At 40.0% G+C, this 144179-nt stretch overlaps 1 protein-coding gene and 1 long non-coding RNA gene across 3 annotated transcripts; both read left to right on the forward strand.

Moving 5' to 3' along the window:
• Positions 1-44027: 44027 nt before the first annotated feature.
• On the forward strand, positions 44028-92045 carry LOC142600752 (uncharacterized). The gene is made up of 3 exons (XR_012834316.1): positions 44028-44092; positions 91466-91535; positions 91994-92045. It is a non-coding gene; the product is annotated as an uncharacterized LOC142600752 (long non-coding RNA).
• MC4R (melanocortin 4 receptor) lies at positions 67330-68918 on the forward strand. 2 transcript variants are annotated; one of them, XM_075747121.1, is made up of 2 exons: positions 67330-67347; positions 68046-68918. In XM_075747121.1, exon 2 carries the CDS (start codon positions 68154-68156, stop codon positions 68916-68918), a length of 765 nt encoding a protein of 254 aa, XP_075603236.1. In that variant the 5' UTR covers positions 67330-67347; positions 68046-68153. The 2 variants fall into 2 exon arrangements, with proteins under 2 accessions (XP_075603236.1, XP_010305517.1); XM_010307215.2 differs by lacking the exon at positions 67330-67347 and having other exon boundaries at positions 67923-68918.
• Positions 92046-144179: the final 52134 nt, after the last annotated feature.

Consider the following 144179-nt stretch of genomic DNA (forward strand, 5'->3'; position numbering starts at 1 on the left):
CGATCTCAGATTATCCAAGAAGGCAATATATGGCGAACTGAAGTGAGGGGATGGGAGGAGACTGATTCTTTAAGCAAATGGACTTCAAGTGGTTTGTAGTAGTGGTTTGTATGGCCACATGTAGAAAAGCCGTTGACTGTACAGCCCCTATTAACATTATATAGTTACTATTGTTCATAAAAAAAACCACTATCATGTTTACAGCTAATGTGTAGTTATTCTACAGCCTTTTTTCAGTGATGCTGAATTATGAAAATCTAGAGAAAGATCATATGCTGACAAAAACATGGGTCCCATCTACTGAAACTTTGGGAAATCAATGTCCCATGTCCTTTATTACCGTTATTTCATCTTTACCGGATTGCATATAACAGATTTTTTAAAGATACAGATGCTTCTGTCAACCACCCTGGAATCTTTCATTATCTTCTTCCCTAATCTTCTATCCTTTTTCAGTTAAATTTTAAAAAGAGAGGAATAAGCTACCATATCAATTTAAAAGGATTGTAAATACCTATTTCTAACAGTTTAAAACTGAAGTTAGCTCAGTAACAACCTCTATTTATTCCTATATGCTAGGTAAGAAGTAAAATTTTCTTTTATGCAATTCTTTTACCATCTAAAGCTAAACTGACCCTACATTGTACTACAAGTCTTACCTGTCAGTCTAATTTCTTTCATTATTTTTACTCATCAAAATGTATCTTTAATAAAATTCTGTATCATACTGAAGGCTACCACGTCAGTTTAGACTTTTTACAAAGCATCTTCACTAGCTAACGTAATGGTGAAGGATGACTTCAGGCTGAATATATCAACATTTTACTATAAACAAGGACTCTCAAAGGGCTCTACAATTCCACTTTCACAACCATAGGAGCAGAGCATCTTACTCCCCTAAGTCCCTTTAAGCATTTGCAGAGAGCAAAGGACATGAACAGCATCATGAATGGCAATAACTTAATTCACAGCTGATTCTAGTCACTGCCAATGGGAAGGTGGACATGATAAAGCATTAGCAATTTTCATCTGTTTGTATACTTAGTGTCTCATTCAGAATCTCTGTTTGGGGAGGGAAAATGTGCTGGAACATTTGGCTTGCTACACATGCAACTGTCTGATTCACACTCAGATTGCCAGCAAACAGAAGCGGTCATTTGAAGTGTATGTCTCATCTGTTTGCAAATGTGACCCTTAGCTATGACTTTACTTGCAGGTTAGTGCCACACTGATATTAATGGCAAACGTTCGTGCAGCCCAAAACTGAGTTTTCAGGCAAAGACAAAATAGCAGCTGTTCACATTTGGAAGGTTGTCTTTGCAACCAAAAGAGAGAAGCGGTTTTTTCTCTCTCATAGTTACGTGTTAAGAAGTGACAATATTTATATAACATCAGGCACTTATAAGTTAAGAGTAACAGAAAAAAAGATTGTCCATTCAAATCCAATTCATCCTCATTTATAGTTCTTAAAACAATCTGGTGACCTCCTAGTTTCAGCAGGACCACAGGCTCGTTGTGCGCTTGTTTAGGATATGAAAAAGGGAGTTGCAGTGAAAAAAAAAATGTCAGTTGCAGTTCCTCTTTGATGCTTATTTGGGAATTCATCTACAGGAAGGCAGGAAGGAAAAAGCTTTTTTGGTTAAAGAGGCTGCTAAATGCCCCTCTGGAGATTCTCATTCTGCAGCAGAATTCCTATAAGGTCTTGGGAAATTTCCTCAAGAATAGGGATTTCATGAACATTCATTAATAGCATGTTCCCTGTATTGTACATGCCTAAACTGATCTAACTACATTAATGCTAACCTGAGATTCTCCAGAATTAGGAGAATTCTGAGTTTTTGAGCAAACCAAAACCACATTTTACATAATACAAGTATTCATACTAGTACTGGGAGTATAGTTCCTTAGCTGGAAAGCAGTTGTAATTGATCATAGACTCCACCTACTAGGCCTATTAAATACATAAAATGTGCAGATAGACTAACAAGTTAGATTTTTGACTGAGAGTTATAAAACATCTACAATGTTTTTAATAAGTAGTATTCTACCCAGTTGTTTCTGGATGTTCTACATCAAGACTGATGGATGCTCCAGAAGGAACTGTTTTCAATAGTAAAATTATAAAGCTCACTTATTCTCAAAGCTATTCAACAAAGAACTGGTGAATGTCCTCCCATTAAAAAGGAATGACCCTGATGTGAGCAGCAAGGTATTGACTGAAATTTTCCACAAATGCTGATATCAGAATGTACTTTAACATCTGATTGTACACAGCATTGAGGATACCAAGAGTTTCTTTTTTTCAAGATAGTATCCACCTACTGTAACTCAACTTCTGCCCCTTCTCTGGAATATTTATTAAATTTCTGTGGTGCAGGAGCTATAAAGTATGATTTAGTCTAATTTCCCTTAGAGTATTTACCTTGAAGTTTATATTAATTTGAAATCTGTATTTTTCTTAATACTAGTCTCTGTTGTACAGCAGTCTTTTGTAAAAGTACTACTTGAAACAGAAAATAGTTGGAAATAGATCAGAAAGTAAAAGTAACACAAAGACTGCCAAATATTATTTCTATTAAGTGCTACTAGGATCTCAACTAAGATTCGGTGCAGAACATTAGCAACCGGAAAGCTTAACTTCCGAGATTAACTCCACCATTGCAGTAGCTGGGTGTGTGTTACCATGGAAGCATACTTGAGAGGAAAAACTCAGCTGCAGAGAGGGAATTATTGCTCTCAGTATAGCTGGAAATAACTTTTACAATGCTCACCTTCTTCTTATATAAAATTCTTTGCAAGACTGTAAATCCAGACCGATAACTGTTTCACGATTAGCCCCAGTAGCAGGATAAAATGGCAATAATCCACCAGCTGTCCATAGAATTGAGCTAATTTTGTAAAATGGCAAAGGCTCACATTTAGGCCAAATAGGAAAAAAAACACTTTAGCAGAAAAGTGTAATGCCAAATCACATACATAGAAAAAATAACATGAAATGCCAGTATAAATGGCAAAGTATTCAAAGTATTCAGGGCAGGGGCGGGTGGACAACATATGCACAAAAGAGGAGGAAAAGGTGTTTTTGTCATTTGATTCTGTCTCTTCATGATCTCAATTGGTTTTGATCTCGGAAGTGTATATTTCAATAGTGTCTTAATGTTCTGGGGACCTAATACTTGAGTTAAAATCAGTTTAAGCTGAAAATGACCAGAATATTATATAGCTATAGGCGCAGACGTACACTTGGCATATTCTCTTCAAAAACACAGAGTTAGTGCTTTGAGATAACTCCACTGCCAGTCTAAGGGAACTTTGAAAATAGTTCAGACACACCCAAAATACTATGTAAAAATGTTGCTGAAAAAGGCACTTTTGATTGGTGTTGGTGTACCACATTTCTCATGTGTCCTTTAGAAAATTTACTCATATTTGCTTATCTTTGGAAGCCGTTGAGTATCTCTCCTTTAGCATTGCTGTCTTAGATGGTGGACCAGACCACTGCTAATCTCTCAACGTATAATCCTTTTTCTGAGCACCTAGTCATGGGGCTTGAAAATGACCCTTACTTACTGGAAACAATTTACTCTTTTACAGTGTTCTCTAATGTAGTTCTGTTGTTAGGAGCGTGCAAAGACAGCTCGTTTGTGATTTATTATGTATATTAAACTACAGAATGTGTTGAACGTGTTTTAATTCTATTTACTGTTTCAATGTTGATCTAGCTTCTCGTATTCTCCTCTTTTGTCCCCAGTTTCTGGCTGGTGACTGAATTCCCTCTGACTTTGGAGAGATAAAGATTAAGACTCTATGTCAGGGCTGAAATCCAACTAAAAGCTGAAGAATTTAGCGGAAAGGACTAAAATGTAATACTTGATTTCCATCAAATAATCCAGAGTATATGTTGTATCGGCCTGTGCTAATGGCGACAGAACTACATTCTTCAGTAAATCCAGCCACACATTCGTTAATTATTTTTTTTCTCTTGTTTATAACTTATACTACAATGTATTTGCTTGCCTGATCTCAAAACAGAGCTTAAATCACTACAAAGAACAATTAATCGCCCTAATATTTTCATCAACAAGAACTGAGCTAGGTAGCCTGTTGGCAAAGACAAATGAGTCACAAGCCAAAACTTAAAAGGACTGGAACAAGGAATTAAAAAAAAAATAAAAGAAAAAAAGATAAATTTCTCTCCTTTTCTGTAGCAAACATGAGAGTAAATAGCTGACAAAGTGTTGAGATGTTTGGTAACTGCACAAATATTTTTCTACCTTAATTCTCTCTGTTCTGCTGTTTTATTCCGTTGACTTTCAGTCTGCCACTAAAGCTGAGTCGGGGGTCCTTGTGGTTCACAGCTTGCTTTGGTCCCTAGGAATTGAAAATGAACTTTCTATTCTAGCTGACTGATGCCTGAGGCTGGCACGGCTTAATCAAATCATAGGTCATAAATAGATATACTGGATGTCATCTAGAGCAACCTCCTGCTCAAAGCCAGAACTACTGCTGACTGTGGGCCAGCTGTGGCTATGTCTAGCCAGGTCTTCAAAACCTCCAGCAAAGGAGATGCCACAGTCTCTCTGCATAACCTGTTCTTGGGCTGCACTGGTCTATTAGCAAAAAAGTTTTTGCAAATCTGAACTTCTGAAGGAACAATTTGTGACGGCTGCTTCCTGTTTTATCATTTGCACTACCAGGACACATTTGGCCCCATAATCTTGATCCTACTCTTTAAGTACCTGTCCTTTAGTCTCCTCTCAATTTAACCAGTCTAGCTCCCTCCACCTGTCCCTACAAAACACCTGCCCACAGCCTCTGTCCATCACAGCTGTTCTCTGCAGGACCTTCCCCCATTTCTCCACATCTTTCTTTCCCATTTCTCCATTTCTCCACATCCCTTTCCAACTGGGAGGTGCAGGACTGGACACAGTATCCCAGAGCAGACTCATCACTGCTGAGCAGAGCATGCATAATAGCTTTCCTAAGTCTGCTGGCCATCTTTCACCTAATGCAGCCCAGTGTTTGGTTTGCTTAATTTGCAATGAGAGCTTAATTGAATAAATAGTAGATTGAGTAGATTCGGAAGAAATTGGGTATGGATAACAAAAAAAGAACTCTAAGCAGCTGAGTGAGCAGTAACTGGGATGTCAGTGTGGGGACAAGAGATGGGTTTGGCAGGAGTTTCAGCTAGGTAGGGGAAGAGTGGCATCTGTGTTCACAAGGTTACAGGGACAGGGAAGGTATGAAAGAGCAGTGAAGAGATTGAGGAATTCACTAAGATAGGTTATTAGTTCTCATCCAAAACTTGCACAAGGGTGCTATTTGAATTTGAAGAATTCTGTTCATATCATGAAAGTGCAAACAAAAGAAACTAGATTAGCCAAAGCATTCTTACATTGAGAAATCAGTTCAGGAGGTTCAGCTTTTGTACCTCAAGACAAATCACTGGAGTAAATGCCTTGAATGTTATGCCATTCTGTAAGGCCACGGACTGCATGATAACCTGGTTTTAGGTCGGTCTCCATTTTGACACCTTCTATTTCTGCATTGTCTTGTGAGGTGTTTCTGGAAATGATAGTGAAATCAAATTGTAATTGGATAATGTACATCTGTAGGAAGAGGGGTACACCAAAGGCAGACAGCTAAGGTGCTGGTGCAGGAGTGTGTGATGTCACAGTTGTGGTCCTGATGAAATCTCTCCAGGCCATGTGTTTGTCATATCAGGGAGTTTTGATATTTGTGATGAAACGTTTAATGTATAAGATCACACATCTGAGTCAGAAATCTCTGGATTTTTTTCACTTAATACTGAGAGGGTCAATTCTCACTGGTAATGTCAGATGAGAAATGAGTTCTGATAAGGAAACTCTTTGTTTCTTGCAAGCTGAGGACTGCAAAGCAAGAATGAGGCATGATGTGTTGCTTTATGTATGTGGTGGGTTGACCCAGGCTGGAGGCCAGGTGCCTACCAAAGCTGCTCTATCACTCCCCTCCTCAACTGGACAGGGGAGAGAAAATATAATGAAAGGCTCCTGGGTCGAGATAAGGGCGGGGAGAGATCACTCACCAGTTACTGTCACGGGCAAAACAGACTCAACTTTGGGAAATTAATCTAATTTGTTACCAATCAAATCACAGTTGAGTAAAAAAAAATAAAAACAAATCTTAAAAACACCTTACCCCACTCCTCCCTTCTTGCCAGGCTTAACTTCATTCCCAAATTCTCTACCTCCTCCCCTCAGCGGCACAGGGGCATGGGGAATGGGGGTTACAGTCAGTTGATCACACGTTGTCTCTGCCGCTTCTTCATCCTCAGGGGGAGGACTCCTCACACTCTGCCCCTGCTCCAGCACAGGGTCCCTCTCACAGGAGACAGTCCTTCACAAACTGCTCCAATGTGAGTCCTTCCCATGGGCTGCAGTTCTTCACAAACTGCTCCAGTGTGGGCCTCTCCCATGGGGTGCAGACCTTCAGGAGCAGACTGCTCCAGCGTGGGTCCCCCACGGGCTCACAAGTCCTGCCAGCAAACCTGCTCTGCTGTGGGCTCCTCTCTCCATGAGGCCACAGGTCCTGCTAGGAACCTGCTCTAGCGTGGGCTTCCCATGGGCCACAGCCTTCTTCAGGTGCCTCCACCTGCTCCGGCATGGGGTCCTCCACAGGCTGCAGGTGGAATCTCTACACCCCCTCATCCTTCCTCCATGGGCTGCAGAGGGACAGCCTGCTTCACCATGGTCTTCTCCAGGGGCTGCAGGGGGATCTCTGCTCCGGCGCCTGGAGCACCTCCTGCCCCTCCTTCTGCACTGACCTGGGTGTCTGCAGAGTTGTTCCTCTCACATCTTCTCACTCCTCTCTCTGGCTGCAATTGCAGTTGCACAGTAACTTTTCCCCTTCTTAACTCCGTTATCCCAGAGGTGCTGCCACTGTTGCTGATGGGCTCGGCCTTGGCCAGCAGTGGGTCCCTCTTGGAGCCAGCTGGCATTGGCTCTGTCGAACATGGGGGGAGCTTCTGGCAGCTTCTCACAGAAGCCACCCCTGTAGCCCCCCCACTACCAAAATCTTGCCATGCAACCCAAATATAATGTAAAATTAACAAAATATATAAAAAGATCTGCTCCCACTCTCTTTGTCTGCTTTTGCATTTCTACCTAACCAAAGATGAAATGAGCAATGTACAGACTAATAGCAGTGTAGAAAAGGGGAAGGGAACAAATTTGAACCCTTGAGATTTTGATGTGGGATGATTGCTTATCTATAGTTCCTGGTTAGTATTATGCCTAAGGTTTGTGTCGGGTAGAAATCCACCCAGGTCAGTGTGAGACACCGGTATTGGTAGGATGCATGTGTTCTGTTTAATTGTACTGAAGGGTCAAGGGTTCTTCTAACAGGCAAGTGTAGAAGATATTCTCTGGATTATACTTCCCCATGCACCTTTACTCTCTTGACAGATCCATATTTACAGAACCAGTTATCCCGTGGGAGAAAAACCTTTGAATAAGCAGTCCTCAACACCATGAGTAGCCTGGTCCCACTGACTGCTGGAACCAGCGAAGGAGTTGCTCACACAAAAGCGTTTCCATTTTTCCTTTGTTGTTGCTTTTGTTATTGTAGTAGTCTCTTCACCCACCTGAGGCCTCCTGAATATTAATCAGGTGCTTTTTGCTTGATAAATCAGTGTGTTGAGCAGTTTGAATTGGGTACACAGAGCATGATTAATCTCCATTCACATCTAGACAAGAGCTGCAGCTAATAGTGACAGTGGCATTGAGCTTATTAATTCATGTTTACAAAATGTGAACCAAATAGCTAGGTTTTTCTACCAAATCTCATACTTCGGAGCTGACGAGTTATCCTATACTGACAAACACTGGAGTGACTCAGGTAGAGATGCTTTTATTTTGCTTCCTCTTTTTGAGATATTTTTTTCTTTTGGTACTGTTTAAATCTTAATCATCATAAGCAAGGCCTCTGTAAGCAAAAAACCATCCGAATAAACAAAAGCCAGTTGAAACTTCATATATAGAGACTAGGAAAAAATTACAAATAAATACTTTGAAAAAGGTTACTCAGGAGAACTCAAGACAAATTAGACAAGGCAACAGCTTGCACAAGTAGACAAGGCAACCCCTGCCTGCATATGGAAGGGCTGTTGCTTCCAAGGAGAATTATGAGGTACTATATTTGAGTGAGGTGGGATTAGAGGCTGAGAGCTCCTGCTCCTCAATGGGGCCAGTGCAGAGCACCAAGAGTTATAAGGTTGAATTCAAGAAAATTTGGTGACAGCAGCCTTCCTGGTGGAACAGAAGACTGGGTGATTTTCAATCTTTTTCTCACCAGCAAGACTATATAGCATTGTAGCTACTTAAGTTAGTGTGTCTTTGGGCTGTTATAGGAAGTATAACAGTGTTTATCCAAATCAGATCTTATGAAGTTCAATAGTTCTTTTTCAATAGAAGAACACATAAATGGGTAGTACCATATCATTACTTAAAATGAAGCAAGAGCAAGGATAAAAATAAATATATAGAAGAACAGGAACAGCAAGTGGGTTTCATCTAAATGGCCCAGACTGAGTGTATGTTGTAATGAGTTGTAATTCGCAGAGACTTTCTGCAGGTGAAACAGCACTCAGTCCTTTAGTCTCATTTTCTCTTCTTTTCCAGAGAGTAACATGGACGGTAGTGTTCCAGAATAGGGTCTCATCTGTACTTTCACAAGGATTACAGTCTGTGTGCAGAGGCATGGAAGTAGACATCTGAGTATTGCTGACAAACCACACGCCGTATCTAATACTGTAAATGTTGTATAGAGTCCAAATTGATTTTAGTACTTCCAGTTTTCAGGAGTTTGTGTTAACTGAATTAATTTGAAAGGGAAACTCCTTTTTACCTTGATACAGCTTGCTGAGGAGGTACTGGGGATGAAGTTTGGGTGAAGCAGCAAAGCCTATTAAAAATCATTAAAATGAACAGACTTAATGAGGAACATATTGCTTCTGTGAGCTGATGAGAATTCACTGTGTGGAAAGAAGTCTGCGATAAAGCAGTAGATAACATATTCTTAAATGGGAGGTGTGGTGGGTTGACCCTGGCTGAGGGCCAGGTGCCCACCAGAGCCGCTCTATCACTCCCCTCTTTCATTAGACAGGGGAGAAAAAGTACAATGAAAAAAAACTTACGGGTCGAGATAAGGACAGGGAGAGATCATTCTCTAATTATCATCACGAGCAAACCAGACCGAACTTAGAGAGGGAATTCATCTTATTTATTACTAAGCAAAACAGAGCAGAGGAATGAGAAATAAAACCAAAATCTTAAAACACCTCCCCCCACCCCTCCCATCTTCCCGGGCTCAACTTCACTCCCAGCTTCAACCTCCGCCCCCCCCCAGCGGCACAGGGGGACGGGGAGTGGGGGTTACGGTCAGTTCCTCACGCGGTGTTTCTGCCGCTTCTTCATCCTCAGGGGGAGGACTCATTGTTCCCCTGCTCCAACGTGGGGTCCCTCTCACGGGAGACAGTCCTTCACGGCCTTCTCCAACGTGAGTCTCCTCCACGGGGTGCAGACCTTCAGGAGCAAACTGCTCCAGCGTGGGTCCCCCACGGGGTCACAAGTCCTGTCAGCAAACCTGCTCTGGCGTGGGCTCCTCTCTCCACGGATCCACAGGTCCTGCCAGGAGCTTGCTCCAGCGCGGGCTTCCCACGGGGCCACAGCCTCCTTCAGGTGTCTCCACCTGCTCCGGCGTGGGGTCCTCCACGGGCTGCAGGTGGAATCTCTACACCCCCTCATCCTTCCTCCATGGGCTGCAGGGGGACAGCCTGCCTCACCATGGTCTTCACCACGGGCTGCAGGGGAATCTTGCTCCGGCGCCTGGAGCACCTCCTCCCCCTCCTTCTTCACTGACCTTGGTGTCTGCAGATGTTCTTACATCTTCTCCCTCCTCTCTCTGGCTGCAAAAGCTCTCTCTAACTGTTTTTGTCTTTCTTAAATATGTTATCACAGAGGCGCTGATTGGCTTGGCCTTGGCCAGCGTTGGGTCCGTCTTGGAGCCGGCTGGCATTGGCTCTATCAGACACAGGGGAAGCTTCTAGCAGCTTCTCACAGAAGCCACCCCTGTAGCCCCCCCGCTACCAAAACCTTGCCACGCAAAACCAACACAGGAGGTCAGGAGTCTGCCTAGTGGAACAGGCAATCAGCAAAATTGGCTATTAATCTTTGAAACTCTTCTCACTCGGAGAACAATTTTCCATACGTGAAAATGCTCCTCTACATACCCTGTCAAGGTAGAAGTTAAACCCTTCACCCCTCACAATTATAGGGAATATATTATAGGAGAGGAGAGAGGAGGGTATGGTCCTGCTGGCTTGTGGGCACCCACTGTCCCACCTGGCCTGTGCCCAGTGGCTCACACTGACCACTGACACCTACCTGCTGGCAGCGTTGTTTGCGTGAGCCTGTCCTAACCCATCTAAGCAAAAACCAACGGGAGGTCTCTGGTGATTTGATTCTTCCTGACTGGGCTAGTTTAGGGGACCTGTGAGCTCAGCTTGTGGAGAGCAATGGTTCCTCACAGGGGGAAACTGGTGAGTGTGGCACACTAGAGTCAAAGTTGTCTTGACTGGCACATCCTTGCCAAGAAGAGGTTGTATCTACGTCCTTATTCCCAAATTGGCAAAAAGTGTCTTCTCAATTGCTGCCTAACCCAGAGAACCCAAAGCCAGCTGGATGGGGGTGTTCCCCAGGTACCAAAGTCCTTTTAAGCATGTCCAGAGCTGCCCCACTGAGAGTCACTTGATGCTCTCAAGACCTGTACAGGTCCTAGGCGTTCCTCCATATCTCCCATCAGGGCCCTTGTCTGGACATTATTTTTACTGCGCCTAAGATACCGACTAGAATACACAGCTCATAGAATGCAGCTGTGGCCAGTTCCTGTTAAAACCACAGGCACTGATACCTTTGTTAAGCACAAAACAGACACTAGAGCATCAGGTCATGGGGTTGAACCTTGCCTGTATCCCAGGGAAGAATTTCCATTCCTGACCCCCCAAAAAATTATATAAAAAAAGTGCATAACTGTGGCTTGTTGTTTTACTTACCTTTAAGTATTAAGACAACGTTATTTTTTTGGTGCCACATCAAATAAGACTTGCAGATCTGAAAATAGGCTGTATTTCCTGGTGTTATGAAAGAGTTTCAGAGGCTCTCAAACAGGAATGGACAGCATGCTTATTCTCACTGATGGAAACAGGATATGAAGTAGAAGAATCAGGTCTATATCCCCAAAGGAGTGTGTGTAAAGCGACCTTCTCTACAAACACCCTGCAGCAGAGTTTGCAATGTATCATTCACTGGTGCACAGCAAAAATAATTACTTTCATTTAAGCATCTTTTCACAATAGAGATATAACAGTACTCCAGTGTATGTTCTGAAAGAAACATGCTGAAAAATTTTATTCTTCCAGGTGAGACGCATGTGCTACTTTATTTTGAATATTTAATCAAAATAGTCTCCTCCCCCCCTTATTCTATTTTACTTTCTTTCAAATAATTTGAATTCTTTCTCATTCTACCGCTGACTTTCCAGCCAAGTTTCATAATAACATTCAAGCCAGAATGAAATATTTTTCTAGCTAAGTAGTAGGAATTGAAAACAAATCTGCTTTGTTGCACCAGTACTGCACTGTCATAGATGTAACTACTGTGTATCTTCAGTAGGATGAGAAGTCTAAAGGGAGTAAAGCAATTTCCATTACTAATAATTTTCACCTGTGCAGGACTGCATGCAGCTTTGCAACTTATCCCATCAGTAACACATAAGCTATCAATAGTGGTACCTCAGTGGACATCATAAAACATAACAAAGCTATACTGAACAGAAGTCAGTCAGGTTTGTAGAAACTCTTCTGCATTATTAACTCCTATTGTCTTTCATTCTTTGGCATACAATTTATGTAACTAAAGTAGAAATGAATTATTTTTTGTTAATATTCATCATGGGCTGTTTTCAGCTGCTGCATACAAAAGAACACTTACAAACATATTAGCCTTCTTCAGCTTTTTCTAAAGTGTCCTTAACTCTTCAGGTAGTAAACAAGATTATTTTCTTTACACTCCAGTGGATGACATATTGCTTTGTGATGGCTGGCCAAAGTACAAGGGGATAAATAATCTAACAGAGCTCCCCTTCAGCTCATTGGTGTAAATGTTGAGTGCATTGCCATAGCAACAACCCAAAATGAAGAATTCGCTAGTTCCTCCCAATGACATCTCTTAAATTACTTGGTGTTTTGGAGGGAAAGGAGATGGATTTGGTTGTTCTTGTTCAGCAGCAGGCTCAAAATAATTAGCACCCTTGATATGATCCAAGATGGGCTTGGGCATGTTAGTGCTACCAGACTTCAAACTCAGACACCTGTAAATGCGATTGAGAGCGTTGTGACTGCTGAGCTACCACTTAATCCCAGAGAAACCTAAGGCCTGTTAGAGCCTGTATTTTGTAAATGCCTAAATAAATGAAGATTTGCAACCCTGCAGAAAAAGCTGTAGCTTCCCCATGGCACTGCTCAGGGTAGTGGGGGGAGCTCTGGGTCACCAGAATTATTTATGCAGCAGCAATGATGCAAATCCACTTTTTTCCCCCTGCCTAGCACAAATGCCTTTATGCAGAAGTCTTGTGTTGTGGTGTGTTGGGTTTGTATGGCAAGGTTTTGGCAGAGGGGGGTGGGGGTGTCTACAGGGGTGGCTTCTGTGAGAAGCTGCCAGAAGCTTCCCCTGTGTCTGATAGAGCCAATGCCAGCTGGCTCCAAGACGGACCCAACGCTGGCCAAGGCCAAGCCAATCAGCACCTCTGTGATAACGTATTTAAGAAGGAAAAAAAACAGAGAGAGCTTTTGCAGCCAGAGAGAGGAGTGAGAAGACGTAAGAAACTCTGCAGACACCCAGGTCAGTGCAGAAGGAGGGGCAGGAGGTGCTGCAGGCACAGGAGCAGAGATCCCCCTGCAGCCTGTGGTGAAGACCATGGTGAGGCAGGCTGTCCCCCTGCAGCCCATGGAGGGAGGATGAGGGGGTGTAGAGATTCCACCTGCAGCCCGTGGAGGACCCCACACCGGAGCAGGTGGAGACACCCAATGGAGGCTGTGGCCCCATGGGAAGCCCGCGCTGGAGCAAGCTCCTGGCAGGACCTGTGGACCCATGGAGAGAGGAGCCCACAGCAGAGCAGGTTTGCTGGCAGGACTTGTGAGCCCGTGGGGGACCCACGCTGGAGCAGTCTGCTCCTGAAGGTCTGCACCCCATGGGAGAGGCCCACACTGGAGCAGTTTGTGAAGAACTGCAGCCCATGGGAAGGACTCACATTGGAGCAGTTTGTGAAGGACTGTCTCCCATGACAGGGATCCCACGCTGGAGCAGGAGCAGAGTGTGAGGAGTCCTCCCCCTGAGGATGAAGAAGCGGCAGAGACAACGTGTGATCAACTGACTGTAACCCCCATTCCCCGTCCCCCTGTGCTGCTGAGGGGGGCGGAGGTTGAAGCTGGGAGTGAAGTTGAGCCTGGGAAGATGGGAGGGGTGGGGGGAGGTGTTTTAAGATTCGAATTTATTTCTCATTCCTCTACTCTGTTTTGCTTAGTAATAAATTAGATGAAATTCCTCTCTAAGTTCAGTCTCTTTTGCTTGTGACAATAATTAGTGAGTGATCTCTCCCTGTCCTTATCTCGACCCATAAGCTTTTTGTTGTGCCTTTTCTCCCCTGTCTAGTGAAGGAGGGCAGTGACAGAGTGGCTCTGGTGGGCACCTGGCCCCCAGCCAGGGTCAACCCACCACATGTGGGGAGTTGACCACTGTTGTCTAGGGAGCTTATCTGCCTGGGTCACTGGAAACACTAAATATTTGACGTGGTTTGACTGTACTCCTGAACACAATTTTCTCCATCTAGCATACTCCCTTAGTGTGATGTTTGGAGATCTCCATCAAAATGAGAAGAAACTGAAAAACACAAGTGTCTGCTGATCAATCAATCATGTCTTTTTTTTCCCCCTTCTATTTAAAATGCCCATCAGCAGTTTATTTGTGAGAAGGCACCTAATGTGGAAAGGGGAAAGAGGGGGGGTCAGAATTGTTAATCTGGAAAGAAATGAGACCTCTCCAGCTCAGAATTAATATTAAAAGTCAGTACTTCTGATTGACTTGTATCATACCTCTGCTCTTGTATCAGGAACTCAGATGCCAGGCTCTTGATCAAATCCTGACTTTGCAGATGCCTTTGCTAGTTGAAGATGTTACCCTCTTTCATCATCCATGACTTCAAGGGGAAATCTAAATCAACAGAGGTAACAGCTAGACCAGAAATTTTGTGTTTCCACTCTCATTAAAGAAAAGAGGTTTTTAAAACACCATGCAAAAGCTTTTTTAACAGCACCTGATTAATTGGGTTCAAACCTGGACATCAGGTTTTGAAAGAAATATATTCTTTCAGTTTTAATTTTGTATAATCACTGACTCCAAAAGCATGGCAGCAGCAGGAAAGCAGAAAAAAAAAATCCATGTTTGACTAAGCCTTGGAGAGCAGCAGACTTAAGTACAAGACTGCAAAGAGTTAAATAAACTGTTGCAAGCATATGTAGCGTCTGCAGTTGATTTGTAAGGAGGTGGTAGCAGCAGGGAACAAGGTTTTCGATTTGAAAATATGAGGCCCTGTACTTCAGAGGACACCAGGGCCAGACTCTATTTCCTGTTCTGTTAGTTGCCCAATGCTTAGATCAAATGATCTACATGTTAGATACAAGCTTTCTGCACTTTTGCTTGCACTCCTCTGAAATAATAGCAGTTCTTGCACTGGAGGAGACATTGGTGCTTTAACCTGTGTCAGGATTCTTCCACCAGAGAGAGATATGAAAAGTTATCAGCATGTTCAGTGATGCTGTGATAATGAGGTTGCAGCACATCAGCTAAAGGAAGAGACCAGAAAGTACTTCATTTGTTGTATTTTTTAAATTTTTTTTTAATTATTTTTTTGCAAATGGGAAAAATAAGTGGTTTATTTGAGCAGTTCAAATGCTCTAAACCATACCATTTCTGGGGTAAAACTGAATGAAGGGACCTCATCTTCAACTGCCAGTTGGTGGAATATCCTTCACATCTACTCCACAGCCCAGGCATTAGGACGGCTCCTAGTGAATTCAGGAAAAACCTCAGTCTCTAAAGCCTGGTGTTACTTGCCTACTCTCCTCAGCTGGTGCAATGCATGACAAAAGTTAGAAGCTTCTGGAAAATCTTGCTGTATGAGCAGCAAATCCAATGACCTTTAATGTGTGATAAATATGCCCAAATAAACCTCTTAAAAATAACCATGTAAACAAAGCCGAAGCAGATACTCAGAAAACAATCTTGTTTTCTATGCAGAATGCTGTTCCTCTCTTCCACACCATAAATATTCTAGAATTGTCATCTTTCCCACTCTCAGCATCTTCACCACATTTAATAACAGATACTTTATGCCTTCACTGAAGCTCCAGTCAATGTCAGTTTAAAGCAAAAATGGTAACACTTCTTCAGGATTAATTGAATGAGTGGCTTATCTACTTCAAAGTGCTGACATTAACAAGGGTTGTGAATACATGAGTGGGAAGAAGGATGCTTCCCATTGTCCTCACCAGGCAACTCACCGTACTCAAGAGAGCTGCCTTGCTTGCGCAGCCTTTAATCCGTAATAGAAGCAGTTCTGAAATGAACATGTCGGCCCAACAGCCCAGCTTCTGGAATGACTGACTGATAAAGGTATCTTTGCTACTTTCTCTGATGTCCTTGACTCATGTTATCCACTTAGCATTTATTTAACTTCGCCTTGCTCCACTGGAACACTGCAGTGTCATTCTAGATTCAGAAGAACTATTATGACAGGCTGTTTGAGGAGATGAAAAGCTGGATTTCAGTTTTCTATTTGTTTCAATATCTCTCTACAACATAAACGCTGTACGTTTTTCTCTTACCCCAGGCAATCATCTTGCATGGGGAGGGGGGCTGGGCAGGGAGAAGTTGTGTTTTCACTTGACAGCGTCCATAGAGTAAGTTTTATTACATTACCACATAGGTCGAGATAATACATATACTGTCAGTGTGACTGTTTAATCTGCAGTAAGGCGTGAGGAAAAAGCCTTGATCTGCTAGTGTTCATATAGAGATCTTCTCTTGCATTTGTAAGGGCTTTAGAACAAGGACACACTGATTTTCAGCAGTGTAACTACATTATGGGTAGGCATCTTCAAGCTAGCTCTAATCTTGCTAACATGACTTACCAGCAAATCTTTTGATACCTGGTACACAAATCTGCCAGCACGCCTTGCTGGCTGGCTTGTGCAGAACTCTGTGCCACCATCATTTAATACAGGAATTGGCTGCATAAAGTAACCACTTTAGAGTAACTTGCTGGTGGGTATGTCCATTTTTGCTCTCAACAGCACCTTTAATTGAGGTGAAGGTACTGTCTGAGTGGGGACGGGCACAGGGCATGCAGTAAGGTGTCCTGATATCTTCATCAGAGCTTTTTCTAACAACTGAATTCCACACAATCGTTTCACTTACTGCGTTACAGCTTTTGCAGGCTCGTGACTGCTGAAGGAGTCTCACTGGATTATAGAAGACCAGAGGAAACGGGATGTCCTAGCTTCACGCTGTGTTCAAACTGCGGTTACCCAGCTGAACCACTGTCACGCTCATTTCTCCTTTGAGAAAGAAGACTGATTTTGTTTCAGATTTGTTAGCTTTTTAAAGACTAACATGAATGCATAAATTAGGAGTTGGCTTCACTGTATTGGTTCGCTTCAGGTCTGAGATGGACTACCAGGGCTACAAACCCCACAAATTTATAAGGCTATTGATAGCTTTTGTATCTTTGCTGCATGGCTAATATCAGTGATCCCCTTGTTTCCAGTGGTTGGGGATTGCATTGCAACAAATGTTGGTCCCTCTTGTCTTTGCCAGACACTTTCTCTCCGTGACATTCTGTTTGTCAATGAAAACAAAGTGGTTTTTTTCAAAGTCAGCAAGCACTACAGGAAAGACTCTTATTGGGCAGTTATTTTTCATTTTGAAGAATCTTTCCTTTACATAGCAACTGAAATCTTGATTCATTGTATCTGAATTGACAGTGTTTGTCACAAATACTAGAACTCGTCTGTCCTCTTGTACCATGTTTCAATTACTGCAACACCATCTGCTTTAGTGTAAAAAAAAAAAAAAAAGCCTAAAAAAAAAGCACTGTCTTGCTTCATGAATACCTAATGTAACAGTTTTGCAAAGATATTTTTGGGGGGCAGTTACTCAGCATGCTTCCTTTGACATGTCTGAAAATGTTGCTTCAGAACAATAGGCTATAATTTGACTCTGAAATTCCATCCTCTGACTGTAACTGCTTGAGTTATCTCATGCAATAGTTGAAGGCTCTTAAAGATACTGACAAGCTTTCCAAGTTGTCGACTTCTCTTCATCTTTTGCTAGCGTAGGAGAGTCCTGTTGCACACAGAGGGGCTTTTTGGTATCAGCAATTCCATTATTCCCAGAACAATAGGCTAAATATTGTTATTCAATGTACTTTTTGAGGCTGCCTATCTATTTTGGGAAAACCTTGTTTTGGTACAATCTCTTATTGTTATCTCTCCCCATTCTATCTGCAACTTTCAAGTATTTGCAAACATTTATGATAACATTTAGTCAGTCAGGATCTGACTAATTTTTTAGCTGTGAGATGCTGCTGTGGCCCAAACCTGCACTGGCAGTAAAGGAAACCTGGGTGAAAAAGGTGGCTTTGGAAGATGTGTTGAAGAACTTCTCCCAAACATCCTCTATTCATATGGGTCAGGATCATTCCCCTAAGCAGCCAGCTATCTCACAGGAAGGGCATCACATTGCTCTCCTGTAGTTAGGAAAGCTAAAGCCTTCAGCAGGTTACGTACAAACATACCAACGTATCAGATCATCACTCTCTACACAGCTTTAGAGGGCCAGCCATGACCTGCCCTCATATTTTTCATCTCTGTTCTCATAAACAAACTGCTTTTATCAGCTTTTGTTGTTCTTTCCATATTCCTTCTAGTCTGCAAGTAACTCCCTGAGTGCAAGCAGCCAAGAATGAAATCCGGAGGCCTACTCAGTCTTGGCAGAGCCCTGTAGAAAGGCACCTCTTTGGTTTAAGGGTACTGGGCTTTATTTTTGTACCTCTTGGTCTATTACATCACTGCATCACATTATAAATGTAACCCTGATTAGTTTTTAACATTACTTTTATCACCTGCCTTGACCTACAAACATGCTTTCCAGGAATACAGTTAACTGGCACTAAAGTTTTACACCATTGTCTAAGTGCTTCTGACTGCCCTAATCTATGCCCACTAGCATTTTGGCTGTCACAGGTAGAAGCACAGCTTCTCCAAGCTTAGAAAAGTTCTACTTCTCTAGCATCCTAATTATTAGCTCTCCGGGTCATCAATAAAAATGTCAAAGAAGGCTATCTATCACAGCAGACTACTCCTGCCCTTCACACTAAGTCAGCTGCCCTCAGTTTCTTAATCTTTTTAGCTAGATTTCTGTCCATGCATAGCATTTTTTACTATAGAAAAATAGCATTTTTGTCCAAATTTACTTGAATTTACTTTCAAGTTACTCTTTTAAACCTAAGTATTTGAATTTTTTAGATGTTTGATATTGTTTTTGTGGTTCCTTTAACTTACTAATTTCAATATCAAGGAGCCAGTGGATTGTTTTGTGACCGCTTTCCTTAAAATGAATGGGTTGTATCAAATTCCATCTCAGCATGTTTTACTCACACATCGGGGGTTAAAGACTGGAGTTTGACTGTAAAATAACTTTTCTTTGTATATATTCTACCTACATTTTGTAGCATGTCCCTCAGTGTACCATGTTCAAAGTAAATAGCAGGACCTAGAATTGTATGAGGGCTTATGAAGAAGCGATATATAATACTGAATCTACCGTACTTATGGTTAGTTCTTGGCAATTTTCCTTCCAGCATGATGCTCTACAACTGTTGGGTGCTTTATCAATATTAACAAAATATTATGTTTGATTCAGCTGCAGAAGAAAAGAGTGATATTCCACAGACACTGAAGGACAGGATGTTAGTTAAAAGGGAAAATTAATTTATTGGGACCTTGGCCTAGGGTAACACTCTCATGGGGGAATCAAATCTCCCAAACAGGGTGATTAGTCACTGTCCAGTACTGATGGGAACTCCCCTAACAACGGTCCTTGTAGCATCATTCTTAACTAGATCAGGAGGGACTCCCTGAAGTACTGTTCTGCTCAGTTTTGATAATCCAGCTGGCAGTAGCCCTCTATGACCAATCAGCACACACATAATTCATCACTGTCGCTGTGTCTTAACTACTAAATGCAAAACATCTCAAATATCATACCTATACACAAAAGACTGCCCTATGAGATCATTTCTGCAGGAACAATTTCCATTGACTGTTTAAAAATATCTTATCTATGTACAATTTGATCCACATTTCAACAGAAACCACTTAGAGGAGTTTTCAGCACCCCACCTGGGTTGTTAATCAACACATTTAAACATACAAACCAGACTAGGTGCAGCAGGAGCTGCCTGGGGAAGTTTCTAATACTGTCTGAAATTTCCAACAGGGAGTTCCTGTAACAGTTGGTCAAATACTCAATTGTGAAGTTTCAGTCTATGTCCTAGTTCGGAGCCAGCCCATTGCCTCACGTCAGCCCCGTATTTCGTCTATGCAGAAAAGCAGCTGGGGAGTCACTGGACCACCCAGGGAATTAAGGGCTGAAGTATATTGGGCCTGCATACATTCACAGCTGTGATACTCAGCTACAATGCAAGTATACCTAAGGAACAAACCTGATTTTCATACTTACCGCACACTTACTTTAAGTACTGTAGTTCTTTCCACATTTAAAACTGAAGGACAAAGGCTGCATCTATTCTGTGATCACAAAAATAGGATCAAAACATACTTGGGCTAGCTGAAACACTAATAAATGTGGTGCACCCGGTAGAGCTAATTACCCAACTACTACCCTACTGCTTGAAGTTTTGCAACCGCTTCTAAGCTATATGCTGTGATAGGCAAACTGCTGCTGGAAGAGATAATTGTTGCAATAAGAGTCTAGTGAGCATGATAACAACTGCAGGAACTTATTTCACATGTTAGTGCTAGACTTTAAATACCAACCTTTTCCAGAGATACAAGTAAATACTACAGCCATGGACAGGCCCAGAAGGCCTCCAAATCATTGCATGCAGTCAAAATGTCAAATAAACAGTGTTATTGATTTGGGGAAGGGTGTCTTCTGTGCCTTGGAGATGTAAAGTCATTATTTAACCTTTTGAAATACAACTTTTATGCTCAGAGCATCTTTTAAGTAATTTATTCAGAGAAATGTGCTGAGGAGAAGGATAGGTATAAAATTTTACTGTGCATTTGAACTTGGGAGACAAGTAGCATTGTTAACAGTCAGATTCACTACTCCGGAAAATAAGAAAGTGTTAATGGAGAAAGAGACCTAAACAACTGAAGGGTGGCAAAAGAAGGTATTAAAGAAGTTATAAATGAGTTACTAGGCCTTTTAACTTCAGGTCAGTGGTTGTCATCCAGGCTAGCTCTATATTGATAAGAAAGCAATTACTCTTTGACACCTCTGAGGGGTCTGGGCTGATATGAATTAAAGATCTGGGCCAAAGCCTAATGAAAAACTCTACACTTTACAAAAACCAAACACAATCAATTTAAACAAAAAGTTGAGAATACCTATTAAGGTGTGCAAAATTGATTTTATGGAGAGAAAATAACAGCTCTGGTACACGTCCTGGTCCTGTCAGGAACCCAGGTGTTTCTCTCACTGTCTGATATAATGGATTCTGTAGATCAAGTGTTTTAGCCTCCCCCATCCTCCCTTAATTCCTGTTACACAGACCCCTACCCAGAAGGACTTGGTTCAAAACCTCCAAAAAGGTAACAGGGATGAGAAAAAGCCTCACAATCACCGATTTCATTGAGTGTAGTTACTTGCCAAAACTGCCCATTTGACTTGGCACTTTTAATCACTAACACAGAGCCACAGAAGCATGACTGCTGAATGTGCCCACTGTACATCCCACGCCTTTCTGGTTTCTTCCCCCTAAGCCTTCACAGATTTTCCTCCAACAGAAGCTCTCCCACCAGCCTCTGATTAATAGCACAGTCCGGGGGGGATTTATATATCCTTTGTGCTTTACTTAAAGATGCCTCTTCCCCCCCTCCTACTTTGATAGAAAGATCGAGAAAAATTTGATAGCAAGATAAGCCAGAGTCACAGAAATCAATGAACTGTGAGATAATTGACTACATTTTACAATCAGGGATTTAGATTAGTCAATAAATATTTAATGATATTTTTAATGGTAAAATTATGCGGGGCAGGTGAAGGCAGGAAAACTGATGCTTTTAATATTTGTTATGTACTGCATGATTATATCTTTACATGAAATGGAAATAAATTTTCAAAGAAAATGTGTTTCTTTATCATTTCTCAGGCTAGTAATAACACTTTGAATTACTGTACAAAGGTATAAGAAGAATTTTAGGACTGGATGCATTCATTATTCTTGAGTTATGAGGCAGATTTCTTCTTCTTTGTCAAGAGAGAAAGCCATAACTACCTGCCTAAAATCTGAACGTAAATTACCATCCTCACTCTGCAATGTGAGTTTGGGTTCTAAGTTAAAGTGAATGACTAAGATGCAAGAGGTAAACAGATCTAAGCTAATCCACCTGTGACAATCTGCTCTTAAGTTTATATCCTATTCACTAGTCTTACTAACCAGTATCCCATATACTACAAAGTCTGTTTGTATGTTTTGGCAGAGCACGTAGCTAAGAGATTTCTTTAGATCATTTGCAGCAGTACCAACAACCCAGCAAGGCTGAATCATGAATCACTGAAATCCCTGAGCTGGAGAGTTGCTAAGCTGATTGAGTGAAATCCCTGAGCTAAAAACCCCAACATCTTGTCTCTCGTAATCTTGTTGGAAAGGTGTGTTTTGAGGTGGTTTGGTTTTGGGGTTTTTTTCATAAATTAAAATTAAAAGTCTTTTCATGCAAAGCACTGAATCTGGAATTCTTGCAGTGTAGTGCAATTTGAGGGGAACCACTTCAGTCTTCTAAAGTACAGATACTAGTAAGTCAAGCATTAATCTGAATCCCAAATATGGCATTAAATCTATGACACTGGCTAAATATTGTGAGATGAGTGACTGATTAAGAGGAAAATGTAGCTATATAAACTGTAATTAGGCAGGGACCCATCCAATCACTTAGCAGTTACATTATTGGGATGGCTCATCTGAGAAGAAAAGAAACAGTTGTTTTCTTGAGACTGCAGAATTTTGTAGTTCTGCATTAAGAGAACTAAATTGGTGGGAAGTACTTGATTTCAGTTACTTGTCCTAAAGGATACCTTCTAGCCAAAAGAAAAACCAATAAAAAAATATCCCAGTAGGCAGAGGATAAGTGAGGAGGGAGGAGAGGGAAAAGGAAGGGGGAAATTATTTTCTAAGCAGAGCTTCCCAGGAAGAATAGAAAAGGCTGAAAATGCTGTTAGACTTAATGGGCGAGACAGGATTAGAAGCTGTGAAAAACTTCCCATCAGCTGCATTGTCCTGTGGGCTTGTTTGAGCAATGACTCATTAAAAGCCAGTTTTTTTCAATAAGGAATCACTTTCTCCTCACTCACTGTTATTTGCCTTTGCAAAAGAGGATGTCGCTTATGAGCACACTAACACCTTACAATGGAAGATGGTGCCCTAACCTTCAGTCCCCTTGATTAAATACAATTGCCTAGAGTCTATATTTAAGTCATGTGAGGAGAGGAATCTGAGGAATCTAACTGAAAATGCTTTTATATGTATATATCCACCTGTTCTAGGGTCTTAGTGTATGGGTTCCTCAGCCCACAGATGGTTCTACAGACACTTCGCATTTTGTTCTCCAGGCAGACCCCCTCCCTTCCCCTTGTGATCACATTAAAAGCTGGGCATAACCTAGCACAAATGGATCTGTGGCTCTTTAGACACCCACTGAGTCGATGAGTATTAGACTGGGTCATTTGCTCTACTTTAAGCCAAACTAGAGCAATCAAAAAATGTAATCTTTCCAGATCTAGAAACACAAAGCAGATGCTGTGATGAATCAGCCATGTATAGACCACCACCAGCCAATACAGAAGGAGCCAAAAAAAAAATAAATCATTATTCCATGAGAAATCATCATTTAAACAAACAAAACTCCAACACTTTGCAGGAACTGCAAAATCTAAGGAAGTCTGAACAGAAAGTAGAGAGAGGAGCAACAGGTCCTTGTCCATGATGCAAGCTAGTGTGCTTACCTGATTCTCCAACAATCTGCCTAGAGAACAGTAGAGGAACCTGCAGGTCAACAACATCCCTCAGGTCAGGTCATCAGAGTCTTCCTAAGTTAGTGACTTAAAGCTTTTTCAGGAGCTGCAGCTGTGGACTAGGCCACTGGATCTTTTTCCTCAAGCTTAACACAACTTCTGATACAGCAAAATCCCCTGCAATAGAATCACCTCTCCCTATTCAGTTCTGCATTCACTAGAGCTGGTATACCATTTAATGCCTGAGTTCAAGAGAAAGTGGTTTACTAGTTCCAGCTGGGGATAGAAAGCAAATACAGAGAGATCTGTATTTAAATCAAATCAGACTTTAAATTAAAGGTTTTGCTCAGTTGTTACGAGTTCAGCATGAATACTTTTTTCCTCCTGAAGTTATTGCAGGCTACCGTATAAAGGATGCCCCTTTAGTGGAAGATTATTGCAGTGTCATAATTTGCTTCTGATTAGCTACTCACTGTATTTAGTAAAATGAATGCAAGAACATAACCTGAGTCTTCAGTAAACCAGCTAGGAGCAATCTAGCTCTATCAGGACTGGTAAAAACACTAGCTTGTCTTCCTCTCCCCACTTCACTTTCTACTTTATAATTAATCAATTTCTTGCTTACTTGTATCTATAAATTAGAAGCAGTACACTAAACAGAGGAGGTAAAGAAAAGAATAATCATTCTTAATCTAGTCACAGCTGCATTCAAATTAAAGAACCATCACGTAGATTAACTCCTCAAGAGACAGATAGAGATTAATGGTTAGGTTTGTACCAGTACAAGGCCATGTATTTACAATGAAAGCTCAGCAGCAGCTTAAAACAGGTGCAAGATTCAATTTACATCACTGAAATTTTTTTAAAGTGCTAAGCTTTTTCTGGTATTGTCGTTTATCCTTTTGTACTTTTCTTACTTTAAACATAAAAAGACATTATATATCATGTTCTGAAGCTGTTTTTAAGTTATCATTGTATCTATTTTTTTCCCCTTGAGTAAAGGGAGCACAGAATCAGTGACTTGAGTCTCCTAGGTAGTCCAGCTAATACTAAGAAGCACAACTGGGTTTACTACATCTGCCTTTTAGGTGTATAGATGCCTACACGATGACAAAGAATTGTGTCTCATCATTCTGAAGAGAAATTAAGATGAGAGGTTTCTTTGTGCAGTTTTAAAAGAAAAAATTAACCTGAAGGATCAGATGTCAATTGATCATTTGCCAGTTGATGTTCTAATTTTCATTGTTGATAGCTTCCACCAGGAAATAGGGAAGGGGATATATTCATTTTTATTCTCATATGTATTGTTACAGGTGCTCTATGATTGCTCCTATCGTGTATAAATGAAATCAGTTTATATTTAAAATGTATTCTCTGTGAAGTCTGACAGATGGTCAATATATGGAGCTTATTTAGTCAATTTTGACCCACTCCAATAATTCTTTCTTAGGTAACTTTTAAGAGTCTTGATCTTATTCTCTTTCATTTTTCATGTCACATTTCAAACTTCGTGATACATATGCTGATCGTGGTATTTGACGTCCCAAATGCATTAGTGATAATAGGCAACTGCAAAACCAGAGAGGAACAATTTCTGTGAGGTTTGTTTGCTTCTTAATGCAATGGCATAAGTATCATCAATGTTCTGTTAAGTGCAGTCACTAATAACCTTTTTAAACAGTTATTATTTCTCCCTATGCTGGTGCTTTATGTGTTCATAGCATTAAGATTCAACCCTGAGTTTCTTCCACTACACGTTTTCTGTGCCACTGCCTGTTGGTGTTTTTGTAAAGTGCATGCAAGAATCGGTTCTCAGGTGAATTATGCCTCTCCCTTATTCACAGCTTTATTACTTCTTATCTTAACAACTGTTATTAAGTCCCTTCCCATTACATTGCAAAAAGTCTGTCTTTTGAATTTCCGTGATAGAGGAATGCTCTCACCTAACTGTTCTCCCACTCCACATAAATTGTCCCCATCAAGCCTCAATCACTGTAACTTCCATCTTTTTCTTCCATTTTTAGTATTTCCCTTGCAGTTCTGAAATCTCTATAAGAACTTGTCCTGCCCTAACTTTGCTTCTGAAATGTCATCCCACTAAACCCTTATGGCACTCCATAGCTGAGATAAAAGCGTTAAGAGCCAGGAAGATGGATATTGACTGAAGATGTCAGCAAGGATTCCCTTCAAAGCTCCCATTCAGTTTGGAATGGAACGGCAGATGTGAGTGGAGTCTGTGGTTGGGATTTGGGAATTTAACTGTATGGAGTAAATCTGACTTGACAAGCTATTTTCTCTCAAGACACTTACTTCAAATTTTCTGGAGGATAACTTTGTCCTCTATCCTATCTTTGGTGTTCATGGTATTCAGTCCTGCTCATTTCTAAATCCCATCAGTAGTGAACTGCGTAAGTGCTGTAAAATGTTTAAAGAGGAACAACAACAAAATCATCATCTTACTGTTGAGCAGTATCATCTCCTGTCCTGGCTATGGTTGCAAAGTACATCTGCTTAAGAGGGGTTCAATGTCTTCCATATTAACAGCTGTCTTATGGCACTGTCCCTCATCAGTATGCTGTTTGCTAAGTTGGCCTCAATTTAATTGCAGATGAAATTACAAAGAAGATGCATTTTAAAAGCATACAATAAATCCTAAACAATAGATCTTGAGAGAGCTGTCCTAGTGTTTATGTCCATTGAGTGAAGGTTTCTGTACACTACTCTTTTAAAAACATACCACAATGATATTTTTTTTTCTTTAATGTCTTTACTCTGAGGAGCTACAGCACCATTTTATTAATATATGCATGGGAAAACTTTATCATATATGTAATTTATTTATGCCACTAGGACTTAAGGTTTCTGCTAGCTGAAAAGTCATTATGACCACTGATAGCTATTGTGTCCCAAACTCATATCAGCTCAGTGCATCACCTGCACAATATGTTGCTCCATATGCAAACAGGTGCTGAAAAATATTAGGGCCTATGGATTCATTGGAAATATTTTGCTTGATTTGGTTGTGCTCTAAATTGGTTCTTAAAGTACTGGCAGGGATGCCTGTTTTGGCTTTAGGTTTTCTTTCTTGTTTACTTGGTATGAATTTCTATTTAGATTGCTGTACATCACTCCTGGTTTTGGATTTTGTATGTAGTCAAGGGGCAAATGATTATTGTTTACAAATAATATTGTAAATCCTCAGATCTCTGAGTCATTTTTGCTTGGGCGTCTGTTTACTGTGCATGGAGACTTAAAAACAGAATAAAACCCACAGATTATTAGTATCTAACAATTTTCTTATTCGTGGATAATGCTCATAGTAGTGTGTTGGGAGCAGCATTCGTCAAGGCTAAGCATTTGTGTGCTTGTGTCCTCCCCCAGTATCTCCTGTCCAAGCTGCCACCAAGCAGATGAAGATGTGTCAGCCTTTGTTCCTGGGAACAAGCCGATCCTTGATCTTCCTGAGTTGCCATCCTCTGACCTCTCACTTTCTCGTTAGTTTTTATATCTTTTCATGTGGGTGTTTCAGTTCTGAATCCTTGAGTTACTAACTTGTTATTAATTCAGCACACTCACTCCTGTACTCTCTGTTCTTTTCTTCTTTCTCATCTTGCCTGATGTAGTACCCTCTCGGCTCGCTCTCACTTACAAACTAGTAGGGCTAGCCATAGCTCAACAACAATTTTTTTTCAGTAAGGCAGGATCAAGGTCACAAGATTGGGTGTCACATGTTTGGACATGGGCTACAACATGAGATGACAAATAATTGCATAGCCATTTTCGGTGGAGAAGGTAACAAAACATTAAAGAGGAGTAGAAATGAGGGTCAGGAGGTATTTCAGCTTGATTGCATGGATATTCAGCAGAACCTAGTATCTTTTGTGGAAATGCACACTTTATTCTGAAATTATATATGATTTTCTCTGAATTTTGTAGCAAAGCTACTTTTCTGAGGAGCAGACAATTTCTTTTTCACTGTAGTAGTCTGTGGCTTTAAACAGTTTTATTTACCTGGCACCACTGCGGTACTACATGTTTTATGTGCTTAGAAGAAAAGCTAAAAATTGAAAATGTCAAGATCATTGAACATTTTAAACATGTTCAAATTTCCAGTTATTGAAAGAATTGTCTTTAATGAGGCCTGTTGGACAAGTACTGAGTGTTATTCCTACCGTGTTGTTTCTGATGTATGGTGATAATGTAGAATCAGCGTACAGTGGTTTCTTGTATGAGTTTGATGCAACCTTGCTCGTGTTAGGTGAATCTTCTTTAATGCACTGAAGGAGGTGAAAAACTAGAATTAACAGTGCAACATAAATACATATGAACTCCCAAGGCACTTTTTAATAAAGTGACTTTTAAAAGCAAAGGATTAAAGAAACTGAAGTCAGCTTTGAAAGGAATTTTCTGTGTATCAAAATAATAAACTCAACACTTTCTCCCAAACTGCAGGCAATTTTCACAAATTCAGATGCTTTTTATTGTTCTGAGTATGGTAAAAATATGTGGTAATTAAAATGAACAGACAACTGAGGTAATGGGGAACTTTACAAAGTCTCAGTAAGCTCTTAAACCAAATAAAGTGGCAAAAAAGCCAATCTAGTAACATATAATCAAATAAGTAATTTTTTTCTAGACAAGTTGTCACAGAAGCACTGCTGAACACTGAATAATACACAACAGAAAGTACATTTCTGTAGGAATGCATAATGGTGTTCCATCAAACACATGAACTCGCAAGCATATTACATGCTGCTTTGCCCAAGCTAATATACCTTCTGTTGTGTTCAGAGATATTCTGTGTCATTATAAATATAAATATTGTACTATACATATAACCAGCTGTAATTGATGAATGTGTAATATGTCAAAATCTACATCATGATTTGTAATAAGTTGCATATATAGACAATGTGGTCTTGTTTTTACTTTTATGGAGGTAGATGGCAAAGCTACCAGTAATTCCAACGATAACTATCACTTTTTTAATAGACAATGACAGTGCTCAATAGCATAGAATTTAGTAGCATTTTCTAAAACTAACCAATACAAAAATCTGCTGAGCAGACTGCCAAGTTCCTGAAACCTGTCAGAAATATTTTAGATTAATTTCTCATTGTTGAATACTGAGAGTATTTGGAATTATAATATGTTGAATGTTTTTTGCATGCATTAAGTGACTCATCCTCACAACACTATAAGAAAATTCCTTGAACATCACCACAAGTGCTAGAAAACAAGTAAGAAATAGATTCTCACACCAAACCATTGTGGGACTGAAATTCATGATTTAACTTCCTCTTATTCTTCCAAGCAGCCCCTTTAACCTCACTAGGATGATCAAATGGCATTTGCATTTAGAATAACTTGTTTGAATTTTTTGTTTTTTAAATCACATGCAAGTTCCTTCCTAGGAGACTCACCATGGTCAAAGAGCATTCACACATGCAGCTACACCAACTGCCCTCATGTAATTTCTCGCTCTTGGATGCCCTGTGGTGTGCTTCTGCTCTTAGAGAAGAATTTCTGTACGAGATGCTCAACCTACTTTGGAGTGCTTCTATTTCACATTACTTGAAAAGAAAAGCTGTGGAAAGTAAGTGTTCATCATTTCTGTTCCTCTTATTAGAACTGCTCAAATAATAACAAAAGATGGTGGATCATTTTGCTAGTATGGATGTTTGCATGTATATATTTGCAATGTATCATTTGACTGGTTCTTTATATCTGTAGTTCTTCTTGTATGTTCTATTCATTGATCATTCATCTGAACTCTGAACTGATTTAGTAAGGAATGAGATTTCTGTAATTTTTTCAGGGAATACAACTCTCTCTTTCCGCCGTTACAAACAAGACCAAAAGGGGTATATTTGATGCACAATTTTGTCAAGGAAAAGGAATTAAAATTAATACTCCTTGAACCTTCTCTGCAATTACAGGGGTTTTTTCCATCAAAGGAGAGACAACTTATGGATAAGAAAGTATGTCACTTGAAAAATAGCATCTTTTCTAATGCAAGGAAATTTCTGTTCTCTTTCAGAAGTAGTCTTAAAACTGAACACACACACATACGCACGCGTAAGATTACCTCTTCCAAAAAATGCTCTTAATGTCTGAAGTATGGTTCCAGTGAACTTTTCACTTAATCATACGTAATATGTGGAGGAAGTAATAAAGAGAGAAGGGTTTTATACAAATGGAGGAATATGAAGGGCATGTTTATCAATTATTTTAGCAAAATGAAACGTGATTGACAATATTACAACATAAAATTCTCTGCTGAAACTGAAAAGAGAGTGGAAAGCATTTTTTATTTTTTGTAATGGGCTCCTCTCTTCCACATGAAATCAGTAATATATTTCTGTATTACTGGAAGGCATCCATCTGAGTTTGTTCCTCTTTACTTTAAATACTTCTTACTGCAAGGAATTGCAAGAGGTTTTCAAAAGCAGACTAGCAGTCACGCCTGTGGGATTCCTCTGTCTAGTAGCTTGACCTTCTGGAGCTATGACAGGGAATCATGTCTATTTTGTTTTTAATTCAAAACACTGAAATTTATGAAGGAATGGGTTTTAAACTTTCATCTACAAAAGCAAAAAAGTAACTAATTTCTTATTGAAAAGAAACTGTTTGATGCTAACATGTAAAGACCTGATTTTTATAGCTTTGGGACTAAAAGTTTTAGCGGAAAGAGGAATGAAGAATGACACTCTGCAACTGTGAAGAAATAAAACACACAGACTGCACCAACACACTTTAGGGCTGACCAAAAAAGGAACCCTATTGTCACATTTGCAACAGATTTAAAGTTTAACAAGTTTGCAACAGATCAGTTGTTGCTAGTCTGCATTAAAGTAGTTGATAAGTCTTTCCTGTCAGGATTCAAAGTTAAAATAGTAGTACTTGCTATTCATTTTCTCTATAGTGTTTGACTATCTGAGACTTGATAAACCACTCTTGCTGAGAAGTTGTTCTGCCTGTCTAGACAAAAGATTTATATTTAGCTACAACTATTAAATTCAGGGTGTATGGAGTCTTAAATGAATTATTATCTTGCTAAATTCTCCAATTTTACTTTAATTTTGTAGAATTTTTCAAAGACTGGCTTTAGACTTGGTTTTGGTGGCATTTTCTGAAAATCCTTTATTGTGCTTTGTTTGAGAGTAGTCATTCAAAACCTCATGTAATTCAAATTGCTACTAATTTTCTGAAAATGCAGCTCAAATGCTCTTAAGCAAAACCTTGATGGGTTGATTATATCTTATGTTAAGCTGAGACCAAATCCTTTGTATGAATAGCACAGATTGGTCTGGTTTGTCTGCCTTAGACTATTTAAGTAGAAGCTGATAAGAAAACTTACACTGATACCCCCAGCTATGTGTTGTCAGGCCCCTTTAGGGTGCACGGAGGAACTCAGAAAGATGAAGAATTTTTCTTTTTTTCCTCTTCTTTCTCTGCAGTGCATTTGACTCTGGGACTCTGAGTCAGGCCAATGGTGCTGATCCCAGAGATACAAAAAGAAAAGACAAAAGACGCCTTGGTGGACAGACATCTCAGTGCTGAGGATGCTGCCTGGCTCTGGGCACAACAGCAGCAAGTCTTTAATGACCTACTCGGGCTCCAAATCCAAGCTTAACAGACAGCAAGGACTTACCCTGCCATCCATATCTATTGGTAAATTACGCTCTGCAATGTAAATGTAAGATGCTACAATTTACAGGAAGAAAAAAAAAAAACAACCTAAAATTTTGAGAACAGGATTTAATTGTGTAACTAAATTGCAGATGAAGTGCAGCACTAGAGAAAGTTTTAAAAATGTCAGTGAAAAATGGATAGGTTTGTTCCCTCTTCATCTTTTTCTGCTCAACAGTTGTGTTACTTTCAGCACTTGAGGCTTCGTTGCACAGGCCAAATGAGAAAACAACAGCTATTTATTATAGCAATTGCACAGTATTTTTCTGTTCTAGAAAAGTGCAGACTATTTCAGATGGATAGAGTGAGGAAAAAGCTTTCAACATGGGGAGAAATTAGTCTGAATACAGGTTGTTGATTTGGTTTTTGGTTTTTTTTAAACCTGAGTCCAAATCTGGACTGAAGGCTCATAAATTAAGAAATGTGGAGGACTGTAGTATTAACAATGTTTCAACAAATAAAATTAAGGTAAGTTTAGTGCATAGCTTTCACCTTGCAATGTAGCTCCATGCATCTTTATGTAATCCTGTCAAAATCCAAAGGTTCATCTTAGGGCTTGTCCAGTGCTCATTTCATGCTAATAGTTCCTTCACAGGACATAACTTTGAATGTCTGTGAACCAAACACAGTTTAAATGAGGCTACGGGATCAAATATTGATTTCTGAGAAAACAGACTTTGAAAGAGTGTAGAATAAATTAAAACCGACTTGAGCTCAATAATGCTTGAAGGATTCACAATGGAAAAATATGAAGTAATTAAAATATCTTTCATGAGGCTACAGTCTAAGATGCCTTCTAGCAAAATAAAAGGTTAACCAAAATCAGTATGGCTAAGAAGGGAGATAATGAGTAAGCTGAAAAAACCCACCACCACCACCCAACCTCCCATAGCTTTTCAATAATATATAGGAATGTCTTCAATGCCGATTATAAGGACTAGTGCCCAACAGGAAACACTAATTCAAATTTTCACAAAAAAATATGTGGTGTTGTTCCTACTGCTGTCAGTGGTATAAACAGCGGCATATGAGATGCCTCAGACACGAGCTTTGCAGGTCAATACCAGAGACTCTCAGCACCACTAAAACCACACATGGGTATGGAAGCCCACGAGAAGCCCATTTAACACTTGTTCTCTACAAGAGAAGCAATGTGTTACTCTTATGTTTACTTGTGTACAAAAAGAGGACGAGTGATGAATACGCAGCACTGAAGCTAACTGCTTAAAACAGATGAAACAAATGTTTCACCAGTATTTAGGTAGTGCTGTTTGGAGGACAGAGGAGGAAGTACATTTGAGAAGGGCTAGCAAAGTAAGCAAGAACATCGGGAGGAAGAAAATCAAGAAAAGTTAAAGCCTGGCCGTAGTGAAAAATGCACTAACTAACATCAGGCCTTCGGCAGGTAAGTTAAACAATGCAGTTGAGCCCTGTTGTGTTGGCTATGAATGCTTATCAAAACCTGGTTAGCTGATATTTCCACAGCCTTTCCTGGTTGCTTACATACCTGGGGCTGCTGTTCTCTGGTGGTGCCTGGACGTGGCATGTCAGCAGGGCTGGCACAACCCTTTTGTTCCATCTTTGATTTCCATTAAGATGTGACAGCATGAGCTGGTCTCTTCACCTCCTCACCAGCACAGGGAGGTGGCTGCCTCTGGTGTGTTTCTGGCTTTCATGGTTTCAACTGACTCACTTCCATTTCTTCTGAAGAGGAATGAAAAAAACATGGGACTTGCCTTTACAGCCTGTTTAAAGAGCGTGCCAGTAGCACTCCCGACTGGAAACTGAGCAGACAATGTGTCTAGTGCTTCCAGCACTCTCGGAAGATGAGATGAGCCAGGCTCCTGAATCCCTCAGGGTCTGTGTTCTGTTGCATTGCTGCGAAGCTGGTAAGACTCACTCACTCACGATGCTCTATGGCTCAGTGAGGTCACAGTTTCTGGATCTGTTCCAGATACTGAATTTGATGGAAAGACTTCTGGCTCCAGTCCTGAACTTGAAAGTCCATGCCATTAAGGATTCAAAGGAACTATTTGTGCTATGTATATCCACATTCTGAAGTTGTTAAATGGTTCTATTAGCTCGAGTAATTAATTATGGCAGGTGTAATTACTTATGGCAGATGTAATCAAATATGTAGGCCACATAGGAGAAATCCCCAAAGGTGTGTTGGAAAATCTATGTTTGGTAAAAATGATTAATGATTCATTCTGTGGAATACACCAGCAACTTTTATCCTATATCTGATCGCTGAAAAAGATGAATTCATTACTTTCATTTTTATATAGCACTATTCAAAGGAATACTTAATTTGCTGACAAACCCATACAATGAAGTTTTCAAAAAAATCTTTGCCTAATTAAATGTGATTAAGACAACAATAGTTAAAATTTGTTGCAAAAGACAGAAAGCTTTAGTATATTAAAGAGCAAAATGGTGCTTCACAGCATTTTATAGTATGACAGTTTGTTTCGGTATTCATAGCTAGTTACTTGCAGTAACAGCATCTCACACTGTGAAATTCTGTCTTGTCTATTGTTTCCATTCCAAATTACAAGCTATCAAAGACCAGTTGTCCCTTGAGCAAAGTCATAACCAGGTTGTTCTTCTGTGATGTAGCATCTATAGGCCTCTTGTGAAAGATGAACATTGTAGGAAATAATATGTTTTTATTAATTTCAGGTCAGATTTTTTTTTCTACTATCGATTTGAATAGGATGTTTTTGACTAAAATAGAAATCTCCTCTTAGCATGCAGAGGATGTTTTTGTCTTTAAAAAAGGAATTTATAAATGTCTTATTTTAATGAAAAAAACTGATCTGGAAATGTATGATATCAGTTTCTCTGAAAGACGAAGCACATGGAGTAATCCCAGCATCTTTGCAGAACAGAAGTTTTTCCTGACTCTTTAGTTTTATTTCAGTTTTGGCTTCATAATTTTAGAACATGTATGAACAGAAAAAAATAGGTTGTATGTTTCTCAGACATAAAATGACATTTAACACTTGTTATAGGAGAGTCGCATTTAAAAACATATCAGCTATTTTGTCTTCTACTTCCAGATTAATTGTAATAGCGGGTGTGACAAATTGTAGCTGACTATGCTATGTTAAATCTGATGTAATTCTGTGCTAGTGAAAACACAGTAATATTCAAGCTGGTGCTGTTTTGTAAAATCATATATAAGGATATCTAAGAATGGTAATAGGCAGTTCTGTCTGTATATATTAATTAATCCCCTATATGAAATGCAGGTCTGCACTTATTCTCCAATCTGCCTTCCTAGTCTTGCTGCTATGAATGACTATTTGACTATTCTATAGGGGAAGATTGCATTAATTTACTACTGCCTTCCACCCACTAAAAATATTTTAGATCATTGGAATTAAATTTTGCATGGAAGCACTTTCCCTCATTTCATGAAGGCTTAGGAACAGAAGAAATGCCCTGCTGGATCCGAGCAGCAGTTTATCCTAGCCCAGCAGCCTCTGTCAAAGCTCTCCTTTCTCAGTCACAACTACCAGTTGTGAATTCTTTATTCTGGGTGTGGATGATTTCTCCCAAGATGCACATCCTTATATTTATCTGCACTGAAGTGATTGTTTTATAGTTTCTTGCCATCTCTTCACTGCTGAACTCATCAGGGAAAAGCTCTGCTGTCTCAATGGAGTTACAGTTCCATTTTTAAAATGTAGCATGACAGTGAGTATGTTTAGCTGGGGAAAACATTAGAAACAGCTTCTCCACCAGTGTAATTTGTTCAGAAAACATGTTACACATGGACCTATAAGAAAAAGCCTTGGAACTCCCCTGGGCAAATCTTAGTTTGCTTTGGAAATGAAGCCAAAATTGAAGAAAATGCTTGGGTAACTATGGGGAAATACCAAGCCCATTTGTGGCATGTGGAGAAAAAGAGAAAAGCAGACTGCTGAACTTCACAGACCTTTTTAGGTGTGATTTCAGTTTTGTGTTTAGATTGCTGCAGCTAGCCCGCAATTATCTGTATTTAACAATCTTAAAACTGAAGCCAGTAAGTAAGCTATAGGGACTCAACATATACATCCATACTACACATTGAAGCTTATAAATAGGGAAGGGCAAGTCAGGATCTCTGGTTTCACCTCAACAGCAGGAAAAAGGAGGTGGCAAAGACAGAATTTCCATCTCCACCTAGCCAGCGATGATCCTGCCATTTGGCCTAGGAAGTGATGATCAGCAACGGATAATCCTTGGGTAATGATGGAACTGTTTGACCAGATCTCATTTCTATTCTGCTAAGTGATCTCCCTCTTAGCACGTGGTCTGTCACCTGACCTCTCTTCAAACAGTACAGTACAATCATAATGATACGAGACAGCAGGTCCCCAGTGCCAAAGCCACCTTCTATTTATGTTCCCTCAGATGAACCGCTGGAAGTTATCCTCTTAATTTTTCAGTGAAGCAGCAGTATACATGAACTTTTTCACCTGAATGGATAAAATCTGTTTTATTACCTTGTTTATTTGTACATATTTCTGTGGCGATCCTAAAGCAGCTGGACCAACATACGCAACAGATAGACATAGGCAGCACAGCATGGTGCGCTAGCGCAGTATTTAAGTGTGTTGCCTCAGTTGTGTGTGTTGGAAATCCACAGTATACATGTATATTGATGGAATAATATAAGCAGCGTATAGCTTACTGTTATAACAAGCAGCCAGAATTTTTTGGCAGCCTGCACATACGCCAGCAGTTAACTTCACACATACAGGAACAAAACAGCGGATATTCTCTTTTTTGGTTGAGTAACCCACGTTTTCTTCAAGCAGGCTAGCACCCTGCTTTCCTGCTTCAGTGTGAAATCTTCCTGGGAGCAAAAATTCCTCCTGTACTGAAGATGATGCAAATGCATTGATGCTAAAAGGAACAGAAAGGTTCAAAAATTTTGCACGTGGGAGAATGCAATGTTTCATTGGACATTGTTAATGCATACATTTACGTATAAACATGTTCAAGGCTGCAAAACACCACAGGCTTGTCTATGCTGAGAAACCACATCGTGTAGTATTGATCACAAGGCTTGTTCAACTACTAGGCAGTGGGTGAATAAATAAGACCTAAATGATTACAGTCAAATCAATTACAGCAATCAGCTGTGAATTTTGACTGTACCTGTCTAAATTATTTATTTGCATACAAGTGTGTATATGGGTGTAAATAAGCTTTAAGAAAGTTTGATTGCACTTTCCTTAGTTCCCACATGCAAAGTGTTTTCACTGTGGGGAAACAGCATATTCTTCCACTTCAGTTTTCACCAGCACTCCTTCTTTCTATTTCAGACTTGTTTATTCACTGCATCTTATCTGTCAACAGACAGACTAGCACATCTCATCATGTGTTTCAAAGTCACTGTCACCTGAAATACCCTGGAAGTAAGCAACCAGAATTAAGCTGGTAAATGCTTCTAAGCAAGGAAGAGCTAAAAAAATGATCATGTAAGAATAAAACTGTACTTTAAACAGAATATTCACAATTGTCTCTTTTCATGTGTGAAGTTGGAGTTGTTGTTCCTTTGACAATTTTACCCTCAAGGATAAAGAGGGTAACTGAGTCTACAAGATAGACTTGCTCAAGGGCATGTAAGGAACTGAATCAGAATAAGACATCCTATCCTTTATTTAACACTTGAGTGAAATCTAAAATACAAGATATGCGATGAACAATAGCTATTAAATTATAGATAAGTCTGACATGATGCATAATTCATCAAGAATATTATGTCCACTAGCATTTCTAAAATACCGGTATGCATCATGGCTACTGAAAGTGAGCCTTTCTCCTTCTTGCCTTTCTTGTTGTAGCTGAAAATGCATTTGAATTATGTAGCTAGATCCAGAAAACTTTTGGAAGCAAAATAGTGGGAAAGGAACATGAACAGCTTGTAAGGAGCAGGAGAACTGGTGAAGGTCCTTCTCAGATTTCTGTGCATAATTCCTGGCTGGGCCTTAATGGCTAAACTTTTGTTTCTGTTTACTGTGCATATAGTGGGTTTAAGACATAATTTCCATGTGATTAAGAAACAGTAGTCTTTATTGTATTTTTTTGCTTTTTCCCCATTCTGTATGAATTCATGTAAGTTAGAGTAATTATGCAGCTGTTTCATAACATGAATTATTTTAGATAAGATATAGTTACATTATTCTGTGACTTTTTATATTGTTTTTTAAATATCCAGCATATGAAGAAAACAATCATATTTTGCTACAACATTTTTCATGAAGATCATCCCTTCCTTTAACTCAAGAGATTAATTCTATTTATTGGGTACAGGGTTTTGACACCAGCACCTGATACAGTGAGCAGCTCTGCTTCAAGAGGGCTGCTCAGGAATGAGTTCAAAGAGCTGAGCCATTTATTTTACATCCCCATAGCAGAGAACTAGAAACAAACTATTCAGGACTTCCAGGGATGAAAGACCGAACGCTGCAGTGCGACGTCAGCAGACATGTCCTCTCTGTTTGTGTCATGGACCTGCTTCTCTGAGGTTAACGCCACACAGACCCAAAGCCATAGCAAACAAAGGATTCTGGAGAGTCAGGCACAAGGTTTGAATGGGATATTTTGGGGGCCAGTGGTACTCTCTGCTCAGTCCCCTCACTCAGCTTCACTGAGGAGGATGGGAAGGGCAATGCAGGTGCATGTAGTTGCTGGCACCTCAGCAAGATCTGCTGGCCCTGAATTTGCATTTGTGAGGGACAGAGCCTTCACGTCAGGTGCATGGGCCTGTCATGTCTCATAAATACTTGTATCCTTGCTTGAGATCCAAATGCAGGAAACATACTGTTTCAAATGACACCCTCTGTGTTGGTTAACAAACTTAGGTGTTTTGACTGTGATGATAAATTCACAGTCCTTTACTTTTGTGTCTATGCAGTGCCTCAGAACTAGTATTAAAAATACACCCCAGCTTCCTTCTGGCAGCGGTGATTTTATAAATGGATTTGAACTTTCTGCCCCAGGTCTGTGGAGGTTTTATAAACTAACAGCACTGCTCAGCAGTGACAGCCCTGAACTTCTGTCAAGCCTTAATGCTAGAGCACTCGATGAAGCTATCCTGAGAGGACAATCCTATGGTGGGCATTATTTATTTTTCTTTTTTTTGCACAAGGTTGTTTTTTTCATAATACAGAGATAAACTGTCATCTTAGATTTCTTTCTTGCTTTCAAGTCCTTGTTTTCAAATTATTGTCTTCCTTTGTATAAAAGACAAAAAAAAAAAAATGAGCCACTTCTTAGGGGTTATGCTTCTTGTCTGTTTTGGAAGTGAAGGCAGAAGAATGTACAAAGTCAAACCAGTTAGTTATCTGTTGTTTCCATTTTGTTTGAATGTCTCGTGCTGCTAGTGGTGGTGGAGTAGGAGCAGGGACGGGAGGGGAGTATTTTAAAATTACTATTGACAACATGATGCAGACGTGATCCAGCTGGGAGAATGACTCAGAAAGCATCATCCTCATTTCCTGATGCTGAAAGTACATCTGCCATAGGACAAACACCCACAAAGCAGTTGTTTAAGGTTCAGCCCTTAGAATAGAATAGAATAGTTCAAAGAGGCAACCTGAACCTATTTCTCTTTTCTGTGAGAGCAGGGATTCCAGACCCCACGTTTACCTCCCCAAAGATGCCTGTATACAAGCAAACCTCTCTTCTTTCTAAATAGGATAGTGCTGGGGGCTGTTGTTATTTTTTCAGGAATTGCCACATCTTCTGTTTCCTATCCAAGATTTTATAGGTCTGGACTTGTATGGCTATGGAGAACACTGGTCCCTGGCATGAGCAGTAGTATCTCCTTGCGTTTTATAAGATAAGAGTGTCTGAGCATCCCACAACAAATTAAAACACTGTTATAATCCTTTCTCATAACCCCCAAACTGGCTACTATGGCAAAGGCTGTAGTTTTATTAAGTCAGAAGTTCAGGCAGGTTTGCAGACTGCAAAGGCACCTTTCATTCTTATTTCTGTAGTAGCCATAAAGAAATGTTACAGGCCAAGCCTTCCTTCTGCTTGTGTTTCTGTATCCTCGATTTCCCCAGTCCAAACACTGAAGTGCATGTAGAAGAGAGGTGAACAGGCAGAAGAATGACAGCTTTGCTAGCTCAGTGCACATAATAAGAAATATCTGTAGGATTTAAAATACGCCGCTCATTTAAACAATTGTTCTAGGCCCTGTGCAAAAATTGAATAAAGTATGGTCTTCACTTCATAAAGCCCACAAAGTCAAAATAGGCAGGACTAGTGAAACATCAGAGGGAAGTGAAAATTGAATCATTTGCTTAAGAAATTTGTCTATCAGGAGCTTTATGTAGAGTCTGTGTCTCAAAATCCCTAGTCCTGCTCTTGTAGTGCAAGAAAATTAAGGTTCTACTCTTGCTGTTTAATGTAATGTATAGCCCTGGACTCAATTTGCATGTGAACTGTAGGCAAATCTAGCAGTCCTTTAAATTTTTAATATATTCACTTTGTGAAGATTTGCTACTTTATGTTTGTACTTATTTATTCTACAAGTTGAAACTTGCATTGGATTACTCCCTTGTGTATCCTTAAGATCAATGAGAGGATGTTAGTTAAAATTTTAAGTAAAGAGAAAGCACTAATCTCCAAAGTAAGAAAAAGGGATTTTTACATTTCAAGAGGAAAAAGAATGAAGCAAAGCCATGTGGCATTCATTTGATATTGCTTTTTATGGCACCCTCAATGAAAGTAGAAAATGCTAAAGCATTGAATTACTGTCAGGAAACCCTGCATTCTTATATCATCAAATAATTTCTCTTTTGTTTCATCTATCACAATGTGAACTTTATAAAAAGAACAGGCAGTCTTTAAAATTCATATTTATTTAAAATTAATTCATCTGTGACCTTTAGGCAAGGAGGAACTCATTTCTTTTGTTACCTTTTGACATGGTCTGATTTAGTCTGATTCTCTCATAAAAATTAAATTTAATGCAGAGTCATGCAAAAAAGAAATAAGATAATGGTGGAAACATGCACAAACTGAACAATGCCATCTTTGTAAAATTGTTACTTCTAACATTTCAGTTGTGTTTTGATTTGCATTAGAAATTGCATAGTCTTCATTACTTTCGTGATTTAAATCAGGAATCTAAATAATGGAAGAAAGCTGGAAACCATGTTAGAAAACATGTTTCAGGGCCTCGTAGAATTGGATAATTTGTTAGAGTTCTCTAGGGTAATCAATAACAGATTATCACCACTTGCTTTTTTCTTGCATGTCTTGGGAATTCCTGGTATAAACCATAATAAACTAATCTTCACACAATAAGAAATGGACAAAGAGAAAGGGAAAAGAGAAACATAATTGTATAAGATATCACCCAGCAGTTTATCTATGTTCTAGAAGATATCTGTAAGAAATTTTTTTATTTTTTTTTTTTAATCACTGCCAATGTTTTGCAGACCTTTCCCTCATTCTTTCCATTCTTGTTGGTTTGAATATTATTTGTCAATTTTGGGCATAGATTTCCTGTTTCTCTTTGGACCCTTCAGCAGCAACTATCATGAAAATCAATAAGCCAACACAATCTTCCTATGTAACCTCTAAAAGCTAAAGCACTTTATATCATGAATTTTTCATTCCTTTTTCGTTCTAACAGAACAACTTGAATTAATGAAATTTTCCTTTTTTTTTTTTTTTCTTTTAACATTGACTGCTATAAATAGAATTTTATTAAAGATGCCAGTCTGTACCTATTTAACCAGCTATTTACAGTCATAATGAGAGCTGGAAATGAGCATGACCCAAAGGAGTTATGGCTGAGTATCATGCACTCAGTGTTCTTTCGTACCGATTTCGCTGGAAGCTTTAACATATTCCAAGCAATTCAGGTGCAAGAAAACTACACTGCACTGTCTTCATGAAAAGAAGTGAGTAAAGCATCTGTGAAATGGCTTAATAAAGATGCAAAAAGGAGTTGCCTTCTGCCTGACATGAGTATTCTTAGAATACATTCCCATTGTATGGTTTGCATTTGTTTTGCCTGTTAAAGGATTACAAGACCCCATTACAAGGCATGCCAAGTTCTTACGTTTTCTCTAGACATTCTCATTGACCTGCAACTACAGAAAGGTGGATTTTAACTATACAGCTGCAAGTTTTTTTGGTTTTGCATTGTTTAAAAAAAAAAAAAAAAGTGAAGGTACTTTAACTGACACATACTTGCCTGTCTGAAATAAGATGAATTTAGAGTTCTGAGAAAGGGTGAGAATTTTTCAAGCAGGTGATTACTCAGTAGATGGTAAAAGTAAGATAAAAGATTTATACAAAAGGACCAAATCAGGGATGTGGGTGAAGATGAACAGTACTAATTGAAGTAAAAAAATAAAGGTTCTGACAATTTTATGAAACATACAGCTTTTCATGGTAACTTCTAGTGAATAACATTCATTCTCTCTTCCAGATTATGTGATGACTACATTAAGTTATGAAGTGGATTCAAAAAATGTATTCAGAAATCCTTCTAGGCAAGGTTGTGATGACAGTCCAGTCTAATGCACAGAAAAATTGCAAATCAATACTACTTACATCTTTTTGAAAGTCTGGTTACTGTTGCAGTTGAGAACTTAATGCTATTTACTTTGCTTACATCATCTAACTTGTTTATAAACACAAACCTTGTGTAAGACAGACAAACAGTGGACCATCTGGGTAAATTGAGTCAGATGATAGAGAACAACAAACAACTCTATCCTTAATCAGGGAACAAGAAATAAAATATTTTTCACACACCTCATTTGGCTAATTTCTAAGGCAGTAATGACTAAACTCAACAGAGAGACATCAGAAGTAAAAACCAAAACAAAACCCATGAGGTCTGAGATGATCATAAGCATCTCTCAACAGCAACAACAGCCTGAAGACAGGCCAGATGAACAGACAATTTCCATAAATGTCATGCCCATCTTGTGACTAGGAAAAGAGTTGTTTATAAAAATGCAAATTGATTTTCATGGAAAATGTTACCAAAAAAATAAATCCAAATATATTTTTTTCTTCCAAACTACAGGTATCTAAATTATATTTTCTCTTAAAGAGAAATAGAGGAGAAAGAGGAAGGCCAACAGAAATTACCCTGGTAACTAATGTTTCCTTACTTTTCCTCAAAATTTATTCCACTTCTTATTTTACAGGCATTCAGAAAATATAAGCCACTGGAATTCATTTCCACTGGAACATAAACCCCCACTTTTTTGCTGTGAGAGTGACTGAGCACCGGCACAGGTTTCCCAGAGAGGCTGTGGCACCTCCATCCTTGGAGATATTTGAAACCCTGACTGGACATGGGCCTGGGCCACCAGCTCTAAGTGGTCCTGCTTGAGCAGGGGGGTTGGACCAGATGACCTCCAGAGGTCCCTTCCCACATCAACCGTGCTGTGATTCTGCAGTTCTTGAAAGAAAAAGAAAATTCACATTTCCTGAGATTCTCTTTTCTATTAATTACTATTTAGGAAGTTAGTAATCTCACCAAATAGTAATACTGAATCTGGTTTACTCCATGACTTTCATAGAGTCATGGGTTTTTTTATACTGGAGAATATATCAGATCTTATTCAAAGACATCAAGTCTGTTTTGAGCCTTTGAAGGGGAAGGAAAAAAGGGAGAGAGATTTATGACTGATAATCATGATTGACCAAGAGGTAAATGGTCCGTCTTTTAAAGCTCAGAGTAGTAATGAAGGAAACACAATAAACTGAATGCTTAGTACAAGAATATGGAGTCCTATACAAATGAGTACTAGAATTCTTCTAGGAGAAACAGGTATTTCCGTTCACTGGCTATTTTGGGAAAGGTTATTTTATAATAGTATTTTAAAACTGAGCACTCTTGGAACCTCTATTTCACAGGAATCAAGTGCTATGTCTTAAAAAAGAAATATTAAATCATATGGGTGCTCATTCTACAGGTCCTTTATTTTAGAAACTCCTAGGAAATCAAATGTATGTGTCACTTAACTTTTAACGTGCTTTTAGTAGAGACTCTTCCACCAATGTGTCAGACACCCAACGTAAGTTTAACTACCCATGAAAATTACTGTCTGAGGTGTTGCTTGTTGAACAGAAAGCAAAGGACGCAGACATTGAAACAAACTGAAAGAATACATTTCCCATGGGAATCTCTCAACATTTTAGGTTTCCTGTTGGGATTAAATTTTCTCCTTCGACAGTGAAATCTGTGCCATGGACATGATAATTTTACATATAGATTTAGAAAGCCTAATTTAAGAATTAGCAAATAACCAGTGAAGAGTTCTTTGATAAAAGCATTCATGAATTTTTAGACTTTTCTGAGATATGACTGCATAGGAAAGAATGTTTCTCTCGATTTCAAGCTGCTAGCCTATGCCCTTTTATGCTTAGCCATTATTAAGCAGAACAAGATATTTTTCATCAGTAGTAAACTGAAAGCTTGTACTCCTAGACGACATCTGAAGATAAAGATTAAACTGCAGTGAAGATAAATTACCTACTCAGTTTGCACTTTAATTACATTTTGCATTTATAACATTCTGCATTATTCAGGAAAATAATACAGAATGCAGTAATCAAGTAATACACTTTTTGTTTGACTAATTCCAGGTAATGTTCCTAAATAATATTTTTACTTTAAGTCTGATTTATGTGGTTTATGTTTAACATGTCAAGGTCATTCCTGTATGCTATTTTTGAATTCTAGATATCTGAAGTACGGTGGTTTTGCTTATAGTACTTGGGTCTTACCATTTATATTCAGCTTATGTGAAGCTACAGTGAACACTGAGATAGTTTAGTGGACGTTGCCCTGCAATAGCTTGTTTTTTTAAAAAAATATTTATGCACTGAAATTTCTGTGAAAAAGTATCCCAAAGAGATTCTGTAAAATATGATCAAACATGAAGCAGGCAAATTCCTAAATGATGGATGTATATTCTTGAAGTTACTAAAATGCTTCAGAAAGGGTAAGTTGGCTCATTTCTGCAAAATAGATAGTTTGCTCTATGCTTATGAGCTGAGGTGAAGTGCTCATGAAGACTGGACTCAGGGCTGAATCCCCATGTCAGTGGCTGAAGGTACCCAGGATGCTGGAGTACCTCATGAGCTAGATGAGTGCTTCCGATTCAAAGCTCCAATTATTTCAGAAGTGCATATATGCCTTTGTGGATCATTCTGTTACTCCCCTTGTGCTAAAAATAACTTTGGGGAATAACTACTGCTGAGCCCTTTTGGGGATAGTATGGTCTATGAAATTGTTTGTGCTGTCCACATGCATACACTCATATGGAGAAAGGTGCAGCACTAAAAAAAAAAAAAAAAAAAAAAAAAGAAACAGTTTCTTTAGTTGATATGGTTGGTATGCTGACACATGATTCAGTATGTTTCTGAGTTGGTGCATATCTGCAATAGGATTTCCAACATACTGTCCAAATTTTGCATGCATAAACAGGTTAGAGTTTTCAAAGCCATTCAGTGTGTATTGCTGACAATTCCCCACACAATTTAATAGTATGGGTACCCCAAAGTTAATTATTAAACTCCCAGTTAGTGTTCTTCAGGCTGGGAAAACCTTTGATGTTGATGGTCTAGTCTGATGTCCTTGACATCTTTGTGACAGATATTTGACCCAAATTTCCTTTTGTGAGGCAAATATTTTAATTCCTAAAAAAATGATCCCTTTTCAAAAGACACTCACAAGTGATGCTGTGACTCAGTGGTAGATAATTTCCCATATCATTCTGTCAGGACCCATTATTATCAATAACATTTTATGGCTAGAAGTTTGAGCTTTCTCATCTTCAGCTTTTGGACAGCAGGTCCCAGATGCTTGTTACACCTTGTCAGCTAATGTCCCAGATCAGGTCTGTGACTTCTGTCCTTTCTGCAGAGTTATAGAAATGTTCTCTTACATGACAGTACTTATATTCTGTGATTCTGCAACCTCTTAACCTTCCCTTCTTATAAACACGATGTTGTGAGCTCCTTCGGTGTCTCAGTGAAAGAAAAGCTGTTTTCTTTTCCAGAGCAGGAGTAATTCTTGCAGCGATTTAGTGATCCCTCTCTAGTTTTCAGGGCTCCCAGACCCCAGCCGGTGTAACTGGATGCAGTGTGCAGGTAGCTGGCTCCTTCCCGTGAAGCAGAGAGGCATCATCACCTTGGCCCCAGCGGCTCACGGGCAGGCTGCAATCTCTGCCGCAGTGAGCGAAGAATGAGAGAAGAGAACCCACAGCAATTCCAGTGGAATGCCTCTGGCAAGTAATGAGAAGCTTTCTAAGCCTTTTAATCAGTGTTTCTGGAAGGCTAATGTAACATCCCTGAAGAGCTAGCTCAAATTTAGGCAGATGAAAGTTATGGCATGTTAAAAAGTACTGCCAATGCATAGCTTCAATTTCTTTTACTCCCCAGAGCTGCAGTCCTGACAGATGCTATGAGGATACACATACAGGATTTCTTCTCAGTATACTTAAATTAGGCAAAGATTAGAAAACAACAGAAAGACTGCTTAAAAGTAGCACCAGAGCTTGATAAAAAGGCGCACAAAGGCATTTTATGAATAATACATTAGCTTACTACTATTAGGCAAACAGATGAGACCCACTCACAGCAAGGTATAAGTGTGACCTCCAAGATTACCATCCTCAAAATCCTGGCATAGCTGCCACCCAGCAATTAAGGTGCCTCAGTTCTTAGCCTAAAAACACCACATGCAGCTCAGGACAGTGAATGCCATCCCTGGGGACTACACATTTCATCATAAAGATTTAAAGGTTGATATTGCAAAGGTCAACACTATTCCTCAATTCTCCTTTTTTTTTTTTTTTTTTTGTCAGGACCTTAAAGCCAAGAATATAACATTGGTAGCAGAGTAAATCCAGTGAAGTTGGTGGAATTTGGCTGATTTATAGAAGCTGAGGGTCTGTTGCAGTATGTCGAATAGGCAGCCACGTTGGAGTGACCAAAGCTGCAACCAGAGCGTTTCTTGGGGGAGCATCAGTGGGTTGTTACACAGTGAGGCCAGAAAACATGCAAGTACAGGGTCTCAGACTCCGCAGCTTGGAAAGATGACTTCTTGCATCTACCTAATGATCTTACTACCCAACTGAGGTACTCAGATAAACAGTGGTTAAAACATTTGTCCCAGTATTCAGGCTTCATTATAGTTGTGGTTTTTTTGGTTTTTTGGGTTTTGGGGTTTTTTTTTTGATTTTTTTAACAAACAAGGGAATAGAGTTAATATGAAGGAGTAAATTTCTTTCACACCTTGAACTCGCATCTTAATAACTCCATCTGCAGCTGCTTCCCAAAATAAAAATAATCTTGCGCTTTAGGAGTTTTAATATTATAGGAGCTTAAGATTATGTTCTTGTTTATTTCGCTGAAATCTGACCGTATGAGGAAGAATTGCGCCCCGTGGGAGGAGATGCATGAGTTTTGCAGCAAGGGTGCACGTTCTTGAATATGTATGTGTTAATACCTGCCAGTAATTTCCTGTATGAACTCCTCTGTCTGCACAATGGTGATACATAGCATTACTCTTTGCTCTGGGAGGTTCTTAAAGTTAACACTGTTTACACTTAAGGAAAATCCTCCCCTTTGACTGTTTCTCTGTACTTTAATTAAATGCAGAAACAGCCTAAAAGACTTGACAGAGTTGTTAGAATGGAGATAGAAGCTACAGGCTTTTTCCATATGTTATTTCTGGTGATCCACTGCATTGTATTACAAGCTTCAAATTCTGAAACAGAGCACGCAGCAGTGTGATCCACGCTCCCTATTTAAATCACTTGTATTTGCTCATCTCTTATCTAACACGTATGCCCTCTTTCATGGACCCGCATAATTACGGTTATATTCAGATGGCCCGAATTCCACATGCATCCCCAGGTCTAGTGTTCTCTGTTGGCTTGAAGGCTTTTTCTTTTTCCTTTTTTTTTTTTTTTAATTTTTTTTTCCCCTCACCTAGCTAATGGGTAATATTGGACACAGGAATACAAGCAGAATTTAGGCTCTCTTTGCAAGAGCTTTTCTGTACCTAGAGTTTTGGACTATGCTGTTCTATAAGTTTTGACTGCATATAGAGTTTGAATAGATCTGCAGTGGTTCTAATCCATTATGGTAAAAAAGTGAATGCTTGCTCTGTTTTATACTTGCACCTACCCATTTAAGTAAAGCAAAACCTCAGCAAGATCACACAGTTTGGTTTGACGCATTACAGAGGCTTCAGGTCTTGCAAGTACGCAATAGCAAGAAGCCAGCTCTTAGATCTCCCTGGAAATTCTCCTTGATGTAAGTTTTTTACTTGGACTGAAGAACTCCGTAGCACTAAGTTAAATTCCATGACTTCTCACCCTGAAATAGAAAATACTCTTCTCTGGTTTTGCTTCCTTTTGTTCTGGTGATATTATGTATTGCTGAAGAAGATCTTGGGAATAATATTTGTGCTTCTTGCAGATCATGTAGATGTTAAGATAGTAGTGCTCATAGCTGCATTGTAAATTTTCCTGCTAGACGTTTGCATAAATCTAGGTAGAAGATCTTTATGGGAACAATAATCATAAATCCAGGACAGATGTTGATAAGCCATGTTTACTGTAAGCATTAATAATACAGAAGCATGAGATAACTTTGAAATATTTCTAGAATGTACTTTGCCTCTGGTTTAGATTCCTGAAAAATTGCCTTCTGTGTTTCTTTGCTTGCACACATGTGCATGAGGAAAGCAAACCTGACTGGGAATCAGATATTTCTGTGCTGCAGCTAGTGCTGCAGGCTATGGCTTATATCTATAGCTGCCAAGATGCAGCTAGAATAAAAATAACATTTCATTAGTGCTCCAGTTCTATCCAGAGAATACTTTTGCATACTGCCAATATGTAGAGGCATAACTACTAGAAGATTCAGTGACTCTTGTGACACCAAACCAATATGCTTTTGATGGAAACTGGAACATGAGTGGTTCATTTCAGTCGTTATTGGGTGCTGAATCCAGTGAATGTAAAATATTGATTGCCTCCCTTTCTCTTTTGTTCCTTCCTAACAAATGTTTGAATGTGCTGTCTTACTCACTCTGTGGTTTAGTATATTTTTGCCTTTGCCAGGGGCAGTATGAAATTGAGTAAATTGAATTTTCCAAGGTGCTGACAGGTTCTCCTTTTTTCAAACTTGAAAAGTTATTTCAAGTTTGTATGATCTCTCCAGATTGCAAGTATCTGACTATGCATCAAAACTGCAAAGGAGTTGCTTGTGTTACAGTACAGTATTCCATATGAAATCCTGAATCTGTTTGCCAGTCTGTGTGTGTGTGTGTTTAGGCATGCATGTGCAGGAAGGATGGGGGCAGCTTTCATTGCTTTCTTAGAGCTTACCCCGTAAATTATTTTCAATTTATTTTAAAGAGATTTTAGAGACCGTAAAACTTTGAGAAATCTTTCATTAACCACAGCAAAAGTAAGAAGGAACTGGTTCTGTAATATTATACTTGACAGAGCAGAGAGGAAGTAAATTGCTGCTATTAACAGAGTGAGCACAGTATTTCTGAAATTGTGTCCAAAAGCATCTAGTTCACATGTGCTAAACACTCTGAAAATGCTCAGTGTGAACTAAAGGAACAAACTAGCCTTGCATTACTTTATTCATATGCTAAAAAGCAATTTGGAACTTAAAAAAAAATATGGTTTTTGTCTCGAAGGGAGTAAAGATATCTCTCAGTCTCAAATTCTTAACAAGTATTTAAGATGGTTAAATGTTCTCATTAATGAGCATATTTCCTTTATGAAGGAAATGTGACTTCCCTTCTGCTTTTTCCTTAGGCCAACATTAAGCCCACCTGATGTGTTGTAAGAACTGCAAGCACAAAAAAGTTAAATAACAAAAAATAAAGTCAAAGGGTTTTTGTGTTAAAACTGAGAGTATGTATTTGGACTGGAAGTTTTCCTCTTCTGAGTTCAGTAGCAAAATTACTGTCTATTTTGTGAAGAAGAGAATCAGGACCCATATTATTTTGCTGATAAATATTCTAGCTGTGCTGCCCTATATAACCGACTCTGACATAAACATGGATTGGAAAGAGGATGGAGATGTCCATCTCTCCTCGTAGTATGTCAACCAAGAGGAATACAAAAGTAGTACCTTTCTCTGGTTGACTTAGATGTTCAAAGCTATTAAATTGAGAAACTAGGCAAGCTGGAAGTTCCTTACTCAATCTTGTGAAGGTGGGTGGTGAGAGGAAAGAAACAACTCGTCTGTGCTAATCAGCATGGGAAATCTATTGCAGAGGAACTATCTAACTGCAGAAAAAAACTTTTCAACAAAACAAATAAGGCAGCCAGAACTTAACATTCCTCCTGCTTACGTAAAAGCCCTCTTTATCAGAGCCTGTATTTGGGAATGATAGAATCTAGAATATTTTCTTGTCGGCCAGGGTATGTTAGGAATGTTGAACATGATATCCAAGGTGACAAGAAGCATCCATCCTTTTGGAGATATAGCAGAGCAGTGAGAGAAGATGTTGCTATGATTTAGAGGAACAGACTACTAGGAAGTGTAACTTTTCTTCCTTTTTCTAATGTAGCACTGTGCTGTCCCCAACATGTTTTATAATTTCTTTCCCTTTGCTTTTACTGCATCATCCTCTGGGGAAACACAGCTTTAAATACGAAACGGTGCTGGGGGGCAGCCAGCTGGCATTTGACTTTGAAGCAGTCCTTATCCATTGGGTGAGCAGAGAAGAAAGAAAATCTGTAGCAGAGTCTGTCACGCACTGGAGACCCAACTGTACCCTCTTCTCACTCTGCAACATTATTTGTGCAGTTTATTCCAGCACTACTCCTTGAACAGTTAGCACTCATCAGCACTACCTATAAGCAATTAACATGTCTATCTGGGAAGCAGCTCTCCAAAGAAAAGATGATCCTTATTTTATCCATGCAAACTGACATATGACTTGGTTTTGTGCATGGCCGTCCCTCTTCTATAACTAGTACAACTTACAACAAAGCAACTAACTGCAGTTATTCTTGGTTGGGCTTAATGCTCTTTTTATTTGGATTTCCTGTGTCAAGCAGATAGGCTTTAAGTAACTGCAAATTACAAGACTATAGGCAAACATGCTAGTTTAAGTCTGGGACAGAGGAACTTTAAGAAAACCGGGACAAAAAATGTCTTTTGACATTATTTCAATCTGGACAAGAGTTTAATGTGCTAAGAATTATTCTGGTTTCTCTAAATGGCACTTTAAATGGTAACTCCCAGAAAAGAGTTCTTTCCTGCTGTCACACATGAAGAAAGAGTCTGCCTGCTGTAACGAATTGATAAGTTATACAAGAATTTATCTTATAACTCCAAATTCAGATCAGCAAAAAAAATCTGCATTTTTTCTTGTGATTAGAGGAAAACTCTCTGCTACAGAAAGTCTCTGAAATGTAGCAGTGTTTGCAAAGAAAACAAATAGCTATAATTTTCAGTAAGACTCATCCAGATCTGCAGTATATATGAGTCCTATAGTGTAGGGTAAAGTTGCCTTTGTAAAAAGTGTCTTTTTTTTCTGATGAGAGCTCCTGACCTACTAAAGGTGTAGAACTCAATAGTATGCAAATTACTGCTACCAGGTACTGGGCCAGTGGCTACAGCTTTGCAGAAAAATATTTTCAATTGCATCCTCTGTGGGACTTAGAAGGAGACTATTTGAGAAAATATTTTGAGAATTATTCTGTTTCTGTTGGGATACAGGAATATATTATACATAGATGAAAAGTACAAAAGTCAGGACCATATTTCTGTTTTCCTGGCTGTCTGAAATGAAAGTACATAGGAAGTGAGTAATTAACCATTTTTGCAAACTACTGAAATTTGCAGCTGCAGAAAGAGCTATCCAAATGCTTCCCAATTAATTTTTGATGAATAGCCATTGCTTATGATTGTTGTAGATAATTTCTAAACATTATGCAGAGGATTCACCATACAAACAAAAAAGAAACATAAGCTGCTTAGGCAAAACTTTCATATTGTTTTGAATAGGGTAATATAGTGTAATAGTATTAGCAAAACAAGCTCAGAGAACTAAGCATCAGTCATGCAATAGCATAAATCCAAATTCCATTAACCTTACTGACTCATACTTCAAAAGAGATAGAGACCAGTTGGAGAAAGTCCAGAGGAGAGCAATCAGAATGACCAGAGGTCCAGAAAACATGACCCATGAGGAAAGACTGAATGAATTAACTGAAGAAGAAAAGCTAATGAGAGATATTAATCCAGTAGGTAAACATAACACATATTAGGCAGTTGCACAGGGATAAAACCAGTTGTTTTTCAGATCCAAGGTGAGGAAAAAAGTGACCATAAATTAAAGCAGCAAAGATTTAGGAAATCCGTTGTGACAATAACATTCATGCATAAGAATAGAGAGTCAATCACTGCCAGCCATTTAGACACAAGTTGGAGAGCTGTCTGTCAGGGAGAATATAGATGCATAGAGAGACTTGGAAGATGCCTGAGGGCCCCTTCCTACCTCATGGCTCCTCAGGGGAGTAAACTCTGGGTTTAGGTGTCTAACCTAGAATAAACCACTAAGGGTATCAACACATCCTATATTAAAGTATCAAAACATACATGGAACCTTGAGGAAGTGACTGATATGCTCATTGCTAATGCCTTTAAAAAAACAAAAAAAAGAAAAAAAGAAAAAAAGCAAGGAGTCTGAAGATCGGAAAATATAATTTGTTGAGAATTCTTTTTCCATCTCTCTTTCTCAAGAACGCTGCTGTTCTGTCTTGGGTCTTGGAAGAAAGGTAGAGTCTGCTCTTTTCCTACTTTGTTTTTTTGTCAACCACAAGAGTTCGGAGCATTTGTCTTAGGGGCAGAGCTGCAGGAGGAGGTGAGCAGGTTGAGGAGTATCAGGGAGTGCAAGAGAGAGAGACAGACTGCTGGAACTGCACCCTACCTTCCCTGGGACAGGCCCCACAGGCAGACAGGACGCATGACATGGAGGAGTCCCTATCCTCTCTCCACCTGTCTGAACACAATGACTTAAGGGATACGGGGCGATGGCGACAAGTTCCTGGCCAGCACAGCAGGCATGTCTCCTCTGTGACTACCCCACCTGCCCTTGTCCTTATGGGTGATCCTAACTTCCCAGTCATTGACTGGGAACATCATACAGCAGACACAAACAGGTCCGGGAAATTCCTGAAGCACATTGAAGGTAACTTCTTGGTGCAGGTACTAAGGGAGCCGACTAGGAGAGATGCCCTCCTAGATTTGTTGTTTGTAAACAGAGAGGGTCTTGTGGGCAAAGTGGTGATTGGTGGCTGTCTTGGTCACAGTGACCACGAAGTATCTGAGTTTCAAATCATTGGCAATAGGAGGAAAACCGCCAGCAAAACTTCAACCCTGGATATGGGGTGAGCAGACACTGGGCTGCTGCAGGAGCTAGTTAGTAAGGTCACCAGGGCGCTTAGGTGGAAAAGGGAAGTGTATGGTCATTGGAAGCAAGGACAGGCGACACAGGAGGATTACAGAGATGCTGTTCACTACTAGGGAGAAAATTCGTGCAGCCAAAGCTCAGCGTTCAAGCTGGCCAGCACTGTGAAGGACAAAAACAAAGGGCTTTTTAAAATATGTTAACAGCAAAAGGAGGACCAGAGATAACACTGGTCTGTTATTTAATGTCGGTCACCTCACAAATAGGGACGTAGACAAAGCAGAGACATTTAATGCTTTCTTCACCTTTGTCTTTAACACCGATGATGGGCCCTGGCACCCCCGGAGCCCTGTGCTGGAAGACTGTGACTGGGGGGATGATAAACTCCCAGCTGACCCTGATCTTGTGAAAGATTTGCTGCTCCAGCTGGACGCACGCAAGTGTGTGGAGCCCAATGGGCTTTATCCCAGGGTACTGAAAGAGCTGACTGAAGTTATCGTGGGACCTCTCTCCATTATTTCTCAATGGTCTTGGGAGTCTGGAGAGGTCCCAGTTGACTGGAAGCTGGCAAATGTTGTCAAACTTTTCAAGAAGGGAAAGAAGGAAAATCCTGGTAATTACAGGCCTGGCAGTCTCACTTCAGTGCCTGGCAAAATTATGGAGAAGGTTATTCTGGGAGTTATTGAAAACTACTTGAGAAACAATGAATTCATTGGTCATAGCCAGCATGGGTTCACAAGGGGAAAGTCCCACTTTTAACCAATTTAATTTGCACCCTAACTCATAAAATATCTTTTATCATAGATTCTGTGCTAGCAGTTTTAGAGAGAATCTTGCAGTAGGATACTATCACACAGTCTGCTTTTTAAAGTAACTCAGCCTACAGTAAACAAGAAGAATACCTCAAGTCTACACCGTGTTCACATACACTACCTCCATGAAAAAGGCAGCATAGATAGATAGTTTTTCCCACATCCTAACAGGGCATGGTAGGTATATTCAGAGAGGGAAACCATTGGGTCCCGATGGAGATGTAAATTGACTGCGAGGGCAAGGTGACAGCCAAAATCTTCTACAGCTCTTTATTGCTATTGCTAGGATAATGGACCCTGTACTCCACGGGCAACACACTGCAGATGTGGGGCAGAGAGGAGCCATCTTATTGAGAAAGCCAGCTGTGCTAGACTGCGTCTTTGCACTGGGAGGGAAGCTCCATTTTGTTCTCCTTATTTTGGCACCTTCTTTCCAGTACAAGACAAAGTCTGACAATAATGGCCATGCTCAACTCTTTGAAAATATTTTTGTTGTGGGGCTAATGCATTTGACGTTTTTCTCCTCTCCCTCTCCCCTTCCCCAGGACTCTACGTCCATACCTGGGATGGACATATGTATTTGTCTGTGGTGGCATTTAGCAGAGAAACACCTTATTCCAGGAAAAAAAACCAAACAACACTGTTGATGTTGTTCAGGAATGAATTTTGAGACTGAACAGCTCATTATCTAACCCTCTCTCCTGAGCCAAAACTAGCTATTCTGTCTCTCTGTGGAATTCATGTACTTTGAAAGAGAAGAAGAGAGCATTCAGTGCATACAGCATGTGAATGTACATCCAGCAAAAAACCTGGGATCTTTCTGTGGCTGCATGCACAGCTTGTTGCTTTAGTTGGTGTTACAGATGCCATGCCCTGGTCAATGGGTCTCCTGCCACTGCCTAGTGAAGCACAACCACAGCAGATTAGTTTCCCTCCTTTCAGAGATGCTGTCTGGATCAGCTGATATGGCCCGCTTCAGAAATTTGTGCTGAATCCTCCCAGATATATATTTTGCACACTAAGTTTGCCTACTCAAACATGCAAGTAAAAGAAATACCAACATGCAGATATATTGTACTACTTTTCACCCTTTTTCATGATCAGCTCAAAGTAATACAGTGAATAATTATGGAGTTTTGATGGTTGTTTTGTCTGAACCAGAACTTCAGGGCAGAAAAAAAGAACCGGGATTTGCCCAAAGCACTGCAAGTGAAGAAGATGAAACCTTTTCGGGTTTTATTTCCTGTTTTAGAATAAAATTTGCTAAATTTTAACGTGAAAATTTTGAAGTGAGAAATGAAAATATATTTAAATGCATTTGTTTGCTGTAAAATATTTTTGACTGGAAGTATTAATGAAAAGTCATTAGTTTTGTGGATAATTTTGGCTAATTTGAGAGAGCATTTTTCAGTGAATAAAACATTTTATTAACTAATATTTCTCCTTCCTGAATTATTTCATATGCTTTTCCATATTACCCGAATTTGCAGTAGAAGAGCTTATAAAGAATGATATTGAATCATTCTTTATAAGCTGATAAAAAAAAATTCCTTTCTAAAATAAGAAAAAGTTAAGAAAACACTTACCTTGACAGACAGAAGCAAAACTTAACACAAAGCTTCTATTTTGTGTGCATAATTCCAGCATTATGCCCAGAGATTAGATATCTGAGTGTACTGCCCTGAAATTCTGGTTCAAAGGGAATAATTTGCACATTAGTCGAATTTGGTGTGTTCGTCCCAAACCATCAATCACACGGTATTTATATAACGTTAGGCTTTCTCAGTCTTGAACAGTTTCTTGGGACACATAATTTCAATCCATTTGTTCTGTGTTTCTTTCAAGAGTGCAATGCTACATCTGGCACAAGTTTGTCATGTTCACTGTAAATTAATGCTTTTATTAAAAAAGGGAATAATTACAGTCTTTTTCACTGCGGATGAATTATTGGTTTCTCTGTTATTTGGAGAATTGAATAGGAACATACATTTCAGAGTTTACTTTCTCTCTCTTTTTTGTTTTGTATGTCCTAGCTTAAATGAAAGATGGCAGTCAAAGGCAGACTTTGGATAATTGATTTGTAACTAAGATAGGCTTCAAAAGGATTTAATGAATTAGTAAAAACTTTGCCATCGATTTCAAGACACCTTCCATAGCTGAGGAACGAATGAATGTTCATACATTTACAATATATTCACCATAAATCAGGTGACCTTTAGGAATATATTAAGCAGAAAACACTGCATTTCTAAAAATTGTATCGTTAAAGAGTTTCAGAGCGTTACTATTGGTAATTAAATATGAATAAACTTTTATGCTCTTTTTTTTCTTTACACTTCTTAGAATAAGCTTTGCAACAGCTTGAAAAGAACTTGGGGAACTAAATTGGTATTTCAGAAAATGAGCTGATTCAAATGAAGGTTTAAAAGTAACACTTCTAACAGGTTCTATAAAGCATCTCTGCCTGAGTGGAAAATCTAGGTAGTCTCAGACAAAATTATGATCCCTACTGTGTATGAAATAACTTAAGAGGAGAATATACAACTCTTGCATGAATGTAGCCATGGGAGAGTGAGGAATGCCGATGTCTCTATGCAGCCATAAGGTAAGAAGTCTGATCACCACTTTTATTTCATTTCAAAATAGCAAAAGAATGAAATTCAGACATGAAAAAGGTAAAGTGTATTTACCTGTCTGAATTCAAAGCATCAGTCTCCATAACAACCCCCACTGAAGAGAAGAAACTTACTATACAAAGGCAGAAAAGGGGATACCCCCTTAGGCTAGAAAGCATGAAAAGAAATCAATAAAAAGCCCTGAGTTAGAATGGAATATTCATAAAAGCCTGGTAGCTTTCCAGAAGCACACGTAGATTTTTTCAAGAAACTTCTTGTTCCAAAGTGTAACTTATTAATTGAATCTGCCATTAACCTCTGGAGTGTTGGACTGTAAACCCTGTTTTGGATAGAAAATGCCATGTGATGGAGCTAACAAGAGACAGTACAGAGTTAAGCCTCCTATGAAGCCTGACCTTTTCGTTAAATGGCTTATCTTTTTGAATTTTGATTCAGGTTGGTCTCTAGTCCTGGACAGTGCTCTGAATTAATAGGAATAGTGAGAACTGCACCATATTGAGTATTTTGTGAGATTGGGTGCAGTATAAACTTGTATTTTATGTGGTGATTGTAGAGGCCAGGCAAAGATTGCTTTCCTGTGTAAAAACCAATCCACCCTGCAATGCCAGTTGTTCTCTGAGGAAGGGATAGATTGTATTTTGTCCCTCTCCAGGACAAGAGGGTCCCATGCTCATTTGATTCCTTCACACAAATATATCAAACACCTGATATCACATTCAGTGATTAAAAGTGACAGACACCTAATTCTGCAGATACTTGATCTGCAGACAGCAACAGACTGTTTGGAAATCACATACCTTTAAACAAAATTGCCTTTCATGCCACTGACTTCTTGGTACTTTCATTAATTCTGTGCAGCTATGTATGGAAAATTGTCTCTGGGGAGGTAGGGCAAATGTAAAGAAAATAACATCTTTTTTTCAAATGAGAGAAGGACTTCAATTGAACTAAAACAGCACTGGCCTTTAAATTGCTTGCTTGCTTAATACAAAATATTTAGATATTCTCATATGGCAAGCAGTGGGAGCACATCCTCATATCTGATAGTTAAAACAGACCTATGATACCACATCCTTGTTTCTCTTTTCTGTCCTTTAAATTAATTGGAATGTAATAACATATCTTCCATGACCTTAGCACAGAAAACTACCCTCTTCTGCTTCAGAGTGATTTGAATCATTTTAATGCAGAAAGTCACTTGCTTGAATTTTAATGACTTTGCTAACTGTCATTTGTGTGGACTTTGTACTAGGTGAGGTGGAAAAGAAGCTGATGGCCCTCACAAGGGGCTTGCTATGCTTCATTGCAGAAAATCCTTTTCATACTACTAGTTAACCATATAGAGAGCTATTTTCAGATAAAAGTCTTCCGGGATTTACCAGTGCTTGCTCTTCCCAATAGATGAGACCCACAGACATAAATAAATGTGGAAAAATTGAGGGGGAAAGTTGTTCCCATCAGTAGCTTCTCAGCTGAAGCTAGGGCTGCTTTCCTTCCCTGTTTGATTTTCCTTGTTTCTCAGAGCCTCTGTGGTTTGACAGGGATCTTAGCTGCTCTACCAGCTACAAGAATGTCTTTTGATAATCTGAAGTAAGCAGAGGTACTCCATTTTGCTGAAGAGTTCTCTTATGAGAACTATGACCTTGTTTTAGGTGAGTGTTGCAACTTTCTCAGTACTTTTGGCCATGATGTGGAGTTATGCTTGCAACTGAATTAGTCTGTTACAAAGCAAGTGATAATGCATATAGATTTAGTAAAACAAATAAGCTGGTTCACTCCTGTAACTGTATTTTACTAGTCTCCTCCTGCTTCGATAAGCATTTTCTAAAATTACAAAGAAATCCTTCTCATAGGTGGAGAAAAAAGTTGCTTGTTTGATTTCTTTTAAGAGGAGTTCTGAATTTCATTTATTAAGGAAAGAAGGATGAGACAGCATTTTTTTGGGAAACCACATAATATGTGATCTAAGTTTACTTAGACAGTGTATCTGACTGAGTTTGAAAGCAACCAGAAAAAGCACTGAGTTCTTAAAATAAGATACCAAGGAAGTTCTATTTAATATTAGCAGCAATAATTGTGGGAAATTGTTGCCTTTCTCAAAGAGAAACCTATATCAGACAGTTATCTGCAGCAATGCACAGTATCTTAAGGTGTAGCATGCTGACTTATCAATATATGCTTGTTCAGGCTAACAGTCCCTGGAGGGATTTCAGCTTGTTTTCTGTTTTCCCTTCCCGGAAAGGAATTGTAGCATGCATTTAAATTGCCTTTGTTTCCCTTTCATCCCATATTTACAATTCTCTACCTTGTTCTTGTACATCATTATGTGAGGAAGAAATCTCATCTCTGTTGCTCACACAGTGTCACAGCAAAATTCACTCTGGATTAGGGGGCTATCTGAATGAGCCTGCCCACAAGCCATTTGACATCCTAGTTTACAAGACTGCAGAGACCTCCTTTCTCATTGAGGAATCTGCCACATGGCATGTCAGGATCCTTTGGTACTTTGTTTTTCCCTGTTCTCCCAGAAAGTACTGGCTTCAGCAAGGGGTGTGGAAATCTTCCTTCTGTTCTAACCTCTTCTTTCCCACTTACAACAGCTGTCTATGAAAAGTCCAAGCAAACTGGATCTCGTAAACAAGAGAAGATATCCCTGGGTTTTCCTTTTCCAGATATTTTTTTTCCCCTATATAACTAGAAGGTCGTCTTCACTCCTTTCAAGTATAAGCTTTTGGATGGCCTAAATGCATTTGTCTTCCTTCCAACTATAAACTCCAAGATCTCTTCCTGTGATTTCTGGGTCCAAAACCAAAATCAAATTAAAAAACAACAGTGCAGTGTTTGTTTGGACACAGCATCCACTACTCTGGCCATTCCTGTTTAACCCTCAAAGGTTTCAAGTAACCCTCTAATCTCTCAATTAAACATTTAGCTTCAACAAAATCTCTTTCTTTTCAGTAGAAAGACAGATGAAATATTACTAATTTGTTAAAGGATTTCAGGTCTAACTTGAGACTTGGTCACTTCTCAAAGAAGATGTACTTTCACCCACAGTTCTCTAGACAAAAGACTGTCTCTGAGCCCTTATCAATCTTTAATTCACTTTCACCATTTAGACCCCCAGTGGTGCTATCTATTTTGCTGAAGAAAAAGCATCTTCTAGCATAGATTGATTTCTCAGCCATCCTGCTCTGCACCATGTCATGATAAGGTCATTCACATGTTACTCTTCTACCATGGCTACCTCTTCTCCCTCCTGTTCTTTTTCTAACAACATTAGAATATAGAATTTTGAACACCATAAAGGCAAGAGCTACTGTATTTAATTTATTACATTGCTCTCATATACCCATTCACCCTTTCCTTTTCATGAAAGTCTGCTATGACAGAAAATTATCATCCTCTGTCACAGGCAGCCATAAAATCTGTACTGCAGAAGTAGAGAGGAAAAGGATTTATAGTGCATGCTACCTCATCCTGAAAAGAAAAGAAAGGAGATTCCTCCTGAATTTAATAAAAATGACCCTTCAGTGAGAACTAGAAGTTCTGAGTAATGACCTAGCACAGACCATCTCTTGTATTCAAGAAAGGAATTGGTTCATGCCCCTGAAATTTCTAAGACTTTTTTCTATGAGAGCTTTGCAAATGAAATATTTCTGCTTTCAAGTGGGTCAGCTTCACTATCAATACAGTCTTCTCATTCAGACTTTTTAAAGTACCAGAAAGAGTAGCAGCAGTTGCAGCAGTTGTCACAAGATGAAATGGGGTAGTCTTGTCACCATATGTTGATGACTGATATAAAGAGATTGTCAAGAAACCAAATCTCTGCAGACACACTGCAGACACACCATCACTCTTCAAAAGTCTAGACATTTTGTATTTTCCCTTTCTGTGCCCAGTTCTTAAAGAAAACTGTGATAATTTTGCATTGTGTATCAGTGAAGATGCGCTTACCTCAAGACAGGAGTCTCAAGTTTGTCCTTGAATCTACACCACTTATCCTGACACCACTGCTGACTAACTCACTTGTCATATGGCTCGGTGCATCTACTTTATGTCTTATACCAGATTATGACTCCATTATTTCTAATTGTTTTCAAATAATTTAATTCCTATGGAGGAAAACAATTCACAAGGAGGTTAAGCACTCCCTGCTGAACTGGCAGACTCTGTCCAGGATTTGTCCGATAGCTCTGCTAAAAAACAATGCTTTGAGGAGCTATGAAAATGGATAGAAGCCATGAAAGTCCACTATGCAGGCTACAGAAGTGGAGACTACCGCTGTTGACAGAGCTCAAGCTGCTTTGGGATTTCTTGAGGAGTAGCTCCTACCTCCTGTACATGGAATTACATGGGAGACCACAGGGCAATACAGATATGACTGCACCATATGGAACTGAGATGGAACTAATATATAAATATATATATATATATACACATATATATAGGGGATATGGAGTCCCCAACATAAGAAGGACACGGACCTGTTGGAGCAAGTGCAGAGGAGGGCCATGAAGATGATCAGGGGGCTGGAGCACCTCTCCTGTGAGGACAGGCTGAGAGAGTTAGGGCTGTTGATCCTGGAGAAGAGAAGGCTCCAGGGAGACCTTACAGCAGCCTTCCAGTACCTGAAGGGGGCCTACAGGAAAACTGGAGAGGGACTGGTTACAAGGGCATGTACTGATAGGACAAAAGGTAATGGTTTTAAACTAAAAGAGGGTAGAATTAGATTCGATTAGATATTAGGATGAAATTCTTCACTGTGAGGGTGGTGAGGCACTGGAACAGGTTGCCCAGAGAAGCTGTGGATGCCCCATCCCTGGAAGTGTTCAAGGCCAGGTTGGATGGGGCTTTGGGCAACCTGGTCGAGTGGAGGGTGTCCCTGCCCATGGCAGGGGGATTGGAACTAGATGATCTTTAAGATCTCTTCCATCCCAAACCGTTCTGTGATTCTATATATAGTTTTTATATGTATGTGTGCAGAATATTCAGAAAGGCTTAAAATAAACTGGTTTTCAGTAACTGTATATATGCAAGCTCCTCCAGACATAAATTATGCATCTTTAACAGTGGCTACTAAGCACACAGCTCTCTCTGTAAAGGTACTAAAGAAATGATGTCATGGTAACAGCAGTAGCCTAGTAATTTGTGAACTTGTTATATGCACAAAATGCATAATCAGAAAATCAAAGTATAAGTGAAACAATACAAGGAATTTGGTATAGAAGTAAAGACTGGCATACTTACAACCATAGACATTAAACACAAATCAGATGGATGCAAACATAGGTCCCATAACTGTAAACCATTGGGAGTGTAAATTTACAATACTGAATTACTAAATTCTGGGTTGTTTGGAGTTTATTCTACAGTGAATGGATTGTACTTCCTTAATACATTTTTTCTGCAACAAATTGCTGTCAGCTATGGTTTCTATAGGACCAATGTTCCCTCTTATTTTATCAGGCATGTGCAGATCTAACTGCAGGTCATTGCTCCCCACTCCTGCATCACCAAAGGATTTTAGCCCCCCAAATTCTGCAAGCATAAGCCATTTAGGGCATATGCCATCCAGCACTTTAGAATGGTGCACACACTGGAGACAGGGTTCTGACCACAGCTGCTGCTATCTTCCTTAATTCAGACAATAAATAATCCTGATATACAGAGGGTCCTAATCAATGGATTGCAAATGTGCTAATCTTTTTGCATGTGTAGCACCAGTCACTTTACAGTATGAGTTGAAGAAGTGGCTGTGTGACTTTTGCATTGGAATAACTACAATCACCCTCAGAAGTGAAGAGTGGAAGAGAAAACTCAAGCTAGTTAGTAACTTTCCATCTCACATTAACTGTAGGTTATATGGCCCCCTCTGAGGACTTTTCTGAAAAACTGAGTTTAAGTGACTTGACGTCATCTGGAACAGCTGCTTTTTTGCCACAATGCAACCTTGGACTGTCACTAAATGATGATCTGTCAATTTTTCTGCCTTGGTTCCCTGCTTCTCATTCAACTATAATGAGACATACCATTTTTCAAGCTTTCATGGTTAGACAGCTGGACTGACTAGATCATTCTTCTGTTGGAATAAAATGCTACTGCACCTCTCACACAGAAAAAAACCACTGAATATCATTATGGCAGAAAACAGAATATGATAAACTGGAAAAGTGAAGATCATTCTAAACTTCATAATATAAAATGATCTCATGATGTAAAGTGAGAGAACCAAGGGTAGTGCTGAAAACTGCTCTGTTCAGGAGTGTATAGGGAGTAAAGAAGAGCATGTAGTTGTTACAAGTGTTTCCTCTGCTGTATTTGTATACAAAAGTCATGAACAAAGGAAAAGGCCAGGTTAACAGCTTGGTTTTTGGCATAGAACAAACCAAGGAAGTCACAAATTCAGTATTACTGGGTTTTGGTTTGCTGATCTGGATGAATGACCATGTTTAATTTGTACTTAATCCTGCATGCTGCTGTGTGTCTTTTGGAGAGGTATTTGGAGAGGATTCTCAGCACTAAGGAGATTGTGGAGTCCTTTGAACAAAGTGCTTCAGATGAGTCTGAACAGACAAGCACCTAAATCTACAAGCAAGTAAAAGAAAAAATTGATTATTTTGGAGGGATGGAATGGGGGAGAAAAGACTAGGACAAGGATGGTGATTGCTACATTGACTGCAAATTAATGATCTCCATCATCACAACAGCGATTGCCTAAAATAGAATTGAGATTAGATTTAAACAGTTAAGTGCTTAAGGGCCCTGTGCTCCTCATGCCATTTTAATGGAAAACATTCCACTTCTGCACACTTACAGCATCTTCAAGTAAGTGCAAATGAATCATTTGCCAGCAGAATATACATTTCTGTGCTTTTCAGTGGCCAGACTGGCTAAAGAGTTCTGCTGTTCTAACTAAAAGACAAGAGAAAAAGAGGCAAGGTATAGAGACTCCTGCTCTCAACACTGAAGCTCCTTGATTTAAAAACTGCTTTTACCTCAAGTGAGAAAGGTTAAAAATAAATTACAAAGATTATGAGGCAATCAGCACTCCAAAATAAAAGGCTAGATGAAAATTTATTAGACCAGTTTTCCATTGACCAGTGTTTCCCTTTGCATGTCACAGGTGTGTTGCAAACTGCTTGGACTGATAATATCAAAAGGTAGTGATCAATGTACTGAACACTGGGCAACAGTCCAGCTGATAGGTGGGAACAAATGGAGTGCCCTGGGGTCTGTACTGGGAATAATTGTTTCATATCTCCATCACTAACGGGGATGTTCATACAGAATGCACCATCCACAAATTTGCAGATTGCAGTAAGTCAAGGGGATGAATGGTGGACATATTAAACAGCAGAGTTTTTGATCTAGAAGGATATTGGGAGACATGACTATTGGATCAACAGAAACTTTATGAAGGTAAACAAGAAGTACAAAGCTCTTTGCATGGGGTGGAATAGCCCCATGCATCAGTACACAACAGGCTGACTGCCTGAGTAGCAGCTTTGCTGAAAAGGACAGCAAAGGGATTATGTTGAATGTCAACCTGAATATAAGCCAAAAGTGCACTACCATTGCAAATGGCACAAAGCAGGCAATCAGCTGCATTAGGAGAAGTGCAGCTGACTGATCAAAGTAGGTTATTATCCCCCTCTACTTGGCATGGGTGAGGCTGTACCCGGAACAGTGTTCAACTTTGGGTCCCTGCAGTTCAAGAGGGATATGGAGAAACTGAAGATGGTTCCTCGAAGGGCTGTCACAATGGGCAGGAGCCTGGGTTACATACCCAAGCCACAATCTGTGACTGCTGCTTCTTGTTATATTCCATGGCGCTGCCAAGAGGAGCCTGGCCCTATAACCTTTGTACCTTCTCTTTCATTAGCTATTAAATTAGATTAGATTAATCTGCTATTAGATCATCCCTTAGCCTCCTCTTCACCAAACTTTACCAGTCCAGCTCCCTCTACCTCTCCTGTAGGGGATGTAACCTAGTCTTGAGGGATTCAGATTAGGAAAAACTTTTAAACTAGAAAAGCAATGCAGAACAGGTTATCCAGGAAGGCTGTGGGATCTCCATTCTTGGAAGTTTTCAAGACTTGGCTAGACAAAGCCACAGTGTTAATAATCTCCTTTTTTGGCTTCTGCTTCTACCCAGCTTCTCACAACCGCTCCTCTGTTTCCACTGACAGCTGTTGGAGTGGTAAATGTCATCTCTGTGCTTGAGCAACATGGACATGGGATTCAAAGAGATCTCAGACTGTGCATTTGAGCAGGGAAGTGCCTATGCTAATTCCCTCTACCTTTCTTTTTCTCCCATAGTGGTCCTGTACAGCCTGCTCATGACTCTGTCTGCCTTCCTGTAGCACTATTGGGATTTTATCTGCTTATTATTGATGCCAGTGAACACTTTCTTCTGACTTTCAAAAGCAACTGTCAGAGGATAATTCAGCTCTTCAAAATGTTGTGAGGTAGAGATGGCTGTAACCCTATCTGGAGGGTGGGCGTTGGGACGTAGCTGGAAACAGAGCATAGGACATGGGGGAATTGTATAGGAGGAAGTCTTAAAATGGACATTTTTAAAGACAGATCAAAATAATGATTCCTCATTATGTTGAAAGGGGAGGCTGGTATCAAGTCTTCGCTCATGTTTTATTTCTCTTAAGAGCTGGAGCTCATATTAGTATGTCATTGTTGTTAGTTTATAGTTTTCTGCAGCCATGGCTGTTTTTCCATGCAAGCTGAAAAGCTTGCGAGCCACCCCTTCTGAAAGAAATACTAGCTTAGCTTTGGGTTTTAAAATTTAAGAAACAGTTTAGGCAATGTGTATTAGGCAATACTCCTGTTATCTATGACTAAAAAAAAATTGAAATATTGACACATTTTCAGGCATGAGAGAGCTAGGATCCTTTGAATGATTTTAACATTATATGGTTTGTTTTTTTTTTTTTTTAAATAGGGCCAGAGACATGTATCGATCTTCCACCATAGAAGTATTTAGATGTACATACATCTCTTATTTTAAAAAGTGCTCTTATAACTTGTTTTACCTTCTAGTCAGAGCAGGCTAATGGTACAACCCCTCTTCAGTGCCCCAACTGAGTTGCTAAGCTACCATAAGTCTATTCCTTCCAGTCATGTATCCTCATCCCACGAATATGAGTGACACAACAAAACAACCTTGCCCCAAGAATGCAGAGTATCAGTAGAAATTTTGAGGTGAGTGATGGCTGTGGGTGGGACAGAAGTGTCCTTCTCTTTCTTTTGTTATAACCAATGTTGCATTTTTATGGCCATGCCCAGAGAAAAATCAAGCACGGAGCATTGTTTGGATAGCTTCTGGGTAAAGAGAGATAGTAAATGGAAAGAGAAATGGGGATGAGAATAGTAAATGGATGAGATAGATAGTAAATGGAAATAGAAATGGGGATGAGAACAGAGATACTGTGCAGAGAAAGGGAGGAGCCAGACAGTTGGAGCAAACAGGGCAGTATCCTCTGGAGGCAGCTTCTCTCTATTCTTGCCAGCCTCTCCTGCTCTAGCTTCACCCAAGTAGGTGAGAGGGAGAGATCCCTGTGCTGTGGGCACTTCCCACATGGAGGGAGATGGTGAAGGAAGGAATGCTGAGGGGCTGCTTCCCTGGGATAGCATGAAGATTACACATTTCTGGCTGCAGGTGTAGAAAAATACCTTGTCTGGGAGATGCTGCTCTCCCACGTTAGTCTTTACATAAATTTTCTCCCTGCTCTCACATTATAGCTATGTCCTTAAGGGTTAGGTATGCAAGTCCTGTCTGTGGCAGGAGTTAGTGTATACTGGCCCAGAGATCAGTAACTAGATAATAAATCTCTTTGAATCCTGGCTTGCATTATGTCTTGATAGGAAGTAAATCTCACCTTCTCAGCAGCAAGCTATTCTTTCATTGCAAGGATGCTGCTGGCAAATGATGTTTTCCAAACTGATAAATGTGGGATTTCCTGTGTGGCAAGTCATTTTGTTTGTCTTGGGTGTTTATGTTTCAGCTTTATGAAACAATCTGTCTGGGGAAAGGCCCAGAAATAATTGGCTGAGGCTTTTCTTCTGACAGAGGTCTTTATAACCATAGATCTATAGCAAAACCAAATGTGAAAGTAAAATCATGTTTCACCCTGGTGCTGGGATGTTGAATATAGATAGTTGTGCTTCCACAGGCGTATTGTATTCCTTTATATCTTTATAGCTGTTCATTTTAAAACCAGCTAATGGATGGAAGATGAAAAAAGTTTCAGAGGTTAAAGAAAATAGATGCCTGCATCAGATACAGACCCCTCCATAGCTCTCCTGGTAGTTGACTGGAAATGTTCATTCAAACAACTTCCTTGCAAACATTACTCCCAGGGGTAGTGACTGACTTTCCTATAACTTCCATAGCTTTAAAATCCACCTGTACTTTAGGCTTTGTTCAGTATATTTGTTTTTCAATCCATAGTTGCAATGCTTGAAGAGGAAAGAGCAAAACCACTTTTGTTCCTGTCTCTTCATATTCATTTGGCATTCTTTTCCTCCTTCTTCTCAATGGGCTTTCCCTGGCAGACTGCACACAAGCTGACTTTGAGCTCATGCCAAGTAAGCACAGGGACATCCCTCCAGATGGAATTTTAGGACATTTATTGATGCCTTTGTGTCATTACCATTGTATGAGCCCCATTTCTTACAGATCACAAATTTGTCTCCTGTTGCTTTCCTTCATCTATTCTAAATACTAACTTTTCTTTTTCTGCCCAACATGCTAATTCCTGATGGCATCAGGGCTTTTGCAATCAACTCTATCATCGTTTCCTTCCTGGAAATAAGACGATGAAGATGGCTATTACCTGGGAGAAACTGCTTTCTTTAGGACAATTTAAGCCATTTGTGACTTTGGCACCTTGTTCTGGTTTTGATTCTTAGATGGTCTCAATTTCTTAAAAATTATAAGCTTAGAGAGTATAATGGAACTTTGCAACAACACATCTTGCAAATGGCCACCTAAGGCATAGAAAAGTTAGCAAGGCAAGGGAGATATGGGAGACAGAAACAAGAGGAAATAAGTATTCTCTTACTTCCTTGTCCTTTGTCAAATATACAAGGCAGAGCAACTTTGTGCCACAGAAGGGGCAAGAGTAAATCGCAGTAAATCACAGTGTGAAAAAGAAAAAGCTGTCAGTTCAGCTATAGGAATTCTGTAAGATTGCTAGTACAGTTCTGTAAGACTGCTAATTAAAAATCAGTATTAAAATACTATTCTGAGAAGTTAAAGAAAGGAAACAAATCTCTCGTAGCCCATCTGCTTTCCTGTAGCTCGTGCTGCATCTGAATCTGCTGTGCCGTGTGATGTTTCAGAGATGCTCAGAATCAGCAGCGCCTCGACTTTCTGTGGCTCCTGAGCCCCATTGGCTGGAAGGCAAAGCAGAGGCGGGGAGTGCCCTGAATATTTTTCTCCTCCACACACCATAAAACAGGCAGCCAGCATGCACTGTCTGACAGCGAGACCGGTGCTTGCAGTTTGAAATTAGTTTCTGCTCCACAGCAATCACCTGGGCATTTTATGTTTGCCTCTTTTAATGGAAGAGAACAAAAAAAACCTTGCAGCATACCAGTGAACTAAACAGGAACTGACCATAAGGGAGAATCTGATGCAAACTTACAGACTGTTTGGACTCTGTGACATAGATCATTAAGGTAAATGTGATGATGATCAGAAACTGCATCTGTGAGAGAGTAAACCAGCATTTCTGAGTTTGAAACCTTATTTTGTATCAGCAGCCAAAGTGTTCTGAACTGCTGCCTGCCTCAGTGCTGGCTTATTTTTCTTTTCTTCCCAAGCTGAAAAGCCAAAGAAGGTTTTCAAAGGAATGCAAAAAGGAACAGGAGTTTTAAAAGCAGGAAGCTGAAAGGGGCTCTCCATAAGATGAATTTCACCCAGCACCGTGGGACACTCCAGCATCTCCATTTCTGGAACCACAGCTACGGACTGCACGGAGGTGCCAGCGAGCCCAATGCAAAGGGCCACTCCTCGGGCGGCTGCTACGAGCAACTCTTTGTATCTCCTGAAGTGTTTGTGACTCTGGGCATCATCAGCTTGCTGGAGAACGTCTTGGTCATTGTGGCGATAGCCAAGAACAAGAACCTCCATTCACCCATGTACTTCTTCATCTGTAGCTTGGCAGTGGCTGACATGCTAGTGAGTGTATCTAATGGATCAGAAACTATTGTCATCACGCTGCTAAACAATACAGATACAGATGCACAGAGCTTTACCATAAACATTGACAATGTCATTGACTCAGTGATTTGCAGTTCCTTGCTTGCATCAATTTGCAGTCTCCTTTCAATAGCAGTGGACAGGTACTTTACTATCTTTTATGCCCTCCAGTACCATAATATCATGACGGTGAAGCGCGTAGGGATCATCATCACATGCATCTGGGCTGCTTGCACAGTCTCAGGCATTTTGTTCATCATTTACTCTGACAGCAGTGTTGTCATCATCTGCCTTATTAGCATGTTCTTCACTATGCTCATTCTCATGGCATCCCTCTATGTCCACATGTTCATGATGGCTCGGATGCATATCAAAAAGATTGCTGTTCTTCCAGGGACTGGCCCTATTCGTCAAGGGGCCAACATGAAAGGGGCCATCACTCTCACCATCCTGATTGGAGTTTTTGTTGTGTGCTGGGCTCCATTTTTCCTGCACCTGATTTTCTACATCTCCTGCCCCTACAACCCTTACTGTGTGTGTTTCATGTCCCACTTTAACTTCTACCTCATCCTCATCATGTGCAATTCCATCATTGATCCACTCATCTATGCATTCCGGAGTCAGGAGCTCAGGAAAACATTCAAGGAGATTATATGCTGCTGTAGCCTGAGAGGGCTTTGTGATCTGCCTGGCAAATATTAAACTGAGTGGATATATTACTGTGTACATAACATGCAGCACAGACTTCCAAGCCTTCAGATGCTCTTTCTCAGCAGAATTCGGGTTAAGTTTTTAAGAGAGAGCACCTCTTTCTGTCTCCCCCCCCGTCATCCTTGTATCCCATTCATGTGTAACTCATATTTCTGTATAATGTTTGTGATATCTAGAGTTTGTAACTTATTTGGCTGGAAAGATAAGAAGCACTTCATACCAATTTGTAAGTAAGCAAATAAATGTAATGATGAATGTGAAATACTAACAAACACAAGCAGCTGTATGTTCCAGCTGCTGACAAAATAAATAACTTGCCTGACTTACAGTACATATTGGGTGACACTGTTCCTTATTCTGTTGAAGTAATTATAGCTATCCATTGCATTATATACAGCTTAAAATAGAGCATATGCTTTTCTGTTAGTGGATGAGAAGTTCTCTGAAATTAGAAAGCAGATTTTTCATAAAGGTTACTGCAACCAACGAATTGTGTTCATTCATTTTTCAACTCTTTTCCTCCTACTCCACAAGCAGAAATTCTGTTCTTTGTTACAGTTATTGCCTACAATAAGATTTTTCAAACGCCTGCTACCCAGACAATTGAATGCTTAGGTTTTCAGGGGGTTTTTTTCAAGATGATGATTGTTGTATGTCTCAGAGTACCTTTCTGCAAAGTTGATATTGCTCCCTGGAGCATCAGTTAGCCCTGGATATATTTGCTAGACTGGCATCCAGGTAGACTAGCACCCTTCATTCAGCTATGAAGCAGGTACAGTATTAACACTGACAGTACCAGCACCAATATAAAGTTTCACTGAGAGATTTACCTGATGAAGATTAAGAGGAAACTTCCTTGTTCTGAGGTGCTGTGAGGAACAAGGACTCTGTGCTTCGGAAGAAAATACATCCTTGTTAGAAACAAGCTGCCCTGAATTCTGAAGTGTGGTGGTAGCAGATGGGATCCACTGCCAGGATCCTTACAGAGGAGTCAAGGTATGTGTTTAATTTGGCTTGAGCACCTCAGACCATACTGTGGAGCGTACGACCTTCGTGGGCGCAATGCTTATCACATGGAAGGGATGCTGGCTGATGAGTCTGTAAACCCATACTCTGTGTCTGGCAGCCCTGTGTGTTACTGCTGCTTTAGTTCAGTTCACCTTTTCAGGCATATAATTGATGTGTTCTCAGTTTCATGCTAAAACGCCACTCTCTCTCCACAGATTTTAATAGGGACGTCAGGTCCCTGATTTTAGCACCTTTGGAAGTGTTTAAAGTATAAATGTGAGTACACAGGATTCCGTGATTCCCTCAACACCTTGACAATATCAATTTCTATGTAAGGGCATAGAAAAATTAATTTATTTATTCCCAGAAAGTATAAAAACATAGTGGTAACTGGTAGAAGACCTAGAAATTCTGATTTAAAAAGTCAAAATTGAATGTAAAGAATAATATAGGTTTTAATCCTGGATGCCTGATTTTACCAAGATGAGTAGTGAATTAGTTGGATTAGCAGTTCCATTAATTTTCTTGGAAACAGCTTGTTAACTCAAGCTGCTTGTTGCCTCATTAAAGAAAGACATACAATGAAAAGCTATTCATGAGAGCTCAATGTTTGCTACCTGGGATTCTCCTCTAGAAGCTGATCTTTCAGTTGTGGGTAACTTTTCAGGATGCGATAAAACTGTGACAACATTTGGACCTCTGCCACATAAGGTGGGTCTCAGTATCTTTAACTTCAATTTACTTACAGGGAGAGTAAGAAAGTAATTTGACTTTGTGTATCGAAGTTCCTTGGTAGACCAGCAGCAGAGAAATCAGGTGTCCTATACCCTACTCTTGCACTCCATCCACCACATTGCTTGCAACACACTCCTGTTACCTTCTTTCAGCTTTAGAATCACAGACTTATATACTCATAGAATCATAGAATGGTTTGGGTTGGAAGAGATCTTAAAGATCATCTAGTTCCAACCCCCCTGCCATGGGCAGGGACACCCTCCACTAGACCAGGTTGCCCACAGCCCCATCCAGCCTGGCCTTGAACTCTTCCAGGGAGGGGGGCATCCACAGCTTCTCTGGGCAACCTGTTCCAGTGCCTCACCACCCTCAAAGGAAATAATTGTCTTCCTTATATCTAATCTTAATCTACCCTCTTTTAGTTTAAAGCCACTACCCTTTGTCCTATCAATACACACCCTTGTAACCAGTCCCTCTCCAGCTTTCCTGTAGGCCCCTTCAGGTACTGGAAGGCTGCTATGTGGTCTCCCCAGAACCTTAGTAAATGATACTGCCACATTATAATGGTTGTTGTGTGCCACATTGTAATGGTTGCTGTGTGGAAGATGTGGAAATATATCTACTACATTAACTCTACTTATTTTCTTCTGGAGGAAACTATAAATATTTCAATAATACATCCCTACCTCATTCCACTGGATAGCGAATAAAAAATGCCAAAGAAGGAGGATTAAAGCTCAAGGGGTTAAAAATGAGTGTACTGAAACTAATAGTCTATCCAAAAATCCAATGGACTTTATTAGAGGCTTTTCTCTCTCCCACAGGACATGATGCTAGCTATGCAAAAATGCTCTGGCAATGCAAGAAATTGCTGATGCCAGTATGCCAGTTTGAACAAGACAAAAATCTCACTTGGTCTTTGTTTTGCCTCACTTTCTTTAGTTATTTTAGGACTGTAAATTAGGATATTGGGCTCCAGATACTGCTTTTGTAGTCCATGGTTGCAGACAGGGTCTAGTGGAAAGTGTCCCAAGAGCAAGATACTACCTTAGGTGCTCTGAACATTACCTCGAAAGTCTCTCTTTCTCCCCTTAGTCTATACAAGGACCAGACATCTAATTTAAACACATCTGAATTCTGAAGAGTCTGTGCTTCTGTAAATTGCTTCCTGAATTCCCAGCTGATTCTTAAAACAAACAGTCTCACTTCTTTTTGCAACCCAAGGGGAAGAGAAATAACAATTAATTTGTATTATGCTGGTGTGGAGGTTTTCATCAATGGTTTTCTTGTAGTTTTCAAAAATGGTGTGTATCTCTTTTGTGCTTATTTGGACTAAGACTAGTCAAGACAGTTGTGACCTCATTAAGCTCTAAATCTCATTTAGAAATCTAATTTTTCAAACTAGCTTATTCCAGAGTTTTAGCAACTCTGAGCCTGGTTAACAGCTGTTCTGTCTTTATTTTATAAAGCTAAATGTATATACGTACTTTTTAAAATGGAGTTTTTAATTAAAGAGAACTTTTTCGTTTCATGGTGTTATCTTTTAGAGTGTAATTTATTGAAATTGCTGGCAAACCTCCTACATAGATAATTTTCCTATTCCCAGATACTCTGTTCCTTCTGAGTAGCTGAATCAGTTTCTGTTTGCCTATAATTCTGGCAACTTTCCAGTAGAGAGCCATAGAAATTGGTGTTGTGAAAGATAAATAAGTTCATCTAGCTTGCTGGAGAGTGGGGACAGTGGAGGATCATTTTCCACACTCAATTTGCTGGAGCTTTGTTCTTCTATTTGAAAGTCTTCTAAGAAAATGAGATATTTTTTTTCTTTAAATATCTGGGACCCTAATCACTTTAGCACTTAGCATTGTAGTCATGTTATGTAACAATGGCACGTTCCTCTGTGGCAAGGAAATGGTTTTGTCTCCACTTTACAGGTGTAAGGATTTACATTTTCACTTCTGCTGGAGAAAGGGGGCTAATGGATTTTCTCAGCCTCCTAGAATGCAGTCTTTGCCTGAGCTGGGAATTGATGGTAGTGTTCTCAAAAACTGGTTGCAATATAACACACAGAACTTTTGAAGCAAATTCCTTTCTTTGAGAGGGACATTTCTTTGGCTTTGAATTACTTTCCCAACAAACAAAGGACTCCAAAAAGCACTTAGGAGGCTGTAGTTCATAGAATCATAGAATCATAGAATGGTTTGGGATGGAAGGGACCTTAAAGACCATCTAGTTCCAACCCCCCTGCCATGGGCAGGGACACCCTCCACTAGACCAGGCTGCCCAAAGCCCCATCCAACCTGGCCTTGAACACTTCCAGGGAGGGGGCATCTACAACTTCACTGGGCAACCTGTTCCACTGCCTCACCACCTTCACAGTAAAGAATTTCTTCCTAATATCTAATCTAAATCTACTCTCTTTCAGTTTGTAAGCCATTATCCCTTGTCCTATCACTACATGCCTTTGTAACCAGTCCCTCTCCAGCTTTCCTGTAGGCCCTTTCAGGTACTTTAGTACTTTAGTTGGCCTCAATAGAGTGGATTTTGAATGATGATCCAAGATCCTCTTTGCAACTGAAACATGCTATCATCTGGAAGCAAGGTGAAATGCACTGATGGACTCACATAGTACTGAATGTGCACCAACAACAATGCTTTCAGTTACGCCTTTAATAGATGTGTAGAATACACATTACTGAAGTAATTCTAAAATGACTTTGTTGTTGTTAAACTGATCCTATTCTTCAGCGTGTTTATTGAGGGTGTCCTGGTTTCAGATGAGATAGAGCTAATTTTCTTTCTAGTAGCTGGTATAGCACTGTGGTTTGGATTTAGGATGAGAATAATGTTGACAACACACTGATGGTTTTAGTTGTTGCTGGGTAGTTGTAGTGTCTACACTAAGCCAAGGACTTTTCAGCTTCCCATGCCGTGCCAGGTGCACAAGAAGCTGGGAGAGCACAGCCAGGACAGCTGGCCCAGGCTGGCCAGAGGGATAGTCCCTGCCATAGAACATCAAGCTCCAGATATAACTGGGGAAGCGAGCCGGGGAGTGGGATCACTGCTTGGAAACAGACTGGGCATCAGATTGGTTTTTTTCACTTTTGCATGTGCTGAGCAATTGCATTTGTGCCTCATTTGTGTTATAGTTATTACTACTATTATTAGTATTATTCTGCTCCTTTGTTATCCTATTAAACTACCTTTATCTCAACCCACAAGTTTTTTTTCTGTTCTCCTCTCCATCGCCTTGGTGGTGGAGGGGTGAGCTAGGGGCTGCATGGTGCTTAGTTACGGCTGGGGTCAAACCACAACGAGGGTCTCCTTCATTCTCAAGCTGAATTCTGGTGAAGAACTTTAGTCCTGATATTATTTATAATATCCTGTATTGCTTATAGGCTTGAATAAAATTTGCAGTCTCAATCCCACTGGAAGGAGCTCTCAGAAAATGTACTTTTAGGGATGAAATCTTCATTATTTGTCCAGAAATTACTTCAGATTTTAAATTAATATTCCAATCCTTTCAATCATGTGTCAAGTATCCTAGGATTTTCTCTTTGTATGAAATACTTCTCTCATTAAAAAAAGACGTCATATGTCACAGGAACTGTCTACTGCTACTACAGATACTCACCGTCATATAAGCCAGGTTATGAATTGACCATTTTTTTTGTTTCAAATGGTTCAGTTGTCCTAGCTGTTTTTCATATCTTTGCCCACTCTGTTCATAGAAGAAGAGATTTTCAGATTTGTGGATTAAAAATCACGCCCTTTGAGCTTGCAATGTAAATGTATTCATCAGTTTTGCTTTTACCCATTTGTTCCCTTGCAAACATTGTTCATTTGTTTCAATTGTTCTCCTTCACGCTTGGTATATTTCTGTATTGGTGTATTTCTGGATTGCCATCAGTCTGAGCTCTCTGAGTCACCCCTTGCCTGTGTGGTGGGTTTCTCTTTGGCCAACAGCAAAACCCACATCCAGCTGCTTGCTCACTCCCCACCTTAGTGGGACGAGGGGCGAAAACAAGAACAGGAACGAGAAAGCTCGTGGGTCTGGATGAAGACAGGGATATCACTTACCATCACGGGTGAAACAGACTTGAGTTGGGGATAATGAAATAATTATGGCTAATTAAAATAATCGTTTACTTACTTACTGATTCAGCTAGTGGGAAACAAAAAGACAAACAGTAGGTCAGCGCTTTGCCCTTTCTTACCCGAGGCGCCTGCCTGTGGCTGAGGGGCTCAGCTGTGCCCTGCGGTGGGGCCCTTGGAGCCGGCTGGAACCGTCTGTGTCGGGCACCGGGCGGCACCGGGCAGCCCCGGCCGCTCCACACAGGGGCCGCACCTGCAGGCCCCCCACTGCCAGCACCTGGGCACCCGCACCCGGTACGACATGGTAGGCAACAATAGTGTAAGCAGCATTTCAGGTGAAGTCCCATTGCTCTGTACCTTTTAGTTCAGTTCCACAGAAAACTCCTCACCTAACTTATTTGCCTCTTTCATGTCCGTAGTTTCCACGTGTCTCCTTTGGGTCTTTTTTCCCCTGCAATGAGCTAATCAACCCAAAATGTTCCCCTCTTGGGCTCTTTCCTGCTGAAGAGCTGTCACTGTAGAGCTTCAAAACCTGTTATTAGCATCTGAATTAATGACTTTGAATAACATCTTGTTGACTCCCATCCTATTTCTATTATTTCAATCCTCAGAATGATCCACTTTCCCTAACTGGTTTTCAGCTAGTCCTTTCTGTGGAAATTGCAGCCAACCTTTTACCACCAAGATCTGGCCCTGGCACGTCCCTCTTGACACAGGCCGGTGGGACCCACAGGTCAGGCTTCAGCCTCTGCCGTGTAAGCAAGGATCCTTTGTAAATCTTGCATATGTTGTGCCGTGCATCAATAACAAATAATTTATATAGGTTACCAGGTGGCAAAAAGAAAACTGAAAAAAATAAAGGTGTGCAATTTGCCATACTTAACTGTTTTTGAAACAAACACATTATAGCTTATTAGAGCTTTATTCTTTGTAAAAGGCAGTGAGTGAGTAAACAAACAAAATACATTTGGAGCCAGTATCAGCAGAGCGTAAACAAAACACTTTATCCATGCAATAATCTGCAGCAACCATTCTGAAGTGCAGAAGGAATTAAAACATATTATGAGGATAGTATTTGCTATAAAAATATCTTGAGATAACATCTCTGTGCAGTTCTGAGATTTCTTCTTATCCTAACACAGGTCATATAGAGTTCAACATACACTTCTCATGTACATTATAAAAAACCCAGCAAGGTTTCTAACGTTTTATTCAGTACAGCCTGAAAAAACAATCAAACTTGATTTGCAAGGGGAAAAAAGACAAAAGAAGGGGTCTGAAAATAAAAAAAAAAGGGGGGCGGGGAATGAAATTGCTTCTGTTGAGGTAATCGTTTTCCACACTTTCCCAATTTTGGCTGGGCCAAGGGAATCTGAAAGCTTTCTGGAAAGCAGGAATTGTGCACATATCTGTCCATAGATTTAACTGCCTATGCATAAACCTGCCAACTTCTGACTGACTAGTGGGTTTTTGCATTAAAGCACTGAAAGTCATCTTACAGTGTGCACCATACATTATCACTGATGCTTCTATTTATCTGGATACACATACAGACACAGTAAACTTGGAAAAAAGCTTGGCTGTGCATGAAGACAAACACAAATAATGCATGTTTGGTAGAAATAAATCTTCACTTTTTATCCTGATTTTTTTACTGGGGAGATGAAATGGGTGTCATTTCTTTCTTATGATTATTGTCTTCAGCCTCAACCGTGGAAATGCAATGCTCACAAGTAATACAGACAGCCTAATTTCCCCACCCACCCCCTCCCCACTCCCCCCCTAAGACAAAGATACTCGTTCTCAGTAAGGATTGTCTCCAGGCCAAATAGGGTGATATTCCATCCAATATTAAAGGCCAGGGGAGGTTCAGATTGGATATTAGGAAAAGTTTCTTCACCGAAAGTGTTATCAAGCATTGGAACAGGCTGTCCAGGGAAGTGGTTGAGTCGCCATCCCTGGAGGTATTGCGTAGATAGAAAGACGTGTAGATGTGGTGCTTAGGGACATGGTTTAGTGGTGAACTTGGCAGTGTTAGGTTAACAGTTGGAATTGATGATCTTAAAGGTCTTTTGCAACCTAAATGATTCTATGGCTTTTATGGTTCATGGTGTCGTTGGTATAAACTCTCCTTATCTGTGAACTGTGTACCAGTGCACACCAGCATCGCTCAGTTTGGGACTATTTATCAACTACCAACTGCCCAAGGCAAAAGACTGAGACAGCTAATCCATGAAGGTGTCAGCTGAAGCAAGAGATGACCCATCTTAATTGCTTTTCAAACAACTCCTCTCAGACTTGAAGATCTGCTGGCACATCAGGAATGCAATAGCCAACAGCCGGGGAATTCAGGGAAGATTTAACTGTGGATTTGGACTGTAAATTTGGTTCTGGCCTCATGGAAGATACATATCTGTGAAGTTTCCATCAGTCCTGCAGGAAATCCCATATTTCTCACTACCTTCGTGCAACCAGGTGACCCAGGCTGTTCCTTTCCCTGAAAGCAGAAGATAGTGCTTGACTGGCTCAGGGGAATGGGACAGTGGTAGAAACTCAGAGGTAAAATCTGAGTAACCTAATTGATGTTAGTTCAAGTTATTTGCTAGAGATGGTTTCATGCTCTTACAGGCCTTGCTATGGGCCATGTTTCAAATATATCTTTATAGCAATAATGTCAGAGCTACTGTCCCAGTAAGAGCTTGGTCAGTAGTAAGATATCTGCACTAAAATTAAAGGAGTATGGAATTTTATATATCATACACACACCATACAACATGTATAATTTTAGCCAAATTTTACCTAAGTTTTCAAAAGGCTTTACCTGCTTCTGAATACCAGCCAAAGAGAACTTAATATCTCTGATTTTGGATGCCACAAAGTTAGGATCCTTTGTGTATCGAAATATTCTGAATACTCAAATATCCTTTGTGTGTCCAAATATTGTGCTCACTTTATGAAATCTCAGTCACTTCTGCCACATGCGGTGCCTTAGTGGTCAAATCCAGAATTATAAATTGTGTACCATCTGATACATTCCCAGCTTTGAAGATTCTGTTGATCTCAGCTATTTTAGCTCTGAAAGAAATGTTGTGATTAACTTCATAGAACTGAAATGGTCATGATGCTTTAGACCATATAAATTGACTGCATGTAGATATTGAAAAACAAGACCATGGACTTCATTTTTTCCTTCAAATAATTGTAAAGTTTTGATTTGTCTGTGGGAGTAAAATCAATGAGAGGAATAAGATGCTATCTTATTAAATGAAATTTAGTTAGAAAGAGGCTTTTTAAGGCAGGGTGTAGGATCGTTGTTTTTGTTTTAATGAGTCAAACATTGTTTTCTAAAGGAAAAACAATTTCTCAGACAGAAAAAGTTGCAAACCAGTACTGCCTTACTAAAAAAATAATAGACATAAGTAACTACTAAATGTTGTACTTCAGAACTGGACTTCTGCTTTTTCATTCTTTTCAAATGCGGTGTCTAGTGAATTAACCCTATCCCTAACAATTTAAGGGGATATTTATAAAAAGATGCATAGCAGGGAAAAGATAGATAAGGAGCAAATTCTTTCTCCCAATGGAAGCAATAGGGGACACTTCGTGGAGCTGATTCAAGCAGGATTCAGAAGATAAGATGGAAGCTGGCTGTAGACTTGGGGAAATTACTGCCAATAAGAGCTGTGGATGCTAAAAGTGTACATGGTTTCAAGGAAGAACTGCCCAAACTGTTGGGAGAGAAATCCAATGAGTCTTACTAACGGCACACATCCACAAACAGCTCAGAAAGTCTATGAGCTGTAAATAACTAGAGACAGGAGAAGTATTATGGAGCAGCATCATACATACTTACTGCCTTCCCTAGCCCGTGTAAGGGCATATTTTCCTGTTGGTTTTCCAGTTAGAGAAGCATTCTTAACTAAATTAAATGTCATTTCCCATTAGCAATTAAAAAAAAAGACAAAAAAAAGGAAAAGAAAAAAGGTGAGGTGGAGTTGTAAAGACACAAACCTGGGGAAAACCAAATGATTGTTGGAGATAACAAATAAAGAATGGTGAAAGGGTGAGGACTAATGGATCAAAAAAGTAAATTATATAGGACTGGAGAGAGACACAGAGCAGAATATCCTGTCTCTGCCTACCTCTCCCTTAGGTTACCCACTGTAGTTAAGGATGGTGTCAAATGATGTTTTGGCCAGACGTGTGACTGGTGAAGGGACCAGAAACAGGCTACACCATCACCAGGTCACCTCCACCAGGCTTCTTCCTCTAGTGCTGAGGATAACCAGCATGGGCAGAAGATTGGCAAGAATGTGGCTTGTGGGGACTTGGATGGCCACTGCTTGAGGTAGGATAGCTTCACATTAACCCCATATGGATAATGCCATGCCCTGATATAGGACAACAATGGCTATTCTCAGAAGGTGCTTTCTTACCTGACGTCCTGGTATAGAGCTGCTTGGAAGATGAGGCCAATGGCCAGTCTTAAAGTATGCTGGCATATTTTATGTAGGCAGCATAAAATGCATAAACCAATGTGTGTCTATGTATGTGTGTGTGTGCGTCCCTGGTTTGTAGCCCCCTCCCCAGCTTCTCCTGGAGGAAGTGCTCTTGTCTGGAAGTAACCAGATCCCCAAAGCATTGCTGTGGGTTTCCCCTGTGGCTGCCTTCACCCCAGTGAGATACAGACTGATTGACACTTCTGCTCTTCTCCCTGGATATTGCTGCTCCGACGGAAAGCTCGCTTGTGTCCTGGACTACCTGACCAGCTTCTCTCCTCTTGCTAGGCCTCCCATACTCTATGTTTATCTCCTTCCTAACTGGGGTGTATGCACATGTCCTCTCTCAAGTTGATTTCTGATCCAAATGAGCTGTCATTTCCCAGCAAATAGTTCACAACTGCAGCAGTACTTTTTTACATGCTAGAAATATTAAAGCAGTTAGTGACACTTTCTTTTATCTGTATTATCATGGGGCATTTAAGTTTGCAGCCGCAGAGATACATTGGGAAGAGCTACCACTCCAAATGTATATATTCAAACAGTGCCAGCATAGCCATCTGTCACTGAATTAATTACATGATTTTGATGTTTCATCAATCATGGAGCTTGACCTTAAACATGGAAGCCTCAGCTCACTTGCCATGTTCATCCATCTTTTGCTTCAGTCTTGAGATTGCTATTCAAATGTTGGGATGCTCAAGGAATACAGCTTTTGATGTTCAATGGAAAAGTTTAGTTTATTCCAAACTGAGTCTGGTTTTTAACTGTCATTTAGAAGGGTGGTCTGAGGTCAGGAAATCCCAAGAACAGATGCTCAGGGAGATATGCACTTCTCTGAGTATCTAGGTATTCAAAGAAAAGCAGAGGTTTGAATTTGTCTCCTTCTGAGGTGCAGGCTTGCCCTCCCACATGGTACTGTGGAAACAGCAGTATAGCCACTGAGTGCCTTGTGGGATGCTGTGAAAACATGTCTTCATAGTGCTTCAGCTTTCCTGCTAGCCAGAGAAAGAAGAGATAGAACACATTCACAGCCTTTCTTACCATTCTATGTTGTCTTAATAAATAATGAACCAATTTTCTTGTGGAAAAATATAATTTACTACAAAGTCATTACGACCATATTTAAGGCAGAGGAGCTTTGAGCTCCTCTTGCACTATATTTCTTGCCTTCTGAGATCTAGTTTCTTAACCTGAACGTGGTACTCATATTTTCTTATCCTCATTCCCCTAAAGAATATCAGTTAAACTTTCCTGCTGTCTAATGCAGGAATTAAAAATGCAGACAGAAAGTATGATGTGTCATTGGCATGCCTCTGTTCTGTTGCAGTGCCTTTACTGATGACAGGGAAATCTCAGATGTAAACATTAATTTCCCAATGATGACAACAGGGACAAGAAAAGACTCATTTGTATACGCTTTCCCCCTCATTTTCTGGTTTATAGGCATCATATATCTTCTTGTAATACAGATTTTATAGCCTCTTTTTTAACAAAGGACCAGCCTCAAAAAGATTGGATGCAATTTAGGGAAAAAAATCAACTAAACCCCAACTCAGCATGGTAATATTGTTTATTTAAGTCTGACAGCTACTCAGGCTCAAATTGAACTGCTAGCTGTACAGTAAGTAGTGACCAGATGGCTCCAACTTCAGCTTATTACATTGTTTTGAGGAGAGGACATTCTTTGATATAATGTCTTGAAGGAAAACTTGAAGGCAACACAAGAAGGTAATACTTGGCATATCTTTCAAAACAGAGAAACTCTTTTTTCCATATTAGATGCTGGGACTGCAGAATGCAAGTTCTGCACTTCTGGATTTGGGTTTTCTCTCTTTTCATTAGTTGAGATTTTTAAAAAGCTTTAAATATCCTGGAATTTTCTAATTAGAAAGGCAAAGACAGATCTGAGAGGAAAACATTTTTGTAGGCCAGGTGGCTCTACCTTGGAACTCATGAAGTGTTGAGTAGAAAATCTTTGTACCTGATGAATCTTACCTAATAATAAATTTCTGTAGATTTTTTACTCTCACTTGTTCAAAATGGGTGTTCTGGAGCATTAATGTGAGTAAAAGCAGTCACAGGGGAAAGAAGTGATTTAGAAACACCAAACGTTTTTATGTTAGATGTTAACTGCAACATATGATCCACCTTCAAGGTAGCTGAATGTGAAGAGCTGTGGTTACTGAAGAGCATCCAGTCATTAAGTTCGGTGCCTGACAAACAGGAGTGGTTGCAGCTCTTTGACCTTAGAATCTCTATAACTTACAAATCCCTCCATCTAACAGACTAACACATAACACCTACAAAAAAAAAAAAAAAAGAAGAAGAAAAAACCAAACCAAAACCAATCCTGTCTGTCACACATGCATTTATATGGCAATTTTTTGCCATGCAGTTTCAGCATTTTAATTACTAAGAGGCTGTAATGTCAGAGGAAGGGAAGGCATCCCTATATTTTGTGCTAGGTGAAGAATTTAATTCTGGTAATACTAAACAGCTGCACTTCTAAAAGGTCTCATTACAAAGATAGTGTATCTTTTGGCTGACATGCTTAGTTTCTTGCGTGACATCTCCAGACTCTTCCATCATTCAACTTGTGTTGCCCTCTCCAAGCTCTACATGTGTCAGAAAAGGTGGCCATCTCCTCAGTAGATAACACTGGAAAGACTGTGTGCTCTTGCTGTGTTTCCTCACAACAGAAAAGTTCTTGAGCATGATCCTTGATGCTTGACACAACTGTAGATACTGTTTTATATGCCACAGAGAAAGTAGTAGTTTATTGAGTTTGCGGTTTAGGTCAGGGGATAATTCCTCTTTCTATGATAACTCTGCAATTCAAATGAATTAATGAGAACTTGCAACATTTTTTTAGCAAAGCAACTGAGTTTTAAAATCAGTTTGAGAAAGAATTTTTTTTTTTTTTCTTTTGCACAGCCCAGTAGCCAAAGGAATAGGCTTGTTTTAAAGGAATCCTTCCAGAAGAGACTGTGCAGTTCCTTGTGAAAATGTGCTCCTTTTGGCAATCTTAGCTGGCATTTCTAAGTGACTGAAAGGAACTGCAGCTTGGTGATCTAGGCAATGAATGATTTTCACAGCTTCCTATCCCATGAAGTATAATGCACAGAGCATTTGTCTCTGAAATTGGGTAGGTTTATCAGCTCCTGAGGGACCTTTCAGTAGTTCTTCCAGGCTATTACTATGCTTCAGAGGTCACATAATGCTTTGACATTACCAGTCCAAATAGCTTAAGATGAGCTTCTGAGCTTCCATTTATTGTTGCTTTATAATAGGAAACGCAGAGAAAATTTAGTTCCAAAGTGAATTCTAAGATTAAATGGCCTGAAGTTAGTAAGAATTTCAACTTCTAAAGGGGTTGATACATAAATATCTTTAACAATTAAGGCAGTATGAGTAGGGAGACCTTAATCTCTTGTGCTACCAACAGAGATTCAATCTAAAGGAATTTAGAGTTTCTTCTTGAAAAGGTACTGATTTTTACAGGTGCTAACTTTCATAGATACAGAACAATAGAATATTAGAAATAAGCAGAAAAGTAACAACTTTTCTAGCTATAGATAGTTTAATGATTGCTTCTAATCAGAACCTGGCTTCTAATTACACTAGGAATGTACTTCACTGAAATCTGCCCTCAAAATGAATTTTAAGAGAAAGATTATAATGCCACTTGAAGCGGTACCTTTTTTTTTTCTTTTTTTTTTTTTTTTTAAGGATGTCATTTGCACTGCTTTTACTGATTAATTCACTTGGCTGTCATTAGCATCCATGTTTTCTTTTTTACTGTATCTGCAACATTAAAGTAGGAAATACATTTCAGCTCTCAGGACTGTCCTTTATTTCTTAGATTTTTTGGCCAGAAAATCAGTGCAATTTAGAACTTTTGCTAAAACATCCCTATAGAATTGCATAGTTAACTAGAACAAGTCTGAAATAGATTATTTTAAGTATATTGCATATATCTTGGTTTGTCCCAAAAGCTTCATCAATTTAAATCTGTTCTCATCCATTTGGGGATATTGAAGTCTTTGACAATTTTCAAGCACATCTGAGTTCTGGTTTAATACAAACTTTCCGTCCCTGCTCAGCCCCAGAGGAGTGAGAGCTCTGAAACTTTCATAGCAATACAGAAAATTCCTTAAATGCTCCCACAGCATCATGATGACCTCTTTCAAGTGATTTAGCACTCCTTGTGTCCCATTTCCTTGTCTGTAAAACAAAATTTAAAAAAGATTAACTAACTGCTCTGCACGTCTATTGAGAATTTCATGGTTTTGATGTCATTTAAAAAGGAAATATTTATGTGACATTAGCTCCTAAATCCTGAAACCATATTAGATTCCACTGACTAAGAAAGATTCTATATAAATGTAAGGTAGTTAATAGTACAGTTGCTGAAATAGCAGAAGCTAAAGTTCTTTTGTATGTGATATGCTATTGCAATCATTTCCCAGGAAATGAAAGTAATGTCCCTGAAAGGTATGTCCCCCTCACCCCTCTCTCTCCCTGTTTCAGGAATCTCTGGGGCTTTGGGTCTGGGAGCAGTTTGTTAAAGCACTGGCAGGGAAACCCTAAGACTTCCTTTTTTAATGATAAAAGTCAGAATGCTTCATCTTGTCATTCCAATGCATTGTGGAAACTGATAAGAAGGAATATTGCTCTCTCCTTATCTTTAGTTTTTGAAGAACATTTATGCAATACTAGTAGAAGAGCAGTAGTAGGAATACCAATAAATATTTAGAGATTATAAGCCTCCTTGTGAAACTCTCTGGTCCAATTCTGTTCCCTTTGAAATAGGGATAGTAAATCTAGGCTGACTTCAGTGAAGTCTGGATTTCACCTCTGACATTTAAATGCCACTGTTGTGGCACATATATTTACTGGGGATACAGAAAGTGCATTACGAAATGAAAATAACCTTTGCACCAAGGTTTTTATCCCAATTGCAATATTCTCTGATGACATCCCATCATTTTTTCTTTTCTTGTTAATATCAGAGTGACCACTTGAAAGACCCCAAAGGTCCAGGTGCTATTTGCACAAGTTTCTACATGATCATAAAAATCAGATTCTAAACACTCATCAGAAAGCTTTGCCTTAACCTTTCTTTATTTCTTTTTCTTCACAGGTTTTATTCTTCCCCAATAAATTCGGCTGTATACTGTTCTTTCCTCAAGAGTTCTTCCTCTAAAATTTTCTTCCATTTTCCTGTGCATCCCCTCAGAGGTTTCTTTACCTGGGAGGAGCATGCTTAGCTGGAAAGCGTGGTGGGGTTGGCAGGAGGGAAACATTGCAGCTAGAGGAATGTAAGGCTTGGAAGCATGATAGGAAGAGAAGGGATTTGATACAGCTCAGATGTGATAGAAAGAGGGGGTGGGTTGGTTTTTTGTTTGTTTGAATCTCTTTCCTTAAAGGTGAAGAGGGAATAGTGCAAACTGTTGCAGCTCAGGATGGTATAGAAAGTTGCTGGAAATGAGAGCAAGTATGGGAAAAGGTAGGAGGTACTTCCTCACAAATTCTTTTACTTTAATGCATCTTGTGTAGCAGAGATCTATGTTCTCTATGCCAAAAGTTCGTTGTTTGAAAGTGTGATAAAGCGAACACTATCTTAAGACGCTGACAGCTTCTTTAGTGTTTCCACGGTTTTCCCATAAAGAAAGGTGCAGATAGCATCACTTCAAAGCTCTGGCTAGCTGTTCGCACAAGGCTGCCCATCACAGTCTACTTGCAACTGCATAAGCCCAAGTGTTGGGAGAAATTTTCACAGTTATAGCTAGCTAGCTTTTTTATGAACTCTTGTTTTTTAGTTAAAAAAATAAATGTTTTTCCTTTGTTAAATTCTGTAAGTACATTAATGTTGTTCTACCCTTTGTCAACAGTACTAGGGAATGATAAGCAACCATCTCTCATAAGTAGATTTTTACTTATTACAAACTTAATAATCTGAGATCTTTAACTTAAAATGAAAATAAGGTCTCAAAAGACTCAAATTATACCCTGAAAATTGGTATACTTCTAGGTAAGTGAAATACAGTCCCAAAGTTTATTTTGTTCTTAGGACAGCAATAATTCTTTTGTGTCAATCTCAAGTAGGAAAGCATAGGTGTGTTACTAGAACTTAGGACAAGATACCAAAGTCTGTCTCCATGTAACTGGGATGTTTGAGACCTACTTGTTTTGGGTGCTGATTAATTTTCTAACTTGCTACAGGTTCAGTAACTTACTGTAGAGATTTGGCAATTGCTTTATATTTAGAACAAAATTCACAAAGATAGGAACTGGGTATTGTTCATATTACTTGCATAAAGGAGGAATCAAGATGGAGTAATGACATTTGAAGTGCTTTTGGATGATCTTACCCATGTTGCAGAAGTTTATTTTAGCCTTCCTAATCCAAAATCAGGATTTCATTGAAGCCTTTTTTCTTTTTTTTTCTTTTTTCTTTTTGCCTTGCAATCTCATCAGATCCTTCTACCCAGAGCTGATCCTACCTATTATTTTCCTGTTCCTCCTCTTTGATCAAAGTTTTCCTGTCTATGACTTCCAAATGTACTTGTATGTTATCTTTCAAGTGATTCTCGCTGCTGGTTCTCAAATCTACACACTGTCTGACAGGACAGCTGCTCTAAGTTTCATGCATGCTCTCTGAAGCTTCCCTGCATATGAAAATGTGCTGCTTTGTACTCTAAGGAGATGTATTATTTCATTGATTTCTGGAAATGGAACAGCACACAGCAAAGTGACTGGCAATTTGACGACTGGGATGTTAAGCAGAGATCTGGCTGGAGAGGCAGGGAGAGGAAGAGATGTTTGAAGAAGCTCGAAATCATCTGCTGAATATATTGGAAAGCATTTTAAAGATCAAAAGACTATGGACAATTCATTAATATTCAATTCCTAGGGAAAGGACTGAGATCATGGCAAATCCTTTAATAAGTGTTTGTCTTTTACTGTCTCCATCATTACCTATCTTAAAGGTTTCAAATAATACTTTACATTAAAAGAAGCATATCAGTCTGCTGACTTTTTGGGTGTCTGCTTGACTATTTATAATGTTCTTTTAACAAGAAAAAGTAAACCAGAGGGCAGTTGCACAGTGTGTAAAGCTAATGACTAACAGTGAAGATTCAGCTGTCCTAACTTCAGACTTTTAAAAGTTAGGTCTGTAGAATAAATTGCTCATCTGCAGTTCCCTCTTCAGGCAGAAGAAGAAGAGAAAGGTGCCTTTGAAGCGTAACTGATACCATTTTCAGATAGACTTCTGCAGATGTTATCTAGAAATCCCAGTCTGACTTCATTACCTAGTCTCAGGCTCCCTCTATAGTCAATCTGCCTGAAAGCTGAGAAGTTCATGACTCTCTTAGTTCCAGTAAACAGAACAGGTATTACTGGCACGCAGGCACAAGCCTGTGATGCAATGCCCACTGTTTATATGGCTTCAGAACTGGTCATCTCAAATGCAGCCATGATCTAAAAAAAAAAAAAGTCACTCAGAGCTGGGTGTATTATGAAGCAAAAAATTATAAACTCTGTCAGAGGGTTGAGTGAAGGAGCAAGAATTCAGATATACTTACTGCTTTGTCTAGATGGAAGTCTACATGCTGCTCTGCTGCAGGATATTTGGTATGCTTTTCACATGGCCTGTGTCTCCCAGTGAGCTGTGTATGGAGTTAAAGAATATAAGTTTTGAGTTTGGGATTTTGCATTAAAGGCCAGGTACCTTAAAGTAGGGTCACACAATCCTCTACTGTGTTGATTCCCTAACAGCCTGCTGGAGTCTGAAAACCAAGGAATTTAATTATCTGCTGAGTACAACCTGAGCTTCATCAGCTTTCAAATGAGCAAAATTTAATTGAGAATATTCCATATGCAGTGAAGGAGCAGAAGAATCAGACTGGAAACTCTGTACGCAGCAAAGCTTCCCAGATTTGATGAGTGGGAGTGAAATTACTCTGGAATGATTTTAATTTTTTTTTTTTTTTGTCATCAGCTTTTGAGTTCAGACACATATTATACCAGATGAACCAGAAAGCGAGTCTTTCTGATTTCTCTCTGAACATCATTGCCACTTGATAAACAAAAGTCTGCATCACTGGAAGCTGTAGTCTCTGTTCCACTGAAAGTGCTAATGTCCCCAAAATAATGTGGGCAAAAAAGCAAACCGGAATATTTGTACCATTTCTCACCATTGACTTAGCTTCATATAGAATTTGGCTAAACACCAGAGAGGAAAGTGAGATTAGTCATTCATTGGTAGAAAAGCAAAAGCAATATTTTCTGGATAGGTATTATGTAGTTCATACTTGTGCTTTAGACCAGAGGGAAAAACATAATAAAGAGAGCAGCAGCAAAACAAAGTCAAATAGTAGAGAATCTCTGTGTTCTGGGAATGGCACAGTACCACTGGGAAGTTTCAACCTAATGGTCATAATGCACAGGCACAGAGCTGCCTTTAAGGCTACTTCTTGTGGGGGCTGAAACAGCATACCTTGCAAAGCTCCATTTGGCACAAAATACAGCAGCTGGTTGGTAGCTATAATCAGATCCCACGGGAAAGTTTTGCACTGGCACCTCTCTGGGCACAGAGGTGTCACAAGCTATTTGCTGTGAGACCCTCTGCGACTGATATGAACTACCTCAGAAGGCTGTGCTCCAGCTGTGACCGGGACTTTTGCGGGCGTCAAGTCTTACTGCAGTAATCTAAGGTAAGGATACACTCAGTGTAGGAGACAGCAATTTCAGAGGAAGTTTATCTGAACTCCAGAATATCTTCCAGTGAAAGATTAATAATAATTGTTGAACTAAGTACTTACAGACCTAAATGTAAAATGAAGATAATTTAATTTTCCTGTTTGCTTCTACATTCATAAAAAGAGATCTATAAACTAATCAAGCTACATTTCCTGCTGACTAGAAAGCAAGAAAACCACCCAGAAGCTATTGCAAGTACAGGGGGTTTTTTATGAACATGAGGAGGTCTGAAATGCTAGCGATACAGACCATCAGAGAGAAACAAGACGACAGGCAAATGGCTGTGGAGTGGCTTTGAATACAAGGATTGAAAGTACTTTATGGAAATAAATGGCTATCATGAGCATCCTTAATAAATAATTTTTTTAATTTGGATTTTTGGTGGGGTTTTTTTACCTCTCTTTTACTTGAAGTCATTATATTGAACTATTCTTGTAGTCCCTGGGCTTCCAAAATAGCGAATTTCTTTGAGAGTGGGGACAGAAAACAGGTTAATTGGAGCTTTGCCTTCAGTTTCCATTTTAATACTGTGTGTCTGCTTGTGCTTCCTGTTTTTTCTGCTGCAGCTTTTTATTTTAGGCTCATTGATGGTACTTCTGGCACCATGGTACATGTCTCTCTTCAACTCGGGTGAGAAGTGACTATTATGTTAAAACCTTTGATGGCTCTACTCTTAAATCTGCTTGCTAATGCAATCACTGTCTCTTCTGCATCATCTCTCTCTCATACACTTACTTTCTGGGAAGTGAGATATTCCCGTAGATGAGGTGAGAAGGTTTTTCTTATCCCAGGTCCTCCAGGCCCATTCCTGTGCCCCTTGCTAGGGATTTTTCTGTCAGTAGTGCTCCAGGCTTTTGCTCATCCATTGGCATAGATGAGCTCTGTATCAGAGCAACAGGTTTGCTGTTCCTCTCTTTCTGTCATTAGGTGGGTCTCTGTTTCTGGAGAGGCTGCTGCTGTGCAAATGGACTTTATGCTAATATAATACTTGTTGTTTCTTTCAATATTTTTTCCCTATAAAACTTGCCCACTGGCATGAACGTGGGTAAGAACGTGTATGGGTTCAAGAATAAAAAAAGCCAAAAAGAGGTATAGCATGGTGGTTCCCAAGAGTATTTTGCATACTCTGTTACTGAATGTGCCAGCTCTCACCTGTGGCCTGAGATGCAAAACTGCTGTGGGAGAATGAAAGATCTCGGCAGAGGTCTAGAGCTCCTCTCTCATCTTGAAAGGGAGCAAGGATGACATTGACTCTGATAGGTAAAGTAATTATGGTTAATGGCTAATATCCTGTGCATTACAGTTAAAACAATTTTGTAGCTGTAGATTCAGAAATCAGTTTGGGGATAATTTTGGTCTCCAATTTATCAATAGTTGAAGGCTGTTCTGTCCCATGCTCTTTTTTGCTTTCTGCTGATAAAAGGAGGGATTGTAATTGACCCAGACTGCTTTCCTGAATATTTCCAAAAGACAGTAGTGTCCTTGAGGGGTAGGTAAAGGGACTTTTTAACCGTATTTCCCACACACTTGCCAGCACTGCACAGGAGCAGAGAGGAGATGCGATCAGGATGATCAAGGTTTATTTGGACCATTGACATTTGTCACGAGGTAGAGCTTCTGCAGGTTAGAACCACCAGGAAGCCTGACCAGACAAAAATATCACAGAGCCGTAGTTTTCCTTTGGATCATCTCCCTTCCTCCTGGATTTCTAAAGTATCTTTTCTATGCAGGCATTCTGGGCCAAAACGGTCATTTTTCTTCCTCCCTTTATTCAGCCCAGTCCAGCACCAGGAATAGATCTAGAATGGAAACTGTGAAAACTAAACCCAGAAATAATCAAGGTGAGGTGATGACACTTCACAGCCAAGGTAAAACTGAAAATCATGCACGATGGATTAAACCTCTAGGAGTGAATACTTACTATAGCATTAATACTTCCTGTCACTGTCTCTTCCTAACCTTCTAACGCTTCTGAGGTGATAGCAGGAATTATTAAAATACAAGGTGTCAAAGAAATATCCTCCTATAATCCACTGAATGTGGAAGAACCTTCTGTCCTGGGAAAAGTATATGTGACACAGTATGGCAATCGGCCTGGATTGCTTGGTACAGTGAGAGGCTGATGTATTTCAAAGTGAACGTCACCCTGAAATAGTTCGTAATGGAAAGGCAGAGAAATTGTGATTAAGCTGTTTTCTGTTGCCTTTCTCTGAATGAGCCTTGTTGTTTGGCTGGTCCTGGATGCAATAAAAAAGAAGAAAAAAATCCCTCCCTCCCTCTAGAGCTTCCACTTCCCCTGTATTATAGTTCTGAGTACATCGTGTCCTTCCGTCTAATTTTTTCTTGTAGAGGAAATTGCAGAGCTGCTGCTTTCAAAATCTCCCTTTCCAGACAACCTCTCTCTCTCTCACTTGTCGCTATGTGCTGTCCCAGGGCGCTGCTGCTCTGACCCTCTGTCCTGACGTGAGGGCAGCTGTGTGCCTGCTGACTGCAAATCGCTGTTCCTGACTCTGCCTATAACTCCAGGGCCCCAGCTGTCTCAGCCTTGCCTGCCTACAGAGCTCTCCTCGCTGTGAGATGTACCATTTTGTTTCTTTTCTTCAGACCTGTCGTGATTTAACCCCAGCTGGCAACAAAGCCCCCCCGCAGCCACTCGCTCACTCCCCCCCACGTCAGGATGGGGGAGAGAATCGGAAGAATAAAAGTGAGAAAACACATGGGCTGAGATAAAGGCAGTTCAACAGGTAAAGCAAAAGCCGCGCGCACAAGCAAAGCAAAGCAAGGAATTCATTCACCGCTTCCCATGGGCAGGCAGGTGTTCAGCCATCCCCAGGACAGCAGGGCTCCATCACGCGTAGCGGTGACTTGGGAAGACAAACGCCACCACTCTGAACGTCCCCCCCTTCCTCCTTCTTCCCCCAGCTTTATATGCTGAGCATGACGTCATATGGTATGGAATATCCCTTTGGTCAGCTGGGGTCAGCTGTCCCGCTGTGTCCCCTCCCACCTCCTTGTGCACCCCCAGCCTCCTCGCTGGTGGGGTGGTGTGAGGAGCAGAGAAGGCCTTGGCTCTGTGTAAGCACTGCTCGGCAGTAACTAAAATCATGCCTGCATTATCAACACTGTTTTCAGCACAAATCCAAAACATAGCCCCATACTATGAAGAAAATTGACTCTATGCCAGCCAAAACCAGCACAAAGTCCTATGGCAAGTGTGATGTCAACTGTAAGTGTCCATAAAGGGCAAAGCGGGAATCAGCACTGCAGCAGCGCGTTCCGGTGACTGCAACCTCTGGCTGTCTTTGTGTTAAATTGACTCTTGTGGGTTGTATGCTGTTACCTTACCTCTCTTGGCTCTCTATGGCATGCATCTATGTATACATCCTATCTGGCTGAGCTTTTTAATTACATATAGCCTGTTTTCCTTTCCAGCAACTAATCATCTTGATGTGATAGGTATGAAGTGGCACATTTGTTGATATGCATGGTTTACCTTCAGCAGGTAGGTAAACTCCAACCTTTCTTGTTTTTTTCATCTTTGGCTAGTAGCTAAAACCACAGTCAGACTTTTGCAGATACCTTTAAGGCTAGCCTTGCACTAGTATTAATGTCTTCTTAGATATCTATTTTATTTATTCTTTTAAAAAGGAGGGAAAGAATCCCTGCCAGGAACATGATGGACAATTTAAAGAATGAAAATGATGAATATAGAGACATTACATAGATTCTTAAATATAAATAATAAACTGGTGTCTTCACACAGGTACACTTGAGATATCAATCAGATTTTCTTCCCTATTAAAGTCAGTGCAATCTGACAGATTGCAAAAGCCATCAGAAAATGAGACATGCTTTTGTGATTGTTAAGTTAGCTGCAACTCTACAGGCATAATTTCATGCTAACATATCTTGCTGTTACCTCATTTCAATTAATGTGGCCACATTCTGTTCTATTATTAGGTTTCACAAGTCTGTGTGCAGAAAAAGAAAGGTGAATTAAACCCAAAGTTTCCTGGCATCACTTTTCCTGCTTGTCAATTGAAAATGTAGCAGTTTGTCATTTACACATGTAAGTACCTGTTTTTCTGTAAAAATACGTGCTTAGATTCGTGAAGTCTGCACTCAGGAAGTGCATGTAGGAAGGATCATTAAGGTTGATCAGATGTGTGGATTCCAGCCAGAGACAATGAAACGCTCTGACCTACAATAAATTCTGTCAGTATTCTAGTGTAAAAGAATGCTAGTTTTTTATAAATAAATCATTCAAAATAGCAATCATTTTAACATGTTATTTAAAAACAATGTGAAAATGAAACATATGTGTTTTATGAGAAATTAATCAGTTAAATGCATGCTTAATCTAAAGTATGCATTATTTGTAAAAGCATAGGACTACCTGTGAGTTTAGCATAGTCTTCAGTGCTTTGAATTTATCTCTCTCTACTCTATTTTGCTCAATCTGCTACTGCATTCTCTCAGAGTTAGCGCTATATTTATATTTTTATTTTATTTATTTAATATTTTATATATTTATATTTATTATATTGGCAGGCCAAACTGAAAACCAGTACAGAAATATTTTTCTTTAGGTTTTACACAAAAAAGGAGTTATCTTTTTCATTGTAATGATAACTCAAAACGAAGGGTATTTACAAAGTATTTATTTTTAGAGGTTTTCTTTTTTAATTTGAAGAGAAAATAAAGTAAATTTTGAAACGGCTTAGAAACCAGAGTCCCCAAAATCACCTGCTTCTTGTAGACCAGGCAAGTAACTAAGGTTTTGGGTTTCCCCTCATGCAGCACGCTGCTTGTAGCCTTGCGGGAGCCAGCAGGTCAGGCTGACTGTCCATGTGCACCACCAGGTATTTTCTGTGTGCAGCCTAGCTGGGCTTTTGAATGTGGGTGGATCACTGGGTACTAACATCTCTTCTTTTGAAAAGCCTGAACTTTCTGCGTTGCTTCATCTGATTGTTATATGGTACCCTGAGCACAGAATCATAGGCTGGCTTGTCCTAGTGGAAGGTCAGGATCTAATAGCAATTTCTGGGAAATGTTTTTGTCTGTGACTCTAAGAGCACTGTTTGTGTTTCTGTTTACTCCAATGAAAAAGAGCTTAGTGCCATCTCATCTGTGGTCCTTCTATGCACTTACGCTGCTTCCATAGGCTTTTGTTTCCTGTGATACAAACCCGATTTCTTATTGATTGGATTTGATGCTGAGGAAAAATTACTCACAGTGTGTCTTTGTTGCTATTTTATCATAGTCTCCTATAATTTACTTTGAAATAAACAGAGGTAAATAGTTGTTTTCTTCCTCTGCATTAGCAAGCCTACCTAGATATTAAATATATACATATATAAAAACCTTTTAACGGAATCTTTTATTCTTCATCATGACCATTTAATAGGCCTGTGACATCTCATCTTGTCATCAGTAAATATGATGAATGCAGCTGCTTAATATCCAAAGTAATCAAACAGTTCTTTCCCCTGTGCAGCACACACAAAAGGCAAACAAATACTATACATTGTGGGTAATCTTTCTAAAATTTCCTCCTAGGGGACTTTGTGAAGTCAGCCGATTTCAAACACAGACAAGGGGAGAAGAAACCAAGGCAGGACCTAGATAGTAAGATGCCTGCTCAGCTTGCCGCTGTGCAAACTTCTCCCAATCTTTTTGTTGCTCCAGTGATCCTTAGCCCATATGGGGCATCTTATAAGAGCAGGGAGAGGGGTGGCTGGGAAGGGCATATGTGACAAAGGCAGCAAAGTGGGATAAATAATGGGGAGACTGTGAAGAAGAAAGTGCAAGTCTTTTCTTCTTTTGGTTAAGCCACTGTGACTTATTTAATTTGGGACAGGAAAAGAAGGAATTAATCTGTATGTCAGACAAGCTTGTGGAAGCTTTGAAAGATTTTTGGAGAAATTTATCATTGCAAAGTCAAGCTGTCACTGGCTTACGTGGGAGAGGCAATTGTGGGATCATGGAATTGAAGGAGAAAAAAAGAATTTAAGAAGCTTGCCAGCTACTACACAAATTTGTGTTTTAAAATAAGAAATTGAAAGATCAAGCTAGCAGTAAATTAATGTTACAAACCAAGTAGCACCTGAGAAACTGTTCTTCATGTCTGCTATTATTGCTGAGGCAGAGCCCAGCTCTGGTGGGAGTTGTGCTGAACTAACGAGCTGCTCTGCAGTCGCTTGGTCTGGGCTGCTCCCTGCCTCGGCTGTACGTGACCACGATGGTGAACTGTGAGCCTCTGCACAAGGCAGCAATGGGTATTGAAGGTGTAGCGACCTCAAAATTTCTTCCAGCCACAACTAACAGTCAGTACAAAACAGAGTTTCTTAAGATATATAAAAACAGAGCAATAATCAGCTGGTCATCTCATGCCCTGGGGCTTTCTTTTCCCACTACATTCTGGTTGCATTGTTAGTCTCAAGCTTCGATGAGCAAAATGGTTGACTCACTTATTGCCTTCACCTCTTCTTGAACTTTGAGAAGATGATGTCTTATTCTTCTGTAATGTGTCTGCTTGACTTAAAAAATACTTCCTGTGGTACACAACAAATTGATTTGATACGCATTTTGGCCCATCGAGTGGGGGGGGGGGTTATTATTTATTTACTTAGATTGCTGTTCAGGTTCGCCCTCGACTTCCCACCCCACACAGACAAGATAGCGTTATTGGTTAGAAAATAGTCAAATCACATTCTGTTTTGATTGCTTCCAGTTTTCAGATTTTGGCTCTGTAAATTTTATGTTTCTTACTTTATTTGAATGTTCCCAAAATGTTTCTGTTGCCATGCACAATTTTATGACGAACAACATACTTGACTGAACTAAATAACAGTTTCTAACACTCTTTTTGTCATACTGGAGCTCTGTAATGAAACAGCAAATCTCAGCTCTGATATTCTTTCAGCCCTCATCTGTGCTACTGGAACTGCCAGGAGAGTTTCTGTCACTTGATAAAGCTCAGCATAACAATTTTATGTCACTCTCAGTACTTCAGCGCATGTTTCTTTCAGAGATGAAATTTGCATAAAGTCAAGAGTGGTCCTATCACTTTCAGCCTCCTCATTTCCTTCAGCCGGGGACGTATCTTGCTCTTCAGGCTTAACATCTAAAAAGAATTTGTGATTCACCTTGTGAACTTGTGACACTGTGCATGTCTTCTAATGATTGCAGCTTGATTAGTTTTTACATCCAGCTGAACCAATTATACTTTCGTTCCCGTTAACTGAAAATCCACATAGAGTTTGAACTCTTCTAACAGCATTTCTACCTTCACCTTAGATGCCTATTCAAGTATCAATTCTTAGCAGATTTTTTTTTCCGCATCTTTTAGCTGACCCTGGTAAGAACTAAGCAAAAGAAGGGATTGTACATTTGACACAAATGTCATAAAAGACAACTATGTTCAGCTATTTGTATTGAGAAAACATTGATGTCATTTAGCTATTATCTGTAGGATTGATATCCTGTCAGAGGGACCTCACTCTGTATCTCTTAAGATTTTTGTGTGAGATAGCCAGGTCTTAGCAGACATGTCTATGGAATTGCTATGGCATGTCATAAATTGAAGGGTATGTTTTCAGGAGAGTCTAAGCCCATGCTTTTTTAAGAAAAAAAGTCTAATAGCTACCAATAATATCTAGCGTCTCAGCCTGAACAGGCATTGAAGATAATGTATGTTTCCGCAGTAAGCCTTTAAGTGCCAGCTACAACATATGAAAATAAGGCATATTTCCCTTTGCCATCAGTTCCTATCAGAGGATATACAAATCCATCCTTATTCACTCTAGAAATTGTTCTGCTTTTGCAACCACTATCATCCTGTATTTCTCCTCCAAACAGTATGTTCTTCTTTCTGTTTGTTCTGAATTTGTTTTCCTGATATCAGATGTTAATTTTGTTGCAGAATGTATTTCCTGCTACTTAGATCCTTTGTGAAACACTGGCCAATGCAGCAGTACTTTCCCAGAGTGTTCAACATTATGCTTCATTTTGAACCTTTGCAGGAGCCCTACAGTCAGATTACAGAGCAACAGACTCTAGTTCCACACCAGCACAGCTGCTTTGCCATCTGACACATCGTGACTAGAGCACTTGCAGATTCCAGCTTGTATTAGTTTACTTGAATAAGAGTTCCCCAAGATTATGAGCATGTTTTGATTGATGCTGTGGATGTTTCCACTACTACCTCAGTACAAAGCTTCAGCTCATTCTGGAGGAGTGTCTCCTTGGAAAGGCCTGTTCATCGTGATTCCCTGGTCTGATTGAATCATCTCTACTGAAGGAGGGTTTTATTCCTGTCAGATTCGAGGAACTTCTTTGCAGACTTTAATTGTTTTCTACCCAACTTTGTCTCAGTACTGTAATAAACTGCAATAGAAATATCATTTTATAAATAAACCCAAAGGTTATTGCACAACCCAATTGAACATACCCAGAATCAAATCAAGTGTGATTACATTGTAGTGAGCTGGTACTTGGAAATCTGTGATGAAATTCGGAAAGGGTAATCTTGAGTCATTACCCACCTACTTGAATTTAATTTCCATCCTGTGCCAGAGTGACTGAGAAAGTGAATTTAATGTGTGCTGATCAGTAATCTAGACAATGTCTTACCTTCAAATATCTTCTGTACTAGGGATGGACAAGCCAGAGAGTTATTTATAAATTAGCACACCTTCTCTCACTCCCTTCCACCTGATAAAGTAGCTTTTAAAATACAGAGCATTAAAAAAAAAAAAAAAGAAAAAAAAATCCCCACCCCCTATTTAACTACAGAAGTTCTAGTTAAGGCTAAGTAGATAAGAAAAAATAAATAAATTATGTTCCAGGTGTTGTCAGGATCAGGCAGGGGAGGGAAAAAGGGCTTGCCTTGCCAAGGTTAATCTTTTTGTTTGTCTTTGGGGTGACAAACCTCAAATGTCTGCTTTTTCTTCTCTCCTCCTTTTCCCCCTACAGTAGAAAAGTAGGGCAGATTCCTTATGGATCCTGAGATCCCAAGCAGGTTTTGTTTTGTTTGCTTATTTTTTGACTGTGCTGTCTTTTAATAGATCCACCAGTTCCCAGTGACTCCCTCTTCATTTGCTAGTCCTAGAAGCATTTTAATTTGGGGGTTTTGGTTTGAATTTTCCAGAAAGTGACAACATGTTTCATTGGTTCTGTTCTGCAACTTAGTCCTACTAACCACAGAGGCTGGTTTCCTTGTATGCATGGTGACATGGGATGGTTTAATACAGTCCGACATTTCCACCACTTCTTTTTTATCAGGGTACCAGGGATGACATATCTACACCTCATGCCCACAAAACTATGGCTGATGGGTGCATGTTGCTGTGTTGGGGCTGTTTTATGCATTTAGAATATACATTTAATGTGGCCGATCCTCAAATTATCAGAAACCATGAATAAGACTATATTGTAGGGCAGTTACCAACTTTGCATTCCCTTGCTATTGCTATGAGATCTGAGCAGTAAGCCTATCTACTTCTTTGCTTAGGTTCTGCCTTAGAAATAAGTTAATTTTCTTGGACATGAATTTGGGTGAAGTCCTTCAACTCTCTTCCAAATGTGATGAGAATGTCCCTGTCTGTTGGATGTCCTTTCCAAAATCCTCCATTATTAGAATTTGCTTCGGGTTTTTTTGTTTGTCTTTGGCAGTTCCTCTTCCTTCCAGGTATGCTTTTGGAGGGCTACTTCCCTGTCTTGGTCATTCTAGAAAGAATGCCACAACTTGAAAACTGTCTCTGGTGGGCTCAGTTTCTGAAGCTACAACCCTTAAGTACAGTCATATGTGCTGGGTTTTTCTTACGCAAAGAAAAATTGCTCTTATTTCTGATCAATGGCTGAAAGTATAATGGAATACGTTACTGAGCATGCACTGACATTTGAAGTCCAGAGAGATCATGTGTTCTTGGCATCTCTACCTTGTACTTCCTGAAATTTGCTCCTGCCCTTCTGCCACTGGGGTTGCTGATATATTTGCCCCATTTCATGCTCTCTCTGTGGACCTCAGCCCCTCCTTCCCGGTTCTTACTAGACCTCTTCTCACAAAATTTCTAACTATCTCTGGCAAAGCTCCTGTCAGTAGAGTTGTTGTATCAAAGACTGACCAGCCCTGGGCTCTGGTGAAGGAGGGTGAGTGCATGTCTAGATCTGCCCTTTATCGTTTAGGGTAAATTATCATTCAGCTTTCAGTAGGTGAATAGAAACCCTGTCTACTCATCCTGAATTTGTTTTGACAGCTAGACCACGAGAGGCCCAGGAGTCCATTTTAAAATGAGAAGGCTAGAGTAAAGTAGGAGAGGGCTAGAACAGAGCAATGCAACTTCTGCATTTGGTGTTAATGCACAGAAGGCTTAAAATTTTGCAAATGAAGATGAAAGCGTAGTTTTACCAGACTGTTGGGGTTTTTTTAGAAGTCAACATACTAGTGGCAGTTCCTCATGTGGTTAGGATATAGATGTGGTCAGGAAGAATGAACTCTCAAATATTTTTATACAGAAGCCAAGGGAACAGACAAAAAATGGAGGAATCTGGACTATTGGGATGAAGTGTTCAATTCTGATTTATAGAGCTAATATAAATCAGTTGTCTTTCAAGCACAGGACATAAATGGTATGTGTTATTCAGGTCAAAAGTGGTGAATTTGGCATGTCCTGCTGCCAAAGAATTATGGTCAATATGTGAGAGTAGCGAGGTACTGAATAGGAAGCAGTAGACTGAGCTGAGGATTGGCTTATGAAGGCAGAACCCAGATCAGCAGTACAAAACTGGAAGGTTGTATGTTTGTGAACTAAACCTCTTTATAAGCTGTGAGGAGCTCAGCTAGAAGCACTTAAGGTGGAAAAGACCTGAGCATATGGCCTTCATGACGCATTGGCCAACTAGCACAGATGTGAAGAATGCCAGTAAAGTCCCAAAATGTGTGAAAAGAAGTACTTCTATTAGAAGAGGGGTTACTGACATCATTATAAACAGTTCTGCTTAGGCCTAATTTGTATATAACTCTTTTGTTCAACTATGAGAAGAGCTACTAGAAATATCAGGGGAGCAATATAAGCCCATTTTGTTAGGGGAAGCTAGGTTGCTTTGGTTTAGCTAGTATAATGTGGGCTGAGAGGGGATATGATTGTGGTCCAAATATGAGATCGAACATCAGGTTTTAACTGAAGGACAATTTTACCACAGGAACAAATGGCTATAAATAGGCCGTCTATAGATGAAGACTGGAAAACAGAAGCATCATGGTTTAAATAGTCTGTTTGATGCAGAAACCACCCCCACAAAAAACACAATTAACTTCACAATATAACTTAATTAGCTGATGAAAAGGTGCATATAAAGTAGTGCAAAGATGTTACAGGATATCACTCAGTGGCTCAGGACTCCTTCAGTTCCTGTGCTCCTAAACAGATTGAAAGACATTTTTACCTGATGATAATGGACACTAGACCCAACTCATATTGCTGACAGCTATCAAATTATAAGAATATGAGATGTTGTTCCCAGCAGCCTGAACAAAACAGAGAGTGGCTAAAAGCTGACTGTGCAGGTCTACGTTGTGATTTACCCCGCAGTTCTAGGAAGCTCTTACAGCCGATGAGATCTCTGCGACTGATAGCAAGTCCTAGCAGATGGGACCCCGCCACATCCTCAGAGGTCAAGGCAGAGGCATGGCTGCTGCACTGCGTGTCCCTGTGCTCCCAGCACTGTGTGCAGCCCTTGCCCTCACCTCCCATCCTGCTCCCCTCCAGCCACCTCGCCCAGCTGGGAGAGCTGTGCCGTGCTGGGGAGGTCCTCTTGGGGCTCCCACAATTCTCTCTTCTTCTAGCTGTGTTGTCAAATAAGGGGCTCCTAAGCATAATGTGTTTGACCTTTTTATTTGCCCGGTCTTCTGTCAGTTAGCTATTGTCTCCTAAGTTCCAGGTATTGCCCCTTTGCTACAGGTGTGTGTTCATCCTTCATTGCATTACACTGCTTTTCAGGAATGATTTTCTGTGCAGAACCGATGTTCTGAGGACTAGAGTCATGGTCTACTGCTGTGGGTAAAAGCACACATTAACAATTCCTGTGCGAAGGAAACATTTACCTTAACTGTAGAGACCAATCTATGCAATCCTAGCTCTTTCCCTTGAGATAACTGATATTTTCTAAGAAATCCTGCCCATGGTCATAAGCAAAAGTAGTTAAACACCTGAGACTGACTGAATAGTTGCAAAGAGCCAAGAAATACCACAGGTCATTTCTCATAAGTTATTTCAAAACCATCATGCTATTTATAAAATAACCACTAAAATTTGTCTAGAGACTGTGAATGTCACCTCTCTTTCTTATGCTGTCTTTAATCATAGAGTGTTAATGTCTACTTAATTTTGTGTTTTCCCTCTAATCAGATGTTAATGGCCATATACTGTTGATGGGTACAGTCAAACATATGCGTTAAAGTGAACAACAAGATTCGTAAAAAACTAAAAGCTTCATCAAAGCTTGTAGAAGATAAACGCCAAAATCTTAGGTTCCTATCAACATAAGAAAGCACTTGAGATAAATTATCAAATATTTTGGGCAAATAGTGGTTCAGACTTATGAAGGTATTGTTGGGTCTTACTAGTTGATATTTTTAACCATTTGATATGGCAACTAAAAGGGACGCTTGAAGCAATATACCCTGAGAATATAAGATTAAATTTATAATGATTACATTAGTTTCCACTCAATTCTAAGATAAACTATGAAGATCAAGTTCCTGCTGCAAAGCTGGTGGGATGGTAATGGCAATAGATTATGAAGCGGTGAGAATGTATGTTAAACCATTCATTGCTCACATCCATTTCTTTTTTTTTAATTGGGATTTTATTTCAACATGTAGCATTTTTAAAATCTCAAGCTTGTTTTATGTGAGTTGCAATCTCCTTGGGAGAAATTCCACCTCCATTTTTGGGCCATGATCTAGAACCCTGAAGAACTCTATAGCTGTGGCTTGAATCTTTTACAGCAAATGTTGCTCAGAAAAAAATAATTCCGGAAAGGTTTACTATGTCAAACTGATCCAGTATGATTTAGTTGAATAGATATTTATTTCCTGTTCTTTTCATAGAATCATAGAATTGTTTGGGTTGGAAGGAACCTTGCAGATCATCTAGTTCAAAGCCCCATCCAACCTGGCCTTGAACACTTCCAAGGAGGGGGCATCCACAGCTTCTCTGGGCAAGTTGTTCCAGTGTCTCACCACCCTCGTAGTGAAGAAATTTTGATCTTGCAAATTTATTTCTGTGGACACTTGTACTGTTAAAATGAAGCTAAACTTTCAGTGGAAGGTTTCAGTCACAAAATGCTAATTTGAATAAATGATAGCATTCCAAAGGATTTGTTCACTTCTGCAAGAAACTATCAGAATATTTTGAAAGCTAGAAATGCTGTTTTGGAAAAAAATGCATCTCGAGGTTTTCTTTCTTAAAACGGGACTTAAATTTTTACGTGAATGTGCATATCGCATTTTGCAATATTCAAAGTGCAGATATATATCTCCTCTTTGAAAGTGTCATAAATCACTTATTTTGTGATGCTTTAGCTTAAAGCAAACCATAACTGTGAAAACTTACTTAACAAGCCTGAAGCCAGGTTGATATTTCATCAGGGAAACATCTGATTATCTTTCACTACAAATGTGTTCAGTAAACAACACAAGTCATGCCTGATTTGTGTTTTCTCTCTCATCCTTGTTGCTCTAGGAAAGCAATTTACTTATATAAGTGGTTTGGGGTGGATTTGGTTTGGTTTGGGGTTTTTTTTAATTTTGGGGAAGATTAATTTTTTTTGTGACTCACCTTGACTCTGCCATTCTGAAGTTGCAAATAGGTGACTTATTCTTTCCTCCTATTTTGTATGTGGGTGGTGGTGGGGGATGTTGATTTCATTATTCCTCATCCACCTTTGGATGTCTGGCCCAGCCTAAAATATCTTTGATTATCACAAGTCTGCAATTCAACTTGGCAGCTCCATTTCTTTACAGTGAGTAAAGTTCCCTCCCTGATGTTTAACTTCAGTATTCCCTGCAGGAATTCACTTCATGGCTTTGTTCTGCCTGCAGTGACTAATTGCAATGGTCATAATCTGTGCCTAACTGCCTTTTTATATACTTGTACACTAATATCATGTCTGTCTTTTCTGTAGGCTGAATGTTCCCAGCTTTATCAACCCTTGAACACATTTGATTCTATTTTCTGCTTTCTCTTTTATTTAGGTGTAAGTGACACTCAGAATAAATACCCTTTCAAACATGAAGTTGGACCACACAGCAGAGGGTAAAATAATTCCAGTTGCGAGAGCTATTTGAGTATCTAGAATTTCCACCCCAAAAGTATTTTCAGTGTTTTCAAAGACTGATATTTTTCCCCAGATTGTGATGGAAGAAATTAAAATACTGAATGCATGGGTGGAATTTAAACTTTTGGAAAACTTATGTTTCAGACTGTGAAAAGCTGGCCCTGAAATGTCTTATCTAGAATTACTGAAGTAAAAGGAGACTCTTCTTTGTGCCTAGGTTTGGCAGAATGTGCCCCAACTGTCCAAAACCTGTCCCACATGTCCACACTAGTAAAAGCTGTAATTCAAGTGCTTTAGGCCACTTTCCCATTTCTGAACTGTATCTACCGGGCAGAGTACCCCACTTGCACTGGCTAAAAATCCTTGGTGAGCTTTAATAACACAGTAATATCTAAAAAATACGGACATTGCTGGGAAAGAATGTCAAGCTGTAAATAGCTCTGCCTTTGCTTCACTGCAGGCAGGAACAGCAATAAGAAGCATGTCCTGCTGGGCGTGACCCTTCCCTTCTTGGCTTCCTGACTTGGAGAAAATAGCAAATATATCTGAGCTGGCCCATGTCGTTAAGCAAAATGATTCACACAGCAGGTCTGGAGGGGAACCAATGTTGAAGAGCCTGAGACTGGGACAGGGTGGTGGGAATGTTCCCCTCGGCTGAGCTTTAGCCACCCCCTCACTGCTTTTCTCTCCTTGTTGGAAAATGTAAGTAAGCACCTATAAAAGCCTTTTTGTGATGTATTACATTTTTTCAGGAGAAAAACTCAGGAACTAAGACGTCTGCCTAATAAAGGTGCATTCTAACAGCTAGGATGTTCCCATTTTCATCATTCAGAAGGATTCAGGTATCTGCACTAATCAGTGGTTGATAACAAGTAAAAAAACCTATGTATACATCAAAGACATATGTTTCTTGAGTTTTCATTATCTTGCTGAAATCAATGTAGCTATGAATGTAAAAAATAACAGATGTTATCATATAACCATATAGTTTAATATAGCCATATAGTTTCATATCACCTTAGCTAATGAAAAGCCTGGTCTGATTTTGAGGTAAATTATTTCAAAATATTTTTATTTTGTTTTTCTTCACAGCGAAAGAAACCCTCTAATCCTGGCCAGAGGAATTTGTAATCTGCAATATTGTTATGATAAATTTAAAAGGATACTTCTATCCCCACACAACCTTTGTTACCTGCCCAGTGGGAAAAGTTCAGAGTAAGACAGGCAATAAACCTTCCTTCAGAGTTGCCACCAGCTGGAGGTCACATTTGCTTTCTTCCAAATAAGAGGATAGGTACTGTTGCCAGGTCCGTATCATTCTGAATATTTGTTTTCCATGCTTAAACTTGCAAGAATTCACTGGCTCCAGGTTAACCTGAGTGTGGAACCTAGGAGTTCGGAGTCTGGGGAGACTAATTGCCATCCAAGCTGTTTGCTTTTCATGAATGGATGGTATGTTTGTATTTAGTGGATGGTATGTTTGTATTTTAATATTTATTTGATTACCTGGTCTGTCCCTTTGATTGTATAGCTAGACAGTTACCATCAAAGAGCAGGCTGGAGCTGGCTGTAGTTGCAAAAAATCTCAGCATGTTTCTGACATGCAAATGGTGCCTGGGTAAGAGAAGTGTGGCTCCCTCTGAGCTGACTGTTAGAGCCAGGGCACAGGAACCTGCTCTTCATTCTGTGTGTACCACTAAAACTGGGACAAATTAACAGAAATAAAATCAGTGAAGCCTAAGCTGTATGTTTGGGGGTTTTTTACACAAAAAGAAACAATAGGTACTGACCTCCTGAGCAGCTTGGTTCAAAACTGTATTTTGATTACACTTGGGCTCAGCACAACAACTTGCTTAACTTAACGGCTTCCAAAAAAGGCATCTCATCTGATGTGAAAACACCAAGAGATGCCAGATTGTCTGATATCATTATCACATTGCTTGATTAGTCATTCAAGCAAATTAGTCAGTTAGCTTCAATGAAACTTCACTTCAGTGGGTGATATTGAAATCCATTTATTCCCTGTATTTCTTCTACAATAGACTGAAGAACTCTTCAAAATTTTTAGTATTCTAAATTCTTTAGCATTTTCTTATTTATTTCTTCTGTAGAATTAGATACTGAATATTTAAAATTACTCTCTGATTTCTCTTTGCTAAACTTTAAGAGTACAATCTATGACACTTTTTCTGTAAGAACTATTTACCACCAGTCAGATCACTTTATCCATAATCTCTGCATCTTTCTCTGTTGCCTAGATAGTTAAAAATGGCAGTAAGAAAACACATAATAAGGCAACGGCATTTACATCTATTTTTAAAAGGCATTTGAAGAGAAATATATTTAAAACACTAAAAGCATGCTTGTTTTACAATATGTTGTGATGTGAATAGTCTTAACACAAGGCAAGTAAATGTCAGGGTTCATGAAGTTCTTTTATCGATGTATTTTACATTTTTAGGTAATATAATTAGTCTTATATGTGCTTAGATATAAACGGCAAGAATGCACTATGGGGTCCCATTTCCTCATCTGAATCAAAACTAGTTGTTCAAATATGAAAAAATGGTTTGCCAATGCCTTGGTTTTAATGATGCAGAATCCAAAGAAAATGGTTTAAAAGTCAGTACTAATCTATCCATGATATGAAAGTAATAGAGGTTTTTGTAACATTCCTAAAGAAAAGAGATGGGCATCCTGTTCCATTCATATGAAGACTGTAGTGTCTGCTTCATGTCAGATACAAAAATAAAATGCATCATTTGTCAGACGAATGCTCTAATGAAATACACTGCACAGCACATCTTTATAGAGTTGGAGACCAAACAGCCAGAGAGGCTGACAGCATTTTACCCTCTCTTTCTCCACTCAGTTCCAGTTGAAAGAAGCCAAGCTTGTGGGAAGGGAAACCTAGGGTGGGGTAAAGCCCCTCTGCTGATGAGCAACCACCCTTTCAGAGAGAAGCTGGTGGTACAGCCGGCTTCCCACCAGTCTCCATCTGCTGCATCAAGCTGAATAACAAGCGAGCCACATCCTGAGCTGCCATGCCCCTAAGCAAAGCAGCCTGCACCCTGGCAGTGACCTGGAGGGGCAACCCAGTGGTGAAATAAGGTCTGCAGAGAGGGATGAAGCAATCCTGATGATCTGTGACTAAGGAAAATGCATGCCCTCTACCTCTCTGACCTTACCAGAGTCTTTGAAGTTGCAGAGAATACTTGCAAATGCTTAGTGGCAGATTTCACTTTATAAACCATGGGAGTTAATTCTGTTGTAAATAATTCTCCATCACATCAGAAAGATGTTGTAAGCAGCTGATACCATACATGAAAGGCATATCCGTCCTCTGCTCTGCTTGATCCTTAAAACGCAATGCTGCACTTCACACCCTGCAGGGCCCTGACATAGTGACAATCTTCTGCTTGAGAAGGAGTGTGGTAGTTTGAGAGCTAACTAGCCTGTGCCACTGAAAATCTAATTATGCTTATGCTTTATCTTGCCAGAGATGACAGCAGGTTGAAGCCTTTGGCAGAGTGTTTCATTTCCATAACTGTCCGTGTGCTGCTGTGTGTTTCTTACTGGCACACACAGTACTTGCTTGTCTGGTGACCATAATGAGGGTGGCCAGCCGAGGTGCCTTCACTGTCTTCTGTGATCAGTACTGGTGAACTGAAAAGTCTTGTATATGGCAAGACTCACCTCCTGCTTGTTTGTGCACATAAGTATAGTAGGAGTTTAACTGGCAGCCAGGTATGCTGCTTTTGGCTGGGACAGAGTTAATGTTCTTCATAGTAGCTAGTATGGGGCTATGGTTTGGATTTGTGCTGGAAACAGTGTTGATAGTATAGAGCTGTTTTAGTTACTGCTGAGCAGTGCTTACACAGAGCCAAGGCCTTTTCTGCTTCTCACACTGCCTCACCAGCGATGGTTGGTGCTGGGGGTGCACAAGGAGTTGGGAGGAAACACAGCCAGGACAGCTGACCCAGCTGGACTGGGATATTCCATACCGTATAACACCATGTTCCATATATAACTGGGGAAGCTAACTGGAAGGTGGCATCACTGCTCAGAAACAGACTGGGCATCAGGTTGGGGTTTTTTTCCCCCACAAGTGGTGACCAATTGTATTTGTGCATCACTTGGGGTTTATTATTATTATAATTATTAGTTGTTGTTGTTGTTGTTGTTGTTGTTATCTTCCTTTGTTATCCTATTACAATGTCTTTATCTCAACCCATGAGGGTTTGGGTTTTTTTCCATTCCCCTCCCCATCCCACCAGGGACAGGGGGAGTGAGCAAGCAGCTGCCTGATGCTTAGTTACCAGCAAGGGTTAAACCATGACACCAGGAAGTAAAATTTGTAGTGTGAGAAGATAATTTCTCTAGTGTGCCAGGTGGTACAGCAGGAAAAAATGGAAGTGCTTTTGGGTGCAGAAATACACTCAAAAATATCACTGGATTGAATTGGATGGGATTTATCAGCATTATTTATAAGAAAGGGGCAGACCTAGAGGCAGGATGATGTGAAAGGTTCTTTGCAAGAAGACTTCTAGTTGTTCGTTCTAGTGCACACTACAGAAATGTAAATGGGAAAGTAAACTCTGTTTACAGCAGAAAATCTCTAGGTTTCCTTAGGTACTATTCTTAGGGGGGCTAGGAGGCTGAATTTCTTCAAAATTAGTTGTTTGCAATAAAAAGCCAGATAGCCCCAAAGACTGTGTGATTTAGTAAACACTGCCTGTTCTCTCATCAACAATCTTTGCGGGGTTTAGTTGTTTGTTTGCTCTGAATCTTACTGGGACAAGCAACTGCAACCCAAGAACGGGACGGAGGCGGGTGGCAGGCAGCCTGCAGAACTCCCAGCAGCTCAGATGATTACAGCTTGCTCTGCAGGTGTGTGGCAGTGACAGCCTATTTACACACTTAACAGATTTACTCTGTTTATAAATTGTCAGGCAGTGGCAGGAGGGGGTACTATTGCTGATTGTTAGCTATGCATCCCTATTTCAGGATGGACTGAAAAACAGCATTAGATGCTGCCCTGATACAAATGTGGGGAGAGACACTATTTGGTTGTGCCAAGAGGATCCTTATACTTCTTGTGTCTTCCTCTACTCAGTAGATCTGCTCTTGTAAACTGAAGGCGGCTGCATCTGATGGGCCATCAAAAATAGGTGATATAGTGCTGCTAAGACTGGCTGATGAGAAGTTATAGAGAGGTTCAATGTGTCAACACAGCTTTGATTATCTGTAGAAGAAAGAAAGAGATGATGGCCCATAACTTCAAGGAAAATCAGCAGGAGGTAAGTAAATGAGTGTGGGATTTTAGGAAACATCAGAAACTTCTGCTTTTTCTCAGAAAACTATTTTCTGGTTGTCTTGAGGAGCTCCGCATGTAGTATGGACCCTTTGTCCAGATCTTAACAAGCCAGCTGCTGTTGTTGCTGCTGCTCAGGAAAGATGTGAAGGTTGTGGTGGGTGCTCTAAGCAGTAAAAGGATCTTGTATAAAGTAGGGATGCATGTGCTGGGAGTGGGAGTTTACATCTGTTTTGCCTGTCCTGCTCTCTTCCTGAGCACATCAAATCACCTACTATTGCTGTCCATGTTTGAATCAGCTCTCCCTGGGCTGTCATCCTGACCAACGGGATTGTAAACCACAAGGCCCAGAGAAACCTGGGGAGAGAGGCTTTGAGGGAAACATACAGAGAGGGTGGCTGCAGCTAGCCAGGGGTCCCCCTGCTCCTGCTGCTGGAGGAGCCTGAGCTGAGGCAAGCAGGTGGTCTCAGGGTGACATGATGACCATGGCTGCAGCAGCTCCCACCAACTTGCTTCTTCCCCCAGTTAGGGACCTGGGCTATCACTGAGCCCTTGACCTGGGTTACTGCCATCAGTTGTATGGTAACCCAGGCTCACGAGAAGCATACTGTTCAAGAAAGTGGCATCAGGACACCACCAGCACGTTGCCCCCACTCCCCCCCATACCCCGTCCCTAGTAAACCACCTCTCTCCACACAGGATTTCTAGGAAGAAAGATGAGCAGTTTTGAGTGACAGAGCCATCCTCACATGAACTGGTGTCTGTAGTTGGTGATATCAAGCCGTTGATTTCAATTTTGAAGTCTGGACTTTTTTTCCTCTGTATGGGTTCTCTGCTCTTCTCTTATCCTTGCCTTCCTGTTCTATTTTTTCCTTTGATATCTCTCCTCCCTTTTATCCAAACCAGCTTCCAACCCAGAATAAAAATCACTGGAGGGTTTAATCTGGAGAATTATATTTACTTTGCTTGCCTGTTCTGATAAGGTATATACAGTTAAAGAATGCTTACAGCTACTGGAAGGTGCTTAACACAGAGGATTATTTCTGAGTGCCTTTGCTGAGCTGCCCCTAAGTGAGGGGAAACAAAAGTATCTCATTTTACAGCTGTAAAAATTCACATGGCATCCTTAGGCTAGGAACGCTCCCTGGGGTGTATACTCTGGTAAGTGAACTACAGGTGCTGGGAGAAGCAGCAGCAGATGTAGCCATCTATATTGGGAAGCAATCTAATCAGGTGAGGTCTGATGTGCTTTTCTAGCACAAGCTCACAGTGACGCTATCTCAGAGAAAAATAGCCCCTCTCTGTGCCTTTTCCTTTCTGCAAGCAAGGCAGTAGGTTTTGGTTTGGGTTTTTTTTGTGGGGCTTTGTTGGGTTTTTTTTTAAGAATAAAATGTGCACCCTTCCATTTAGGCAGGACACTGATCTCAAACTCTTCCTTCTGTTCCTGAGGTGGGTAAGGGCTGAGGAAACAGTGTCCTATTTCTGTGCAGGTCTAGTGAGTCCTTTTCCATTATAGTTGGTAAAATATGAAATGTTTCAGAAAATCACACAGCTAATAATAAACCTTAAAAATCTCCTACCTCAGTGGAGCCAGTATAAGTTTTGGGCTCAGTTTTGGGCTGACTACCTTACCACTGTGCTACAGCTTATGTCTTACAACGGCATTCTGTTTGAATAAAAATACTTCAAGTAATGGTAAAGATCTTGCTATAGTCTAGTCTCATATTTATCTGCTCTCATTGTTGTAAATACTTGTCTTTTACAGTAGCATATGTTCTAGCTTCAGCATTATGGTGATTGTTTTGTGGGGTTTTTTGTGCTATATGGACACCCTCTGAAGTGCAGTGTGTTTCCTCCTTCTGTACTTAAGTGATAAATTCACTTTTTTACCTTTTTCTCAGTCTAATGACTAAATATGACCTCCTCTTTCAATTTCATACACTACTATTGAAAAGTTTCTTTAAGGTATTGCAATTGTGTTTGGTCAGAAGCACTATATAATAAATTTCAGGGAGCTGAGAAGACAAGTAGAAGATGGAAATGTTTTCTCTGAAAAAGAAATGTGCTTCAAATTAGGTCTGTAACTGTTTTTGTTACCATAACAACATAATACCACAACAAAGCTCTCTACAGGCATTGTTCCAGGTATCCCACCTTCACGGTTTCTCATGGATACTGAAAGACCCATCCATAACATTTTTCTTTGCTAAATCTGAGGGTGGCAGTCAGGGAGAAGGGAAATGCCACATCTGTGGTATCTTTTGGGGTTTCTTCTTTGTAGGTGTCTATTAGTAGCTTAAAACTTTTTATCACAAGTCATAGCTATATGCATGCTTTGATTTCATTCTACAAGTATAGCTGGCATTAATATATAAAACCATACTGAAAGAAAGTAGAGGGGGATAAAACCATGAGAAAAAACCACTTATCACAGATATGAGTTTCAGGGAAATAAGATATGATTCTAAACTATGTGAAATGCAGTTAGGTCAATCAAAAGGTGCTAAAGAAATTCAATGGAAAGTTGAAGTGCTGGCAAGGTCCACCACTTCAAACAAAATAGGATGTCAGACACATTAGTGCAAACCTGGTTATTCACCAAAGCCAAGGTCAAAGACAATGATCAGCTGAAAGGTTAGGGAGAGATTGATAGTCTGGGAGGACTTCTTCAAAAGGGGAGAGGATGGCAAACAAGGCTGTTGTCCCAGCTCGGACGGATAAAGCAGACCAGCCTCACCATAGAGGCTCAGACAAGCTTGTGACTTCATTCAGCTCACTGGCTCTCCAGCACAGGTCAGGCTGAGCTCCTGAAGAGGATACCAGTTGGATTGACTTGCTCTTGGAGAATTGTCTGTGGTAAAGTTATGCATCAGTGAAAAGAGGTGGCTGGAGCCATTTAGGAGCCTACAGTTCTGTCAAAGGAAGAACTGCAGGATAACAAAGCTTTAGCATGATTCAAAGCCTTTGGCTGAACTTCCAGAGCACCTTATGTTAGCCTGACTTTTGTTTTCTGATTTGTTTTAGATGAGAATGCATAGGTGCTAGTGAGTCAGCTTATTTCAATTAAAGTATCTGTAAGCTTGTAAGTGCTAGTCTCGGTGTATTGAACTGCTGTTCCTCAGTAACAAACTATTACTGACTTGTCATCTGTACAGTCATATATGTTCTTACATTACACTGAAAATTGGTCTTTTGCCTTGATGGACAAACATCAATTTTCTGATCTTACAGCTCATCGTTTCAGCTGTCCCCAGATAGCTAATAATCAACTTGTTCTCTAGAGTTGAGTCCTCTTTCACTTTCCCTTATTCCTAGCAGCCAGACATCAAAATGTATACTTCAAAAAGTTTTAATGGAAACTGCTGTCTTTCTGTCTTTGGTGATGAACTTTGAGTTGCCAGACATTTCCTTTTGTTTTTCCTTTCACCAAGCTGAACATACTGTTGGAGACAATCAAATAATCATTTTTTAACACTTTAAAATACTTGCTTTTAGATTTACACATTGCATTTGTACTTATTTAGGCACTGTATTTGTACTGTGAATCTGCTGGTCCTGAATCCATTGACTCAATTTTGTGGCTTGGTTTGCCTAAGGATTTCTGTCATCATTGAGACATGTGTGACGCAAGGGGCTGGAGACTCAAAGAGGTGCAATTCATATCCCACAGAGCCTGTGATCCAAATAACCAGATTCAGCAGGGGGTACAAATAAATGAGTATAAAATGCTCTGCGATTGAAGTATAGGCCTATTGAAAACTGTGCAAGAGAATAACCTTCTCTAGTCTTCTCAGGTCAAGTTAGACAGCTGGTAGGCAAGCTCTCTTCCTGTTTCCTTTCAGAAAAGTGTGAAGACAATGATTGCTGAAGTCCCTCAGTGACTGCTGTAGCCAACTCATGTACTTCATCTTTCTTATCAGTCAGCCAAGCCTCTCTGTCCCTTTATATCTACACAAGTACAGAAGAGAATACAAAACTGCCACTTAAAAAATGTTTCTGTTCTGTTTTTTATCTAGCATTCATCTACCATTTCTTAAAAAAACAAAACCAACAAACAACAACCCACAAATGCTAGCATGTCTTCATTGCAAAAATCTCTATCAAGGGAGCAACTCAACATAGCACACTTGTGTGATAATTTATCCAGCCAGAATGTTCTCCACGCTCTCATCACTGCACTAGGGGTTCCTAAGAGAAGAGCTGTGAGCACTATAGCATAGAGTTTTTACCTTTCTCTTTTGAACTCATGTATGTGCTGCAAGTCTTCAATATCAAAATAGGGTAAGTTAAAATATGCGTAAATAAATTCACGCACAGGCAGCATAAGCTTTCTTTACTCAGGGGATGTGAACACTTTTAAAAAAAAAAATAGAATCTTTTGTTCTTAAACAAAGAACCTAAATCCATTAATAGCGTGAGGGTTGGATTTTCAGTCTTGTCAGTCTAATGTTCAGATAGCAGCTGTTCCTACCTGACTGTCATAAAGCCAACCCAAGAATAATTAGGAGGGGGAGGAGGGAAGGGAATATTTTCAAATGAGTTTTTGACTCACTGGTTTTTAGCCTTTAAGATATACCAGCTATATATTTCAAATGCTTCTTCACAACCATGTTATTTGGGGAGGGAGAAAAGAAATGGGAACCTGTTCCTTCTGCTTCCTGTCCCTCCCTAGAAAAAAGGTTCCAAGAGCTGGGGCTTCTAAAAATTGCACAGGTGCTTGGACTTAAGTATTTATTTCTTCTGCTTTTTCAAGCTGTCTTCCACCCACAACAAATAGAAATAGAGGAAAGCTGTTTGCTAGCAGAAGCAGATTGGCTCCCTTTGTACTTCGCTGGGAGACTGATATAAAAGCAATATATCAGAAACCTGAGTAAGACAGTATGTAAGTGGTATCTTGCTTATTGCAAGGCTCAAGCTAAAATCAGACTCTCTTGAAAATCGGGGCAAAACATTTACTAGAGACTATTTTAAGTGTTTCTTCCCTTTTCCATCCATCTATGAACCTGGTTACTTTTCCCTGCTTTGAGGGCAGTGTTAATAATATTGACTCCTGCAAGAGAAATGGAAAATGCCAAACTTTGTTTTTTATGCTTCATGGCTGAAAACAGGAGACCAACAAAAAGTCTCTGTGCTAGACTGTTAAAACAAGAATTGATCTTATAATTCCCATGATGCTTAACATACAGCTAGTATCAAGCAGTGAAATGAATGTTTCACTTGCAGGCTTATAAAACAGAAAGTGAATTGCTATTAAGACCATGAAGCTGCCATCGGTTCATCTTCACTTCTACAAGACTGAAAATGAGTTATGATTTTTTAATAGTATTTGGGGTTGGGGTTTTTTTTAGCAAATGACAGTAAATATCCTGAGTTTCGTTTATAAGACCCTAGTAAAAATATACGGACAATGCCTGAGTTTGAGCTGTAGGAAGACCAGTTAGATGCTCAGTGCAACAGCACCCTCTACATCCTATGACTTTTAGTGCATCTAAAGACATCCCTCACTGATGTCAGGTGAGCTGTCAGGTAACAATATTATTGATATACTTTCTGGGCATCTACCTACCTTTTAGTCTGACCTCAATGACACACAAAGATTAAGAGCAAATTCTAAACATAAGAGTAATTAAAGACACAAAGAACAGGATTAAAAGGAGCATCAGTTCATCACTGGGAGCCTGTTGTCTTTGTTTTGGAAAAACAATAATCCAGGCAAAGGAATTGAGGCAATCCAATTCATGCTACTTCAGTAAAGGATTTGGTATGATGTTTTGCGAAAAGTTACAACTTTACAGAAGATGGGAAGTAGTATGAGCGCTTGGACAAAAGGTCAAAGGAGACAGGTTTTGCTGAAATGAAAATAGGATGCTGGAGGACAGTTACTTGAGGAATTAAGTGTGTATAGTATTTGTTTGCAAGGTAGGGACACAGGAGGCGCACGGGGCAGGGGGAAGGCAAATGTATTTCTAGGCTCTGTGAGGCATATTGTTTCTGCAGAAATAAAAAATATTAAAGGGCTTTGCCCTGGTACAAAACATTGCTAAAACCTTCTCCAACATACAGTGTATAATTATTTTTTTAATCTTTTATTTAAAGTAACATTGAAAATACATTTTCTGTCATTGTTCCAGTTTGAATAGTGGGAAAAGAGGAAAAATAGCAAACTTGTTTCCTGAGAGGGGAGCAAAGGCATGCTTGCTGCCTCAGTTTTTGATTGGATTATAAAACTTAAATTTTCATATTTAAAAAAGATATCCTGCTCACCACAAGCTCTTTGGGAATTTTTTTTAAACTAGAGGACACTTTCTTTTGACTTTACTCTGAACTGCTCTGAATAAGAATCTTCAAAATTTACCATTAAGTGAATGTGGGGAAATAAACTTCATTGTTATTCTTCTCCCTTAGTAAGGATAGTGTTTTGCTTACTCTGTGTTTTTAGTGAGGAGAGTAAAGAGCAAAACCTCATGACCATAAAAAAGGGCAGAGAAGGCATGAAAGTCTTCAACTCATTTTTTGACCCACTGTTTTTGCTTATAGGTAGTAGAAGAGTAGCTGTTGCTAGTGTTTTCTTCTCCAGTGATACCTTTACCAGTAGTGGAGGTTTTTATTAAAGAGTAAATAGCAAGGCTGCTTCTTCTGTAAAGCAATATTCTGTGACTAGCAGTTTTATGAAGTGATCCAGCTCTACAAACATTAGTTGCTTGTATTTTCATCTTTGCAGACATAACTAAATAAGGTACTGGGCTTAAAGTACTACTGCTCTAGCCTTGATATTTCACTGGTATATGGGCTTGTGTTGCCATAACTTTATTGAAAGGGAAGAGTGTAAGCTGCATCATTCTAAGGAACTTTTACACTTGTGTATTTGCAGTCTCAGCAGGGCTTCTTCCAATGTAATTATTTCAATGTACAAAATTTTTTCTGTTTAAATTGCAGTTTGGTGACGGTGCTCTGTGCATGTGTATGAAGGATACAGTGTCTTTACATTTTATCTGTTTGTCAGTCTCCAAAAGGGATGTATTTTGGTTTTGAACTGAAGTAGCAGAAGCTGTCAGAAAGGTTTTGTCACTTCATTCAGAGCTGGACATTGATGATGTCAATGTCTCCACTGCTGCAGGGTTGCTCCATTGTCAGTGAGGTCAGAAATACAGCAGTTTTGAAGATATGGCTATTATTTAGAAGAATTGTTGGCAGACTCTATGGGGGAGGACTTTGGTAACGCTCACAGTATTTGTTTGCCTATTCAATATACATAGAGGTGATTTTTCTGGTCTTCATTAATTTCTGCATTCTTTTTGAATGACGTCTGGTTTTTTTGTTGTTTGGGGTTTTTTTTAAGTTGAATTTTATACACCATCTGCATTTTGAATCCAACCTTCAGAGTCTTTGCTCATTTTACTAGTCATGCTCTAAGTCTGACCAGTGTGCTCCCAACTGTATCTTTAGTAAACTCTTAAAGAGTTTACTCTTTATCAAGAGTATTTTTAGGGGAAGCTCACAAGGTGGTGCTGCATCGTTTTCCATGTCAGAGTTCAGATTATTACTCCATGACACTAAATTTCAGTAGACTAGCTTCTGCCTCCAAGGCTGTTTTCTGCCTGTGTTTTTCTGATGTTGTTGTTAGCGTTTGTTTTTGATTTTTTTAATTTTTTTTTTTCTTGGAGCAGAAGCTTCTGGGAATTGTTTGTTGGTACAGATCTATGAGGAAAGGGATCAACTCTTTGATAACCTCTGAAGTGGTGTATAAGAAACTAAATCAGATATTGTATTTGGGATATACTCAGAAAACTCTATTGACTTCTCCTCTCTAGGCATGCTCCCAAATTCATACTTAGTACTTGCTTATTAGTGTTACTTTGAAGAAGGGAAGTCTTATATTGAATAATTGCACAACAGAAAGTTACAATCCAGCCAACCAAAAATGCTCTGCGCATTTGGATGGCTTTAGAGCTGAAATTTTATGTGGGAGGGGGTGGGGATGGGGAATGTGAACAAATGTTAGGTTGAAGTCTAGAAAATACTGGGATAAGGCCAATACATTTAAGTGAGGAAGCAAAGAATTTGGAAGCTCTGACCACCTGGGTCATAGGGAAACAAAGAGCAAAAGATTTAATTCCCTCTGATACATCCATATTTTAAGAAATCTTTCCCTTTCCTCTTCCCTTAGTTAATTTTTAACTGTTTCCCTCTGTGGGTTAATTTCAGTAGATTTTAATTTCTTTTACTACTTTCTCACCACTGCCACCATGCCCTCCCACTCATCTAACTTGTTGTGTACTAACAACCAATTTTTGAAATAAGGTAGTTGTAGTGTTATGAGAATGAGGCACACATCTTGCTTATTAAAAAGGGGAAGAGGTCATACATGCTTATAGATACAGAGGACATTAATACAATAATAATTATAGATGTATTGTAGTAAGTATAGTTATATTACATCTTATGTCATATTTTACACTTTCATTTTATGAGGCTATAGTTACAGTAGCCAAACATGATGATAAGGAAACTATGCTTTGTAGACTCTTCAGAAAAGGAAGAAGGTGAGCCCAGAAAAGTCTCTGTGCTCATTTCTTTCTGAATATGCAAATAAGAAGCAGCAGAAAAAGGTGTTGAATGCTCTGCGCTTACTAAAGCAGCAACGACTGACAAGTGTCCTTCCAGCCTGGAGAATCTGTGTGGCGTGCTCCTTAAGAGGTGTGGACAAAACTTGCACATTGATAGCTCTGCTTTTCAGCAGCATAAACAAAATGCTTCAGTTTAAATTGCGTCTTCTTTTGGCACATCATCTGTGTACAAAATGTCGTTGTTACACACACACCCCCCTCCAACCCCACCGCCAAGAATACTAAAGGAAAGAAGAACTCCTAGATTTATCCGCATTTTTCATAAGAACAACAAAACCTCTTCCATCATTGCATGCATTTCTGTACTGACACCAACAGAGTATCAGACCAGATTGGACCCTTATATGGGATGGATTGGTTAGAACAATTTGTGGCTGTGTTTGAGGTTAATCAGATATGGATTTTTTTTCCAAGATCAGGGCTATGTTGCTTTCTGAAGGATGATCTTTACAACTGTGTAGTGCCCAGGCTTGGGTGGCATCTTTTACATTCCTCAACACTATTGCTCATGGAGATTGAGGTATATGTGAGGGGGAGAGGATTATCCCATTTCATGCCCAATCATTCAGCAATTTGCACTTGGTGTTTTGTGCTGCTTACAGCATCAGTGTCCTCCAACAGGCATGCTTGTTCTTAGGAAAAAGAACCTATCCAGCAGCCCTGGGCACAAATGTGCCTGCAGAACACCTGTATTTCTAACAGGTTCCCAGCATGGTTACATTCATGAGGAACGTCTTCACCTTTTGCCTGCTGTGCTTCTGTCTCTTTTCTCAGAGCTAGGCTTCATTTTTCCTAAAGAAGCCTTTACAGCAAGTTTCAGTTCTAAGAACCCTCTTGCCAAGAATTGGCTTCCTCCAAAAATGGAGGGGGAAAAAAGCCTTAGGCTTGAAAAGATTAATTTTAAGTCCTAATTGATTCTAATAATGGGTTTAAATGCATCTCAAAGGCTTTGATGGAGATCTAAGAGGGGCCACAAAATAGCAACTTAATATGGTCTTGATTCCCAGTTTTCTCCATTGAATTTTTTTTACCTGCTATATTATTTCTTACATAAGGCTCTTTGAGGGATTGTCTGAGACACTTGTTCCTTCAGTCTACCCTAGAGCTACAGTTCAGCAAGGAAAACAGGGAGGGGAATAAACAGAGGCAAGACCATGGTAAATCAGCTTGCAGCCTCTTCTGGAGGCATTGCAGGACTGTACTGATCCCTGTTTGGACCACTAGCCAAATATTTCAGTTTGTCTTGAATTACTAAACAGAGTAATTAAGAAAAGTAAAGTCATCGTCTTTGCTTTGGGCAACAATAAATACCTGTTGATTTAATTTTGTCACTCAATAAAGATAAAAGGCCCTGAAGGAATGTTCTGGGCTCGATAAAATTTCACAGGCAATATCCTTTTAAAGATGAATACTCTCTGAGAAAACTATGGGTTATACTTGCAAAATGAAATCTGGAGTGCTTTTTGGAGTCAATGTTACTTAGAGGAGTAAACCTAAAACACTCTAAAAACCACTTTTTAAACAGTGCATGAACATGTAAAATGGATTGGTTTTCTTTTAACAACCTTGCAGAGCTACCTTCATGTACTTTGTCTTTGAGCACACTCAGTGAGAAGAATCAATGAAAACATTAGAGCTGCTGACCAAAGATAAAACACATGAGAAATTATTACAATCAGTTCTTTATGGGAGGGGAGGGGGAAAGAGGAAATGACTTAAGCTTTCATGGTGGGTTGACCCTGGCTGGAGGCCAGGTGGCCCCCAAAGCTGCTCTGTACTCCCTTCCTCAGCTGGACAGGGGAGAGAAAATATCTTGACCCAGGAGCCTTTCATTATAAGGACAGGGAGAGATCACTCACCAGTTACTGTCATGGGCAAAATAGACTGAACTTGGGGAAACTACTCGACTCTGATTTCATTGGTATTAAATTAAATTAATGAGAAATAAAACCCAATTGTTAAAACCACCTTCCCCCCACCCTTCCCTTCTTCCCAGGCTTGACTTCACTCCTGATTTCTCTACCTCCTCTCCACAGCGGCACAGGGGGACGGGGAATGGGGGTTGTGGTCAGTTCATCACATGTTGTCTCTGCCACTCCTTCCTCCTCAGGGGGAGGACTCCTCACACTCTGCCCCTGCTCCAGCGTGGGGTCCCTCCCATGGCAGACAGTCCTCCATGGGCTTCTCCAACGTGAGTCCTTCCCACAGGCTGCAGTTCATGAACTGCTCCAGCGTGGGTCCCTTCCACAGGGTGCAGACCTTCAGGAGCACACTGCCCCAGTGTGGGTCCCCCACAGGGTCACAAGTCCTGCCAGCAAACCTCCCCCAGTGTGGGCTCCTCTCTCCATGGGTCTTCTCACAGGTCCTGCCAGGAGACTGCTCCAGCGTGGGCTTCCAGCAGGGTGACAGCCCCCTTTGGGTGCATCCACCTGGTCCGGCATGGGATCCTCCATGGGCTGCAGGTGGAATGTCTACACCCACTCATCCTTCCTCCATGGGCTACAGGGGGACAGCCTGCCTCACCACAGCCTTCTCCAGGGGCTGCAGGGGGATCTCTGCTCCTGTGCCTGGAGCACCTCCTCCCCCTCCTTCTGCACTGACCTGGGTGTCTGCAGAGCTGTTCCTCTTACATCTTCTCACTCCTCTCTCCGGTACAAATACTGATTCCAGTTTTTTGTTGGGTTTTTTTTTTCTCCTTCTTAACTCTGTTATCCCAGAGGTGCTACCACCATCACTGATTGGCTTGGCCTTGGCCCGTAGCGGGTCCGTCTTGGAGCCGGCTGGCATTGGCTCTGTCGAACATGGGGGGAGCTTCTGGCAGCTTCTTGCAGAAGCCACCCCTGCAGCTCCCCTGCTACCAAAACCTTGCCACACAAACCCAATGCAGCTTTTAAAAAAGAAATATTAGAAAATAAAGTTCTTTTAAAATGACATTGTCTTTAAAAATTGAGCATGATTGTAACAAAATATGTTTTAACTGTAAAATGACTGGAATTGCTCAAAATACATAAACAACTTTAGTTAATTTTTTCATAAACCTTTAATTAGAACAAGTGATTTATTTTTTTCATTCTGACTTCTGTTATACTTTTTCTGCTATATTTGTTCTAGTGTTATTCCGAGCATAGGAAAAATACTTTCATTCAAAGTGCAATCTTTTAAATAAGAAATTATTTCATCTTTATTTAAAAAAAAAAAAAAGCTGAGGAAAATTCAGTATCATTTCCAAATTTTCTATGAAAAATTAAAAGTAACCAAAGCAATAAAGCACTTTATTAAAAAATCTGTTTTAAAACTCTTACAAAATTTAGTAACATATAGGTTAAAAATACGTTTGTCTAAATATCAGAATACTATTGACTTTATTTTACAACCTCATTTTTTTTCTTTATTCAAACTAATTGCCACCTTGCACAACTTGAGAAATTCATTATTCTGTGATGCATGTAGATTGTCTGATTCTTGTTTAGTTTCAGGTGTCTTTCAAAGCATATTTTAAGCAACAGTGTTATGGCTATTGCTGTATTACAGAAAGCTGTTTAACTGCATGACTTACTGGGACTGAGGGGGGGAACATTTCTTGGTGCAACACACTTGCATTTTTAATTTAAGCATGAAAAATGTTTCACATGTTACTTGAGTTTTACTTTTTTAAAAAAACCCTCAATTTGAAGTATAGCTTCAATGATTAGGGAAAAAAAAAAGTGTTAAATTATTGTAGTTATAAGAACTTGAGGACATAAGTAACTTATTTAAAAATGTATAAATATTCCTAAATGTCTGAGTACTTATGAGCGCCACAGGAAATGTGCAGTTTTCGCTTGCAGTAATGCTTTATTTATTAGCTGTTTCATGTCTCTCTGGGTGGTGTCACTGCTAAATTTGTGTTATAAAGCACACTTTTTTAAATTTAGCTTCTGTTAATGTGTGATTAGTGGTTTTGAATTGTTGTTTCCAGCTGCTTATAGGTATGTCCTGATTGAATTGGCTTATTTCATACACATACAGAAAAATGCTGTACACTGACATCCATTTATAAGCAGTACTAGCTTTCCAAATTGAGTTTGCAGCACCACTCTCCAATGGACTTTCTGAAGATGCGCTGCCTCTGTCAAATATAACTCAATTATAGGCCAGTTATTGATTTGCATAATTTAAAACCCCAGAAATGCGTGAATCAATAGTTCAGTGTATCGATGAGACCAGCTCTGTAGTATTTTCACTTCTATGCGTGATCCATAGCATCAGCTAGGGAGCTGATCTGGGGGGAGTTGGGCTGTGCCCCAGGAACGCCCTGGGAATAAAGGAGATGTATCCCTGGGGGAGGAGGGTGCACAGGGCCGCCACCAGCCAGGACTCAGGGTGGCTGCTTTCCCTTTGGAGAAGCAGACACAGAATGAATATGGGGCAGAAAAGCCCATGGGGCATAAGACTTGTCTGTTGAAGCTAGAACTGCTTCTGGTTTCTAGTCTACAAACCATAATTACTTGGCTTAATTCTTTTGTAGGCCAATCTTATTATTACTAACCCACCGGTGCTTTGAAACCACTGACATACATTTAGCCCGAGACATGGTCCTCCTGCACTTATAAAGGTTGGGGTTTTCTTTATTTCTTCTGTACACACTGCTCTTCTAGTTTTGAAATCTGCACCCTGTTTTGTGTCTTGCCTTCTGGAGTTCACTTAGCCAATGAAATTTCTACTTTACTTTTTGCTTATTTGGGTGTGGAGTTTTGTTTTCATTTCTCCCAGGTTTTTCTCTTCCTCCCTTCATCCTTCTCCCCCACTCCCCATTTGAAAACCTTTATTTTGTTTCTGGAACACTTCCCAGTGATTAGAACCAAAGCTATTTAATTTCTGGGTGATGCAAATAGTTATTAGCCTACACAGGACTGATCTATCACATAGATGGAATTAATGCTTGACCTCAGCAGGAAGATATTAAGAACTGTTCAGCACTCAATGGTGGCATTTTTTGGGTGGCTTTGGGGTGTTGACTGGGAGTTGTATGCTATGGGCACCAATAATTATAGCTTCCTTCCTTTTGTTTTCCATATTTCATCCTTTCACTGGATGATTATTGTTGTTTGGTCCAGGTTGTTTTTGAAGTAGTTTGTTGTAATGTAGAAATGAGAGCTTCCCCTTTGTGATTTATTGAAATAGCATTTCCAGTATCAGTTCAAAAATGGCTCATGTGTTCTTATTAAGGACAATTGTTTGAAGAGTTTTGATTATCTCATCAAAGCTTGAGAGCGATATTTAAGCAATGAAAGGAACCTTTCTATATCACTTGAGGTTTTTTTGATCTGCTGTTAATGGCAGAGTTTTCTGGATAATAGCATAAAAAGCAATACAGCAAGATATCTCATATAGGCTTGATCTGTAGGCATGAATCATAACTGAACCTGTATATGTATGTTACTCAAATGACTTTCTAAAGATTTAAACTTCTGCACTGCAGATTACAAATTTCAGGTTAGAGGTGGTTTTCTGCAAATAGGCTTTGAATGTTTAATTATTCTTATCTAGCAGCAGTCCTAGCCTCAGATTAGATTAGATTAAAAAACAGTAGCGTTTCTATGGGGCTGTCAGTTAAGACAAAGAAAGTAGTACGGTGTATTATGTCTGATTACATCTATTTATTTGTGCAGGCATTGCTTACACAAAATGGCAAATGCAACAAGTGATGGCTTTGCAAGTGTCATGATACCTTTCAAATGAGGCAGTTTAACAGATGAAGCCAGCTAACCAGCTGGAAAAGGGAGCTAATTCCAGGTTTGAGGATAAGAACTGAATAATGCAACATGGAGAAAGCGGAAGAGTTTGCCAAGGCTGGCTGTTAAACCACCTCCATGGTGCCCTGGTGATGGAGAAGCTACCTGCATGTGAGCCTCAGCGCACACCGAAGACAGAATGCTCTCAATGGGGTTTTAGGCCTTTATCCAGAATGGGGCTGCGTTTCCCATTGTCCCTAATAATCTGTGCATCAGGCTATCCTAAATCGTGAGGGCGTCACCACATCACCAAATCTGCTGTAGATCATGTTGCTTATAACCATGCGCACTCTAGACGTTTCTCTCTGTGTGCATGTATGGGACGTTCATCTTGTACACAAATCTTAAATAACCTTAGGTCATGGTGGCATGGTAAAGCAACATAAATTGCTGCTGGAGCTGAGGAAGCAGCCTTGCCCATGTCCTGTCTCTGTCCCAGAAAGGACCCTGTTTGTGGTGGTATAACTTCCCTGTCAGCAATAGGAAGAAGGGGAGGAGTGGACAGGATTTGGGCAGTAACTTATATTGAGCATCTGGCATGGTCCTCTGCAGAGTGCTGGGGCAGGGGTGTAACAAGAGAAGCAGATGGGTGCTGTGGGTGTTGCAGAGGAGGCAAGACCACGCTTCCCAGCTGGAGACGCTTATGGATGAGCATTGGGTTATGAGGCAGAACAGCCAATTTGCAGTATGGGCACTACTTGACCTTGATCTGGTGAGGAAGAAGCCTGAACCCCTGCAGGTGTGAAGGAGTCCACTCCTTGGTGTCTAGTGAAAAGACAATGTAGATGCAATTACAGTAACTTTTGCAGAACCAGGGAAGCTATCTAAGCAAGAATGATCCTCCTGTGGTCAAGTAAGTCAATTTCAAGTCCTTACAGAGCATTGCAGGTAGCTAATCTAAAAAGGAGGATCAAGGAAAAAAATTAAATTTTGTAAAATAACAGTGTTTGACAAAGGTGAAGAGATAATATCTTCAAAAGCCCTCTTCAGTCCACTTGTTTTAACAAATTAAGGACAGGATATGGACAGAAAAAGGGCATATCTACTAATTTTCAAGCTTTTTGGTGGGCTGTATATTTCCAAGGAGTCAGTAATTACCCTCTTACTGTCCTTGATCTGTGTAAAGAGGGAACAAGGACGTGCATTTCAGAAGCTGTAAAAGCTTTGTCTTTCAATTACACTTGTTGAGAACATGGAGTGCTCAAAGGAGTTGTTTAAAAAGCAAATATAGCTTTTACAACTTCCAAAATTGTTGATAGGCTGTATTGTGGTCCTTGTCTTCTCTTTTTCTGAGAAATTGAAAGTGAGCAGCCACTTTAAAAAACTTTTCTGTCCTTCTCCCAGCTTCCCTCCAACATGTTAAATGAGATACTAGTTGGTGCCTCAATAATGTCTAATCTGATGAGTGTTTTGAACTAAGTGCTTTCCTCTTAACTCTCCAAGCTCCTTTTGTGGAAATGAATTCAGAGGGAAGAAAGCTTCTTGATGTTATTTTCTTTCACACATGCAGGTACACCACTGATATGTTATTCCAATTGTAAAGATAGCAGGATCTCCTAAGCCATGAAGAAAAGGCCTCACGTTGGAGCTGAATGAGAGAGAGGCTTCATCCCACTTCAAAAAAAGTGTTGTGAGAACTGTATATGCTTCTTTTCATGTCTATTTTCCTTGTTCTTTATCTGTGTTATAGAGACCAGCCATGAAACTTGGCAGAATTCTTGTGTTTAGGGGAATTAAAGACATCTGTTTGCTTGGTGTTTTGCTCAGATGTGTAAAGAAAGGGCTGTGTAGCACCCAACACAACAGTGTAGGACCAGGTGGACTCCTGACTGTGCTGTCGCATCTCTAGGCTGGTAAATATACTGGCTGAGAGAAAGAATTGAAATGCAGTGAAAAGTAACTTTACGGAAGAAAATGGAATAAATGTGTTAGAAGGTTCTGATCTGGCCTTTTGAAGTCTTGTCAAATTCTAACAGCAATAGTAAGATCTAAAATTACATTGCAAATTCAGAAAGAATTTGTTGTGCTCCCAATGAGATGCAATTTCAACTGCTGATAATCTATACAATCATTTAACCTATAAATTTATAATTGCTAATCCAGAAGTCAAACATTTTATAATCTAGGCATCAAAAATCTGACACTTAGCAATACCTCTAGGTCCTTTTCCACAGTTGCTTTAAATTTGTTAGCCATGTTTAAAATAAGATTGATATTCATAATCTTAATGCAGTACTTCTTGCTGAGGAGTAGTTGGCTTTTCATATGCCTTTTTCAAGGAAACAATAATTAAAAAATGTGAGGTTCAGGAAGACTTGGCTTTATTGTAATATAAAACTTATATTAGAAGAAACAATAGAGCAAAGTTAATGAAAGAAAAAGCTAGTGCTTAAAGTTTAGGAAATTTTAATGGTTTTAATTTTAGTCATTAAAGGCAAACATTTCATGTTCTGATTTGTATAGCTATTTCCTGCTAAAATTAATGGAAATTAGAGCTAGCTAAGGGATGAAATTAAAAATAAATAAAAACATTTTCAAAACCTGCATATGTAGATTCTATGGGCTTGAAAGTGCATTGGCAACTTCTGCCAGACAGCATACTTTTTCACTGCTCATGCAACAGGGAGCATGTAGGTTTGCTGTTTTTTTTCTAGAGTCCTTTCCAATCCTACTCTGGGAGGAAAATTGCTAAATCATGCAAAAAATGCACCTGTAGGCACATTCTATATAGGTGGCAATTGATGCCAACAGATAACATGAAGATGAAATAATTGAATGCATATCTGAAGATGTTCACCTTGTATATTTTTGCATGAATGCAGGACCTCTTTCTTACTGGAGTAAAACCATCAGAAAGAGTGTTGCCAACTTGCTAACCAGTTAATGCAAAATAGGAGGTTTCAGTTCCATTTCATCAGCTTATGTTTGGAAAGTAAGCCCAATCCTAGAATGGGGCATATCAGCAAGACCTACCTCAGCAAAAGTTGTTTTAAAGCAGCCTCTCCTGGTGCCCTTGTCACTCAAGCTACATCTAGATCCCAACACTACCTTTTTCAACCTGTGATTTGATAACATAAGGGAAATTTCATGGAGCTATGTAATTGCTGATAGGGAGGTAGCTAGGACTCTGGTGAAACAAGTTTTGTCGCTTAATTGAGGCATTTTCCGAAGGCTCTTAAGTTTTGTTACAATGGTGGCTGGCCCAACGGATCCCTGCGCCTTAGTCCATATAGCCGATGTCATCCACAGTAAAGTGGTATGGCCTTTCCTGTAGAAAGCTGCTTTTCACTGAAAACCTAGATTTTTTGATCCTGAACTTGAAAATTTTCTGCTGAAAATCCACATCTCTTAACTTCAAAATATTGTTGTACCTCTTTGAAACTGTACTTTGCCTTTCTGATCTCCCTGAAGTTCTCTGTAGGACAGGTACTGGTCATAAATACCATTCTCATACTGCAGACAAGGAAAGATGAGGCAGCAGAGTGATGTCTTCTGAGAGTTGGAGTTTAGACAAACAGCCTACACATGGAGGGGAGTAGAAGCTTAAGCAAACTATGTGAGATGATAGTTCAGCAAAACAAAGAAATGTTTTGGGGTTTAGGGAAAACTTTGATTTAAAGTGACATATGGACTTTCTCTGAAAATTTTAGTGATCACAAAAAAAATTAAAACTTTTCTAATTATCTGTAATCCTCACTTATAATGGAGAAGACAGCAAGAAAAGTGAAACTGTATGTGAGTCAGTTTGTTGCTATCTTCCATGCAAAAATGCAAGCATACCTCAAGCATAATGATACGGGCATGCAGATACCTCGTTGAGATAGAAAATAGTTACAAAAAAAACAGGTCCTAAAAGCTATGATTTTGCCTCTGCATATGTTCTAAGTTGCACAGCCAGGGTAGAAATCTGCAAACTTTTCTCTCTGCAGTGAGTTTTTTAAAAAATTTTAAAAGTTAACATTTGAAAAATCAATGGGAAAGTAAACAGAACATCTATAAAATATCTAGAAACCAGTGAGATGTAAATAACAACAGACATTTTCCATTTTTCAGTGAAAAATATGGCTCACTAAAAGAGACTAGGGGAAAAAAAATGGAAAGCAAGTGAAACCTTTTTTCAAGTCTCCTCTATTTTCTTTTTAATGAACAAGGAGTGAAACAGTACTAGGTGAGTCAATATAGTCCTTATTTTGAATTTGTGAAATACTAATCATACCCCTTGAGAAAGAGGCATATGTTTCTTTTGATAGCATACTATTTGATTCTTTGCCTCAATGTCTAAGATTCAAGTCCTTTTTTTCAAAACAAAAAAATTGCTGCAAAAGGTGCTTTTACTAAATTGCTATGCCTTGTACCTGACACTGTTTTTTATGGTTTAGTGGTAAATATGATTCTCTTAATACCTACCTGCTAATAGATCTACTGATATTGTGGGTATATTAAAAAAATTTGCAGGTTGATAAAGGTATCGCTTTTATATAAAACTAGCCAAAAGGAACTTTACAAAAGTTAGATGACTCATCAGAGCACTAAGGACTGAAAGAGTTCTAAGGTTTTCAGCAGCTTCCATCACTGGTGCTTATATAACTTCTTCATTTAGTCTTTAGTATTTATTTTTTTTTATATCACCACAAAAGGCTGATCTCTTACCTAGATAGACCTGTTCATGAAGGGAGGTATTTCAGATGCCTCACTCCATTTCCAGCTACTTTATTTGTTTCTCCAGTTCTTAATTTGGCTTTTGGGCATGCTACTTGAAGCATGCAGATTCCCTCCTTCATTAGAGAAGGAGTTGGCAGCTAAGTCAGGAGTGAGGATTGCTTTTGGGCAGTCAGACAAGTAAAAGTGAGGTGATGCCATGTGAAGAATCCTGGTCCACGTGGCCATGTTTGAGGTCAGGGGAGCTGTGTTGGTAGAACAGGAAACTGAACAGAGACATTCAGAAACATGGGAATGTTCTTCTTTGCAGGGTTGGACAATCCTGAACATTTTCAGCTCTTGTTGAACAAATTGAGAGCACAAAGCACTGACCATTTTTAACTTTCAGCCACAGATGGCAATGCATTTTCAAATATTTGTTTAATATCACACTTGAGAAGCACCATCTTTCTTTTACCTGAACATAACAATGTGGGGGCAGCTGGGGAAAGAAGGGTGCTAAGGAAACTGTCCTATGGATGAGAGGTCTGTGAAAACTGACTGGCTCTGGCCACAGTAAAAGCAAATCAAAAGCAGATTTTGGCCATCCAGTTAACTACCACCCATGAGTCAGAGTTGTTCCCATTAGATCAGAAGAATAAAAAAATCTACATGTTGGATATCTGTTCAGACACAGATAAACCTCTCACCTTCAAAACTGTGTGCATGTCTCCTACAGTTTCCTGCTCTGCACTGTTATCTGGAGAAGCACAGGCATGGATTGCAAGGCAGCTGCTAGTAACACAAGTAACGTTAAAGATGTCATTAAATAACATTTTTGTGGAATCTAATTAGTATTAAAGACTATCTAAAAACGATTGCAATTATTTGTACCACTCTGAGTCAAGTAGGAAAAATATTGAGGTTTATTGTTATGTTTGTACACAACTTAAGCTGCAGGCAACAAGAATTATGTTTGCATCATCTGTATTACTAGAGTAAAAATGGATGTCTTCCATCCTGTTAAGTTAATATAAAGAATCCAAACAATTCTTTTGAACTGAGTTCTTTCTTTGTAATAGAGTGAAATGTTAGAGAGATGAAAGTAGCAAAAGATCAGGTGACTGATGTTTTTAATATATTGCTTACCCTTATTAAAAAAAAAAACCCAACCCAAAACAGCCAACTGATAACAAATGTACTTCTTCCCACCCATCCCCCCCCCAAAAAGTCATAAATTTCTTGAGCAAAATGTATTTCTGAAAGTCAATCATACATTGCTGTTTGAAGCAAAATTCAGAAAAGCCCAATAGTGCCCTTGTGTTCACTGATTTGTACTTTTATTTGAATGATAAACTTCAGTGCTTACTGTGTACAATTTCAGTTATGCATCCAATCTCTGCTTAAAATTCTGCATCTTTTTCTTCAGTGCTCAAGCCCATTAAACCTCTTTTTTTAATTGTGAATTTCTCTGAAGAAAAGCCCCAACTTCATTAAACACCACAATGTTATCTGGTGGACGTTAATGTAAGAAATATGACCTGACAGAGTTACTTAATCATTTAAGGGAAAAGCTCCCCAGTGGCCATGTTGGTGACTCCTCAGCAAGTTCAGTAATAACTCCTATGAGGTCATTGTATTTGCATTGAAGTAATTTGTAACAGAAGTAGGCATTCATAAAATTGGTATGCTCACAGATAACGTATGACTCCACCTTCCTTTGAAGTATATGGATGCTGCCTAATTTTAAGGGTCTTGGGTCCTTTGAGCTCTCTTCTGAGAGGTCCACTGCTTCATGGCTCTTTTTGTATTCGGTCACCCAAGTAAGGTGAATTAAGGTAAAATTGTGTAAACTGGTATGAGGGAGTTTTTTAGCTGTGTCAGTGATCTGACCTGACTTGGTGCATGGCCACATGCTAGTGTTGATACAGAAGCTGTCACAGGACACAGTTCAGCCAAGGTTTGGGAAAGGCATGAGGAGGTCAGGGGTAGAACCATCCTTCTCTGTGGCAGCCTCCTGCTAGGGCCATGCCTGCTGCAATCCTGCCAGAATGGTTTCCATGATGGACTGCAAGAATTTCCAGTTTACTAACCTGAGTAAAGGAGGATCCAGGAAATTATAGGCCCATTAGTCTTACTTCAGTCCCTGAGAAAGTTATGGAACAAATCCTCCTGGGGGCTATCACAAGTCAAATGAAGCACGTGATTGGGAAAAGCCAGCATGGATTCACGATGGGCAAATCATGCGTGACAAACCTGGTTGGCTTCTATGACAAAGTAACCTGCTTGGTTGATGTGGGGCAGCGGTGGACATTGTCTACCTGGATTTCTCCAAGGCTTTCACTATGGTTCCCCACAGCCTCCTCCTAGAGAAACTGATGTGTTATGGTCTAGACAAGTGGTCTGTGTGGTGGGTGGGCAACTGGCTGACAGGCTGCACCCAGAAGGTGGGCATAAATAGCTCTTTTTTTTTATCTGGCAACCTGTCACAAGTGGGGTCCCCCAGGGACTGATATTGGGCCCAATTCTGTTCAATATCTTCATAAGTGATCTGGATGATGGGATCAAGTGCACCCTGATGAAGTTTGACGATACCAAACTGAGTGGGGAAGTAGACACTTTGAAAGGGAGAGCCACCCTGCAGGAAGACCTGGATAAGCTGGAAGAGTGGGCTAACAAGAACCTTATGAAGTTCAACAAGGACAAGTGTAAGGTCTTTCATCTGGGAAAACATAATCCAGGAGTGCAGCACAGACTGGGATCCACCTGGCTGGAGAGCAGCTCTGTGGAAAGGGACCGGGGCGTCCTGGTGGGCAACAAGCTCAATATGAGTGAACAGTGTGCTGCAGCAGCAAAGGGACCTTAAGGACATTATGGACCACCACCACATGTGGGAAAGGAGAAAGTGAAGGACACTGACCGTGAAGATCCCCTTTCTCCAACCTCTGCTTCTGTGCATTATCACTGCAGTTCTCTGTCTCTTTTTGTCATTGCTGTATCATTGTCCTCTTCAAAACTTACCTAGAAATAAAATTTCCTTTCTTCTCATCAGGCAAAATCTGAGACAAGAGTATTTGTTGGGGTTGCTGCCTCAGTCAGAGAGGCTGAAAACTGCTGATGGTGTGGATTCCCGAACAGTTGTGCAAAGGATTGAGGGAGCCTAGCCAGGCCATGGAAATCTTTTCCCATCCTCCAACTGCGTCTGTCTTCCTAATCCCCCTGTAAATATGAACAAAGACATTTTCAAGACCATGCTGAGGAAGAAAGGACCACGCTAAGGAAGAAAGGATGCTTACCTTCTGAGGTCTCCACTTCTTCCTGTGAAAACACAGTGGTCACTCTGGCAGCCACCTCTCCGGAGCAGTGTGAAGATTTATAGATAAAGTCTCCCTTTCATGCTGGGAGACATGTTCTGTTGTTGCTGCTGGAAGATGGAGTTGAGGAGTACTACACTGCTGTGTCCTGGGAACAGCTGCAAAGCAAGCTGATGCTGCCCTTCTCATCCTTCCTCATCTTACCCACTGGCAGATGGCCACTAAGCAAACGACAAGTCTCTCACAAAGCCAGGTTGCACTCTGTGGTACTTTGTATGCCAGAAGCAAGAACTACAGTGTAATTACAAATGTTGCAAAAACATTCATGTGCTAAGGTCCTATGTCCTTAACCATGTTCTTCCTTTTCCTCACTGTTTTTTTTTTACATCCCCATTCCTATTTGATTGCCTGTGAAAAGGATATACAGGGAGAAACTCAGCAGAATATTCATAGTCGCTAAAACAGTCTCTGACCAGCGTGGCTGAGCTAATAAAGTTTAACACTGATTTGCATGTTCTCCTCATTTCTGCATAGACTTGTTACCTGCTAAAATATGCTGAAGGCTTCACAGAACGGTTCTTGCTTGAGGTGGCAGAGATTCTCCTCAGTTATGTTAAGAGAACCTGTGATGGAGAAAATAAAGTCCTGGACTCTCACCACACCCATCAGCTTCTGGAAGGCTTGGAAGGGTTCAGCCTGGAGCTGTCTAAAGGCTTGGAACAAATACTTGCTCATTATAGGGACACCTTAAAATATGGAGTTAAAACAAGTAAAGTAGCAAAAACATACATTCCTTATTGTTACATCACTTCATGGATGCATGAAATATTGATTCATGGATTGGTCTAGATTCATATGAAAATCTGGGTTTTAGCAAATGTGTGGTAAATATTTCATGGCAATTCTATATTTCTAGTAATATTGATAATGCTCTGAAAAGGTTATCACAGAAGACATTTGATGGGAAGAGATGTACTACTCTGGGACCAGTTAACAGATCAGAATTATTTATGCTGTCTCACTTAGGGGTGTCTGCTCGGTCAGGGCCCGGGGTGGGGGGGGGGGGAAGGCTCCTAAATTGGGTACTCTATGTATTATTTCCTTATTTAGATACTAAAGTTTGATATGTACCTATAAATGCAGGAGGAAAATGCTCCCCTTACTCCCTCAGTAATGATAATGTTTGAAACAGTAATGCTTTTGCAGGACTGGACTGGTTTTTGCATTGTTTCATTTTCCTCCTCTTCATTAAGCATTGTTCATGACACGCTTAGCTGACTTCCCACGTCCATTTTTTTTCCACTACGCCGTCAGCTAACATGTTTGCTGTATTTACAGAGGCATTGAGCACAGCCCTTAACTCAGGACAGTCCAGGAAGTAGCAGAAAGATGTAAACCCATTAGGTTTTGTTCAGATATTCAAGGACATATGGAGTTCTAGCTCTAAAGAAAACTTGATGCTTCTGAAGATCTGCCAAAATGGATAACTTCAGCAAACACTTATGTGTCATCCTGAAGTAGATATTAAATTTAGTTAAATCATCTTTTATTTTTTTTAATGGTGCCTAATGCTTTACAAGCCTCCATTATATCCTTTTCTCAGGGATGTCTGTCTTTCCCATGAAACATGTTCTTTCTTTTGTCCCATATTGATTTCCATATCCTTTTAACTAATCACAAAAGATAATAGAGACTGTGCTGAGAAAACTGTGTATTACACAGAATCTGGTTTACTCGTCTATCATTTCAGCACATCCTTGCTACTTCAGTCAACTTTCTAGTGGCCTTGACATTCTTGATCTAGCTGGGGAATGGCTCACAGCTACAGCAAATACTAACATGTATGTACTGTAAACACTAGTCTTTTGTAGCAAGTGAAATTATACCAGTTACTCCTATATCTTGGCCTCTTAGTGCAGATAAATCCAACGTGTGGTCATACTGTTGAGAAACGAATGTATATCTGAAGCATTCCTTTCCTGACTATAATCCCACTTCTCCCCTGCTCAGCGAGGGGCATGACAAAACAGTACCGGGCAGACCTCAGCTCTGCCAGCGCAGGGCAGCCAGCCTTAGCTGAGAGCTTTAGTCGAGAGCAGCAACTTCTGAAAGCACTCCCCATTCACTTTCTGCAGGGCATCAGTGGTTGTTGGCAGAACTTTTGTAGACAATTACATTAAAATACTCATCTCTTACATTTTGCTTACTAGCAACTAATCTTACATGTTTGACTTGGGTGTGCTAACCAGAAGAATCACTGTGTTCCTTTGCAAATACATTGAATTAAAATCTGCTGTTGATGCAGATCAAAACTTCTAATATCTCTGTGCTCTGCCCTGTGAAACTGTAGGTGCAGGACTAATACATGAAGAATTAATAATTTAGGATGTTTGACCAGGACTGGATATTTGCATGCAAGATTTTATTGACTGGGGAACATCTATAGACCCATACAGGAGGGAACACAGCAGGTTCAGCAAAGGGTGAATTGACCTCCTGCCATAGTTTTGCCCAAAGAATCTCCTAAGAAATCTAAACTGCAGTGTGTATGTGAATGTGACTGGTTCTGCTATATTTATATGTACTCTAAAATCTTTATTTAATGAATTCCCGGTAAAACTCCCATATACATATGGCTATATATGTGTGTGTGTAGGCATACATACAACCCCTTTCAAAAAAAGAAAAATATTTTTGTCTTTGTAATATTGGTTGCTGATCTATCAGAATAATATTTTCAGTATGAGGTTTGTTAGATATTTGCCCTAAACTAATTGTACTTTTTTAACCTCCATGAAATAACAATGAATAAAAGGCAGGCTTTTGTCTAAGACATTTTGATAGGCTTCAGGACTGAAGATCCAGCTTTTCAGAAGTGGGGAATGGGTAAGGATGGAGCAGGAGTGGCCTTGAGAGCATTAGCAAATATGTTATATTTGCAGAAAATGAATAGTGCTAAGAGATAGGACAAATACAAAGGAGTAAAAGCCCCAAGTGTGTTTATATAAGAAAAGAAATCACAGGGTTAAGGAGAAGTAGTTCCACAGTTGCTAAGGGAAACAGAGGAAAGAACTGATGGTTGCAGGCTTAGCTGCAGTATCAACAGGATGTTCTGTCCCTCCTAGAATTATGTCTTAGGTTCTTGGGCATGTAACTCAAGAGTGGTTTGTAATATATTGGAGGGGAAGGCAATGTATACTTACTTGCCTGTGAGGAAAGTTTTTGGGTTGGTTTGTTTATTTTAATTATTTTTGGAGATGCTGAAATAAGGTTTCATATTCATGGAAGTAGCTAGTGGTTTTCAGGTTTTGCTAAACAATGCTCCTACCTCTTTTACCCAGTCAGAATATCCTTTTAGCTCTTCAGTATGTGTACAAAAAATTAACAAATCGGAGTAGAGAAATCCGGATAATTATAATATGCATGATTCCCTTTGGTAAGGGTAGGTGGAGAAAGAAGTATGCAGAGTGTGTGTATGTGATAGAAATTTGATCATCTTTGAGTGTGTGGATGTGGTTATTTTTAACTAGCAGTCTTATCTTGTCTGATACCCTTTGAAAAGGGTTTATAAGGCTTCTCACCTATACTACATTTCTTGATTAATGTCAGATAGGGACTGTAGACCCAGTCTACTAATTTTATTCCAACATATGTTTTGTACATGTAAGTAGTCCTCCTTCTGAGTTGAACTACTTGTATTTGGATAAGGAATTTTTTTTGCAAAGGACTGAAAAAGTGTCTCAGTCCCCTCTGACAGGCTATAGTATAATTTGCAGGGGAATAAAAGGGACTGGTGTCATAAAGTGCGTGAACCACCATTTTTCATTCCTGGTGTTTGCAATTAAATTAAGCATGCATTTGGCTTCATTAGTGATAGCAAAGCCATTGCTTATAATTAATTTGAACATCATTCTGACAATCTGGCATGCAAACATCGCTTATTGCTTATTAGCCTAAATTTCTGCGCTCCAGGCAAACTTGGCCATATGGAAAAAAAATTGCATGCAGAAGGCCAAAAAGCCACCCAGAATTCTGCCTGAAGTTTCGGAGTTTCCTTGCTTGCTTTAAAACTCAGCTTCTGATTTTTGTTCTCCGAAGAAAATTACTATTACTACTCGGTACATAATGGCTGAGGTTATCCTGGTCTGGTTTTCAGTTCAGGTGGTGGTGTGATATATTAATCTGGTCTAGTTAGATTATAATTATTTTCTTTAACATTCTAAGCTAAATTTATAGGACTGTTGTGTTTCAGACTTTGGTTTAACTAGAAAATACCAGTGCTTCAGTGTCATCTCTAGTAAGCCTGTAGTGAATAAATTTATTATATCAGGTTGGTTGTACCCACGTATGTTAAAATAATTGAAAGGCAGAAAGTTTATAGGAAAGTTCAATTAAAGAAAATGCAGGAAACATTCCCTTGGGCTCTAATACTAGGCAATAGTGTGTAACTGTGTCTCATAAGCACCTCTCAAATCTGTTTTCAGGTAAAAGTCTGTATGGCTTTGTAATCTAATAGAGCAGTGTAAACTAAGTAAAACTGATTTCAATTATATGCAAGTCATCAAACAGTGCAGTATTTTTGCATGTTATATAATTGACTTTTGCCAAACACAATGCGTTGTCCTCTGCATTACAGGTGACAGAAAACAGCCTGCAAGCCTTTCACCAAGCCCATGAAAATACTTGTCACTGTCTTGGAGTTGTGTCTATCTGCCGCCTTGTTTGGAGTTGTATGGTGAAGTGGGCCGATATTGCACGATAATGTCCCTGTACTAAATGGACCTTATTAGGCAATATTGGAATCCTGACTGTCTGTCCTACAGGTCAATTTTTATTAAAGAATTTTTAACTGCCTCTACAACACACATCAAGTAGCTGTCAAACCCCCTGACTCCATGGAGCATAAATTGACAGGACTGTAGTTTTACCTGATTGTCAGGTGGCAGACTATGCAATCAGACAGCATGGGAAGTGTTCAGAGAGTTAGGCTTTTGCCTCTTGAGCAATTCGTACATGGAAGAGCAATGATGGCTCACGCTAACTGAGGATGCTGGCCCAAGATCTCCAAGAATGTCATGTTCAAATTTAGCAAAGGAATAAACTACTCAAAACTCTTTTTGTCATTTCCATGCCATTAGGAGGGACCATATCAAACCTCTACAGTGTTTTGCTGGCTTGCTACAAGTCTTTCCCTGAGGTTAACAGTAAAGGTGTGGTTGCATTTCTACGTGTTGTGCTGTTTGTTTCTGAATACGTAAGTATCTCACCACAGTAAGGCTCCATAAAATGCCTGAGGCACATCATCAGTGAGTAGTCCTGTAATGCCTGTGCCAGAGCATACAGCCTGTGATTTCTGAAAATCCCAAATGTTTTGAGTGTGTGTGGAAAAATATTCTTAGTGATTTAGGAACTTTTGGTCCTAGATTTGAGCCTGTGGCGTTATGCGCTTTGAGTCACTTGGATTGTGATGTTTAATGTAAATATCAACATCCTGCAAGTATTTGAACCTTAGATGATCTGTAAATCATACATCTGCATGGGAGACCTTGGTCTGCATAAGCACGTAGTCTAGAAATCGCTGTTACCTGAAGGCAGACCCCTGAATTGAGCTTCTTTTCCTGCTTTCTACTGCAGGGAAGGGAAGGAGCAATATCATCTTGCTGACCTGTATTAGCAAATTAGCCTCAAGGGCACATAGTGATTTGTAATTTTTCTTTCTTTTTTTACCTAGTCATTGTAATTTTGACAGTTTCAAAGAATAGGGGGAAAAAAAGGTTATTCATCAGCCAAAACCAAGTATGTCTATTTTCTTTACAAGTAAGAATATCAAACAGTCTTTTGTTTGAATTAAACATTTCATTTCAATAAAAAAAGAACTGCTAATATTGAATTTGATTTTTCTTTTTACAGTACAAAGACCTAAAGACATTTCAAAAGTAAAATCATTCTCAGCTGAAAGAACTTGATGTGGAATATGAATATCAGAATTAAGTGTAGGAGTGTTCTTTTCAGGATTTTTCCCCTGCTGATAACAAATCACTGCCAAAACTATCAGATGGTCATGAACCCTGTGGTATCACCCAGTCTTTTTTTTTAGTGTTTTTTTAATATTTGTCCTTTTTAATAATAAGCCTTTGTTCTGATCGTTTAGCAAGAGAAACACTCAGTTCTTAGTTATGGAGAATTATGGAAAGTGCAGCTCACCTGTGTCGGGACAAAGATGAGTGAGGAGCATGTCACCAGGCTGCTCATACTCATAGCTGTGTGGCACAAACAAAGTAGACGTCATCTGGGTGACACTGCTCTGCCCTGCAGCCACTTTGCTAAGCCACTGGGTGCTTGTTTTGTCTTGCTGCTGCAAGTAACTTTAAAAGAGCTATGATGTGCACTCAAAAGCTTTCTGGGGTTTGATCCCAAGCCAAGGAAGTTGGGTGGATTGTGTGCCAAGTTGAATGGACTTGGTGCAGAGCTGTTTGGGCCTGACCTTCACCAGAGGTTAGGGAGTGGAGGGATTTGTGAAAGAAAGCAAGCAAAAGCCTCTGGATGTGTAAAAGCTGACACTAGGGTCACTCAAGTCCTGCTTAGACTTTTGGCTAACACAGCTCATGTGAAGGCCTGATATATGCTGGGAGCAGTGCTGCTAGGTCAAAGCAAGAGCACCACTTAGGTAGGACAGGTGACCAGAAAGAGCTAAAGGGCCATTGTGCGGCCATTATCATCTGCAAATTGCTGTCTATCACCTTTGGCTGTCAGTTTCACCAGAATCTGCTAACTTTTAGTAATAGTATAGAGCAAACGTCGAAGCCGGAAGGGTAAAAACATCAGCTTACCCGAAAAGCTGTTGAAGTGGATCCCACAGAGCTGGACTGCTGAGGCTTTCATGCTTCTCAGTGTCATACAGGGTACGCCCACACCATTATGGAGGGGAGGAGGAAGGATGAGCACTCACTGTAAGCTAGGTGACTCTTCTTCCTGCCCCCCACCCCCAGCATAGGTGCACAAATTGAGTTATGGGTTATAAGTTATGAAACCTTGTGACTTGAATGGTGAATAAGTGATTTCATGTGATTGATTAGTCTGGCCAAAAGGAGATTGAGCTCCTGTTTGTTGTGTGCGTTTGTCATATTTCTTAATGAGTTAATGAAATAAAGTTTAAATTTACATTGCCCTGTAAATTTCAGAGATCCATGACAGGCCTTTGTGGGGACTGGCTGCCTCCCTGCAGGTGTTTGGAGAGGAACCTTTTCTCACCCCATTTCCCTCAGCCCTGGCTGCCGGGCAGCGCTTTGCCCTTTCTTACCCAGACTTTCCCCGAGGTGCCCGCCCGTGGCTGAGGGGCTCAGCTGTGCCCTGCGGTGGGGCCCTTGGAGCCGGCTGGAACCGGCTGTGTCCGGCATTGGGCAGCCCCGGCTCCTCCACACAGGGGCCGCACCTGCAGGCCCCCCACTGCCAGCACCTGGGCACCCGCACCTAGAGCAAAATTAAAAAATTAAATTAACGTAATCACACTGAAATTTTAAGTAAGGACATTGATCCAAGTCACTTCAGTGACAAGGCAAGGACGGCTGCTGCACACCCTGCTTTCACCCAGGCTGTACGTGATTAAAGATGCCAAGCAAACCATTCAATGCCTGCAAAAGGATTGTAAGGATCTCTATGGGCAAATGGTGTATGATCGCTTTTTACAAAAGCCTAGGTAGTTCTTAAATGAAAAGGATCTGAGGAAGATGAACTTGGGAATCAGTTCTTCCTCCAGTGCTGTTTTTTTATTTTTCTCAACAGTTTTTATAATGACATGAAATTATGACTGGTAAAATTTGCAGATGACATGAACTTAGAGGTATGGTAAATATTAAGGAACACAGAGTACTATGAATAGTCTTAGAAGTAGAATCTGATATTTGATCTCCTATCTATTTAAAGACTAATCAGAAGAATAAATGACATTATTCTCTTTGTGTTGTTTCGGTTTTGTTTTTTTTCTCTCAGTATTTGACATGGGGAAAATGAGTCCAGCTGATTTGGAGGCTGAAATACTGAAAATAAAAAGACGGGTTGTTGTTTTCACTCTCACTTTTAATGTTAATGTGGAGTTGGATCCAACAATACTATTTGAAAGCTGGCAGCATTAACTCAAAATTGTCATTAATACTGATTGTAAAAGACAGAGCAGGAGAAATATTATTTTATTACATAAATTTGAAATGCTTTGCTTTGATACATTTTTAAATTAGACATCATGACTCTGTGTTGGCTCACAGCTAAGCTATTTAAAAAAGTAACTTAAAATTATTATAGTACTTGATGCTGAAATATTTCATTTAAGGTTGATCTGAAATGGGGACTTTTGTTACTGTTCAATTGTTTTTCACATTGCTAAAACACCTGCGTATGAGTTTGAGGAGAGAGCCAAGAAAGCTCTAAAAATGTTCTTCAGCTACACCACCACCACATCAGGAATAGGATCTACGTTTGCAAAAGGACTTAAGGGCTTGTGGTGTCTTCGGATAGCTTCCAATTAAAAGTAATGGAAGTTTTCTCATGGATGACAATACTTGGGTTATGTTTTGTGATAGGTATATAAAATTGTTTCACACAAAAATAGAAGCAGTCCTACAGATAGTGCGTCATTATATTTTGGTGTGTGTTTGTTTGGGGTTTTTTTCTTTTTTTGGAAGAGCACCCTTGGTTTCAGTTCACTCTGAAATGGAATAGGAATTTAAGAAATGGGAAGAGATGGGATAGTAAAGAAGAATGTTCTTCATTATTAATTATAGAGATAAGTTCTTCCTGCACTCATGCAGTAGTATAGCACATACCACTGCTATGATAGTTCTTGCATCAGCTAGGCCAAGTCTGAAAATTAAACACACTGCCTGTTCAGTATATAACATTTGAGCTCCTGAGTTACTGTCTGTCTTCAGAGTTGTCATTCAGTTTACCCTCCTATTTCAAGATACTTGGCTTGTAACAAAGCAAGGTATTTGTAACTAAGCAAAATTCTTAGTTCTGGTATGTGGGTATAAGGGGGAAAGTGGCTAGCTTTGGTTTTGGGATTTTGCTGCTGTTGTGAAGTAGTATAAATAATTATGGTTTATATCTTTAGCCAATTTTGGTACTGTGTTTACTAAATAGTCTGAATATTTTTTCAAATTTTGAAGCTTATAGGAGCTCTAGACCATTACCCCCTCCTGAAAACTTCTAGACAGATTCTATAAATAGACTTGCATGTCTCATATTAGGAAACCATTTTAAGAAAATATTTGCTGTTGTACATTGTCCTGGTTTCAGCAGGGATAGAGTTAATTTTCTTCCTAGCAGCTGGTATAGCACTGTGTTTTGGATTTAGAATGAGAATAATATTGATAACACACTGAGGTTTTAGTTGTTGCCAAGCAGTCCAGGACTTTTCAGCTTCTCATACTGCCCTGCCAATGAGAAGGCGGGGGGCACCCAAGAAGCTGGGAGGGGACACAGCCAGGACAGCTGAACCCAACTGACCAAAGGGATATTCCATACTATATGACATCATGCTCTATATATAACTGAGGGGGTTGGCCAGGAGACAGGGCAACTCAGGAACTTGCTGAGCATCCGCTGGTAAGAAATTGTGCTGTTCATCACTTGTTTTATAATTATTATTTATTATCTTCCTTTTCTGTCCTATTAAACTGTCTTTATCGCAACCCACAAGTTTTACACTTTTTTTTTTTTTAAATTTTCGATTCTCTCCACAGTCCCACTGTGAGGGGGGAGTGAGCGAACGGCTATGTGCTCGTTTAGGTGCTGGCCAGGTTAAAACACAACAGTCTTTTTTGGTGCCCAACGTGGGGCCCGAAGTGTTGAGGTAACAGATCTGACCAAAGCGTGTTAAAACAAATTCATTGTAAGCATTCATTATATTAGTTTAATAGTTGCTGTCACGATGTAGTATTATTTGTTCACATGATTGAGTCATGTAAGTCCTTACTTGTTTTATGTATTCCCTGCAGTGCTGTTTATCTTCTCTGGGAGCTGGATGAGAATGTGCCTTTTGCTGTACTATGTATTACTCACTTATGATAAGATAACATTATTCGCCATAAGAATGGTTTGGTCTGTGTTTTCAAGTATTGCTGTCACTTCCATACCTTGGACGCCATCTCCCAGGAATTCTTAGGAATCACACTCTCTAGCTTTTTTTGTGGAGAACTAATCTATGGGGGAGACAGGGGAATACCTTCACCTTCCCTTTCTCCTTCAGGCTAGTAACATCAGTTCTTGAGAATTTTGAATACCCTTGGGATGTTCATACCAGCATGTTTCTATTGTTATGTCTCTTGAATGTATTTCAGGTCTTGTTTAGGATTAAACTATTTAAAAATATCACCCAGAGATTGGCCCTGAGGATGGATAGTTATGAGTAGCAGGGTGTGTGGGATAGCATGGGCAAAAGGCTAGGGCAGTGGGCACCTCCAGTGCTTTGGAACTTCACCCCTGAACAAATGCAGAATCCTAAAAAGCTAGTAGAATATTTAGAAAAAGTATGTTGTCACCCTGGCAATTCCAGAGAGACAGAAATCACTGCAATGTGCTGGGGCCTGGCCCATGCCTACCAAGCTCTGTTCAACACTATTCAGTACCCTCAAGGGGAGGAGAAGGTCTCTGAATCTGACAACAAAACGACAGGCACTGCAGCCACTCCAACCCTGGTGACAGGTACTGCGGCTGAACCAAAAAACCAACCTGTACCAGTATCAGTTGCCCCTATGCAGAAGAAGAAATACACAAAAACCTCAGTTTGCTTAGTAAGGGATGACGATGAACTAGGGTCATCACAAGAACAGGAGGAAGAGGCAGAACCAGAATTAATTACCTGATCCCTGTCCCTGAGTGAGCTGCAAGATATGTGAAAGGATTTCAGCCACTTTCCAGATGAGCACATCATTACCTGGCTGCTCCCATGCTGAGATAATGGGGTCAGTAGCCTGGAATTAGAGGGTAGGAAAGCCAAGCAGCTAGGATCCTTGTCTAGGGAAGGGGGCATTGACAAGGCAATTAGGAAGAAGGCGCAGGCCCTCAGCCTCTGGAGGCGACTCCTGTCAAGTGTGAGGGAAAGGTATCCCTTCAGTGAAGATGTATGTCATTCAGACAAGTGGACCACCATGGAGGGAGGTATCCAGTACCTGAGGGAATTAGCTGTGCAGGAGATATAGTTTATTATGACCTGGACAACACACAGTTACCCACAGATCCTGATGAAGTCCAGTGTACACGACATGTAGTGGAAGCTTGTACAGCGTGCACCGTTGTCATTTGCCAACTCATCAGCAGTAATGAATTGGGAAGACAAAGGGGGCCAACAATGGATAAATTGGCTAGCTGACTCCAGCAATACAAAGAAAAATCTCTTTTCCTCCTTCATCTTGGCTGTGGGGAAACTGGTCCAGCAACTCAAAAAGGATAGGTCCTAAACCCCCAGTATCTCAGGTGTTAGGAGTAAGTGTTCCTCAGCTCAAGAGAGAGGATATAGAGGGTACACACCATGAGGCACACTGTGGTTTTACCTGCGTGACCACAGAGTGGACATGAAGAAGTGGGATGGAAAACCAACCTTGACCCTAGAGGCATGAGGAAGTGAGCTGCAAGGAAAAACAATCACAAAAGGGGATTCTTCCAGGAAAAATGTTGCTCCAGTTTCCAGCAGGCAGTTCCCCAGACTAAGTAGAAGGCCTGATTGTACTTATGATCCTCTTGAAGGGACTTCTAAGTCATTTTTGCAAGGAGTAACAAATATGATGAGCAGGATAAGAGAGCCCCTGCCTCCAGCCAGGTGGAGGAAAGGGACAACCGGGTTTATTGGACTGTGTGGACTTGATGGTCTGGCACATCAGACCCTCAGGAGTGTAAGGGTCTAGTGGACACCAGCACAGTGTACATTAATGTCATCAAGCTGTGAAGGGGCAGAACTCATCTGTATTTCTGGAGTGACAGGGGGGATCCCAACAGTTGACTCTGCTGGAGGCTGAAGTGACTCCAACTAGGAAAAGCACGCCACTGTGACTGGCTGAGAAGCTCCGTGCATCCTGGGCATAGACTACCTCTGGAGGGGGTATTTCAAGGACCCAAAAGGCTACCGGTGGGCTTTTGGAATAGCTGCCTTGGAGATGGAGGAAATTAAACAGCTGTCTACCTTGCCCGATCTCTCAGAGGAACCTTCTTTTATGGGCTTGCTCAGGGTTGAAGAACAACAGGTGCCAATTGCTACCACAACTGTGCACCGGTGGCAATATCGCACCAACTGAGACTCCCAGGTTCCCATCCATAAGCTGATTCATCAACTGGAGAGCCAAGGAGTGATCAGCAGAACTCGCTCCCCCTTTAACAGTCCCATATGGCCACTGCCCAGGAAACTTGGAAGTGATCACGGACTGGCCAGAAGGCCAGAGGAGGTGACATGTGCTGAAGAGACCCCACTGTGTAATAAACTACCAGAAGATGAGAAGTAACATGCCTTGTTCACTGACGGGTCCTGTCACATTGTGGTGGGTTAACCCTGGCTAGAGGCCAGGTGCCCACCAGAGCCACTCTGTCACTCCCCTTGTTCACTAGACAGGGGAGAAAAAAGTATAACGAAAATCTTGTGGGTTGAGATAAGGACAGGGAGAGATCACTCACTAATTATCATCACGAGCAAAACAGACTGAACTTAGAGAGGAAATTCATCCAATTTATTACTAAGCAAAACAGAGTAGAGCAATGAGAAATAAAACCAAATCTTAAAACACCTCCCCCCCACCCCTCCCATCTTCCTGGGCTCAACTTCACTCCCAGCTTCAACCTCCGCCCCCCCCAGCGGCACAGGGGGACGGGGAATGGGGGTTGTGGTCAGTTCATCACACATTGTTTCTGCCGCTTCTTCATCCTCAGGGGGAGGACTCCTCTCATCGTTCCCCTGCTCCAACATGGGGTCCCTCTCATGGGAGACAGTCCTTCACGAACTTCTCCAACGTGAGTCTCTCCCACAGGGTGCAGACCTTCAGGAACAGACTGCTCCAGCGTGGGTCCCTTCCACGGGTCCAAAGGTCCTGCCAGGAGCTTGCTCCAGCGTGGGCTTCCCACGGGGCCACAGCCTCCTTCAGGTGCCTCCACCTGCTCCAGCATGGGGTCCTCCACAGGCTGCAGGTGGAATCTCTACACCCCCTCATCCTTCCTCCATGGGCTGCAGGGCAACAGCCTGCCTCACCATGGTCTTCTCCAGGGGCTGCAGGGGAATCTCTGCTCCAGTGCCTGGAGCACCTCCTCACCCTCCTTCTGCAGTGACCTTGGTGTCTACAGAGTTTCTTACACCTTCTCACTCCTCTCCCCAGCTGCAACAGCTCTCTCTAACTGTTTTTTTCTCTTAAATATGTTATCACAGAGGCACTGATTGGCTTGGCCTTGGCCAGCGGTGGGTCTGTCTTGGAGCCGGCTGGCATTGGCTCTATCAGACATAGGAGAAGCTCCTAGCAGCTTCTCACAGAAGCCACTCCTGTAGCCCCCCCCGTACCAAAACCTTGCCATGCAAACCCAACACACTCATTGAAGGTGGAAGGCTGCTGTGTGGAGTCCTACATGACAAGTCACAGAAGCTGATGAAGAGCAAGGTGAATCAAGTCAGTTTGCAGAGGTGAAAGCCATCCAACTAGCTTTTGACATTGCTGAAAGAGAAAAGTGGCCAATGCTCTATCTCTATACTGATTCATGGAGGGTGGCCGATGCCCTGTGGGGGTGGTTACAGCAATGGAAACAGAGGCAAACCCATCTGGGCTGCTGAATTATGGCAAGATATTGTTGCCCGGCTAGAGAAGTTGGTTGTAAAAGTACGTCACATAGATGCCCACGTACCCAAGAGTTGGGCCACTGAGGAACATCAAAACAACCATCAGGTGGATCAGGCTGCTAAGATTGAAATGACTCAGGTGGATTTGGACTGGCAATATAAGGGTGAATTATTTATAGCTCAGTGAGTCCATGACTCCTCAAGTCATCAAGGAAGGGATGCAACATACAGATGGGCTCCTGATCTAGGGGTGGACTTAACCAGGGACTCTATTGCATAGTTCATTCATCAATGTGAAATATGTGCTGCAATCAAACAAGCCAAATGGTTAAAGC

This window comes from Balearica regulorum, chromosome 2 (genome assembly GCF_011004875.1).
Source record: "Balearica regulorum gibbericeps isolate bBalReg1 chromosome 2, bBalReg1.pri, whole genome shotgun sequence".
NCBI lineage: Eukaryota > Metazoa > Chordata > Aves > Gruiformes > Gruidae > Balearica > Balearica regulorum.

Coding starts and splice junctions, on each gene's coding strand:
- MC4R (XM_010307215.2), top strand. CDS start 67,923: ATGAATTTCACCCAGCACCGTGGGACACTCCAGCATCTCCATTTCTGG.